Raw genomic sequence first — 144,179 nt, 5'->3', positions numbered from 1 at the left:
ATAACAACATATAAAAGGGATTTTTTTTAACACAGGTGATAAAGTTTTGGACCTTTGCCAAGATTACACAGCCAGAAAATGGTAAAGCCAGGGTTCAAATCCAAATTTCCTCTTATACAAGTTCTGCCACCTATAACCCGTGTGACACTAGACATAAGACGTACCTTCTCGGTTGCCACAGTTTCCTCGTCTGCAAAGTAGCATTAAGTAGTCGCATATTATATGTATTTTTTATGTTATATGTATTTGGTAAATAAATAACAAAATAATTGGCAAAATGTTTTAAAAACCTGACTCCAAACTGCTTAGGATCTCTACCACACAGAGATGTGCAAAAGCCCAGGATCATAAAATAACCAAGAACTTTTGGGTTTTGTTTTTTTGTTGTTGGTGGTGGTGGTGGTTTGGGTTTTTTGGTGTTTTGTGTGTTTTGTTTTGTTTTTTCAAGAAAGTTAATGAGTGCAGACTAGAAAAAAGCCAGGTGGGGAGTATTAGAGTTTGTGATTTGTCGTTGAAGAGCCTTGGACTCAATGGAAGGGGAAGGACAAAGATTAAAGCAAAGTCTTTCCATTCTCAGGACACCGGCAAAGCTGATTATGTAGTGGTACTTTGCCTTTGAGGCTGCTCTAACTTGTGAGGGCAACTTTGTGGGTCTGGGCCAGCCTCCATCGCCTTTCACACATTTGGTTTGCGCCCAGGGATGTGGCCTTGGATCAGTCCATCTCATCTCATCAAGGGCTTCCCTGGTTCTCTTTTGCTGACGTTGGATTTTGCGTTGTTTGCAGTACTCTACCGAACTTTCCTAGAATTGGGCTTCCCAGAGTTTTGGGCTGTAAACACCTGAATTTAACCTAGCCTGGATAGTCCTGGCATTAAATTAATTGGTTTGTATTAATTGGTCATATTGTGTTAAATACTTTCATTTGAATTATAATTCTTCATCATCCATTTCCTTGGGGTGAGGAAGGAAGAAATCTGTTTTCCCATCCAAAGATTGCTTCTCTCCCGGGTCTGCTGCAAGGTACTCTGTCGGCCGCACAAACTGCCAACTCTTTCTCATGATTGATTAACCTTCCCACGGAGCACAGCGAGGGGGTCAGAGGCTGAAGGAGTGAGTGCCAGCCACAAGGCTTACGGACCCTGGATTCAGGAACAGGAGCTCCTGCTGCGGGTCACATAGCATTCGGCCGCCCTCTAGCGGTGCCTCGGTTTTATGCAAGCTTGTGGGAGCAGGGGTGCAGGAAGAAGCAAGGTTGTTAAGAAAACCCCCGTTCAGAGTTGTATATGTTCATGAAACAATATCCAACCCCCAAAGAAACCAGATGCATCACACAATTCTGCGTGTTCCGTGGCTTTTTCTCCTGAAGCGACTCGTAATCAGATGATTGGGGTGGGTGATAGCTTTGGGCTTTGCTTTGTTCTTTTCTTGCTTCAGGCCCAGGACCTCTGACGAAAGGCCAAAGGGCAGGTTTGCATTCCTTCCAGGCTTAGCCGAAGCTGATGTGGATCGCATCCATCATGCCCTAGTCAGTAGGGTTCAGGGACGTTTTGTTCACGTTGGGCCAGTGGGGCGCATCTTGAGCCTGGCGCTGCAGGTGGGGTGGGGGGGCGGTAATCAGTGAGGTGAGGCAGGCACAGCTATCTGATTGGTGATGCTTCGCTTAAGGCTCCTAAGACCCTTGTGAGGGAGGGGGTCGTGTTAGCTGCCTTCAAGTCGGCCTGACGTCAACGCATCCCAAGAAAAGGCTGCCTGGTTCCATGTCACCCTTCTGACAGCTGGGAGATCGGACTGTAGTCATCGAGAGGGTTTCGATGGCTGGTCTTTGGAAGTCGCTCACCAGGTCATTCCTCCTCACTCACCTTAATGTGGAGGCTCGGCTGCAATCTGCTTCACCTGCACATTCAAGCCTGCACTGGGAGATAGGAGGTGCTGGCAGGGAATGGAAGCCTGGTCCCTGCATGGGAGGTGAGAATTCAACCAAGAAACCATCACTAACCCCTGTAGGAAGTGGATACAAACTATCAAGCTCACTTTTCAGACAGGATCTCAAATGCTTCTTGTCATACAGCCTAACAGCCACTAGGGGGTAGTGCGAAAGTCACATTCCCACCATTGTTTCCAGGTTCTCCTTTCGTCCCTGCTGCAGAACCAAGAGGAAACATAGGGACGCTGAGTAAAGCCAGCGCAACGGAGAAGCCCACGGTGCCGTAGAGGAGAGCCTGCCTGATTTTCGATTATCTATCAACAGAGCTAATTATCACCACAACAGCCCATGAACAAAGTCTCACGAGCAAAAGCTGTAGGCTTAGGCATACATGAGCTTCATGTATGCAAAACATACTTTCGAACTTCCTGGTTAATCAGAAATTCGGGGCGCTAAGTAGTTCACGGTCCACTTGATTAACTTTCCAAGTGCAAACTGTCTAAACGTGTGTTCAATCACACCTCTAACTTTCACAGATCTGGTTTGAGACATTTAGTCACTTACTTAGGTGAGCTAAGTCAACATCCAATGGGAGAGAGGAAAGCACCTGATTGATAGGGACTGCTTAGGGAGCTTCCAGTGGATTGGGGGATGACCTTCCTTAGCAATGACCCCAAGATCTGAGCTATAGAACCATAAAGATAGTAACCATATTTTCTTTTGCCTTAAAATACATTTTAAAAGCACGATTGTAGTAGAGTAAAAGGGGGTGGGGGGACTGATTCATCTACTATCAACTTCATTCCAGGTGATAGGGCCCCATCTGTTTCCAGAGTAAAACTGCATTCCAGGGGATTTTTCAATGGTTACCACCTGCTGACAGAACAACCAGTTAAGCACACCACTGTTAGCTGAAAGGTTGGTTGTTCCAAGCCACCCAGAGATGCTTCATGTGGCGATTTACTCCGGAAAGGTCACAGCTCTCCTCTGACCCACGCAGGGCTCTCTGTGAGTCAGAAACAACTCAACAGCAATGAACAATAACCCTGGCAGGATCTTTCAGAAAGCCATCGCCAGGCCTTTCTTCTGAGGCACTTTCTGGGGTTAGCAGCTATGTTCTTAAATGGTTGCCTCCGCGTGGTTTTCCAAGTGCCATTCACTGACCAGCAGGAAGGCCAGGGAACCTGTTAGAAATGCAGCTCTCCATCCCCAAGACAGACCTGCGACTGAGAAGCAGCGAAGCGGCTCTGCAAAAGCCCTTCCAGGTGATTCTTCTTGAGAACCACTGCCCTAGAGTTTGAAAAAGCAGGAGGCACATGAAACCTCTCCGTGATGAGTAGCAGTCAGCAGGGACTACAGCAAAAGAGGGAGTAAGCTGCTGACAAGAGGCAGGATTCTGGGAGCAGAAATATAGTGCTCAGATCGGGAGGAAGGTTTGTCAACGTATATTTAATAGGCAGAGGTCAGGGACCACCAGCAAAGCCATCCCTGCAACAAAGATGTTGTGGCTCCATTCCCTCCGCGTTTTCTCCTCGCACCATCCGTCATCTTTTGCCGACTTTCGGTTGGTGATGGAGCATGCCGCTGAGCTTGTCCTTTATTCTATCATTGTCTCTAGAGTCTCGCCTTAGAGACTTCATCTATCACCTAGCTTCAATTATGACTCCAAATGAGGAAGGGAACGGCTTTAAGTCTCAGCCTAAGTCTCCAGCCTTCGCTCACTGAAGAAACAATCCAACCTTATTTTCTGGCTGACATTTCTATTTTAACTCAATAAAAATTTTTTCAGGATACTGGCAATGGCTATTAGTTATTCTAAAATACCTGGGGCTTTCCCCCTCCCTTCCTTCCTTCCTTCCTGCTTTCCTTCCTTCCTTCCTTCCTTATAATAACCCCAAACCAAACCATTTGTTGCCATGCTGATTCCGACTCACAGTGGCCCCATGGTGCTGAGTAGACCTGGTCTGTACGGTTTCGAGACCATGGCCTGTCCTGAGAGCTCCAGCAGATGCCGGGCCTGCATTCTGGTGCTCCTTTGGGTTCACTGGAACCACCACCCTCTGGTAGTAGCCAAGCACTAACCCATTGGCACCACCCACACACCCCTTTTCCTGGCGATAGGACCCGTGCTTCCTAGCAAGGGGTCTAACTGTGCCAAGTAAAAGCTGCACTTTACAGCCGCCCTTGCTCGCTCATCTGGCAAGGCGAAGACATGCACGCTATGGAATAGGAGTAGAGCCAAGTGGTGACTTTCCAGAACCTTCCTTACAGGACAGCTTGTGCATACCTTCTCCTCCCTTCACGCCAGCCTTTTCTCCTTCGTGTTGCCTGAAATGCAGATGTGACAGCTAGAGCTGGACATTTGAATATAAGACAATGAATAGCGAGAAGGGCACCGGATCACACCAGTCCCAGACTGACTACTTCTCACTCGGTCTTATTGAATTATTCTGCCTGACAGCCAAGTCTAATGGAACTGACACAGGACAGCCCTGGGTCATGCTGTCAATGGAGAAACAGCAAGCAGGATAGAAAACAATCTCTCGGTGAAGTTGACACCCACTAAGAAAGTCAATATACATTCCCAGTTACCAGAGAAGAAACAAAGTGTGGTTCTCAGTCAATATACTAGTTTGATGGTTTATTAGTACTAGTGGTGTGGTAGTTACATAATTTCATGTCTACTTGAAGATATCTAAAAATGTAGGGGTGGAGTCTAGCCTGTCAATCAGGTCACAGCCTGATGGTGATGCCTTGTGGGTTATAGACTTCTCATAAGGAGGTCTGGGAACCTTCCCCCTCACACTCTGCCTGCACCTTGCTGCTGGCCGACCCTGGTTGCAGAACTCTGGAGATGTGGCCAGTGCCATTGGATCCATAAGGCTTTGCACCCACCAGCCTGTGACATTCCCGCATTCATGAGTGGAATCATTGCATGTGGCTTCATGAGTCTGAAGAAGGTCTTATGAACTAGTATCAGACATACGGACTTGAGTTGGACCAGACTGGTATGTTTTCTTGATATATAATCAGTCCTTGATACAAAGCTCTTTCTTACACATATATGAGTGTCACTGGATTGGTTTCTCTAGTCATCCTGGCCTAACACAAGTGAGACTCTTGTTCATGAATGTGGAGCAGAGTAAATGAATAAAAGTATAATTCCATCATCCCCACACTTTAATACTGGTAAAGGAGTTACAGATGTAATATAGAAGGTAAGTAATAATCACTAATAGCCCTGGAACAAGAAGCCAGAGCTGTGTAGAAATGGTCAGTTCCAGGTCTAGGGCAGGGCATGTACAAGAGCAGCCTGCATGTCTCCTCATCCCTAACAGTAAGGGTGCTAGCAAAGAGGAGTCCTCTCATGCCAAGTCACTCAAGAGCCAATAGGAAAGTCTCCCATTGGACAGCAATCGGACAGTGTTAATGATTTTAAATGATTGAAACACTTCAAGTATATTTAAGATGATAGCTTATAATGTTAAATAAAAATTCATTTTGCATATTTGGAGCATGAGAGAAAACCAAGTCATTCTTCTGAAAGCAAGTTAGCAACAGAGAATATATCAAGAATTTATCAATTTAAGTATATATGCTGGGTAATCCAGTGAGTTTAATAAGTCAAAAAGGTATTGCTTTGAAATCATAGGTACTTTTTTAAACAAAAATACCAACATGTGAAGATGTTGTTTCTTGGCATATCCTCCCTCTAGGTCAACCCATTCTCAGGGTGATGTTTCCATCTCTCTAAGCTTTCTCTAAAGAATTTGGAAGGCTTCGATTTACACTACGTCAAAAGGGCAGCTTGGGCATCCTTAAGGGATCTGAATCCTGATCTTCTGCAACGTTCTTTGAGTTTGGGTAATACAAGAAATCTGCAAGGCAGAGCAGTAGGGTGGGTGAGGTGAGGTTTCTCAATGAACTTCTCATGGGCTCGCCCCTTAGACACCTACAGGAGGCCCATGTGCCAAACTCCTGGTTGCAACTTCCCTGGCCCTTTCTCATCAGGGCAGTTGTCCATATTCCTTAAACTTCATCCTCATAATCCCTCATGGTCATCGTGTGCCCCTTGAGAAGATCTATCAAGGTGACCCTTTTGCGATATCAATAAGATGTCCCTCTATGCCTTCTGCGTGGACCTCTCTGCCTTGAATTCAACTGGCCCCACAGGTGCCCTCAGAAGCCACTGATTGGTTGAACTTTTTTTTATAAGGCCCTAAATAGATGAAGACAGTGTGTTACTGAAGAACTTGTCTGCAAGCATCCGCCGATCACAGCAGTGCATTTAAACACTTTGCGTTTAGACTAAGTTCACCCTGGTGGTTTGTGAGCTGGGCACCAAGGTGCTAAGCCGAAGGTTGAAGATTCAAAGCTATCAGCTGTTTCTTGAGAGAAAGACACTCTGGGAGAACGATGAGGGTGTCTGCTCCCAGGAAGAGTCACGGTCTCAGAAACCCTGAGAGCAGTGCTTCTCCGCCTTCCTCAGGCCGCCACCCTTTGGGGTGACCCCCAACCACAGCATTACTTTCCTTGCTACTTCATAACTCTCATTTTTGCTACTGTTATGAATTGCCATGTAACTATCTGATAGGCACGATGTCTTTTCATTGTTACAAATTGAACAAAATTAAAGCACAGTGATGAATCACAAAAACAATGTCATGATATAATGTGAAATATTTATTTCTAATTATGAATAAATGAAATTTTGTCTTGAAGCATGTTGTATCATGGGTAACAGCGCCGGGTATGTGGGCATATCTGCATGTGGCAGACCCGCCTGGAGACGGATAGAGGAGCGGTGTCTCAGTTCCTAAGACCATCAGGAAATATGTGTTTTCTGATGGTCTTAGGTGACCCCTGTGAAAGGGTCATTGGACACCCCCAAAAGGGTTGCGACCCCCCGGTTGAGAACCACTGCTAGAGGGTTGCTATGAGGAGAAGCCAGCTCCATGGCCATGAGTATGTGTTAACAATAATCCGTCTATTTGGCTTATCATGGCAGATGATGGGGGGAGGGGATGTCCTTTTCAAATTACTACAATTAATAGGGTAAATGAATGATGAAATTAGAATAGCATTATTGTATACCCCGTAATGAATTGATTGGTCTGGAACTAAGAATTGAGCACTAATAAGTATTAACATCACAGAGAGGCTATTATATAGCATTATATTATTATTATACTATATGACTTTTGATGAAATAACACCTCATCACCTGGACCCTTACCAAGGTGATTGGACTTGTGTTTGATCTGATTTCTGCATCAACCTGCCAATCTGCAGGAAATGCAAAGGACAGGGGAATATGGGAAACACAATATAAGGTAATCAACAAAATCCAGATGGTAACCTTGGCTTTCTCAAATATTATTTGCAAATAGAGCAGGTGAAGGACAGGGGAAATGGAAAAAGGATAGATCCAAAAGGAATTAAAGATAGGCTCTCAGAACGTAAAACTGTATTTTCAGCATGCATTTGTCTCAACATACATTTTTAAGAATGCTGCAAGAAATACACAGATTTAGAAAACATGTTCTAAAACCAGGTTCGTGGGATGCTAAAAACTTGGAAGTGGTGAACTAACAGGTACTTTCAACTGCAAAAGAGCTCTAGTTAAAATCATTGCTGTGAAGTGTGTCGAGCGACTCTTGAAGAAACACCAAGCTCCCTGCCATCGAGTCAATTCTGACTCACAGCGACCCCTGAACCCAGTGAAAATTGCATCTAACAATAAAGCCAGATGAAGTCATGGCCAAGTTTGATTACAACTATAAACTGTGCTTATTGCACAAAGAGAATCGCCATCTGCTCTGAAACATGGATACCTGCTAGCAGGCGTTAAAAAATATAAAGAGCAAGCTTTATCGGCAAGGCAATAGAAGGTCCCGTTAATTCTCTATATATGGCAAGTAGAGAAATTGAGGGGCAGGCGAGCTTGAGTCACTTCCCAAAGGTCATGGGAGTCGTGGCTTACAAATGGAACGCTCCCTTGTAGGTGAAGAACACATTAAAATAAAGTGAAATTGGATCTGCCAGCTTCTCATAGCTCATTCGCATCACTTCACCCCCGGTGGAACATAACGCATCTGCAAGCTATAACCAGTGACGTTGCAATCTCTCTCCTGTTCCTTTGGTTCCAGAATTTCATTTCAAACTCTCCCTGGCTCCATGAACACCGGGAAGCTGCTTTTTCTTAATCTTCGGTTTGCCTATATAGGTACAATGTTGCAGTTTCTCAAAAATTTGACATTTTTCACACACCTTTACCCAACAGTTTTGATTTATAATCTACATTTTCTTTCCTTTTCATCAGAACATGTTTTTAATTAAATAGTTTTATTGGGGGCTCTTACATATCTTATCACAATCCATACAATCATCCATTGTGTCAAGCACATTTGTACATATGCCACCATCATCATTTTCAAACCATTTTCTTTCTACTTGAGCCCTTGATATCAGCTCCTCATTTTCCCCCTCCCTCATGACCTTTCATAAGTTATAGAGTACTATTTCGTATCTTACATCAGTGGTTCTCAACTTGTGGGTTGAGACTCCTTTGGGGGTCAAACAACCCTTTCACGGGGGTCACCCAATTCATAAAAGTAGCAAAATTACAGTTATGAAGTAGCAACGAAAATAATTTTGTGATTGGGGGTAACCACAACATGAGGAACTGTATTAAAGGGTCATGGCACTAGGAAGGTTTGCAGACCAGACGCAATTATCAACTTAAAAATTAGCCTGCTCAAAACACTAAGGGCATGTAACATAACACCAAGGGGAGCAGAGCAAGGAAGTCCCCAGGGAATACCAAAAATAGATTTTGGGGTCAGGTGTGGCACCCCATCAGATTCTACCAGAAAAACTCCTAAAGCTCAACTAACAGACCTTGAAATATTTACAGACTTTTCTTTCTTTTTATTTTTTTTGTCATTGGCTTTGTTGTTTTGTTTTCTTTTGTTGCTTTGTTTTTTTCTGTCTTGTTTTTGTGCATATTATTGTCTCTACAGGTCTGTCTAGATAAGCTAGGCAGGATAAACAATCTGGAGGAGAAACAATGGACAGATGGTTTCAAGGGGACATGGATGGGAGAGGGGGAGGCAGGGGAAAAGGAGTGGGTGTTAACAAACCCAGGGACAAGGGAATAATAAGTGATCTAAAATTGATTGCTAGGAGGATGTAGGAGGCCTGGTAGGGCTTGATCAATGGCAATGTAACCAAGAGGAATTACTGAAACCCCAATGAAGGCTGAGCATGATAGTGGGACAAGAGGCAAGTAAAAGGAAATAGAGGAGAGAACTAGGAGGCAAAGGGCATTTATAAAGGTCTAAATACAGACATGTACATATGTAAATATATTTATATATGACTATGGAGAAATAGATCTATGTGCATATATTTATAGGTTTAGTATTAAGATACCAGATGGACATAGGGCCTCCACTCAAGTACTCCCTCAATGCAAGAACCCTTTGTTCCATTAAACTTGCATTCCATGATGCTCACCTTCCCAACACGATTGCTGAAGACAAATGTGTGCATAAACAAATTTAGTAAAGAAAGCTGAAGGTACCCAGCTATCAAAATATATAGCATCTGGGGTCTTAAAGGCTTAAAGATAAACAAGCGGACATCTAGCTCAGAAGCAACAAATCCTACATGGAAAAAGCGCACCAGCCTGTGTGATCATGAGGTGTCAATGGGATCAGGTATCAGACATCAAAGAACAAAACATCATATCAGTGTGAATGAAGGGGAGTGCAGAGTGGGGACCCGAAGCCCATCTGTAGGCAACTGACATCCTCTTGCAGAAGGGTCACTGGGAGGAGACAAGCCAGTCAGGGTGCAGTAGAGCACAATGAAATACAACTTTCCTCTAGTTCTTTAATGCTTCCTCCTCCCCCACTATCATGATCCCAATTCTACCTTAAAAATCTAGCTAGACCAGAGGATGTACACTGGTACAGATAGGAACTGGAAACACAGGGAATCCAAGACAGATTATCCCCTCAGGTCCCGTGGCGGAAGTGGCAATACCAGGAGGGATGGACAACAGAAAAGTAGGTGAAGAGAGACATCGGACAGTGTAAGACATGACAAAATAATAATCATTTATAAATTATCAAGGGTTCATCAGGTGGTTGGGAGAGGGGGGGAAATGAGGAGCTGATACCAAAGGCTCAAGTAGATAGCAAATATTTTGAGAATGATGATGGCAACAAATGCACAAATGTGCTTGACACAATGGATGCATGTATGGATTGTGGTAAGAGTTGTACGAGCCCCCAATAAAATGATTTTTAAATTAGCCTGCTAATATTTGGTCATATAATCAACTCACTCCTAATGTAATGGATGGCACTGCTTCTCCTTTGTGAGGCGTAAGATGTTGGCAGGTATGGGTGATTTTATGGGCTTTATGTCACCCACGAGGGAGATGCTACCCACCCTGTTCTAGGTCAAGGGAGAACTTCTCTGAAGGGTTTTCATCCGTACACAAACAAACTGCCACAGCTTTTTCCCACATTGCTGCTGGGGAGTTTAAAAACTGAGGCTGCCGTTAACTAGCCCCACCAGCGCTCCTTAAATGTGCCTTTTGGTGATATATTTCATTGTTGCTGAGCCAAACCGACGGGTGGCTGAATGAACCTGGCTACACCCATTTCCAATTAAAACCTCTGACGGCTCAGTCATTTGATGCCCTTTCATTAAATATTCCATTTCTACTTGTCAAATAGCATGTATTTGGGTTGTAAGTGCCCTGTTGTGACTTTCCAGAGACTCTGTGTTAGTCTGAGTATTTTAGAGAAACAAATCCACAGAAGTTCATGTATAAAAGAGAGTATTATGTAAAGGTTAAGTGCACATCAAGAAAACATCCCAATCCAGTGCTGCCCAAGCCCACAAGTCCAACATTAACCCATTAACCCATATGTCCAACACCAATCCACAAATTCCTCCTTGATCTCATAAAGCAGACGCAATGATGACAACTGTAGGAGGAAAGCCGAGTGAGTGAATATGTAAGCATCTCAGCGCTAGCAGGGGTCTCCACAGCGCACTCGGGGCTGCATCGGGGTAGGTCCATGTGGCTTCTCCTTGGGGATGTCTTGCAGGAAGTCAGCCTTGCCAGCTGAAGCAGGGAACTGCTGAGGTAGCCGCACCCTGGTGCGACCATCAGAAAACAAGAGACCAGAGAAGTCCAAAGGCGAGGTTCACTGAGCCATTTATCCCTCTGCCCTTCAGTTAACCCCACATGTGTTTATCGGCCAGGTAGGCACAATAAACTAACTACCTCAGACTCTATATTGTATCTGCATCTACCACAGATAGTTCTTGTACCACATGGACACCCCCGTTCAGCAAGGACTTATTTCTGGTACAGAGCCTTCGACTTCCTCTTATTGCACACGGCCCTCAGTCACCTGATGAGACATTTGTAGTCATAGAGCCAGGTACACTATCTACTTGACAGTCATGGAAACTGAGAGGCTTCCCACGCACTGTCCCTCTCTCTCAGTTGTAGGAGTTGCAAGACGCAGTCCACCTTGTTCGTTAGCTGGGAAGCTTTATATGGGCACATCCCAGACTCAAATTCCACAAACTTTACCTTGTTGCGTGTTCTAGAAGATTGGTAAGACATCTCTCATCTGTCATCTTATCATCCAGAGACCTTGCCACCTACTGCTAGCAGTGTTGACCAACACGGAGTTCTCAAGACCATCTTGTATTCAACAGTTTAAACCCCTGATCAACCCCCAGTGTTCCACCCAATGCCCTAACTTCTCGTTTCCCACCCTCTCTCTTTCACCAAAGTCAACGCCTCTGGGGCATTGCTTCAGCTTTCCTCCTTTCCTCCTTCTTGTGCCCCTGGCCCTGCCCCCACCGCAGCCCTGCCCCTGCAACCTCCAGAGTCAGTGGCCTTTGGCATGTAAGTCTTTGTCCTGGACTTTATAGTAGTGGTGACATACAGTGTTTATCCTTTTGTGACTCATTCACTTCACACAGCACAATGTTCCCAAGGTCCAATCATGTCATGAGGTGCTCTGTGGTTACATCATTGCTTTTTGTAATACACTCACACAGTATTCCATTGTGTGTATGTCTTAAATTGTCTTTATCCATTCTTCACCTTGTGTTTTGAGGAGTTTCCAACGTCTTGCTCTTGTGAACAGTGCTCCATTGAACACAGGAGTGTTAGGACTCATTCCTTTAGGTACACACCCAGCAGAGGGAGTGCTGGATTGTAGAGAATTTCCATTCCCAGTTGTTTTAGGTAGCACTCTATCACTTTTCACAACATTTGTATGTGGTTACAGCCCCTAAGCAGTACTGGGGAATTCCAATCCCTCCAGTACCTTCCACAATGACTGTACTTATTTACAGACCCACCAGCACTTTCTCCAGCATTTGTTGTTTCCGGTTACTTGAATTGGGCTGTCGTAACCAGTGGCGTAGTGGTTACACGTTGGACTGCAACCCACCCGGTCAGCAGTTTAAAACCACCTGCAGCTACATGGAGAGAGGCTGGGTTTTCTGCTCCTGTAAACAGTTACTGTCTTGGAAAACCACGGGGTAGCTATGGGTCAGCATGGACGTGATGGCCGTGAGTTTGGTTTGGTTTGGTTGGTCATTGTTGATATAAAGTGGTATCTCGGATTTCATTTTCATCTCCCCATAACTAAGAATCATGAGCATTTCTGAATGTTTGTTAACCATTTGGATATTGTCCTTGGTAAATTGTTTATTTGTGTCCTTTGTCCATTTTTTAATTGGGTTATTCCTCTTTTTCTTAATGTAAATCTTTACTTGTGCAGACAGCCTCGTCTTTCTACAACAGAGTAGCTAGTGGGTTTGAACTGCCCACTATGTGGTTAGCAGCCTAATGTGTAATGTTGAGTTGCTAACCACAAGGTCAGAGTCAGCTATATGTAATTTAAGGATCCCTGATGGAGCAATGAGTTAAGCATTGGCATGCTAACCCCAAAGTCAACAAATCCAACCCACCCCAAGATAAAAGTACTGTGTAAACCTTTATAGCCTCAGAAACTGTAACAAGAATCACTATGAGCTGGAATTGACTTGGTCTGGATCCTGCACCTGACTTACTGACTTTCAATAGCTGGACATGAGCCTGCCAGACTGTCTGCCAATCCTGGGGGTCATCAAGGACCTACCGTCTTACCAACTGCCCTTGATTCATTCACCTCTACAACCACAAGCCTCACCTGCTGCTCTTGAGTTCATAGATCCCTGCAGCTACTAGAGTTTCTTCTGGTATCATTTGGTCTTTTCTTCCTTTGCTGAGTTTTTAATGATCTTTCACTTTCTTCATGCATAACATTCTTGATGTGTTTCCACAATTTGCCTGGTCTTTGTTCATTAGTGTCCAATGCATCAAATCTGTTGTTAAGATGGTCTCTAAATTCAGTTAGGGAATAGTCAGTGGGGTATTTTAGCTCTGTGGACTTGTTTTAATCTTCTTCCACATGATTTTGAACTTCCGCATGAGAAATTAATGGTCTGCTGCACAGTTGGCCCCTGGTCTTGATGATATTGAGCTTGCCCATCATCTCTTTCCACAAATGAGGTTGATTTGATTTCTGTGTATTCCATCTGGTGTGATCCATAGATATAACCACCATTATGTATCTATTTTTTAAGTATTTGTAATGAATAAGTCTTTGGATTGCAATGTTCTATCATGTGGTCTCTGGCATCATTTCTAGCACCCAGGCCCTATCTTCCAAGTGCCTGTTCTTCCTGGTTCTAACATTTGCATTCTAAGTGTGAGTAATTATTGGCACTAATGATTACATGTTCGATGAATTTCAGACTTCAGATGTTTTTTGAAATTTTCAATGTCTTCATCTTTTACTTTAGTGGTTGGGGGTTATATTTCAATGATAGTCATATTAACAAGTCTTCCTTGTCAGGGTAAGGATCCTATCTTCTCCTGACAGCACGATACTTCTGGGTGCGTCCTGAAATGTTCTTTATGACAATGCATGTGACACTATTGCCCTTTCATTTGTCATTCCCTGAATAGTAGATCATTTGTTTCTCCTATTTGAAACGGCCAGGACCAGTTCGATTCAGCGCACTCATGCCTGTGACCCTGAACGTGATGCACTCCAGTTCTTCCATCCACCTTTTTTATTGTTCATGGATGCTTGAGGCTTTTTGTTTTGTTTTGTTTCCATTTTGAATGCCTTCTCAGCAAATGAAGGTCTTGAAAGCCTGACTCCCTCCCCATCATGAAGGTTGGCTCTACTTTGAGGAGACAACTCTTCTACTGTCATATTTTCAGTGTCTTTCAACCAGAAGGGTTGACAATCTTCTGCTGCTATTCAGAATGTTCCAGTGACTACGTTTTCAGAAGTGGATCATTAGGTTCCCCTTTCTAGTCTGTATTCATCTGGAAGTTCTGCTGAAACCTGGCCCTCATGGAACATGTCCATCAGCATGTGACCATGCTGATATTAGTAACGTCTGCGCCAAAGTTTTCATCAGAGCAACACAAAAGTCACCACAGCATGTCAAAGTGTGGTTTGTTTGTTTGTTTGTTTGTTTGCTTTTGGTGGACTAAGCAATTACCAAAGAAGCAAGCAGAGGTATGTTTACAAAAGAGTCATTATTTGAAATGTCCTAAAACTCCTAGTCTGCAAAATACTGAACTAGGATGGTTTTCCCCACTAATGAGCCTCTTTCCCTTCCCATCTTCTAGTGCCTTTTTATTTATAAAGCCAGAGAGGTAGCATAATAGAGAAGAAACATATCATTTTGATAACTTTTTTCATAAGCACATGGCAATAAAGCAGTGTTCCATTGAGCAGCAAAATACATAAAGGAAAGAAATCAGATTCTATTTCTGGTCACATTGAGTTTGTGTGAGAAAGGTGAGCTTTATTATGATAGGATTAGAAAGAGTAGAACCGGCTGTGCCAGACAAGGACATTGGACTCGATTCTTTTCCATGAAAGCACTTCAAAGCTGTGGAGTTTTTATCTTATCTGGGTCAGGAGGCAGGGGGGGGGAAACATAGAGTAGAAAGTAGAGAAACAGATTAGGAGGAACAGGGAGAAGAGAGAATGGCAGGACAATTACTCCCCACCGTGGTAAGTGTTGTTAGCCAAGATGGCTATAGCTCGGAAGTCTACAAAGTAAAACCTTGGCTTCCTACTGCGTAATACTTAGCGATGGAAGAAGATAGTTTCCAGGTGCTGAATTTACAGGTACAAATGGCTAATGCACTCTGCGGCTAGCCAAAAGACTGGCAGTTCTAATCCGCCCAGAGATACCTAAGAGGGCAGGCCTGTCATCCACTTCTGAAAAATCTTCCCCAGAGACTCTGTCGAGCACAGTCCCACTCAATGCACACGGGCCGCCGGGGGCTGGCATTTGCTTAGGGGCACCTCTAACACCACAGAGAGGTTAAACAACTGCACAATCACCTGATCACCATTAGATCATAGAAAGGTCTGTGAACCACCTTTAACTTCTTCTGATGGTGCCGTGAATCAAGACACATCTATGAATATCAATATAGACCACACATACAGAAATCAGCTTCAATTAATGATGGCACTACAATATCTATAATCTATAGCTCATTTTGTGACTACTGTACATGCCTTTAGGGAGCTGTTATCTGAAAGGAAATATCATTCTAAAATTAATAGCACAAACATATAACTCATAGCAGTTATGAAAGCTTTGAACTAGTTACTGCTCTGTTCCACAGTTTCTTCTTCTACAAAAAAGAGGACAAAAATATTACCAAATGTTTGGGATTGGTATGAACATTCACATAAGTAACACTCAGTATAATACCTATGCCTGATAGGGCTCAATGAGAATGATTATTGATATTATAATAATACAGGTAGTAATATTTCTAGGTAAATCAATACTACATAGTAGTATGGCATATACTATAGTTATAGTTTGACATAAAGATTTAATGAAATAATAGAGCATTTTATCATTTAAAATTTTTAAATTCCCTATTATGTTATTATACTTTAATATCGGGATTTACATCTGACACATTGTGTAAGTTATGGGATATAACACATCTTCTATAACTCAACTATAATAATATAATAATCTCTATAACTCAACTACAATGTAGGACTCAGAAACCAATATCACAATCAGCACAGTCTTTTCACCTTATGTTACAGACTACCACTGGGATGCTTTATATTAATGAAAGGTTTTATTGATATTTCTTTTCACAGAAAATGTGACATTTTGTCAGCTGATCATCTTATATCCAATCACCATATGTTTACATCACTCTTTTGGAGCAAAAACACAGATCTTAACAGTTGTAATGGTTAGGTTTTATATCCATTTGGGTGGACCAAGGTTCCCCCAAGATACGATCTATCAGTGTGGTCCTCTCCATGGTGGGAACTTCTGTGAAGCAGTCAAGTAGTTGTGGAGCGAAGAGAGCTCCTTAATTTGGTGACAGGCTGGTACCACTGAGGGAGGTTTCTCTCAGCTTACGGCTTGCTCTTAGAATAAAATGACTAAGAAGTTAGCTGGCTTGGGATTCTGCATCTGGTTCTTTGCCCTCTGCTATGTGGCCTGCCTGTCCCAGGAACCATCTTCAGACTGACCATCTAGGTTCCATTCTGCTGATCTTAGACTCATTCATCTCAGCATCCACCAGCTTGTGGTCTTCCTGCTTTTCTTCCTACTTCCTCTTCATCAGCCCCTCTGGCTACCAAAGTCAGGAGAAACCTTCCACTTACATCTGCCCCACAGCCTTGAACCAAACTAGACTTACCCACTTCTACAACTTTGTGAGATAATTTTTGCTAGAAATCTATCTTCATACATATAGTAGTGTCACTCATTTTGCTTCTCTAGAGAACCCAGCCTAAGACCTTTGGTACTCAGAGTGGGTCTAGAGAAACAAAATCATAAAGATAAGTTTTCCAAATTGGTTCTCAAGTCTGATTAGGCCGAGAGGCGTGGAGAACTCAGCCTTTGTCTTTGTTAGTACAGATAAGTGTGTCACTGTTGATCCATTGCACGGGGTGACAACGTTAATACCCAAAAGAGCACCGCTGAGAAATGAAATATTGGTGATAAATGAGGTTCTGTGTGATTGGATATTTGATATCTACAGTTTTATCAAGTATCAGAAAGATGGTTAGTTGGTACTACATACAATAGACAAAATGGTAAAGGAAGAGATGAACTCAGTTTCAGAAGGCCAGCTCAAATGCCAAATGAAAGACCTCAAACTTTCTACTTAGGCCATAAAGTTGCTTATTATCTCTTCTATTGGCAGAACTGATAATGCTGAAAACCAAAACCAGACTCTTATGATGGTAAGACTGAAGTACAAATAACTAAATTACAATGCCAGCTTAATTTTCAACCTAGAAAGGTGTGTAATATCAATGTGAGGGCATTGATTGGGACTCTGAAACTTGGGATGGGTAAAAATAGCTGATAATCTAGAAGATGGGGATATTGAACCTATGGATTCTATTGAGCCACTCCAGCCACCAGCATTATCCCTCCCATCTGAAGAGATAACTCAGTAAAATCATTATCTCACCCACACTTAAGGAGATAATCCCAACTGGACATGTTGATATGACGTCCATGGCTGTACCTGGAGCATGGCCTGAGGCAGCTGCCTTACAAAATAGATATTGCTGGAAGTTCCCAAGAAACGCCCTTCCCACCCATAACTGCTTCTAGAACTGCAACTAGAATTAAATCAGAGTCGCCAAATACGAAGTCTAGATGTTGGCCCAGGAAGAGATGTGCTATACTCCTAAAGAACTGCCAGTATTTTCTGATGTGCACAGACCAAATCCCACGGAGTATGTGTGGGAATGGTTACGGAAGGTATGGGGTAACATAAAGCTGGATATGAGTGTATTGACACAGACTCGCTAAGCACGGATTCTTCATTCCAGCTTGAGAGGAAAAGAGAGAATCTGGTAGTTTATTTGAAGCATAGAGTGTGAAGTTGAAGAACTAGACCTGTCATAGTACTCTACAGAAGAGACGCAAAGGCCTAGGGAAACTGGCATGTTAGAGTCCATTTATCAGGACAAACCCATAACCCTATAAAGGGAATGCCCAGAGAACACAGCTTTTACCAAAACAATACGATCGCTGAAGACAAACATGTGTATAAGCAAATGTGGTGAAGAAAGCTGATGGTGCCTAGCTATCAAAAGATACAGCGCGTGGGGGTCTTAAAGGCTTGAAGATAAACAAGCAGCCATCTAGCTCAGAAGCAACAAAGCCCACATGGGAGAAACACACCAGCGTGTGTGGCCACGAGGTATCAAAGGGATCAGGTATCAGTCATCAAAGAACAAAAGCCATATCATTGTGAATGAAGTGGAGTGCAAATTGGGGTCCCAAGCCCCATTGGTAAGCAACTGGACATCCCCTTATGGAAGGGTCATGGGGAGGAGACAAGCCAGTCAGGGTGCAGTGTAGCAACAATGAAACATACAACTTTGCTCTAGTTCTTAAATGCTTCCTCCCCTACTCCCCCACTATCATATTCACAATTCTACCTTACAAATCCAGCTATACCAGAGGATGTACACTGGTACAGAGAGAAACTGGAAATACAGGGAATCCAGGACAGATGATCCCTTCAGGACCAGTGGTGAGAGTGGCGATACTGGGAGGGTGGAGAGAAGGTGGGATAGAAAGGGGGAACCGAATATAAGGATCTACATATACCCTCCTCCCAGGGGGATGGACAACAGAAAAGTGGGTGAAGGGAGACATCGGACAATGTAAGACATGACAAAATAATAATAATTTATAAATTATCAAGGGAATATGAGGGAGGGTGTAGCGGGGAGAGAGGAGAGAAAATGAGGAGTTGATACCAAGGGCTCAAGTAGAAAGCATTACTGTGATTGCTAATTTATGTCAGTAGGCTTGCCAGTGGGAACTGCCCTCACTGAATTAAGGGCACTGGGGCTGATTGGGCACTGTGGGGGTAGGGGTCAAGTGGCAGCAATTAATCCACAGAGAAAGGGTGGGGGGGAGTCATGGGTATCGGAATGGACAGCAGAGTCAAATAATAATCAGAATAGCCTGACTCCTACGTATCTATAGCATTGACTACCTAGGCAGGGTGCACATAGGAGTTAAATAAATGGGAAGCCTACTAAATGCTTACTTAATACAAGCAGAATTCTAACTCAGGTAAATGGCAGTCTAACTCAAATAGCTGGAACAGAGTCACAACCCTTAATTCCCAGACTTGAGCCAGTTTACAAGTCCACAACCCCTGAAGGGAGGCCAGGATGCTTTGAGGATGCCCCACTACCCCGCCAGAGGTTTACAGTGTTAGCCTCTCTTCCAGCCTTGCCCAAAGAGTGACTGCTCACTGGGAAAGGGAACTAATCAGACTTAGCCACTTGTACAACTCTGTGAACTATTTTTTAATATAAATTTCTTTCTATACACAAGCATCAGCGGCTTTGTTAGAGAATCCAGCCTAAAACATCAGTATGATTTTCACATATCATGGAAATATATTTAGGGAAAAATAGATATATTTGTATGGACCATCTCTTCATATTCTTGTAGAAAACATTTCCAAATTTTTATGGACATTCCATCCCAATCATTATTAATTTAAATGGCAAATATAGTGGTATTGAAATAATTTTAATGTTAATTAGTGACTATATAAAATTCAATATCAGCTCATTTTCTGTTTATTTATTTCCCTTATCAGATATTGCTTCTATTAGAGCAGTATTATATTAAATGGATGCAAATAATTATTAGAAAATATTTAATGTTTTATTAATTGAATAGATGTAAATAATTATTAAGACAGATTGTTTTAAGATTGAACTTAATATTTATACTACTATAAAACATCATGCAAATATGTCAACCATTTCCTGTAGAGACTATAATATTAAAAATGGCATATAAACAGATAATAATTTTTTAATCATTTGGGGGTTCATACAACTCTTATCTCAATCCATACATACATCCATTGTATTAAGAACATTTGTACATTTCTTGCCATCATCATTTTCAAAACATTTTCTTTCTACATTGAGCCCTTGGTATCAGCTCATTTCCCCCTCCTTCCCCCACCCTCCCTTCCTCTCTCAGGAACCCTTAATAATTTATAAATTATTATTTTTAATGTCTTACACTAACCAATGTCTCCACCCACTTTTCTGTTGTCCATCCTCTGGGATGGGGTTATAAATAGATCTTTGTGATCGGTTTCCCCTTTCTCCCCCCACCTACCCCTTCCCCTCCTGGTATCGCTACTCTCATTATTGGTCCTGAGGGGTTTATCTGTCCTGGATTCCCTGTGGTTCTAGCTCTTATCTGTACAAGTGTACATGTTCTGGTCTAGCTGGATTAATAAGGTAGAATTAGGGTCATGATAGTGGGGTGAGTGAGCATTAAAGGATTAGAGGAAAGTTGTATGTTTCATCAATGCTACACTGAACCCTGGCTGGCTTGTCTTTTCCTTGTGACATTTATGGGAGAGGATGTCTAATTGCCTACAGATGTGCGTTAGGTCTCCACTTCACACTCCCCCTCATTCACAATGATATGCTTTTTTGTTCTGGGTCTTTGATGCCTGATACCTGATACTATTGACACCTCATGATCACACAGGTTGGTGTGATTCTTCCATGTGGGTTTTGTTGCTTCTCAGTTAGAGGCCGCTTGTTCATCTTCAAGCCTTTAAGACCCAGATGTTTTATCTTTTAATAGCGGGCACCATCAGCTTTCTTCACCACATTTACTTATGCACCCACTTTGTTGGAAGGTGAGCATCATGGAATGCCAGGTTATTAGAACAAAGTGTTCTTGTATTGAGGGAATACTTGAATAGAGGCCCAATATCCATCTGCTACCTTAATACTAAACCTATAAATATATGTACATAGGTCTATTTCCCCATTATCATATATAAATATATTTGCATATGTACATGCCTGTATTTAGACCTCTATAAATGCCCTTTGCCTCCTAGCTCTTTCCTCTGCTTCCTTTTACTTTCCTCCTGTCTCACTATCATGTTTGACCTTCATTTTGGCTTCAGTAATTCCTCTTGGTTACATTGACCTTGATCAAGCCCTACCAGGCATCCTACATCCTCCTTGCCATAGAATTTTAGATCACTTGTCTGTTGGTTTGTTAACACCCACTCCTTTTCCCCCACTTCCCCCTCTCCCATGTCCCCCCAGAACCTTCAGTCCAGTTGTTTTCTCCTCCAGATTGTTTATCCCGCCTATCTTATCTAGACAGACCTGCAGAGATAATAACATGCACAAAAACAAGAGGAGCAAAACCAAGCAACAAAAGAAAACAAAACAACAAAAATACCAATGACAAAAAAAGAAAAGCCTATAATTAGTTCAAGGTATGTTTGTTGACCTTTAGGGGTGTTTTGCAGTGCAGTATGATGAGGTGCCATGCCCTGGCCCCACAATCTATTTTTGGCTTTCCCCCGGGCTCTGTTCCCCTTGCTGTTCTGTTGCACGCCCTTAATGTTTCACCTGGGTGTGGAGGGGTCAGATTGGGCACACTTCCCACACTGTGTCTCTAGTGTTGCCCCCTGTAGGGCTATGGGTCACTGAGGGATGCTGTGTCTCATAGTGGTCTTCTCTGTGGATTGGCTGCTCTGAGCGGGAATATCATCCTCAGGAATTGGTGGGCCAAGATGTGCTCCACTCTCTCTCCCTCCCCCTTCATTTGCTCGTGTGCTCTGATCAGAAATGTCCCTCTCCCTAAATTGTAGCTTCAGTGCTGTCCTCTTAAATGAATTCTTCTGGGGGGCTGGGGGACTTAATTTTTTTTAGGTTAACAGAGCATCCATTAATAAAATTTGAATGGTTTAATATCTAGATGTGAACTATGCTACATGTGATGTCTTCCTCATCTAGAATGAAACATATATACTTTTGACTGTGGATCAAATATTCAACAAATAACCCAGGGAGCGCAGCAGAATCAAAGAACGATTAAACGGAGATTCGTTTAATTCATTCAAGAAAAAGAAATGCTGAGTGTGTGTAGTTCAATAGTCTGCCATTTAGTTTGAAGAGTGAAGTTCAATATTTCCTCAAATAATTGTTCACCATAAATGAACTAAAAGGTAGGAAAAGGCAGACAAAGTTCACATCTTCCCTGAGCACTTTCCTCTTCCTCGAGGAAGACAGTTCTGTCATTCTTGCAGGGCTGGATGGCTTGCCCAACTCCCCCAGAGACCAAAACCCGCCTTTTCTGGTGTGAGCCTAAAGCCCAGGTGCCATGCCTGATGTCTAACATAAGTCTTCCAGATCGTCTCATTTGTCCTTTCACTCACGCACGCACTGCCATCGGGTCCATTCCAAGTCACAGGAACCCCGTAGGCTGATTTCCTTTTATCTCCAGAGTAAGAAAATAATTTTCACCCAGCTAGTAACAGCCGAGCTTGAGTTATTTTCAAACCAGCTGACTCTAGCGCTCAATCTCTTTACTTAGAAATCATCGCCTATTATATTCAAAACACAAAATTGACTGTATTGGTTCACAAGGAATCGCTTGAAAGTATGTGGTGAACCGCCTGGCTCACTGACCCTGACTGCTTAGATTGGCTACTCCTTGGCTGTGGCATTATGGGAATACTGCTCAAGACAAATTGTCTTTTGTCTAGCAAATGGGAATGGTAGAGAGGACTTTCCTCGTGAGGTGATCAGTAGAATGATGTAAGTAAAGATTTTCAAAGAACTTAAAATAGTGCATGACACGTGGTACGCCTCTGACTAGTAAGCTTTTCAACAAAACTGATCTCGAGTACAGATGTGCTTTATACAATTGATGTATGTATATGTATGAACTGTGATAAGAATTGTATGAGCCCCTAATAAATTGTTAAAATTTAAAAAAAAAAGAGCTGTACGGGCCCCCAATAAAATGATTAAAAAAGAAAGAAAAAAAAACTGATCTCGATGCAGGAGACAGCACTCAAAATGAACTCACAATGCTGACAGGGGGTATTCGCCAGCAATGAGCCCCGTCAACACAAAGTCCTCATACATATCCTGAGGGATATTGTATTAGAGTCTGCATAGGGTCCGCTCTGTGTTACCATGACCTGTGTGGGAGGAAGAGGTTGTGTGTGGAAATAAACTCATGAAGCTAATGTAACATGGGTTATGTTAAGCATTATCTAAGGTAAAAATAACGAGTCAGAGTTGATTCCACGGCAATGGAATTTTATAATGGTAAAGACCCACCTTTCTAGCGTAGCCATGGATCTCCTGTGAAAAAGTGTTTTCGTGCTAAAAATTATTTTCGGGAACAAGTAAATATGATGGACTTTTCAACAAAGAATGCCAATTATGTAAGGTTGACATATACAAGGGCTCCTTATTTGGCAGAGAGGAAGCCCGAGCTTTGTTCTGTTATCAGGGGAGAGGTCCCCGGAGGACACCGTGCCTGGTAACGTACAGGGGCAGCAAAAAGAGGAAGGCCCTTGTCAAGACAGATTGGTGTGGTGGCAGCAACAATGAGCTCACACATCGCCGTTGTGAGGATGACGCAGGACTGGGCAGGGTGTGGTTCTGTGGTGCACAGGGTCGCTGCGGGTTGGAACCGACTCTGTGGCGCCTAACAACAACGACAAAGATAATACTCAGGAGCCCTGGTGCCACAGTGGGTTGGCATAAGCTCAATTCACATCCACTAGTCCTTCTGAGGGGGAAAGATTTATAGCCCCAGGAGCCCAGAAAGGCAGTTCTACCCTTTCCTTCGGGGTGACTAATACTTATGATGAACTTGATGGGGAGGAGATTGAGCTTTTGGAACAAGCAGCAATGAATTATACTTGGAAGTTTCCCTTTAGTACTATACAATTTTAAAATAGCATTGTTTTACTAAGAGCATTGGGGAGGAACCTGGAGGAGTAAAATGAGTCTACATGACCCTGTTACACTGAAGACTGGGAAAGCAATGCTTCAGGAAATGTAGTTTAAGTTAATTCATTCCAACAATTATTTCACGTTCATGGAATTCATATGTCACTATGACTAAAAAGCTGAAGCTGAGCCCATGAGCTTGAAGAAGTTGGCATCTCGGCTTCCATTTCTAGAGCCGTTAAATTAGTAAGCAACAAATGTTCCACTCTCCTCCATGATACATGATTGACACATGACCACTCTTTAACAATTATATTAACTGTCCCTAAGACTTTGACTCCTAGCACCAAATTTTGCTATAAACACAGGGACTTTATGTTCATGGGCATTTCCAACTCCAAATATATTCCTCGTGATTTCTCATCGTTGTAAAGCACCCCGTGTAACAGTGGCTTGATGTCTCTCTAAAGAAAATGTTGGCCCAAGAAGAACATGCAGGGCTCAGTAATGATGTCTATGAAAAGTGAATGAGTACACATATGAGGGGTACCAAAAAAACCCAGAATTCTACAAAACAACCTTATCACGTTCAAAGTACACTCCATCACACTTAATGCATTTGTCAAATCTGTGATTCCATTCTTTTCATGTCCCTCTTCATGCCCAGAAACAAAAAGAAGTCACACAGAGCGAGGTCAGGTGCGTAAGATGCATGGGGCAAGAGAGGCATGCTGTTTTTTGCCCCAAACTGGTGCACTGAGATGGCCGTGTGAGCAGGTGCATTGTCATGGTGGCAAAACCAGTTCCTCATCAGTACAAAACAGGCTTTTTTGTCACACACTGTTACACAGTCTTTTCAGAACCTCTAAATAGAAAGGTTGAACAGTCTGACCTGGTAGAATGAACTCCAAATGCACTATTTCCCTCACAACAACAATGAGCATCGTCTGGATCTTTGATTTTACTTGACGAGCTTTTATTTTGGGGGTGAGGGTGGAAATGGCATCATCCACTGGCTTGATTGATGTTTGGTTTCCAGGTGGTAAGAATAACACCAGTAATGACCATGGGGGGAAAGGCTGGGTCACTCAGAGCGGTTCTTTCAAAGCACAGCCTGTTTCCACTGGACACCTTTTCCTGGTCAGTCCCCAGGCACAAATTTCACAGAGACCCTTCTCATTCCCAAATATTACATCACAATTCACTGAACAGAGCTCCAAGGTAGTCCAGATACCTTCCCCATCTCTTCGATGGTCCACAATCGGTCTTCAAACACAAGTGCACGAATTTTGTCCATATTTTCATCAGTTTGGGAAGCTGACGGACATCCAGAATGAGGTTTGTCATCAATTGACATCTCACTTTTTTGAAATGAGAAAACCATTTGAGATTTTCCCATAGCGCTGTCCTTGTAAAATGTGTTAACATCACACGTTTCTGCGGTATTTTTCCCAAGCAGGAAACACAATTTCACAGCTGTCCATTGTTCTCTTAAATCGGCCATCACACAAAACAAGGTTCAAGTGAAACTCTTTACAAAAAAATTCACTGGGACCAGAGAGAACCTTCCCAGGTCACACCCCTGGGTGCTCCAACTCAGAGCGAGTTGCTTGCTGCTGCCTAGAAGGAAAAATGTGTTCTATGAAAGCTCTGCCCAGTCGAGCTTTGTCCCACTTTTTTTGGGGGGTGGGGTTACCCCTCATATATCACAGGGATACCCTTGTGATATGGAAACACAGGAAATCCAGGGGAGATGATCCCTTCAGGATCAGTGGTGAGAGTGGTGATAGCAGGAGGGTGAAGGGAGGGTAGAGTGGGAAGGAGGAATCAATTACAAAGATCTACATATAAGCTCCTCTCTGGGGGAAAGACAATAGAAAAGTGGGTGAAGGGAGACATTGGACAGTCAAAGATATGACAAAATAATAATTTATAAATTATCAAAGGCCCATGAGGGAGGGGGAAAGGGGAAGGGAGGGGAGGGGGAAAAAATGAGGAACTGATGTCCGAGGCTTAAGTGGCGAGCAAATGTTTTCAGAATGATGAGGGCAATGAATGTACAAATGTGCTTTACACAATTGATGTGTGTATGGATTGTGATAAGAGTTGTATGAGCCCCTAATAAAATGATTTTTTAAATATGTTCAAAGTATAATTTGTGTTAAACTCTAAAGTAAGCTTTGGAAAGTGTGGGCATTACTTAGAAAAATTAAACTTCTCTAACCTGAGTAAGGATTCCTGGTGGCACTCTGAGTTAAGCATTGTGCTGTGGCCTGCAAGCCTGAAGGTTCAAACAGATGGGGCTGTTTGCTCTCATGAAGATTTACAGTCTCCAAAACTCATAGAGTGCCTGTCAGAATTAACTCAATGCCAATGGGTTAGGCTCAATATGTTCCCTCTGTGTTCCCTTTAGGGGACTATTTCTTTTTCTTTGCCATGGCAGCGAGGGTGGGGTTTTTGACTCACTTTTTATAGGAAATCATGTCCTAACTAGAAGAGGAACTGAAAAAATGAGTCCTTTTGGCAGCATCTTGACATGATCTAAGTAATAAGATTACATTCTCCTTTCCTTTCTCTCTCTCTCTCTCTCCCCCCCCCTCTCTCTCTCTCTCTCTCTCTCTCTCTCTCTCTCTCTCTCACACACACACACACACACACACACACACACCAGTACTAGTCAGAAACAATACTGTCAATCCTTTCAAGCATCCAGACACAGCATGATTATGTTTATCTATGACTAACCAGATGTGTATTCATAAGGTTTTCAGTGACTAATCCCTCAAAAGTGGTGAGCTTATTGCTTCTTTATAGTCTATCCTTAGTCTGGCAGCTCTACTGAAAACTATTTACTTAGGGTGATCCTGCTTGTATTTGAAATACCAGTGACCTAGCGTTGGGTATGTATTACAACTCAATGTAAACGAAAATCCTCACAACTGGACCAATAGGCAGCATCATGGTAAAAGGAGAGAAGACTGAAGTTGTCAAGGAGTTCATCTTGCTTAGATACAATCGATACTCATGGAAGCAGCAGTCAAAAGATCAAACAATGCAGTGCACTGGGTAAATGTGCTGCACAAGACCTCTTCAAAATGCTGCTATTTATTACAAAAACAACATGTAATTATATAACTATTGGGAAGCAATATTCTTTATCCAAATAAAAATAAATCTGAAATTATGCTTCATTTGTAAAATGTTATCACGATTTAAATGCTGAAGTTGAAATTATGCCTCTAGAATCATCAACATATATTTACTTTGTGTAATATCCAGGATCCAAGATGAATCTGTTTGGGGCAGGATGGGAGTGGGTGGGAGGGCAGACATATCCTTGGGTGAACAGGAGTTGGTTCTGGAGGCAAAACATCTGGTTTTCAGGTTCTTCTCCTGGCTCTAGCACCTGTTACTGGTGCCTATTTGAAAGGGTTCCGCTGTGGTCCGCTGTGGCTATTAACTACTGACATTTTTTTTTTGCAGACAGGTGTCCTAATGAGCGAGTCACAGTAAATGATGATGAACCATTCCAAAGTCAACGCTCCTACAAGCTCTGAGTCCTAAGACTGGGCCTACGCCTAAACCATAGCACCAAGATAAACACAACAAAATATGCGAGCCCATGGCCCATGTATTTACACCCACTCCCATTCAATGAATTGATTACTTCTAAAGGAAATCTATATGCAAATAGCACAATCTTGCTGACTGAAAGCTAAGACTTGAAGCACTGACTGATGACGAAAGAAGTCTACAACCTTAGAATCCTGATGAACAGAGGAAATACGGAAGTTGTCAAGGATTTCAGTTCACCCCCATCCACGCTTAATGTTCATGAAAGTAGCACTCAAGCAGTCAAGTGGCAGACTGCATTGGGTCAACCTGCTGTGCAAGACCTCTTTAAAGTGTTGAGGAGAAAAGATGTTACTTTGTGTTCTAAGGTGCTCCTGACCCAAGCCATGGTAATTTTCAATGCCCTCGCCTGCATGTAAAAGCGGGATAATGAATAAGGAAGACAGGAAAAAGAATTGATTGATTTCCCTTGAGAGATTGGGAAAGAATATGTACATAACAAATGCACATAACAATGAACTGTCAGAAGAACAAACAAATCTGTCTTAGAGAAAGTTTGGTCAAAATGTTCCTTAGAAGCTACGATGATGAGACTTTGGCTCATTATGTTAATCAGGGGTTCTCTAGAAAAACAAAACCAAAACACTTATGAAAATATATGTTACGTACTCGCGTATAAGCTGAGGTTTTCAGCACATTATTTATGCCGTTTTTGTGGTAAAATTAGGTCCCTCGCCTAATATTCAGATCGGTTTATACTGGAGTATATGCAAGGTATCTGTTTGGATAGGCTTAGACAGCGAGGAGTATAACAGCTCATTAGTCCACACAGCAGGACAGAGGGCTCGGTTCAACTCACTTCCAAGGAACAGTAAATATACTGGAAGCCCTTCAACTCACATGGGCTGCCGGGTCCAAGGTCAAGGGAGCAGCCAGCAGAGTCCTCCCTCACAGAAGGCAGGCAGAGTCTGTCCGCAGGCAGCAAGCAGCAGGGTGGGTCAGCAACAGGCAGCAGCTCGGGAGCTTCGCAGAGCAGGCCCAGATGGGATATCAAGCCCCAGCAATGCGAGGCGACAGCTCCACCACCCGCAACCTCAAGCCATGTATGCTCTACTCACTGACACGGTCGGTCCGTGGGCTGCCTTGGCCCACGGGTGATATAGCGCACAGCTTGAGGCAGAGAACGAGCTAACGCAGCAGCACGCTGGTCCAATCACCAGAGAGCAAGCGAGAAGGGGCGAGCGCCGCAGAGCCCTCCAATCAACCTGCGACATGATTAACCCCACCTGTTGGTACAATAAACCTAACTATCACACTCATTTACATTTTTTCATATTTTTTAAAAACCTTATTGTTCATTAGGTGAAGGTTTAGAGAGCAGATCATAGGTAGGCCTTAAGTAATTCATACGCCTAATTCAGCTCATCATAGCAATCCCGTCACTGTATCCGTGCTTACGCTAATTTCCCCATGTGGTTCCTGTTTCTACTTCTTCTTTCCTAACCCTCTTAATTACGTCCAAGGGGTAAAGGATACCATTTGATCTTAAATGGTGGATTCTTCTCCCGAGGAGGAAATTTCAGTTCCAAATCTGAGAGTAAAAGCCATAATCTCAGGAATCCCACTGGTCGTTTGTTTGTTTAATTGTAACTTATTTTCTTTATTGTTCATAAGAGAATAAATTTTATCGAAGAACTAAAAAAACTTCCAAATACAATTTTTGAAAAATTACTTAATTTAAAACTACTAATAATTAACTTTTTGAAACCTATATAGAGTTCCTATGAGTCCGGGTCACTGGGAGTTGTGATGGCACTCCGCTTATATTATTAAAATAAACATGTAATGTAGAAAAAAATGAATCCAACTATGGAAGTCGCAGCCATTTATACTAGTGAATAAGATCTTTATTAATTCCACATTTCGATACTTTTCAGTAGGTTCATGTTTCTCATTACGGGTGACTTCCTGGTGGGTGGTTTGCAGAGCGGTTTGCAGAGCTGCAGTTCTGCTCTTCAGGATGGCTTGCCCTGTACAAGTAGGCTGCTCTCTAAATATTTGTGCAATGGGTAAATGACCAGTCTTTGCTTGGCAGAGAATTGAGTGGAAGACAGCTGAAAGCAATCTTTTTCTAGATCTTGTTGATTCAGATCAGTGTGGACATTTACGTTTCATAGATGGTTCAACTTTCTTTTGTTTTTTAAATTTATTCTTAAATGGAAATTAATACATAGATCATGCCATTCCATAGTTCCATAAAGTCAAACAGAATTGTACAATTGCTACCATAATCAGTTTCCAAGCATTATTTTTCTTCCTGGCCTCCTCACCACTAACTCCCTTTTACCCCACCTCCACCACCACTGTGCTTCCCCACCACCCCGACACCCTTATTCTACTTGGTGTCCCTCTAGGTTCATCGATCCTGGGTTTCATGTACCAAAACACAGAAAAACATGTAACACAACTTAAAGCACGTGACCTCCAATGACATAACGCCTCTGAGATACACCCTAATCGGAACAAACAAGAGCAAAACAAAAGTGCAGAAAATGTTGCAAACTAGATCAGATCCAGCGTGCATCAGAGGGGGAGATCAGCTGACAAGGTTTTAACTGTTCAAGTCAAATGTATGCCTTTAATCTTCTGTACTCGTCTCTCCAATGCACTGTGTTGAGTGACCACTTCCCTCCCATCCCTCAATTGTGGACAGGAGTTCATCAGGCACCAATGTAACACACAACATCCCTCCAGTTCTTTAATGCTTCCTCCCCACCCACCCCTACCACCACTATCATGACCCCAGTTCTACCTTACAAATCCTGCTAGACCAGAGCATGTACACTGGTACAGATAAGAGCTCTCACACATGGGATCCAGGACAGATAAACCCCTCAGGAACAATAATGGGAGTAACAATACCATGAGGGTAGGGGGAAGAAAGGGGGAGAATGGGGAGAAATGAGGAACCGATCACAATGATCGACGTATAATAGCACCCCCGCCCCCTGCTCCAGGAGGATGAGAAAGAGAAACATGGGTGAAGGAAGACAGCGAACATCGTAAGGTATGAAAATAACAATAAATTATAACTTATCAAGGGTGGGGGAGGGAGGGGAAAAAGAGGAGTTGATACCAAGGGCTCAACTAGAAAGAAAATGTTTTGAAAATGATGATGGCAACATAAGTACAAATGTGCTTGATAAAACTGATGTAAGGATTGTTATAAGAGCTGTCAGAGCCCCCAATAAATGATTTATTTTTTTAAAAAAACACTTCTCCATAGTGTGGTCTAAATCCCCCCACAGCAGGGCAAACCAAGAAGAGCACATAACAGATCAGCAACTGGAGCAAAGCCAAACCACAAAGCCCCTAAAGAGCCCCCAAAATAGACATCAGGCTAAGAGATGCAGCTCCCAGAACTCCCCCAGGACCAGGAAGGAAAGCATCATAAAGGCCAGAGGACAGACCTGAAACTATATGTTTTTTCTTCTTTTTCCCTTTTCTATTTTCAATCGACCCTTAATACAGTTCCTCATGTTGTGGTGACCTCCAACCATAAAATGCTTTTGGTTGCTACTTCATCACTGTAATTTTGCTACTGTGATGAATTGTCATGTAAATATCTGATATGCAGGATGTATTTTCATTGTTACAAATTGAACATCATTAAAGCATAGTGATTCATCACAAAAACAATATGTCATTGTATATTGTGAAATATTTCTTTCTGATGACAAATAAATGACATTTTGTCTTGAAGCATGGTGTAGCATGGTTAAAAGTCCCACGCCGGGTACTCGTATGTAGACGTATCTGCATGGGGGCAGACCCACCTGGAGACGGATATAGGAGCTGTGTCTTGTTCCTAAGACCACCGGAAATATGTGTTCTCCGATGATGGTCTTGGGTGACACCTGTGAAAGGGTCGCGACCCACCAGTTGAGAACCACTGGTCTAGAGTAGGCTCAGAATTTTTTAAAGAAAAGGGAGTGGCCAGAGGCTATTTTAAGTCCTCTTCTCTCCTCCTACATCCAATTCTGTAGAAACTTAGTGAGTCCCAGGGACTGGGGTTAGCTTTGGGTCAGTTCATCAGAACAGTACCACCCTCCAATTCAACTTCTCCGACCACAGGAGGTCTGGGCCAGCCCAGGAGGACTGCAACTGAAAGGAGGGAGAGGGGTGCTGTGTGGGAAAGACAGACTCAGGAGGTGGGCCTTTTCCTTTCAGCTCTGATAGCATTCCTAATTTAAAGCGGATCCTTCCATCAGAAGTCACAGCTGTCCCCAATGAGCACTTCCTGCTGGTACTCCCTCACAGAGCACACCCAGGCACAGGGTCTGGAGAAGAAGGACGGGCATGGATTGGTATCAACAAGACCCCAATCCTTGGTTAGAAAAAGTTAAACACAAAAGTCTTAACCCCTGCAGGCCTGGGCGCAAATCCCACTGCCGACTTGCCTACTTGTTAGGCCGCTTCTCTGTGAGCATCCTCTCTCTTCATCTTGGACTTCAAGCCTCCCATGACTCCCTGTTGCCCTTATTATAAAGTGGTGACTACCTTCTTAAGTCCCTTGATGAGGTGGCACCTGCCTTGCTGTCCCATCAATTCCCTGGCTGCCCTATCTTGCCTCGCAGCCCCTGCACACACTCTTTCTGGCCATTACTCACCACTACGCCTCTACCGACTGCCATCGGGGAAGTCAAACTCGTGGCAACCCCATGTGCGTCAGAGTAGAAGGATGCTCCCTGCGATTTTCAACAGCTGGTAGTTCAGAACTGTATCCGCTTAGGCCTTTTTTCTATTTCACCTGTAGGTGGACCTCTTCCCTCTTTCCAGTAGCAGCTTACTGTATTGTTTGCTCCACATCCCCCACAAAACCTTTCTTTCCCCTCAGACACATGGGGTTTTTCTAGACCTCTGACTGACAGATAGCCCTTCCTTTCCAACTCTCACCTGTCCTCCAGGTCAGAACTACGCATCCTACTTGCAGAGAGTTGGTTTTAATCCCCTAGGACGGAATCGGACAGGACATTCAATACCTGCAGCCACAAGACCTGGTCATACCTGTTTTACAGTGTTTACCAATTTTCTCCATTTGTTTACACGCTTCTTTACTGAGCTCTAAGAACCTGAAGGCAAAGAGCTTTTGAGTCTATGTGGTCGCAGGAAGCCCTGGGGCAGAATGGGTGAAGCATGGGGCTGCGGTCTGCAAGCTGCCCAGCACAGCATTGAGGCTGTCTGCTCCCTGAAAGAGTCACAACCTCAGAGATCCCAGGAAGCTGCTCTACTCGGTGGATGTGGGTAGCTCAGGGTCAGAATGCACTCAGTGGCCGTGGGTGGTACTCACAGAGTAGCAACATCGTAAGCACAAATTACGAACACTCAGCTACTAACCAAAAGCTTCACTTCACTCAGAGGTGCCTTGGCAGAAAGGCTTGGCAATTCGCTTTTGAAAGGTCACGGTCACGGAAAACTCTACAGCGCACAGTGGTTCGCGGACTCCAATGGGGTCATGAGCCAGCAGGAACTAGACACGAGAGAGTCTGGAAGTTTAAATGCATAAAACAGTGAGCAGACATGAAGCTTATCCCTTTCGAGCATGGGAACTGAAAAATGTCCCTCCTCCTGGACAATAACTTGATAGACGGGAATCCCTGGACTGGATTGAGTACGGAGACCTCTTTGGTTTGCCTTCGTGTTCTAGATTCGATATTGAAAACTAGGAATAGAAAGAAAGTTTATTTAGTTTCCTAATAGTGTGCATGCGCGCATCTGTGTGTGTACAAATATATTTATCTGTCACAAGTATGCGTTTGGATATACATGAGTGTCAAAAAGTTTGTGGAAATAGTTATACACTTTCATTTATGTTTGTATAGAATGTTATTCACCACCCATTTGTGAGTTTGTCATATTGTGGTGACTTGCATGTTGCTATGATGCCAAAAATTATGCCACTGACATTTCAAATGCCAGCAAGTCCACCCAAGGTGGACAGGTTTCATCAGAGTTCCATACTAAGGCAGAGTAGGAAGAAAGACCTAGAGATAGGAAGACCAGGGTAGGAAGAAAGACCTGGAAATCGGCTTCTGACAATCAGTCACTAAACCCCTTAGGGATCCCAGAAGAACATTACCCAATACCTCGCCAAAGAAGCCCTGGTGGTGCCATGGTTATGCATTGGGCTGCTAGCCAGGGTCAGCAGTTTAAAACCAACAGCCACTCCTTAGGAGGAAGACAAGGCTTACCACTCCCATTAAGAGTTACAGTCTTGGAAACTCAAAGGTGCAGTTCTACCCTGTCCTGTGGGGATCACAATAAGTCAAAATTGATTCAATAGCTATGAGGGATTGTGGTTGTTCTTCATATTGCCAGAATATGAGCCCGTAGACTGGTGGGCACTTAAAACATACTACGGCAGCTTAATAGACTCTAGTCTCTCAACAACTGTGCGGGATAGGGCCGTGTTCTCTTCTGTTGGATAAGGAGTTGCTATTAGTTGGACATAAATTGGCTGGCTTGACAACAAATAATAACTACCACAAATATATATTTATGTTATTTATACTAGTGCACAGAACACATGAACCTGGCTAAAGAGCTTGAGCCCAACTTTCTGCTTTCTAAAAGCGTTCATTACTAGAACGTTGGTAAATAAGGCTCGAGGCTCCAAAAGAAGACGGGGTTCTAAGGCTGAGTTAGGAAGAGAATGAGCCCACATCAAGGAGAAAGGCTTCATGCTGGATGGAAAGCTCAGGAATCCCTGAATGTTAGAATTGACACATCTCCAGGGAATATTTCCAGAAGCAGATTTCACAGGAAGAATTTGAAGACTCGCTGCTAATCAAATTGAACTTTCTCCTAGAATATGAGAACAACCAGTCATCAGAAGAGCCTCAGTATGTTTTTAATGGAGAGTAACAAACAGAAGAGTATCCAGAGATACTCCAGAGACTATTCTAGAAATATCCTACGGATGCTTGAGATACTATTCTAGGGGTATCCTAGAGAAGGCGCTCCAGCAGCGAGTATGTGGCGGTTGCTACAATGGGCTTGGACGTACAAGTGACTGTGAGCAGGGCCCCCGGACCAGATGACGTTGGTCCTATTTTCCATGACATCACCGTGAGTTGGAACTGATTGCATAACAACTGGCAATACTGCCAATTATTTCTCCAAAATGTTTCAAGGGAAGAGTATACAGGCTCTTGACGATCAGTCCTGGGGGTCTCGTGAGCAAGTGATGAATTTTGATCTCTCCCTCAAGATTATCCAACCTTCTTTGAATCATCACCTGGAATAACATCCCTCTAATCTGAGCAATAGTTCTCAGTTACTCTGCCCACCAAGAAACTCCCACACAGTTCTTAAGAAGCCCTCTTGTGTGTCAAAATGACACGCTCTAGTTTTAAGTTAGCTTCCGATCTATGTACTTCTATGACCTTTGAATCACTATGAATTAAGAGGAAAATATGCAAAACCTATTAACCAAAGGAAAAGCTTTTCCTTCCACCACACCCACTTGCAGTGGGGGCTGGCAGGTGGCTGTGTTCCAGGAAGTTCAAAGAGAAATTTAACATACAAGTTACACATCACACTGTGAGCATCTCCCTATATTCCATCCCATAACCTGACATTTCTTCTTGCATTCAATTCGCCGTCGTTTACAAGTATCCTTAATTTTTTGGTAGCCTTGCTTTGAAAACAAAAGGTGCCTCAGAATAAAGTTTGCAAAGAAAGTTTCTGAACCCTCAACTGAGGTCAAAGTCTTGGCACAAAAGTAGAAGACAGCGTAGCCAAGAAGCTCAGCGTAGCTGCACCTCCTGAGCCACCGAAGCAGTTACCAAGGACAGAGCAAACAAAGCTTTCTTATTTGCAGCTCCAGTGACGAAGACTCTTTTAAAGCAAAAGTGCTTTCGCCAGGGAGAGACAGGGGTCAAATGAGGAAATGCCGTCAAATGGTGTTGACTTCTTGCCTAGCCTCTTGGACTGGGCTTGGGACTCACGGTTAGGGAAACAACTGCTAAAATCTGAAAGGATCTCTTTCTGGAACAATCTGAGGGACAATATGCATGAGTCGCGGTGATGGATGGGACCTCTTTCCCCATCTGTGTGAGGATCAGCAGCCATTGTTGATGGAATTTCTCTTCTTATTTCATGTGAATATGGCTGGCACATGACAATTATTTGAATATTGGTACTTTTCAGAATTCTCACTAATTCTAATGTTTCGGTACCTTAATGTTTCTAAGAAAGCAGTTATATTGTTTCCAGAATAAATTTGTGTTTCTTACTAATAGCTGTAAACCTTCAAACTATTTCTTGCCCATCTACTTAGGCTTAAGATCATTACTTTTAATGCATAGCTTATAACTCCAACTTATTTAAGTTGGCGTAAGTGCTCTATGAACACAATGACTACCTCTTTTTGATGGTGACACTGGTAAACTATAGAAACCCCCGCAGGTGGTAAGTAGTAGAACCGGGACTTGGATTTGGGCTGTCTGATACCAGAGTCTAGGTTCTCAGTGACGATTCTGCATCACCTTAATGCAGGTCCTCTCTTTATGTTGGCTCTGAGAAGGGGTGCTAGACACACAGTAAATAAGAAAGAAGGCACCCCATAATCATAGAGTAAGGTGGAGGCGCGGCAAAGGGAGATGTAGCTAAAGCAATGGCTGTCATGACTGTAGTTAGGTGCCATCAAGTTGGCTCCGACTTGGTGCCACCTCACGTCCAGCAGACTGAAGCATGGCCCAGGGCTGCACTATCTTCATTTTGCTGTGTGGCCCCCTGTGTGTTCTGAGTTCCTTCCAGCCTAAGGCCCTCATCGTCCAGTGCTCCATCAGACAAAAGCTCTGTTGTGATCCATGAGGTTCACTGCCTGATTTCCTACAGTAGTAAAGACCACCAGGCCTTTCTTCCTGGTCCATTTTTGTCTAGGAGCTTTGCTCAAGACTATCCATCTGTTGGTATTTGTCATTGTTTCCAGCCTCCTAGTAACATGCAAGCTACCACGGTTCAACAAAGTGACAGCCGGTGTGTAGAGAGCAAGGAAAATAACTTCCAACCGATGCTGCATTAACACAGGATCCACTAAGTATTTCCCCAACGAAAGAAAGTAGCATGTTAGATCAGACATTTTTTGTAAAAGTAAGACACTTTTCCAAATCACTTGCAAGACACCACTGAGCTGGTATTAAAGAAAGGAATCTATAGAAAATAAAGAAAAACTGGAACCAATGCCACTTTTGACCCTGAAAACATCTTGTACTTTCAGAGTTGCAAAGCACATGGGTCACTGAAAACCAAATCTGAAGCCTGCTCAAAAAGAGGGCTCCCAAACCTGAGACCATCAAAGACCACATCTTAACTGTAAAGGTCAGTTAAATGGCGAAATCCACTGGGAAGTCAGGAGCAGTAAGGAGACACCTCTGTTGACATTGGGGCTGGAGGGAGGGTAGAAAGCAGTACCCCTGAAAATACACAAAAATTGCCCACGCAGAGTTTCTGAAATCTAAATTCATGCTCACAGTGTAACCCCAAACTACCTCAAGACTTTCATTTAAATCAACGTGGTACCAGGTTGGTAGTAACTTCACCTCTACTCCATTGCCTTTCAAGCTTCTTGGGGGAAAAAAGGTAACTTGAACCCCGGAAAGAAAAAAAAACAAAGAAGCAAACCAAACTCGGTGCCATCCCGTCAATTCTGACCCTGAGAGACCTTATAGAACAGAACAGCACTGCCCCTGTGGACTTTCTAGGTCATAAGGAGCACAAAGTGCAAAGCACAAAATCTTTCTCCCACAGAGCAGCGCCTGGGTTCAAACTACTGACCTTGAGGTTAGCAGCCCAACAAGTACCCCACCATGCTGCCTCCAAAAACCAAAACCAAACTCACGGCCATGGAGTCGATGTTGACTCATAGCAACCCTATAGGACAGGGTAGAAGTTCCCCTAAGGGTTTCTGAGGCTGGTCCTCAAAAACTCCTCCGACAAAAATTCCAAAGAGGATAATTCATAATCATAAAATCATACAATATAAGAAAACAAAATATGGTGCATGGATCTACCATAAAATAAGTAACAACAGATTGGCAAAAATAAAAAGGTGGGGAAAAACCAACTGTTGGTAAAAATATAAGGCAGAGGGACACTGCAGAGACCACCACAGAGGGGCCACAGAGAGGGATAGTCTGCGCTTCCAGACAGGGAAATTCTCGGCATAAAGCTAAGTAGACAGAGATTTATTAAAATAAAAGAACAGCAGCACCTGCCAATAGATTCTCCCTTGTTATGGCCCATGGGCTCAAGCCGGCAGCTCCCCAACTTGCCTGACCAATTTTTTCTGGTCCCGGAGCCAGCGAGGGTAGAAAACACAGACTATAGGTGCAGGGACACAGCTCTGTGTGAACAGTTGGGCGCAGATGTAAGCACACATAGGCTTGGCTCTCAACCCCAGCCAAGAGAGCTCTATTCTGATCCCTTACTAGCAGGGGTAACACAAGCCTACCTGTCCATGCAAGAATAACTCTGCAGGACTGCCTAGAGCAGACGTAATTGTAAATAAATTAACTGCACTGAAAGACTGCCTTATACTCACAATGCTAGCCCAATTGAAAAAGAACAAACAGAAAACAACAAATGCTGGAGAGGTTGTGGAGAAACTAGAACTCTCCATTCTCTCCAGATACACCTCCCTGATGGGAGGGGAAGCAAAGGATGGGTCACCCCAAGACTGTGGAAATGGTGGTCATTGGACCTGGATGGGATCCCTGGCTTAGTGTGCACCCAATGAAAGGGGACACAGGACCACCATATATTCATTATCTCAATGCTTCCGTGCATTAATATGACAGATATTAATCTGATAGACAAGGATCTGACCTTGTAAGGAATGTTACGGGAATTTTTCTCCTAGTACCAACCCCATGCTCTTCATTAACAGAGTTCAATAAATTAAGAAATCGTTCAGTACAAAGTCACAACCCATAGATTGCAGCTCACGGTTGGACTGTGCTCCCATAAACTCTTCATACCAACAGAACCCTAAATTCAATGCCATTGGATATACCCCAGGGGCATGGTTGACAATGCTTTTTTTTCTCTGTTTTGTTTACACGTGTTATGAAATTTTAAAGCTGTGATACCTTAAAGTAAATCTCTAGGTTCTAAAAGGGGTTCTGGTAAATTATTAGGAACTAGATTATATCTTTAGAACCTACAGAAGACATAATTGTGACAGACTGCATAGGACTAATGACAATTTCTTAAGTCTTTTTTCCTTCTAAAAGTATCTGGGACATAGGAAGTAAGAATCAACAACCCTGGGTAAAAACAACAAATGATGTGTCAAGCATTTATATGAATCCTAAAAATAAAAAATTAATCAAGCATTAAATAGAATGTGAAACCTTTAAATTTATGCCTGTTATTGAGTATATTATCTGACACAAAGCAAATATATATATATATATATATATATATATATATATATATAATTTTCTCATTCCACTGAGAAAAGGTATTGCTAAAAAATTTCTAGGGAACAGGAAACTGAAAATATAAATCTGTTTTGCATTGTTTATTACTATTATAGCATGTTTTAAATGTCTATAATATTAATTTTCTCTATAATATGTGTGTCCTATTTTTGATTTCTGTTAATACATGCAAAAATCCAACATAATATCAAAAATGCCAAACAGAGAGAAAGTTTTAAGGAGGACAAATTAAGAAACAGTACAATAGAAATTAGGAAAACTAAGAAACAAATAGAAGTGGAAAATCATGGATGAATATTATTTTGTTTTCACTTTATTGGTTATTTAAGAAATTGGTAAATTTTCGGAAAGTTATGAGAAGACAGATTTTAAGTTGGAACGCACTCAACAGCAATAGCAATAGCTTAAGAGTGTGCAGGAAAATGTAGCAACATAAAGGACGATTTTAATTCTTTTTTCTTTTCTTTTTGGTGGCTAGAAAGAGCACACAGATAGAACGCTAGCTTGCATGAGGAGCCAATTTAAGAATGTTGTGGTTTTGTTTTCTCTCCTAGGCTTCTATGAGAAATATATACGCAGTCGTTTCCCAAAGAAAGAAGAAAAGATAGGCTAAGACATGCCAAAATCCTCTTAATGAAAATGCCCCAGAGAGCAGATTGGGGAAGGGGGCGGGGGACGGCTGGGGAGTCTGGGGAAAGTCTCAGACGATGAAAATATTATACCCTGAGTTTGATCGGGTGAAGGGAACGTTGGGTGCAATGTATGGTGGGTTTCACAAGTTCATAGGTTTCTCTTGACATCATGCATGGAAGGCGGGTTCTATCTCCCACCCTGCCTCAGTGTCCATTCACAACTTAGTGTTTGGCAGAAAGCAACCCCCAGCATCGTCGCCTGTAGGTAAACAGGTGCTGGGGCCCTGAGCCAATCACAGGCCCTCGGCGTGAAGGAGGTCTCCAGGCGCCCACTAGAGCAGAGGTTCTCAACCTGTGGGTCGCGACCCCTTTGGGGTGAACTGACTTTCACAGCGGTCACCCAACTCCTAACAGTAGCAAAATGACAGTGATGAAGTAGCAACGAAAATAACTTTGTGACTGGGGAATCACCCCAACATGAGGAACTATGAAAGGGTCAAGGCATTTGGCAGGTTGAGATCCACTGCTCTAAAGAGAATGTGAAGAAACATTCAAGAGAGGAATATGGAGGTGGTCAGGCTCCAGAAGACCAGGAAAAGGGGCTGAATAAAAAACACAATAGAGATTTGTCTGAACATAAAGAGAACTGTTAAAAATGGCCAGCAGAGAAGCAGAGTGAGCTATGAAGTGTTTATTTGGAAGGAGAGAGAAAAAATTAGGACGCCTTGACAATTGCTGAGAAAAGGGGGCATAGGATCACTGTAATTTTATCAGCAATCTGAAGAAAACGCGAAGTTGTGCCAGTCTCCAATAAAATGATTTTACAAAAAGAAGAAGAAGAAACGTGAGGTGAATAGTCACCCAGCACAAAAGAAAGTGCCTTATTCTCACTCCATTCTCAGCTTCATTGGGCTCCACTCCTCAAGCGGACTCCGTGTACCCTGCTCGGGATTCTTGAGGCGCACCACCATGTACAGTGAAACTTATGTGAGCCGGACCCATCGGGCTGCCTTGTTATTCCTATTCTCGCCCGGTTTTCACCTCGCACAGGACACAGTCTTACCATTTTTCTGTCACTTGTTACCCTGGAGAATTTTGAAGTTTCCATCTGACTGGTTCCACCTTACACAGGTTCTGTTTTCCTGTATGTAGTATACCACATACAGAGTCTGCAAGACAGCAGAAAGAGAGAGAGAGAGATTGGAAAAGTTAGTGGAAAATTCCCTGCTCATTTAATTCATTTTTCGATAAGCTTCATTAAACACGCCAACAAGTATGTTGTTAGGTGCCGCCAAGTGGGTTCAAACTCGTGCACACAGAATGAAGCACTTCCCGTCCGGGACCACCCTCACAATGATTATGCTTGAGGCCATTGCGGCAGCCATGTGTCATTCCATCTCTCTGCCTCCCCGAAGGCCTTCCTCCTTTCACCAGCACTTTCCTTGACCAACACGAGTTCAAAGGCATCAACCCTTCCCCGGGTCTCTTGTGCATTGTCCCACAAGTACCTGCACAGGAGGCCGTTGAAGATAGGGTGGCGGGAGTTAGGCCCACATTGCTCCTCGAAGTGACACCCTGGATCGCAACACTTTGCAGAGGTCCCCTGAAGTAGCAACATGTTGTACTTCTTGACTGCTGCTTCCATGAGCACGGATGGTTGATCCAAATAAAACGCAATCCTTCAGACCTCCAGGCTTTCCTCCATTTGTCATGATGTTGGAATCGGTGCGGTTCTGAGGGTTTTGATTTTCTCTACAGTGAGTTCCAATCAATACTGCAGGCTGCCTGCCGCCTTTGACCTCCCTGAGCAATTGCTTCAAGGTCTCCTTGCTTTCAGCAGGCAAGAGCCCGCCACTTGCACATCTCAGGTTGTTAATAAGCCTTCCCTCAGTCATGCCGCAGTGCTCTTGTCCATGGAGTGGTTTCTCAGATAATACAGATTGAGTAAATATGGTGAAAAGGTACAACCCTGACACACATTTCCTGGTTTTAAATCATGTGTGAGTCCCTTGTGCTGCTTGAATGAGGGCCTCTTGATCCATGTCCAGGTTCTGCATGAGCCCATTTAAGTGTTCTAGAATTCCCATTCTTCTCAAGGTTGCCCATAGCTCGTTATGAGCCACGCAGTTGACTGTCTTGCATAGTCAATAAACCACAAGTAACTATCTTTCTGGTGTTCTCTTTTCCTAGCCAAGACCCATGTGGCATCCACAGTGAGAGTCCTCATGCCACCTCCTCTTCTGAATCGGCCTTGGATTTCTGGCAGCCTCCTGAAGCTCCATTGCTGCGTCACCAGAAGTTTACTTGCATGTGGTACTGATGATATTGTGTTAGATCATTTTCACATTCGAGTGGGTCACCACTCTTGGGAAGGGGAACAAATACGGAACTCTTCCGGTCAGTTGGCCAGGTAGCTGTTTTCCAGATTTTTTGGCCAATAAGTGCTTCCGGACCAATAAGTGCTTATGGACCAATAAGTGCTTATGGACCAATAAGTGCTTCCGGTGCTTCATCAGCTTGTTGAAGCATTTCAACGGGTACCATTCTGTTCATTGCTTGAGTTTTGTTTTTCACGAATGACTTCCATGCAGTTTGGACTTCTTCCTTCAGTATCGTTATCTCTTGATCATAGGCTACCACATGTTCGGAGGTCTCCCAAGTCTTTCTGAGATAGGGACTATCTTCCCTCTTCTTTTCCCTAGATGGTTAGGTATTTTACCTGTGGATTGCCAATCTCACACCTGGAGGCTTGGATTTCTTCTTCAGTTGTTTCAGATTGAGATATGCTGAGCATGCTCTTCCTTTGGGGCTTTGTAAGTCCTGGTCCTTGCATATTTTATTATATGCTCTACTTTGTCTTTTCAACTTACCCTTTGAAATTTCTGTTCAGCTCTTTTACTTCATCATTTGTTATATTTGCTTTAGCTACTCTACATTCAAGAGCAAGTTTCAAAGTCTCTTCTGACATCCACTTTAACCCTTTCTTTCTTAAATGTTTTCATTTTTAACAATTTCTCCAACATACAATCCATATATCAAAAGAGTGTGATTGACCTTCACAACAATCACTACAATCAGTTCCAGGACATTTATACTTCCTTGTACTTGGTGCTGTTAGCTCCCCATTTCCTCCCCAGCCTCCTCTGTCATATCCCTTTGAATCTATCAATCTATTTGTTATATCTCTAAGTTTATCTAATCTGGGTCTCATATATAGAAATCATATGAAATCAAGACAGAACACACCATACAGAGTGCATTGCAAGGTGGATCAAAAGTGACACCCTGTCAGTGATCTCCCTCTTGACCAAATGTATAATTGCTCCCATTTGAAATATTTTCTACCTTTTTTTCTTTTTAAGGACATTTTGTAGGGTGTTTCTGGTATCATTCCACTACTCATTGGGTCTATGGTCATTAGTGTCCAGTGCATCAAATGTTTTTGAGATGGCCTCTTAATTCAGGTGGGATATCTTTGAGTTTGCGTTTTTGCACTTGTTAATTTGTTTTCATTTTCTTCAACCTCAATCTGAAATTGAATATGGATAATTGGTGGTCTGTTCCACAATTGGCCATTGGCCTTGTTTGCCTGATGAGATGGAGCTTCTCTGTTCCCACAGACACAGCCAGTTTGGTGCTGGTCTATTCATTCCTATGATGAAGCCTGTGTATGTGTTGCTTTTGTTAGGTGCGGGCCAGTCAGTTCCAACTCATAGCTACCCAATGTATAACAGAACAAAACACTGCCTGGTCCTACGCCACCCCCACAATTGTTTTTCTGTTTGAGCCTATCATTGCAGGCACTATGTCAATCCATCTTGTTGAGGGACTTCCTCTTTCTTGCTGCACCTCCACTTTACCAAGCACGATATCTTACTCCAGGGACTGCTCTCTCCTGACAAAATAGCCAAAGTGCGAAACAGAGTCTTGTCATCCTTGCCTCTTACAAGCATTCTGGCTCTACTGCTTCCAAGACAGATCTGTTGGGTATTTTGGCCGTCCATGGCATTTTCAATATTCTTCACCAATCCCATGGTATAAATGCATGGATTTTTCTTTGGTCTTCCTTATTCAATAACCAACTTTCACATGCATATGAGGCAACTGAAAATACCGTGGCTTGGGTCAGGTACACCTTCGTCCTCAAAGTAACATCCTTGCTTTTCAACACTTTAAAGAGATTTTGTGCAGATTTACCTGATACAATGTGTTGCTTGATCTCCTGGTTGTGGCTTCCGTGAGCATCGGTTGTGGGTGCAAGCAAGATGAAACCCTCGAGAAGCTCAACCTCTTCTCAGTTTATCATGATGTTCCCAACTGGTCCAGTTGTGAGGGTTTGGGTTTTCTTTACATTGAACGGCACTGCACACTGAAGGCTGCCATCCTTGATCTTCATCAGCAAGTGCTTCAAGTCTTCCTCACTTTCAGCAAGCAAGGTTGCACCATCTGAATATCACAAGTTTTAATAAGCCTTCCTCCTATCCTGAAACCGCATTCTTCTTTATATAACCCAGTTTTTCTTATTATTTGCTCAGCATACATATAGAATAAGTATGATGAGAGGATACAACCCTGATGCACACAGTTCCTGATTTTTCACCATACAGTATGCCCTTGTTCTGTTTACACAACTGCTTGTTGATCCATGTACAAATTCTGTGAATGAGTACATGAGTCCTCTGAAATTTCCGTTCTTCTTATGGCTCTCCATGGTATGTTATGATCTACACAGTTGAATGCCTTGGAATAGTCAAAAAGGGCAAAAGTAAACATCTTTCTGATATTCTCTGCTTTTATTCAAGATCCATCAAACATCAGCAATGATAACATTTTTTCCATATCCTCTCATGAATCTGGCCTGAACCTTTGGTGGCTCCCTCTCAGTATACTGCTGAAATTCTTGTTGAATCATCTTCATCAAAATTTTATTGAAATTTTATATCAATGATACTATTCTATAATTTGAGCATTTTGTTGGGCTACCTTTTTTTTGGAATGAATCCAAATATGGATCCCTTCCTGTCAGTTGGCCAGGTAGCTGTTTTCCAAATTTATTGGCATAGACGAGTAAGTGCTTCTTGTGTTTCATTCCGTTGGTTTGCCATTAATTCCTGGAAGCTTGTTTTTGGCCATTGTGTGCAGTGCAACTTGAACTTCTTCCTTCAATACGATTGGCTCTTGCTCATATGCTCCCTCCTGAAATGGTGAAATGTTGACTAGTTCTTTTTTGATTCAGCGACTCTGTGTGTTCTTTCCATTTCCTTTTTTTTTTAAACGTTTTATTAGGGGCTCATACAACTCTTATCACAGTCCATACATGTACATACATCAATTGTATAAAGCATATCTGTACATTCTTTGCCCTAATCATTTTCTTTTCTTTTTTTCTTTTTTTCCCTTTTCTTTTTTTACTTTTTATTAGGGACTCATACAACTCTTATCACAATCCATACATATACATACATCAATTGTATAAAGCACATCCATACATTCCCTGCCCCAATCATTCTCAAAGCATTTGCTCTCCACTTAAGCCCTTTGCATCAGGTCCTCTTTTTTTTCCCCTCCCTCCCTGCTCCCCCCTCCCTCATGTGCCCTTTGTAATTTATACATCGTTATTTTGTCATATCTTGCTCTATCTGTAGTCTCCCTTCCCCTCCTTCTCTGCCGTCCCTCTCCCAGGGAGGAGGCCACATGTGGATCCCTGTAATCAGTTCCCCCTTTCCAACCCACTCACCCTCCACTCTCCCAGCATCGTCCCTCACACCCTTGGTCCTGAAGGTATCATCCACCCTGGATTCCCTGTACCTCCAGCCCTCATATGCACCAGTGTACAGCCTCTGTCCTATCCAGCCCTGCAAGGTAGAATTCGGATCATGGTAGTTGGGGGGAGGAAGCATCCAGGATCTGGGGAAAAGCTGTGCTCTTCATCGATACTACCTCGCACCCTGACTGACCCATCTCCTCTCCTAAGCCCCTGTGTGAGGGGCTCTCCAGTGGCCGACGCTTGGGCCTCGGGTCTCCGCTCTGCACGTCCCCTTCATTCAATGTCCACTTCCTTTTGATGCTTCCTGCATCAGTCAATATTTTGCCCTTAGAATCTTTCAATGTTGCAACCTGAGGTTTGAATGTTCTTTCCATTGAAGATACATTGAGCACGTTCTTTCTTTTGGTTTTTTAATTCTAGGTATGTGCACATTTCATTATAATATTTTGTTTTGTCTTCTCAAACGTCCCTTTTCTTCTGTTCAACTCTTTGACTTCATCATTTCTCCCATGTGCCTTAGCACTCTTTGAACAAGTTTCCGCGTTTCTTCCTGACATCCACTTTCATCTTTTCTCTTTCCTGTCATTTTAATGACCTTTTGCCTTCTTTGCCAGTGATGTTCTCGATGTCATCACACAGCACATTTGTGTCAAATCTGTGAATCAAATCTCAAAATGCAGTAAGGATAAACTCGCAATCGTATTTTAGCTCTCATGGGCTTTTATCAATTTTCTTCCTGAGGTAGTTAGTTTATTGTGCCAACCTGGCCAATAAACACATGTGGGATTAACTGAAGGGTGGAGAGATAAATGGCTCAGGGAGCCTCACCTTTCAAGTTCTCTGGTCGCTTGCTTTGTGATGATCACACCAGGGTGCAGCTGCCTTAGCAGTTCCCTGCTTCAGCTGGCAAGGCTCACTTCCTGCAAGACATCCCCAAAGAGAAGCCACATGCACCTACCCCGATGCAGTCCTGGGTGCTGGAGCAGCCGTGTGGAGACCCCTGCCAGCATTGAGATGTTTACACATCCACTGATTCGGCTTTCCTCCTGCAGTCACCTCATTGCGTGTGTTTTGTGAGATGGAGGACTTTGTGGATTGGTGTTGGACATATGGGTTAATGGGTTAATGTTGGACTTGTGGGTTTGGACAGCACTGGGTTGGGATGTTTTCTTGATGTGCACTTACCCTTTATATAAAACTCTCTCTTATACATGAGTTTCAGTGGATTTGTTTCTCTAAAGTACCCAGACTAACACACTTCCGTTTCAGTCTGAATTTATATATAAGCAACTGATGGTCTCTGCCTAATAGGCAGGTTTATTATGCCAACCTGGGCAATAAACACATGTGGGATTAATAAGGCTGCAGTTTAATCGAAGGCTCGGCAAGACTCACCTTTCTGTCGCTTGCTTTCTGATGATCAGACCAGTGTGCGGCTGCCTTAGCTAGTTCTCTACCTCAACTTGAGAGATACGCTACCTATGGGACACCCAACCCGTGGACCGTGTCACTATAGTTTGAGGTTCCTTCGACACATGCTTCACCACACTGCTGGTGTATACATCACTTGAACTGGGGACTGTTGGACCCTGTCCTCTGGCTGACTGTTGATGACCTACCCTGCTATTTGTCGCCTGTGGCTGGACTGCCTGTATTGCTCTACAGAAGACTCAGCTGTCTGCTACCTTGACTTGTACCCAGCAGCCCTTGTAAGTTGACTGCCAGTATATTAACTGTCTTGTGGAAGTGAGTTGAACTGAGCCCTCTGTACTGCTCTGTGGACTAATTAGTGGTTTATTTCTTTGTGTTGTATATATCTATCCATATATAAAATCATAAGTGTCTGGTTTTGTTTCTCTAGAGAACCCTGACAGTGTGTTCCACAGTTGGACCCAACCAGGTTTTAACTGTTGATAGTTTCTCCACCAGATGCTCCGTGGAAGAAAGATGAGGCTTTCTACTCCAGTAAAAAGTTAGTCTTTGGGAGGACCTGATGCAGAGGGCTTAAGTGGAGAGCAAATGCTTTGAGAGTGATTAGGGCAAAGAATGTATGGATGTGCATTATACAATTGATGTATGTATATGTGTGGATTGTTATAAGAGTTGTATGAGCCCCTAATAAAATGTTTTTTTTTTAAAGTTAGTCTTTGAAATCCAAAGGCGTAGTTCTACCTGTTCTAAAGGGTCGCCATGATTCAGAATCAACTTGATAGCAGTGAATTTCATTTGTTTTGTTTTTTGGGGGGCATTTGGGGGTGCTTTTCTTAAGGAAAACTGATTTTACCTCATATAACTACTTCATAACAATACCTAGACTAGTATTCAGTCAAAACCCTGGGCACCACAGGCTAGCCCTGCTGACATAGAATTAATCATTTCACTTAGAGATGAACAATAGTCTCAGTAAAGTGGAGGGCTGGGCGACCTGTCTTCGTTTTATGTCTACCCATGGATTTCAATAAAATAAGTAAAGTCTCTAATTATCCTGAATTGAGTGTCAGGGAAGAATGGATCACTATTAGCTTGCATGAGTGTGCTAATTAAAATTGTCCACTTGCCTGGGCCATAGTTCAGTGGTTTGGCAGTAATAATTATTACATGTGATGAGATGTGGTCTAATGTAATTACCTGTATGGTAAGATCTGCTCTGAGCACTCAATCAACTTAAAGGGAGTTTCATCAGGGGTGTGGCCTGCTTCCAATATATGTGGACATTCTTGCTGAAGCTGGATCCTGCATGTAGTTCATCACCACATGCTGGAGCCCTGGTAGTGTAGTGATTATGTGCTGGGCTTCTAACCACAAGGTCAGAAGTTCAAAGCCACCACTCCTTGGGAGAAAGAGGTGCCTTTCTATTCACTTAAAAGCATGTCTTGGAAACCCACAGGGGCATCTGTCCTCTAACAGCTCAACTCACTTCCATGAGACAGTTCATATACTGGCAGCCCTTCAACTTACGAGCGGTTATGAGTCAGTATCGGCTTGATGGGAATGAGTTTTGTTGTAGTGACAGGAATCAGGAAAAGCTCTCATCTCACCTGACATTTGCCCCATACAGTTGGAACTCAACCTCTACAACATCCCCAGCAGCCTACCATCTGACCTGATAACCTTGGTTTCCTCAGCCCCTAAAGGGGAAGTCAGAAGAAGCCTCAGCCTGACATCTGGCGCATGGACTTGGAACTTGCTAGCCTCTAAAATTGGGTCACTTTCTTAAGATCTACATTTCTAGGCTTCACTGGTTTTGCCTCTCTAGAGAACCCAGCCTAACACAGATAGTGGATTCCAGACCCAAAGAGGATGTGAGATGTGATCGTTTCTGTGTCAGCTTGGGTAGGCCAGGATTTTTTCTTAATTTGGTCTAACATAGTATGGTCAAGTCCATAATGGAATCCTGTGTGAAGCAGTTTTGAGAATAATAAGGTTGAGTATCACCTCCTTAATCTGATGACAGTCTTGATTCGATTGAGGCGGCTTCATTCAGGATGTGGTCTACTCGTAGTACAGATTAATACTGTGTGGACGCTAGCTACAGCCATATTACTACCCAGATAAACTGACCAGAGGGGGAGTACTCTCCAACAAATTGAACCCTGAACAATTCTTCAGATATAGACTTAAGTTTTTGGAAAACATACATAATCACATGGTTGTGACAACTGAAGTTTTATTTTATTCTTTAAGCATGAATTACAACACTTTTATTCCAAAGAGAGCCTGGGGGATCCTGTTGGGTGATGACTGCTAACAGGAAGGTCAGTGGTTCAAACCTCCCATTTATTTGTGAGAGATGAGGCGATTTGTCTGGTAAAGATTTACAGGCTTAGAAAACCTGCGTAGGACTGCTATGAATCGCAATACAGTGGCTTTGGGTTAGCTTTGGGTTTTCATTTGAAAAGAGCATTTTTGGAGGGGGGAAAAGTGAGTATAATGAGATAGAGGAAATAAAAATACCTAGATTCACACACACGCAGGTCCCCAGCTGCATCTGAACACAAAACAAAGCCATATAAAACAGTTGCCATGGAGTCCCTCCTGACTCATGGTAAGCCTCCGTATTCCTGCAGAGTAGAACCTTTAGTGGATCACTGGCCTCTGCTGAGAGGCTTCTGGTTGAGTTAGAACCACCAGCCTTTTCATTACTTGTGGAAGGCTTACCCATTTGCACCACCCAAGAACTCCACATCCTTGCCTAGGCCTGTTTTAACATTTATTAATATATCCTCAACATAATGTCATGCCATTAGCTATGATCGCCACAGTCTTACCAACTAGCGTATGCTGTACATTTTTACAATACTGTAATGTATATAACTAATTGCCACATCTGGATGGTTAGCTTGATAGTTACATAATCTGGTGTCAATTTGGGACTTGAGAGGATTAAGAGTTTAAGGGTGGAGTCTAGACTGTCAATCGGGTCAGAGCCAATGAGACCTCTGTGTGGGCATGGCCTTTTCCTGAGAATTCTGGGAACTCCTGCATTTCCTCTTTGGTGGTAGGACTCTCTCTGTGCTCACTTCCTACAAGACATCTCCGAGAAGCCACATGGACCTACCCTGATGCAGTCCTGGGAATTGGAGGAGCCACACAGAGACCCCTGCCAGTGCTGAGATGCTTACAATGCTACTGGATCCAGAAGACTTCTAACCCACCAGCCTATGATCCTCCTGCATTCGATATCATTGCATGCGTTTCATGAGTCTAAAGAGGACTTTATAGATTGGTATGGGACATATGGGCTAATTTGGACTTATGGACTTGATCCAGACTGGGCTGGGGTATTTGCTCAATATTCAATTATTCTTGTAGGTAAACCTCTTTCTTACACACATGTGTCTCTATGAAATTGTTTCTCTAGTCTACCCAGACTAATAGAGTTAGTTTAGTCAATCATTTTCTAAAACAATCAATGGTCAAGTTTTAAATGATAACCTATCAATTTTATAAGAAAGGAAAGAGTACTTGGATGAGAAAATTCCGAGTGCACCGATTTTTAAAGTGTGAGTTGTTCCAGAAAGGCATGAATGCTGGCAGCTTCTGTTTTGATAGCACAAATACTATTTTAAGCGGACTGTGAGTGTTCATCTCTGGCGGGGTACTGGTTATGCTTTGGGCTTTTATCCTCACTCAGGGTCGCTGCTCCCAGGGAGAAAGACGGGGCTTTCTACTCCCCTACACAGTTATAGTTTTGGAACCCCACCAAGGCAGTTCTACCCTGTCCTCTGGGGTCACTTTGAGTCGGCATCAACTGGAGGGCAGTGCTTTTGTTTTGTTTTAGAGTAGTGTTCTGCCGACAGAATTGTCAGAGCCTGACTAAAACTGGGTGGAAACGGCCACGGACTGGACTGGATCATCTACAGAACCACTCGGTGCTGCCTAGTCATCATTGCTCTCACACTGCTGGACTTAGCCATTAAGAGTGGATGCACTCAAATTTTGCACTTGCCAGAATTATATGTGGGGCTTGTTAAACATATCTATTCCCTAAGACATGCTGCCGTTTCTTCGTTTACCCTCTAAGCCTTCCACAGCCCATTGCGATTCTCAGCATCTAGACGGGGCCTGGGTGAGAGGGTGTCTCTGAAGAATCGCTCCCCCTCAGCCTACATTCAATTCCTCCCCCACTGCACCCCTTCCCGTCCCCCCCCCCACCTCCCCATACACACACTTCCACAAGCGCAGAGCTGTGACAGCCAATGGTGCCAGAGCCTCCGTGACGACAGGGAAAATGAAAGCGTGGGAGGCACAGGGGCCAGCAGTGCCCACATTTTGCGACCAGCCCGAGGGTCTGCACACACTGCGGTCCTGCTGGACCTCCGCTGGAGGGCGAACCCTCGGGGAAGCCTGGAGGCTGAGGATCGGAAGCCCAAAGGTTTCCTTGCTTGGGCGCCGCAGGAAACGCACGCACGCCTCGGTGGCGGGTCGGTTGTCGGTTGTCTCCAACCGCCGGAACGTCCTCGAGCTCGCGGGGAGCCTTTGCTCCCGGGTGCGGTCTCGGCGGGGTGGGACGCGCGCTCCCGAACGTCGCGGGCAGCTCCCACGCCCCGCGGCGCAGCGGCGGAGCGCCCGCGTGCTGAGCCCGCCCCCCGTGGAACCGGATTGGCCGAGCGCTCCCCAGCGTCGGCGATCATTCGCCCGCGCCGCCGCCCATTGGCTCGAGCTCGAGCCGAGCTCTGGAGGAGGCGGGTGCCGGGGCAGCTCTAAAGGCAGCTCGCCAGGCGCCGGCGGGAAGCCGGAGCTGAGCCCTCACCGTCTCACCGAGCCTAGGACGTCTCTCCTCACCATGAGTACTGTCCCAACGACACCTTCCTTCAAGCGGTACCTGGAACAGATCTCCGGGGATGGCAAAGCCATCGGAGTCCTGACCAGCGGCGGGGATGCCCAAGGTGAGTACCCTGGTGCCCTGGCTCCCAGCTCGGGAGGATGCTGGCGCCGAGGGCAGGGCCGGAGGCTGCAGCCTGCGCCACCCTAGGGGATGCGGCCAACGGGTGAGGCTTTGGGAGGGGCGGGCCCCCGCGTCTGAGTCGTGAAGTAACTGGGTCGGGGCGGAGGTGGCTACTCTGAAGAAGCTTCCAGCGACCAGGAATAGCAGGGATACCTGTTGGATGAGCCAGAGCTGGGAGGGAGCCTCAGGAATCCTAGGATGGGGGGCTGGAGGGGTCGGTGAGAAATTCTCATTTTCGGGGAGAATCAAGGTCCACCGCTGCTTTTTAATTTCTAAATCGAGATTGGCAGCTGGATTGCCCGAAATGCCATCCAAGGCCATGGTCCCTCTGAATCGTAGAATAAAAGCTAGACCTGCCCGTGAAAGTTAGAGACAACGCTTTCCCGGCCTCCGCCGCTTCGGCTTGAGGCAACTTCCAACGACAGCGTGGTCTTTGCGCCCTTCCGCCTCCCCTGCCCCCGAAAGGAAATCGGGGCGGTCAGTGGGAGGATCCGTCCCTCGGGGGACTTCTTCAGCTCCACATCCTACATGTCTGGGGTCGGGGCGCGGAGGGGGCTGCTCTGCTGCATTGCCGGGGCCCCGAGGCCGGAGTGGGGCCCTGTGGGGGTGGCGGGGGGACGCCCCCTGGGTTTGACCCTGGAGGCCTGCTACCATGTCTTATGGGAGATTTCTTTCCAAAGCGTCTCCCCCACTCACCTCTCCTGCCTCTTCCGGCTGGGGGCCAAACCGAAAACTAAAATGAACCACGAGGCCGGCTCTCGGCCGGCCACCCCTCCTTGGGAAAGACGTCCTAGCGGTGACGGCAGGAAGCTTAAAGGACTCCCAGGACGTCACCGACGTTGGGGTGTGGACTCCCGCCCCCCCCCAACCCCCACCTTTCCCAATACACACAACCTGGAGGCTGATTTCCGGGAGGAAGGGGGGCGCCGAGTGGGTTGGGGGAGGCGGTGACTAAATATTTACTATTTTAAAAGCAGGGACCCGGCAGCGGGGGTAAGGACCCTGCGGGGACCCAGGTGAGACCTGGGCCCCCTTAGCCCTTCATTTGCAGCTGGGCTCTGGTGTGCCCCGCGGGCGTGATTCACTGATCCGGTGTTAATCCCGTGCCAGTGGTAGAGCCAAGAACTGAAGTTCCCAAGCAAATGATTTCCTTGTTGTCTCCTGGTGCCTGCTCCTCCTGGAAAGGGGTTTTCCGATGTGTGTGTGTGTGTGTGTGTGTGTGTGTGTGTGTGTGTGTGTGCGCGCGCATCCCCCCCCCCCACGGGTCTCTTCCTCCACGCTTAGTCCTAGGAGAGTGGCAAACGCTCTGGCATTTTTGCATTTCTTTGAGGTCACACACTGCCGAGGGATGCTCACGACTGCCTGAGCTTTTTTTCCACGTGCTCCCCTTCTCACCCTTGGCCCGTGACCTTCCCTGTGCCCTTGAAATGGACGGACGCCCTGCTGCTTGGGGTGCTGGAGCTGGGCTACGCAAGCACCTCCGGCAGCGACAGGTTGCGGCTGCGGCACTGCGAGGCTCCGGCTCCTCCCCCGCCCAGCCGTGCCTACGTGATGCCCAGCCCGTCTCGCACCGCCTCTGGGCGTCCTCGGTCCTCGCTCCGCTCGCTGGTGCCGGAGGGGTTAATCTGGCCTCGTCGGGACATCGTGGGCGGAGGGAAGTGACGGGTCGCTCACCACCCTCCGGGAGCTGGCTCTCTAGTGATCAGGACCTGCGAGTTCTCTTGTAGGCTGTAATCCTGGCTCCACTAACCTTCCGCGTCCCTGTCCTCAGCCAAGCTCCTCCATCCCAAGGAGGCAGTGTGGGGACTTTAATAATGGAATCCTCCGGATAAACAAGTCTCTCGCAGATGCCTGATTTCTTTAAGGAAGGAAAGTGTGTGACCAAGCATAGGCTGAAATTGGAAAAATAGGAGCTAATTGATTACTCGAGTTATTGAAACACCTTGAAATATGTAGGAGGGAGCTTTCAAAACGTTCATAGGAAAAGATCGTGGAACTTTGCCATGAACGTACCCTCAGAAGCTTTGTGGGATTGAGGTGGGTTCTGGGGTTGAGATCCCTGGGGTGGCTTCACTGTCAGCTGACTGCAAAAATATAGGAGTTCTCAGAAATTGCCCAAGCATCTCCAGTCTTATCTGGGACAGTGAACGAGATAAAATATTGCACAGAAAGAGAATTAAGCTCCTCAAGACCAGGGGATCTAGTTTATTTTAGAATTAAGGTGGTAAAATATTGGTCAGTTAATTGAAATCCTTGTCCAAAAGTTTGCCAGAATACTTGCAGTTCATGTACAAGCCTATGTAATAAAGGTGTAATGGGCAGAATTAACACTTTCCCTACTTGTTCTGCTTGTTCTGGTACTGGTTCTGAATAATGAAATTCCGTCAGTCAGTATCACTTCTTTTCAGTGAGGGGAAAATTAAAAGACACTTTAAAACAAGAAAGTGAGTCAGAACACTGCTTGGATGTGGTAGCATCAGATTAATGATAAATGGCTGTTCATAGCAACAAGTAGCATCAAATATAACGGCCTGGTTCTTAATTGTCACGTTTGGGTTGTCCCTGGGAAATTATGGCTCTTCCTCCTGGCAATAAGCCCATTGATATTTGGTGTTGCTGTTATCAAGTCCTGGTAAACACCTGTTTCCTCTTGCCATACTTCCTTGAGCCTGTTTAAGTGTCTGGGTAAATTTCTGTCCGAGATAGTTCCCTTGAGATGTGTTCAGAGTTTGGTCATACTAGTAACAGATTTGCAGACTCTTAAGATTAAGTTATTCCTTGAGATGTTATCTAGTTTACCCTTGTGCTTTCATTTTGTCTTATTTCTAAATTTTAGCTGTACTTAACTTTTAGATTGAAGACTTGCTGGTAGCCAGTGATCCAGAAGAATACATTTACGATTACGGCAAAGCATGTACAGATGTGCTTTATACAATTGATGTATGTATGGATTGTGATAAGAGTTGTATGAGTCCCTAATAAAACATTAAAAAAATAAAAAGAATACATTTAGATCTTTTATCAAAAAGTGAAAGTATGTTTACATTCCGGGTTGAGACGACTTGTTGTTAGTCCTGTCGCTGAAATGCACACTAACTCCGTGTACAACGGGCCAACATTTTGTCCAGTGCCATTTTCACAACTATTGGTATGCTCAAATCCACCCTTCTAGTCACTGTGCTATTTTGAGTGTCTTTCTACCCAGGGGTGGGGGTGAGGGGGACCTCATCTTCCAAGACTGCACTGCACAATACACCATCATGATCTACTGGCTAACTTTCAGAAATAGATGGTCATGCCTTCTTCTTAGTAGGGGAGCTCAGCTGAAGCCTGCTCATCATGGGTGTTTGGAATGGGGTGGCGTGCCTTCCAGCATTATAACAAGTGCACACCATCATGGTAGACAACCGACAGTCAGCAGTAGGTGGAGCGAGGACGATAAGCCCACTGGCATGGAGTGGGATTCTTTAGTGAATGCCCAGGGGCCAAAGGAAAATGTGTCAAAGAGTGAAGATGGGGCTGCTCTGAGCCCCTCCAGCAGCGTTAGACTTTACAGGCGCCTTAGCTGCTGCTTCGCCATCTTTAAGGAGCCCCGGTGGCACTGTGGATTGGGCCTTTTATGGCTCATCACGCGGTTAGCAGGTTAAGCCCATTGGAGAAAGATAAGATCGTGTGCAGATGTACAGATTTGGGAATGCTATGTAGGGTTGCTATTAGTTTGGATTTTCTCTATCTTTAATGTGCATATTATTCCCCATAAGGGTCTTGTTAAAATGCAGATTCTGATTTTGTAGAATCTCGAGCCCAGCCTGAGCACAGCCACTTGTCAGTGGAGGCATGTGTTGTTCTGGTACTGAGCAAATTTCAGCAGAACTTCTAGATCAGCAATTCTCAACCTGTTGGTCATGACCCCTTTGGGGGTCGAAGGACCCTTTCACAGGGGTCGCCCAATTCATAACACTAGCAAAATGACAGTTAAGTAGCAACAAAAGTAATTTTATGGTTGGGTCACCACAACACAAGGAACTGTATGAAAAGGTCGCAGCATTAGGAAGGTTGAGATCCATTGCCCTAGATCAAGACAGACTAAGAAGACCAACCTGGCCATCTACTCCCCCAAATAAATCACTGCAAACCCTGTGGACCACCAGATCACAGGGAGGGAGCAGGACCATGCAGCATTTCATTCTCTTGTGCTGGGGATTTGCCATGAGTCAAGGGCAGTCTAGATGACAGCCAACAACGACAAGGGTGGGGACTGAGAGTCAGCTTTACTGCTTGAGACGCTTGGAGGATGTTCAGGCTGCTCGTTCTTTGGGGCCCTTGTACCAAACGTGGAGTCATGCGCTTAATGAAGCAATTTGAAAATCCAGGCCATCCTGCTCTCAGAAAGGCATTTTTTTCTAGACAGACTGTCTCAGTCATTTCATATGAATGGTTCCTGAAATTGACCGAGATTTTAACTGAACAGATTAATTACGATAGGACCCCTTTCATCAAAAAGAAGTCTTAGTGATCAAACCAGAGTTTCTTGTGAGAAGGCAGGATTAAAAGGATGGATGTCAGAGGCTACGCGGTAAGGAGGAGGCCAGGCCAGGCGAAAAGTTCCTACAGGAAGCCTCTGGTTAGGGCATTTTGACCTAATGCCTGAGAGGTGAGGGGAAGTGCGAAACAGTGTAAAGGCCCAGAAGTGGGAGCCAATCCAGCTCCTATGAGGAATGCCTTAAGGAAAGGCAGTGAGGATGGTGGGGAAAGCTGGGAAAGCGGTGGGCAATGAGATCAGAGAGGCAGTGGTAGGAGTTGGGGGCACTGATTTTGACTTTTAATTTTTTCCTTACCTTAGAAGCATCGGGGGGGGGGGGTTTGGTTATCTTTGATAAAAGCAGTTTGGGGCGGGGTGCAAAGGTTTGTTTGGGCTCATGAAAAAATAATAATGAATTATAAATTATCATGTGGGAGGGAGGGAGAGTGGGGGAGGAAGGGGGAAATGAGAAGCTGATACCAAGGGCTCGAGTAGAAAGTAAATGTTTTGAAAATAATGATGGCAACAAATGTAGAAATGTGCTTGACACAATGTATGTATGTATGGATTGTGATAAGAGTAGTATGAGCCCCCAATAAAATGATTTTTTTTAATTAAGAAAAAAGATGTGCTTGGGCTTGTGCAGTTGAGAAAGAGGAAACTTCTATTCAGGAAGTTTCTTCAGGGGAGCCAGTGACGGACAGAGATGGCTGGGATATGAGTATATGACACATTGTGTGCTTTCTCATGAAAATACTTGAGGGGAAAACAGATGGTGCATGAAACAGATGGTGCTAGCCAAAATGAGAGGCTCGAGTAGGATGGGTGGTGCTAGTTTATACAGGGATGAGTCAAAAAGTACTGCTACTCTGGTTCCAGGTCATACGTCCATGGGTTTCTTTTAAACAAAATACGTTTAAGCATGGCTCTGTGGTCACGGAGTACCTCAAGACAAGTTTTCTCAGAACCCACTGGCCTCGTTAGGGTGCCCTTTAATGGGGCCCAAAAGCATCTGCTGGGTCGGTTAAATTCAAGACAGAGAGGTCAGCTCAGAAGATTGAGAACTAAATTTCTTCCTTTATTTATTTCAAGGTGCAATTTTAATGAGTTTCCTTGAAGGGCAAAGGATGGTCACAGGGACTTATTATGAAGCAGTTTTAAGAAAGTTAAAAACTGCATTGGTTAGAAGAAAAAGAAACAAACAGGAAAGTGACACCTAGAATTGTTTTCCATCACGGTAATGCCCTTGGCTCAGTCTCCTAAAGCATTATGTATGTAATCATCTAGTAGCCACGTTAAAAACACAAATGAACTGAAATACTTATTTCAACACATGGTCGATATAAATATTCTCAATGAAGTATTTGACATTCTTCCCCCCCCACCCCCCCCACACACACTCTATGAAGTCTTTGAAATCCTGTGTGCATGTAGCACTTGAAGAACAGTTCGAGAGCAATGCATGGCATGATCCCGACTGAACACTGATGAGACTGTTGAGAATGTTGAGAATGTAGGACTGTGAACAGGGACCAGCTGTTTGTAGACCTCTGCACTAGACATTGAAATGCAGTTCCTGTCGGGCACACTCACCCCCGGGTCCTTGGCTCAAGCTGTTCCCTCTGGCTGGAGATCGCTTTTCCAGATGTCCAGTTGGCAAACTTCCCTTACCTTCGGTTCTTTTATTTATTTAACTAGTTTTATTGCCACTTCGTTACATATCATATAACTCAAGACTTTAACCATATCAAGAGGAACTATACAATCTTTACTACAATCAATTTTAACCCCGTCCTCATTGCTATTCATGTTTTTATGCACAATAAGACATTCACCAGTTCTACATCCTCTTCGTGTACAATTCAGTGCCTTTGATTCTAGTCTGTGTATAACAACCATTACTGTTACACCTCTCCAAATTGTTCCACCACCCTAAAGTGAACTCAATGCCCCCTAAGCAAAAACTCTTCCTCCTTCACCCTTGGTAAGCATAGGTCAAGTTTGATTTCTTTCTTTCTCTTTTTAAATCATTGTATTGGGTGCTCTTACAGCTCTTTCACAATCCATTCATCCATCCATTGTGTCAGGCACATTTGTACATACGTTGCCATTGTCATTTTCAAAACATTTTCTTTCTACTGAGTCCTTGGTATCAGCTCATTTCCTCCTCCTTTCCTCCCACCCCCTTCCTCCTTCATGAGCCCTTGATAATTGATAAAATAATTTTTCATGTCTTATACCAACCACTATCTCCCTTCACCTACTTTTCTGTTGTTCATCCCCCTAGGGGTAGGGGTTATATGATGGTCATTGTGACCAGTTCCCCCTTTCTGCCCCCACTTCCCTTTACCCTCCTGGTTTCAGTACTCTCATTATTGGTTCTGAGGAGTTTATCTGTCCTGGATTCCCTGTGTTTTGAACTTTTATCTGTACCAGTGTACATGTTCTGATTTCTTTCTTTCTCTCTTTAGTAGTTTCCTTTGATTTCTTTCTCTATTTCTTCCTTTTTTAGTAGGTTTTTTGATATAATATTCACTTATCATACACTTCCATAGTTAATCTGCTTCTAAAAAGAGTTGTATAGACATCATCACAATCAGCTCTAATACTTCTCCTGCATTCACAGATCACGCCCCAGTTCCCCTCCCCCTACCTCCCCTTCCCAATAAGCCATTGCATTGTCTGTAAGCATCAACTCTTTCTGTGCTTCCCAAACTGGGAGACCTAACAGAATCAATGAAACACAAAGAGGACAACTATGACAATAATAGCATAAAGATAAAAATAGAGAGAAAGAAAAAACCACCAACCTCTTAAAAATTAGAGAAGAAATGTCTTTCTTGGAACAATCAAGAAATATTTGAGCATAGAACAAATTCAGGTTGGGTCAAGAGAGAGGCCACCTGACCAAGTATGATTATACTGTGGCTTGATTCACCATGAGCACGTTTACAATAATCTGCCTGATAGTAAAGTTTTTTGAGACCCTCTCTTGTAACTCGAGGGCATCTGCCAGAGGCCCAATCCAACCAGACACTCTGCAGATGGGTTCCGAGCTCCCACTGCCCTCCGTAGTCTTCTACAAATTGGTGTCCACAATTTAAGCTCTAATCCTTTTCCTTTGTCATATTTGGACTTTGTTACTGTCATCTTTTGATCACACAGGCTGGTGTGCTTCTTCCATGTGGACTTAGTTGATGCCTCACTTAGATGGCTGCTTTGCTTGTTTGAATACAAACCTTTAAGACCCCAGACACTGTCCAATTGATAGCCGAGCACCATCTGCTTTCTCACCACACTTGCTTTAGCACCTTTTCTCTTCAGTAATCTCACCTTTACTTCTTGTCTCCAGCATCACTGGGAAGGCCTGCCCTAAGCTCCCTGTTAACAACGGCAACCCTTCTCTGTACCTACCCTGCTCTCAATTCCCCACAACCCTACTCTGTTTTGTATTTATTTGTGTACTTCTTATCTTCTTCCACCACTGGGCATTATCTATTTATTTATTATGTTCACGGTTGTTGTTTTCATTGTTCTCCTGAGTAGAATAATCTTCTCCAGGAAAAAAGATCTCCTTTTGTTTTTCAATGCTGTATCCCAAGAGTGCCCAGAGTACACACCAATCCACGTGCATTCAGTGAGTGAAAGAATGACTGACTGACTGTGTTACCGATTTATGTCTTGGTAAGCCATAAACAAGACCCGGTGACTTGACTGATGCGCGAGGCAGGTAGAAGCTCCCAGCTGGATATCTTTGATTCATGGAGTGCTAGCATCTTAACAAGATTTTCCTTAGGCTCTCCCTGCCACCCCCCCCCCCCCCAATCATTAAAATGAAAACACTGTAGGAAGAACTTTAACCGCAATAATAACATGAATTTATTTTCTAACATGTTCACACATTTTTGCTTTTGTGGAAACATAAAAACCATGTAAATTTAGATAAAAACCAGTAAGAGGGAGTGCACAGCTTGGATTTATTTTCATATTGGACTCAACTATTGAAACTAACTCGAAACTATTGGACTCAACTGTTGAAATTCTTGGTCGCGTGTGAGGAGCACTGGCTGCATAGTGGTTAAGCACCTATTGCTGACCAACTAGCTGCTCCATGGAGCGGTGAACAGGTAGTTTGCTTCTGTGACGACGATTGTTCTGGAAATGCTCTGGGGAAGCTCTACCCTGTCTTGTAGGGATATTGAGTCAGAAATGACTTCACAGTGTTAGATTTTTTTTCAAATGTGAGAATTGGGAAATATGAAGGAAAAAATAGACGGCACTGTTGAAAAGGATGAGGTGACCCCTTGTGTCTCATCCCCTCTGACATTGAATTGATTCTAATTAGTAGGTTACACTTGTGAGCTGTTACCCTAAAGAGGGGGCAGTTGGAGCCCACCAGTGGCTCAGCGGAAGAAGGATGAAGCTGTCTGTTACTGGGTAGATGTCTCAGACATCTGTAGGGACAATCTACTCTGTCCTAGGAGTGTCGCATAGGAGACCAAAGATGAATAAAAGTGTTCTGTCACACACAAGATATTTCATACAAGTTTCTTGCAATTTCATCAGAACAGTCTTCCTAAAACATTTGGAAACAGGGAAGGCCTCTTCAAAGTAGCCAGTAAATTAGCGTGTGTTGAATACATTTCACACACACTTGTTCTGGGCAAGTAAAAGATGCCCTGACCTCAGGGAGTGGTTGATCTTAGTGCATATATTGACAGCACTGTAATTTAGTAAGAAGTTGTTTTATAGTACAAAAAGAATCAAGAAAATAAACAATAAGTATTTTAACTACACCTACAGTAACTGTCACATACCCCACTTAATTACATCCTAAGTTTCTCAAATTTGTGGTGGTTAATAGTTTTATAGCAAGATTGTACATGCCCTGAGGACTGGGATTTTAAGAGTTACAGTGAGGTGGATTGTTTAAAATGGTTCTTCTAGCCTTAGTCGCTGTAACTCCCCACCAAACAACTGGGGGAGCCTATGCAGAATGAATGAGTTTCCTCTTTTCCTGATGGCCTGGATAAGGGAAGGTGGAGAAAGTTGCTGACCTGACTGTGTAATCCAGTTTTGAGTGCTTATTAATAGGGTTAATTGTGATAATAAAAACTTGATACTTTAATGTTGGGACTGGTAAATTTAGCCATCCTTTGTGGGTATAAAATGAGCCATCACAGAGGCAGGAAGGAACAGTCTCAGTACTATCCAGAAAGAAGCACCAGAGCTGAGTGTGCCTCTGCAGCTGAACCTCTTATGTCCAGGAGACTGACTGTGACATGAGAGGAGAGGGATCATTAGAGTCAGAATATGTGATAGAACATGTAAAGCCGAGTGACTTTGGGCAAGAGGCTCACTTATGCAATAGGGTGCCTGCAGCCATTTACATGGGGAGGCTAAGTTTGCTAACCCACCAAGCTAGGGCCAAGTGTTTTCAGGCTCACAATCAAGGTGGAATGGAGCCCCCTTTGGCCATTTATTTACCAGCAGTGCAAAGAGCCCTGTAACATTGATCAAGCAAGGCAGAGAGTAGGCCAAGGGGCTGAGGGCCAGAGAGGAGAAGAGGAGAAGAGGTTGTCCTCGCTAAAGAACTATACTGAACATTGTGATCCTGCATTGTAACCTGTTAACTTCCCCAATAAACCACATAATCTGAGTATAGTCTGAGTTCTTTGTTGAACGAAGCAGATAAGAGTGCTGTGGGAGGGACTGATGGTATCAGACTTGGAAGGAAGTTGGAGAGTGGAGGCATATCAGACCACTGCATAGAAATTGGACATGATTCCCTTTGAATTTTATTATCCTTCTTCCTTGTGAAGTTAGATGGAGTCAGATAGCACCCCTATACTATTCTAGGAGTTTCCCAAATTATGGAGCGATAATTCTTCCAATATGAAAATGCTTGCTTAGTAGCAGGATTGCATTGTTCCCAAATATATAGTTGTGAAAATTGTTTCAGTTCCTGGGTCACGTTAATAAAACAAAACATGAAACTGATCTATGATTGAATTATTACTATCAAAGCAAATAGGTTAAGCTTTGAGTGAAAGGCCCAGGGACTTACATTTTTTTCTAAGTAAATGCCATATGAAATAGATTACATAGGTAATAAAGATACACTGATAATTATGAGCTATTGAAATGGAAAAGTTGAAAACAAAGAAGGATTAGTAGGTGGAAAGTATGATTTTGGTGATAGAAATGATACTAGAGATTGCATGACCAAGGACTTACTCACTGCAAGAACCTTTTTTTCCCCAATGATGTAAATGGACAGTACACACGTGGACTTCGCCAGATGGAATGCACAGGAATCAAATTGCCTATATCCGTAGAAAGAGATTATGGCAAAGCTCAATATTTTCCATCAGATTGAGGCCAGCGGCCAACTATGGAACTACACCATCAAATGCTGATAGGCAAGTTCAAGTTGAAGATGAAGAAAATTAAAACAGCTACACATAGCTGAGATCCGACCATGAATTTTCCCCCCTATACTTACAGCTCACATCTAGGCTAGATTTCCAAATTAAACACTCATAACCAAAGGTCAGATCAAGTTTTGGATGTTATCAAGGACATTTACATAAAGAAGAAAAGGGCCATTAAAATTACTGAAACCCAAATGAAGGCTGAGCATGATAGTGGGACAAGAGGAAAGTGAAAGAAAATAGAGGAAAGAACTAGGAGACAAAGGTCATTTACAGAAGTCTAAATAAAGGCATGTACATATGTAAATATGTTTATATTTGAGGATGGAGAAATAGATCTATGTGCATATATTTATAGGTTTAGTATTAAGGTAGCAGATGGACATTGGGCCTCCACTCAAGTACTCCCTCAATGCAAGAACACTTTGTTCTATTAAACTGGCATTCCATGATGTTCACCTTCCTGACACAATCGGTGAAGACAAAGTGGGTGAATAAGCAAATATGGTGAAGAAAGCTGATGGAGCTCTGCTATCAAAAGAAAAGACTTGAAGGTAAACAAGTGGCCATCTAACTCAGAAGCAACAAAGCCCACATGGAAGAAGCACACCAGCCTGTGTGATCACGAGATGTCAAAGGGATCAGGCACCAAAGAACACAAAATCATATCATTGTGAATGAGAAGGAGTGCAGAGTGGGGACCCAAAGCCCATCTGTAAGCAACTGGATATCCCCTTACAGAAGGGTCTCAGGGAGGGACAAGCCAGTCAGGGTGCAGTGTAGCAACAATGAAACATACAACTTTCCTCTAGTTTCTAAATGCCCTCCTTCCCCCCCCCCCCCCCCCAAATCATGATTCCCAATTCTACCTTACAAATCTGGCTGGACCAGAGGATGTTCCAGTTCCCTGGAAGGGAATCCAGGATGGATGATCCCTTTAGGACCAGTGGTGAGAGTGGTGATACCGGGAGGGTAGAGGGGAGGGTGGGGTGGAAAGGGGGAGCCAATTACAGGGATCTATATATAACCTTCTCCCTGGGGGACGGACAACAGAAAAGTGGGTGAAGGGAGACATCAGAGAGTTTAAGATATGACAAAAAATAATTTATAAATTATCAATGGTTCATGAGGGAGGCGGGAGGGAGGGGAGAAAATGAGGAGTTGATGCCAAGGGCTTAAGTGGAGAGCAAATGTTTTGAGAATGATGAGGGCAACTAATGTACAAATGTGCTTGACACAATTGATGTATGTATGGACTGTGATAAGAGTTGTTAAAAGACCGGAAGAAAGACCAAAGTGGATGTCAGAAGAGACTCGGTTTTACTTTTAAACATAGAGTTAAAGTGAAGGGGGAAATGGTGAAGTTAAAGGCCCAAGCTAAAAAAAAAATCTCAAAGGGCAGTTCAAGAAGACTAAAGTATTATAGTGAAAAGTGAAATGACATAGAGTTAGAAAACTGAAAGAGAAGAACACACTAGGCATTTCTGAAGCTAAATGAATTGAAGAAAAAAACTGAAGAAATCAATATGAAATATTGAAGATTCTATGGACAAACTATTCAGTGATACATGAAGCATCAAAAGAACATAGAAAGACTACACAGAGTCGATGTGTCAAAAAGAATTGGTTGTCCCGGCACTCTGTGATGCTCACCTTCCCGACAGGATTGCTGAAAACAAAGCAGGTATATAAGCGAATGTAGTAAAGAAAGCTGACGGTGCCCAGCTATCAAAAGTTATAACATCTGGGGTCTTAAAGGCTTGAAGATAAACAAGCATCCATCTAGCTGTGAAGCAACAAAACCCACATGGAAAAAACACACCAGCCTGTGTGATCATGAGGGATCAGGTACCAGGTATCAAAGACCCAGAACAAAAATCTTATCAATGTGAATGAGGGGGAGTCAGGAGTAGAGACCCAAAGCCCATCTGTAAACAATTGGACATCCTCTTACAGAAGGGTCACAAAAAAGGGATGAGCCAGTCAAGGTTCAGTATAGCACCAATAAAACATACAAGTTTCCTCAAGTTCTTTAATGCTTCCTCCTCCTCCCCACTATCATGACCCCAATTTTACTTTACAAATATGGCTATACCAGAACTTGTACATGGGTCCAGATAAGAGCTTGCAACACAGGGAAACCAGGGCAGATAAACCCCTCAGGACCAATATTGAGAGTAGCAACAACAGAAGGGGAAGGGGAAGGTGTGGGGAGAAAGGCGGAACCAATCACAGTGATCTACATTTAACCCCCACCCAGAGGGACAGACAATAGAAAAGTGAGTGAAGGGGGACAGTGGTCAGTGTAAGACATGAAAAAATAAAAAATAATTTATAAATTATCAAGGGTTCATGAGGGAGGGGGGAAATAAGCTGATTCCAAGGGTTCAAGTAGAAAGAAAATATTTTGAAAATGATGGCAGCACATGTCCAAGTGTGCTTGACACAATCGATGGATGGATGGATTAGGATAAGAGCTGTAAGAGCCCCCAATAAAATGATTTTTTTTAATAATAATAAACAAAAATAAATAAATAATCCTCTTTTTCACATTACACACACACAAATGGTTGTAATTTGACCATTTCAGGAGGTACAATACAAAGACACGTACAAAAGTACGTGAGCAGTGGAATTCAATGATAATAGAATTTTTCCATCAACTTTTTAAAGCCTCCTTGTAGAATCAAGAACCAATGGTATTGTTCCAGAGTGCTCAGGAGCCATGAGCCATACTTGTATAGGCCAAGAAAACATGGGCTTTCTACTCCCATAAACAGTTCCAGTCTCAGAAAACCCACAGGGGGTCACTATGAGTCAGTATTGACTCGAAGGCAGTGAGGGAGGAAGAGAGGGAATTGATAGGATACCAAATGACTCATCCCTTTTTTGTGACCCTTCTGTAAGAGGATGTCCAATCTGTTACTAGCTTGGGTCTGCCTTAGGCTAAGGTCCTGGTTCACCAAGAGATGTTTCAACAAATGGATATAGAACTGAAGGCACTCACTTGTATAGGCCAAGAAAACATGGAAGACAGCTACCTAACTAAATAAGTTGGGAGAGACCCATGTTTGTGCCCATTCCAAAGAAAGGAGATCCAACAGAATGTGGTAATTATCAGATAATATCACATGCAATTAATATCACATAAAATTTTGCTAGTGGTAGCTCAGAAAAATGGTTGTGGCAATACATAAAACCAGGAACTGCCCGCACTTCAAGCAGGTTCAGAAGAGGTAATAGAAAGGAATGTCAGCGCTGGTCTTAGGTGGGTCTTATCTGAGAGACTACCAGGAGGATTTATTATTCTTACTATTATCATTATTATTACAATTCAAAGGCATTTGGTTCTTTGGAGTATACCATTGCAAGGAGTGGGAATTTCAGAACACTATTGTGCTCATGTGTAACCTGAGCCATGTGTAACAAGCCAGAGGCAGCCGCTTGAACAGAACAAGTAGATGCATGGTTTAAAATCAGGGTTGTATTTTTTCATCATCCTTATTCCGTCTGTGCGCTGACGTATAATCCAAGACACTGGATTACATGAGGAAGAAGAGGGCATCAAGATAGAGGAAGGCTCATTTAACAATCTGTGTGACCTCGGCTGCTCAAAAGGAGGACCTGGAGCATCTACTGTTGAAGATGAAAGGGTGCGTGCAGCTCGTGGCACGGATGACACGTCAACATAAGTAAGCCAACAAGCAGCATCGTGATAAATGAGGAAGAGATTGAAGTTGCCAACAAGTTCATGCTGTCTGCATCCACAATTAACAAATAACCATGAAAGTACCAGTCAAGAACTCAAGCAACATGTTGTATTGGAAAAATCTGCTGCCAAAGATCTTTCTTTTTTTTTTTTTTAATTTTAACAATTTATTGGGGCTGATACAATTCTTTTCACAGTTCATACATATACATACATCAATTGTATAAAGCACATCTGTACAGTCTTTGCCCTAATCATTTTTTTCTCTTTTCTTCTTTTACATTTTATTAGGGACTCAAACAACTCTTACCACAATCCATACATATACATACATCAATTGTATAAAGCACATCCATACATTCCCTGCCCCAATCATTCTCAAGGCATTTGCTCTCCACTTAAGCCCCTTGCATCAGGTCCTCTTTTTTTTTCCAAAGATCTTTCTTAAATATTGTAGAGCGAAAGTGTCACTTTGAGAACTAAGGTGAGCCTGACCCAAGCAAGTCCTATTATGTTAAATTGCTAGGTAATAAGGAAGACCAAAGAACAATTGATGCATTTCAATTATGATGTTGCCAGAGAATATTGGATATATTATGGATTGGCAGAAGAACAAACATCTGTCTTAGAGGAAGTACAGCCAGAAGGCTCCTTAGAAACTAGAAAGGAGCGACTTCATCGTGTGTACTTTGGAGAAATACTTCATGCTCAGTGAAAAAGAGGAAGGCCCTCGGAGAGATGGATTGACGGTGGCTGCGGCAGAGTTCCTAAGTAGATCCATGATCGTGTAGATGCCGCCGCTGCAGCAGGCAGTGTTCCTGCCTGGCAAGCATGGGATGTCCATGAGCTAGAACCTGGACAGCAGCAGCAGTCTTTATGGAAGCCTCGTCCTCTCTCACAGTATCACTGTGTGGGTTCGACCACTGAACTTGAGGTAAAAGTACGTCACAAATCTTGTGTGAACCAGGACTTTAGCTTAAGGCAGACCTAAGCTAAGTAATAGATTAGGCAGTTTTTGCTCATTACAGAAACTCTAAATCGCAAGAATTGAATCTTAATTCTATTCATTGGTAAAACATTGTCCATCAATAATAAATATTTCCTGAAATGTCCTTTTCTTGTTTCTTTTGTATTGTTGTCCTCCAATGTCTTTTGTCCCATAATCCTTTTTCTGAGTACTCCTAGGCCTTTTCGTTATCGGACACCTCACCCTATGACAGCCGGAGCGAGGCAGTGCCTCTCAGTCCTGATTCTACACTGAACTCACATGGAGAGCTGAAAAAAGAAAAAGAAAAGAAAAAAGCCCAGTTGCCTAACTTATGGTTGGCAAGCATTTGGAGCTCAGCAGGCATTTATTGTAAAGTTCTCTGTGGTGATGTTTTGGAGCCTTGGTGGTGTAGTGGTTACACATTGGGCTGCGATACGCAAGGTCAGCAGTTCAAACCCCCAGCTGCTAGTGGGAGAAAGACTTAGTCTGACACTCACAGGGGCAGTTCTTCCCTGTCCTATAGGGTCGCTATGAGTCGGCATCGACCTGATATGGTGGTGAAGTTGGTTGGTTGGTGGTGGTCTTAATACATAGTCATTGAAATAAAGGAAATTGGAATGTCTTTTACATTAAAATAAAATAGAGACCAGGGTTCAGATTCTGTCTTCACCATTTATTACTTTTTTGACCTTTGGCTAGTGTACCTGTGTTTCAACTTTGTCATCTCTCTGGGAAGTATTGCTATCTCAACAGGCTTCTTGTAAGAATTACCCTCTGGACTCTCCACACAAGAACTACTAGTACCCTAAAAAGACGTCCTTTCTAGGCCCCCGTCAAAATGCACAGCTTGGGAGGGGAGTGGGAGACAAAGCTCATTTAACTTATGAAGCTAGCTCGCAGGGGAAGAAAATCCTGGAATACCTCTCCAGACATGGTGCCCACATCGCCTAGGACCTTGGTATCATTGCCAATTGTCTTTCCCCACTAGAACTGACAAGTTCTGGGGGCAAGTCTAAGAGCGCTGGGGGCGCTGGTGGGTAAGCATTGGGCTGTTACCCACAGGACGGCGGCCCAAACCCACCAGCTGCTTCTCAGGAGCATAATGAGGCCAGCTGCATCCTCGGAAACCCTCACAGGAGCACTGTGAGTTGGAATCCACCCAGTGACAGTGGTGGGGGAAGGGCCAGCAATCTACATTTTGTAAAGCACCTCCCATCCATTCCAGGTGGCGGGTACAAGCTAAAGTGAGAGAACCACTGCTCTGTAATGAAAGTGCCATTTCTGCCCAGAAAGTACAGGTTGACCCAGAAGAGGCACTGACTGGTACAATTCAGGCAGAGTGGCTGGTGGGAAGGGGCAGACAGGTCAGACTTGTGACCTGTTTTCATTTCTGTAGGGCACCTCCTGCATCGTGTCCTGCCTTTCATAATTTCCCCCTTCATTTTTTCACCCACGTACATGTATGGACATTCTGAATTTTGTTTCTCTTTACTGTGCCATTATGAAAGACCCCGTAGAAATAAGGTCTTCAGAAGATGGGAATAGTATATCAGGTATCACATGTGCGGTCTTGCTGATGATATTTGTGGTTAATATATCTCAATCACAGTGGCCATAGAATAAAGTTCTAAAATTATGGAATCCGTTGGAAAAGATCTTTAAAAACTTTCATTTCCTCGGTTGAGATTTGAAAGTAGAAACACATTCATTGAGCTGGGCTTTAGGAGAGCACGGTCAACTAGCACCAGTTCTCTGCCTTCAGATCTGGTGGAGGATTGGAGATGTGGACAATAGCAAATCAGTGTAATAAAATGTCACGTGTGTGAGCACACAGAGAAGGGAAATTCCATCCTGTCGGGAATGATGGGAAGTAGAATTGGGAAAGTCAAGAAATCTCCATGGAGATGACAGGAGCTATCTACAAGTAGGACTCTTAGCATCTGGGCAACATAGGATGGGGCACCTCCCAAAATGGGATTTCCCCCACCAAGCTATGTATTTAAGTTTTTTTACTAAACAACTTTAACACGTTTAAAGTACTCTCCATTACACTTAATACATTTGTAAAATCTGCGATTCCATTCTTGGAAACATTTTTCAAAGCCATCTGTTCGGATGGCTGACAGCACCTCCCTCTTTTTTTTCCCTTCACCTCTTCTATGATGTCAAACTGTCCTTTCATGTCCCTCTGCATTCGAGGAAACAAAAAGAAGTTGCAGAGTGAGGTAAGATAAGTAAGGTGTGCGAGGCAAGAAAGGCATGCTGTTTTTTGCCCAAAACTGGCGCACTGAGATGGCTGTGTGAGCAGGTGCATTGTTGTGGTGGCAAAACCCGTCCCCCGTCTGCCACAAATCAGGCCTTTTTGGTCACACACTGTTATGCAATCTTTTCAGAACCTCTAAATAGAAAGCTTGATGAACAGTTTGACCTAGTTGAATGAACTCCAAGTGCACTGAGTTGACATTTTCGTCTTTCGCCCTGGGTGCACTAATTCAGAGAGAATTGCTCAATGCTCCCCGAGTGGGAAAAATGCCTACTAGGAAAGCTCTGCTCTGCCCAACGCAATTCCAGTTTTTGGGGTACTCCCCTTATATGCCCACATATATGCCTGTGGTCAAATAAGTTTATATTTAATTTTGTTTTTAAGGGAAAGCAGTTCTTTTTTTGTTGATGATGGCCCTCTCATGGTTTTTTCTTTTTTTTTTCTTTTAATTGTTTCATTAGGGGTTCATACAGCTCATCATAATCCGTACATACATCAATTGTGTAAAGCACATTTGTACATTCATTGCCCTCATCGTTCTCAAAACATTTGCTTGCCACCTAAGCACCCCTGGCATCAGCTCCTCATTTTTCCCCTCCCCGCTCTCTCTTCCCTCATGAACCCTTGATAATTTATAAATTATTATTTTGTCATATCTTGCCCTGTCCAGCATCTCCTTTCACCCACTTTTCTGTTGTCCATCCCCCAGGGAGGAGGTCACATGTAGATCCTTATAATCTGTTCTCCCTTTTCAACCCACCTTCCCTATACCCCCCCATTATTGCCACTCACACCAATGGTCCTGAAGGGATCATCTGCCCTGGATTCCCTATGTTTCCAGTTTCTATCTGTACCAGTGTGCATCCTCTGGTCTAGCCAGATATATATTTTTAAATATGGAACACTTCACAAATTTGTGTGTCATCCTTGCGCAGGGGCCATGCTAATCTCTGTAGCGTACCAATTTTGGTATATGTGCTGCCGAAGCAAGCATGGTCTAGCCATATTTGTAAGGTAGAATTGGAATCATGATAGTGAGGGAGGAGGAAACATTTAGGAACTAGAGGAAAGTGGTATGTTTCATCGTTGCTACACTGCACCCTGACTACTCGTCTCCTCCCTGAGACCCTTCTGTAAGGGGATGTCCAATGGCCTACAAGTGGGCTTTGGGTCTCCACTCTGCACTCCCCCCCTCATTCACTATGATATGATTTTTTTTGGTCTGATATTGCCTGATACCTGATCCCTTTGACACCTCGTGATCGCACAGGCTGGTGTGCTTCTTCCATGTGGCCTTTGTTGCTTCTGAGATAGATGGCTGCTTGTTTACCTTAAAGCCTTTAAGACTCCAGACACTATATCTTTTGATAGCCGGGCACCATAAGCTTTCTTTGCCACATTTGTTTATGCACCCGTTTGTCTTCAGTGATCGTATCAGGGAAGTGAGCACACAATGATATGATTTTTTGTTCTTTGATGCCTGTTAACTGATCCCATCGGCACCTCATGATCACACAGGCTGGTGTGCTTCTTCCATGTGGGCTTTGTTGCTTCTGAGCTCGATGGCCGCTTGTTCACCTTCAAGCTTTTAAGACCTCAAATGCTATATCTTTTTTATAGCTGGGCACCATCAGCTTTCTTCACATTTACTTACTCACCCATTTTGTCTTCAGTGGTTGTGTCAGGAAGGTGAGCATCATGGAATGCCAATTTAATAGAAGAGAGTATTCTTGCATTGAGGGGGTACTTGAGTGGAGGCCCAATGCCCCTCTCATATTTTTAAAAGGAGCTCTGGTGGCATTATAACCTTGTGAACAACAGGATGAACGTCGCCTGGTTCATCATCATTTTCATAATTTTTGTCATGTTTATGCCTATTTTTGTAGCCACTGTATTAATCCACTAAAGTTCTTTCTCTTTTTCACTAACCCTCTACCAAACATAATTCAAATGCATCAATTATTTTTGGTCATATTTATTTATTGTCCAGCATTCACATGTATCTGAAGCCATTGAAAATAACGTGGCTTGGGTCAAGCACACAGTAATTAGTCCCCAAAGTAACATCTTGGCTTTTCAGCACTGAAATTGGTCTTATGCAGCAGATTTTCCCAATACAATACACAGTTTGATTTCTTGACAGCTACTTCCATGCACATTGCTTGAGTATCCAAGTAAAGTGAAAACCTAGTAACGCCTATCTTTTCTCCATTCACCACGATGTTGTCTACTGGTCCAGTTGTGAGGATTGTGGTCTTCTTGTCATCGAGTTGCAAATCCAGACTGAGAGGCTGTAACCTTTATCTTCATCAGGACTTCAAGTCCTCTTCATTTTCAGCAAGCAAGGTGGTACCATCTGCATACCAGGTTGGAATAAGCCTTCCTCTAATCCTGCTGCCGCGTTCTTCTTCATATAGATCAGCTCCTCAGATTATATGATCAGCATCCAAAGAGTGTCGTGAAAGGATAGGACCTTCACAAACACCTTTGCTGATTTTAAACTACGAATCCCCATGTTCTGTTTGAGTGGCTGCTGCTTGGTCAATGCGCAGGTTGCTAGTGAGCCAAGAGAAGTGTTTTGGAATTCCCATTCTTGGCAGTGTTACCAGTAGTTAGTTATGACCCACGCAGTTTAATGCCTTTGGATAGTCAGAAAAAGGTAAACATCTTTGTGGTGTTCCCTGCTGTTGGCCAAGATCCACTGGACATCAGCACTGATAACCCTCAGCCTCTTCTGAATCTGGCTTGAATTTCTGGTAGCTCCCCATTGCTGTTCTGTTGCAATTACTTTTTTAATTGCCTTCTTCAAAATTTTATTTGCATGTGATATTAATGATACTGTTTGATAATTCTCTTTTATTACCTGCCCCTGTAATGACCACATACATTGATCTTCTGGTTGGTTGGCCAGGTAACTGCCTTCCAAATTACTTGGCATAGATTAGTGAGTGGGCACAGCTGAGTGAGATCCGAGGCTGCGTCAGTTTTTGAAACATTTCCAGGTCCTTCTTTCAGCTTGGACTTCTTCCTTCATTTCCGTTGGCTCTTGATCACCTGCTACCTCTTGAAATGGTTTTGGAACAGTATCTCTGTGTGTTCCTTCCTTCCTTGGATGCCCCTGCATCATTCAGTATTTTCCCCATAAAATCCTTCAGCATTTCAACTTGAAGCTTGGTTTTTTTCCTTCAGCTTGAGAGACACTGAGCATGTCATTCCCTTTTAGTTTTCTAGGCCCCCCAGGTCTGTGCACATTGCATCATCATGCTCTGGTTTGCCCTCTCGAGCTGCCCTTTGAACCTTTGTGTTCAGCTATTTTACGTCATCAATTCTTCCATTTACATTCTGAGGCTCTTCTGAAGTCCATTTTGGCCTCTTCGTTCTTTCTCTCTGTGATCATATTTTGCTTTCTTCCTGTGTGATGCTGTTGATATCATCCCATAGCCCATCTAGTCTTTGATCCTCAGTGCTCAGTGCACTATATCTGCTTTAGTGGTGTGCCCAAAATTCAGGTGAAACAGACTCCAGGTCGTAATCTTGGCCTTGGTGGACATGTTGTAATGTTCTTCAACCTGTACTTGCTTATGAATGACTGATGGTCTTTTCCACAAACAGCCCCTGTACTTGGTTTGACTGACGATACTGAGTTTCTCTATTGTCTCTTTCCACGTCTGTAGTCAATTTGATTCCTTTGTATTCTACCTGTGAAGCCCTCTGGAGAGGCTCCATCAATGTGGGGGCGGGGGGAGGCATTTACAGCGCAGAAGCATTTGCACTGTCTTGCAAAAGTCTACCATGTGATCTCCAGCTTCATTTCTATCAGCCAGGCCACAGTTTCCAACTTTGTTTCCAGCGTTCATATTCCAGGTACCAGCGATGGCCCATTGCATCTTGATTGCATGTTTGCTCAACTCCAGACTGAAGCAGTGGTGTCAACCTTCAACTTCTATACCTTTGGCTTCAGTGTTTGGCGCATCAATTTGCATAATATCTACAGTAACAGGTCTTCTTTGTGGGCATCTAGATATTACACAGACAACGTTGTACTTGAAGATAAATCTTGGAATGTTCTTTTGAGCAATGCATATGCTATCGTTCTTCTTAAATTTGTCACTCTAGCATAATAAACCATATTATTGTCTCATTCATAATAGTCGATTTCAGCTTAATAATGCCTAGGATTTTGATCTTTATGCCTTCTGTTTCCTCTTTGAAGACTTAAAATGTTCCTAGAGGCCTACTCCTACATCCCATGTTCCAGCTATTCCTGGATGTTTGTAGCAGTTTCTCTTCCTTTTGAGTGGTGCTCCAGGCGCAAAGGGAGACTCCAGAAGCTTGGCTCCATCCGTTAGCACTAAGGCTGACTCTGCTCGGAGGAGGCACCTCTCCCTAGTCATGCCTCGAGTGCCTTCCCACCTGAGAGACTCTTCTGGCATCATCTCTGACATTGCTCCGATGCTATTCATAGGACTTTCGGGGGTGACATCGTGGTTTACCTGTTAAGCTGCTAACCGCAAAGTCAGAAGTTCAAACTCACCAGCTGCTCTGAGGGAGAAAGATGAGGCGTTCTGTTCCCAGAAAGAGCTGCGGTCTCAGAAACCCAAAGGTTCCACCCTCTCCTATAAGGTTGCTCTGAGTGGGAGTTGGCTTGATGGCTGTGAGTTTTGTTTTGGGAATCCCGAGCAGTGGACCTTCTTTCTAGTCTGCCCTTCCTCTGCTGATATTTGACATACCCGTGGCATAGTTTCCCATCACTTGAGCCACCACAATAGCTTGAACTGGCAGATAAATGGGTCATTTAAACCTCCGTTCTCTTAACTCATGGTTGTTTGTGTTTCTTTCACAGGCATGAATGCCGCTGTCCGTGCTGTAGTGCGCATGGGAATCTACGTGGGAGCCAAGGTGTATTTTATATATGAGGTCAGTTTTTACTTTCGATTCATTCTTTCTTTAATCGCGGGAATTAATTCCTTGCTAAGTGCTTTGCAGGCTGCGGAGTGCTTTCCCATCTGTTTCCCTGTGCTGTTTACCATAGCCCTCAAGACGCGTAGGTGATGTTCGACAGAGGCGTAGGGACACAGTGGCTCAGATCCTTTCCCTCTAGAGGCTTCGTATTTGAGCGTGCTTTCAGCAGTCCCTGCAGACGGACATCGTGTTTGGTAAAGTAGGGGCAGTGAAAAGGAGGAAGGCCCTGGACAAAATGGATTGACCCAGTGGCTGCCACATGGTGTCCAACATAAACCACCATTGTGAGGATGGGGCAGGATGGGGCAGTGTTTCCTTCTGTTGGGCATCGGGTCACTGGGAGTTGTAACTGACTCAACAGCACCTAACAACAACAACGTGCCCTTCAGCTAGTGTTTCCCACGTGGGCAGCCCAGCAGGGAACCGTGGGATGCCGGGATGATCCAGGGGCGTTACAAAGCAGATACCTAACTTTATTCTGAATTATGGGCTAAAGTATGAAAGTTTCTGATTGCCATATGGTTGCTGAGTAATTTTATTTGTAATTAATTTATATGTGTATGTATGTATATTTTATATGTATGTAATTTATATATGTGTATGTATTATATATATATAAAATGAAAAAGGGGCAATCAGCCATATAAGCTTGGGAACCTGTTCTAGACTGTTACCTATAGAGAGTTGTGCTAGTGAAATGAAGGGAGAAAGGAGATGAGATGTGGCCAAAAAAAGATATTTTGATCTCAATTTCCTGGCCCTGGTTAGAGGGTTAAGAATACCAAATAGATTGCATTTAACTGAAGCCCTTATTTCCTGTACCAGTGATATATGTTCATTTAAAATATGAATTTAATGAACATCAAACTAAACAAAAAGAGCTGAGCTTGACTGAGCTTTACCCCTTTAATGCAAAATCCGAATCGCTTCTTTTATGTTTATCAATGGGTTAGCTTAACAATGGAAAGTCTGAAGGCCGTGCCATGCTGCGGTATTGGCCTTGTTCTCTGCCTTTCTCTGCGGTTGCCACTGATGCCTCCCAGTTCTCGCCAGCCTTGGCTCCAGCGCCTCCCGAAGAGAGATCACCATGCCTTCAATTAAGCTGCAGAGTTCTGATGGAGAGATTTTTGAAGTCGACATGGAAATTGCTAAGCAATCTGTGACCATCAAGACCATGTTGGAAGATTTGGGAATGGATGATGAAGGAAATTATGATCCAGTTCTTTTACCAAATGGTAATGCGGCAATATTAACACGGGTCCATCAGTGGTGCACCCACCACCAGGACGACCCTCCTCCTCCTGAAGAAGATGAGAACAAAGGAAAAAGAACAGATGATGTCCCAGTTGGGGACCAAGAATTCCTGAATGTTGACCAGGGAACACTTTTTGAACTTATTCTGGCTGCAAACTACTTAGACATCAGAGGTTTGCTTGATGTTACATGCAAGACCGTTGCCAGTATGATCCAGGGAGAAACTCCTGAGGCGATTCGCCAGACCTTCACTATCACAAACGACTTTACTGGGGAGGAGGAAGCCCAGGCGCGCAGAGAGCCCATGGCGTGAATGAAGTGAGACGTCGTGCCCGACACGGTAACTACTTCTCACAGTGCCGCACTAGAAAATGCGGTCTTTGGACTCTTGAGAAACCAATGGCTAAAACGAGAACTGAAAGCTTTTCTTGAAAGGTGTGTGTTGCGAAACATGGACAACCCTTTTTCTTTGGATTCAGGCTACGTACAGTGAAGAAGTTGCAAAAAACAATAAAATTAAATTGAGAATTGGAAGAATAAAAAAACAAAAGTCTGAAATAAAATAGTACATATGACTCATTATCTCCTACTGTTTTGGTCTTTGGAACTTGAGAGCAAGTAGTGTTTAAGGGGAGAGTACCAATATAAACTGCATCACATTACTTAAAAAATTGTTTACAGTTATAGCCCAATATAACTTTAAAATAGAAACAAGAGAATTTTTTTTTTTTTAGTTACTTAGTTCTTCTAACATTAAAGTTAGTCTTTTAGTCTGGATCCTTCCAGAATTATAGATATAAAACACTGGAAGGGAAGATGTATATAATTAAAATTAGAGCATTTGTGTTGACAGAGTGGGTTGCACATGAAGCTGCTCACCACAAGGTCAGTGGTTTGAACCCACCGGCCAGTCTGAGGGGGAAAGATAAGGCTTTCTACTCCTATGAAGATTTCCCTTCTCAGAAACCTGACAGGGTAGTTCTACTCTGTCTTATAGGATCACCATGAGCCAAGAATCAACTTGATGGCATTGAGTAACCATTTTAATCTACCATTCTATTGTGAATATTTTCTATTTGCTACAAATACTCCACAGTTAGGTTTTTGTCCTTCTTCTGTTTACATTTCGGTGTAATATGCTATCAAACCGAGGTCCAATCATGCACTTAACAATTTTTTTCTTGACCATGCCCATATCATTGGCCCATTTAGTTTTCTCCCCATTTTTCAATGTTCGTCATACCGGAAGTCTGTATTAATTTTTAAAGCATATTCAATATTTTATATCCTTTCCAGGATCCCAGATATGACTTCACTAAGTTAAAAAGGTGACCATTAGACTGAGTCTTGATGTATCTTGCCAAAGTGATTTCTGGCCATCTGCTCTAAGTGCAGTCTCCCCGCAGTGAACAGGAGAAATGGGGACACCCCCGCCCAGCAATGACGCGAGCGCTGGCTGCGTTTCTCTGACGGCTGACGCATTGTGCACATGCCCAGATTTGTTTCTGAGTCTTTACCACATCGCATCACTCACTTGTCATGTCAGAAAGATCCACACACATCCCCATACACCGTACCCCGCCCCCTGTGTTTAGGCTTACAATCTTAAATTCTAGTTCCATGATTTTTATTGGTTTTTAGCGATACATCTAATCCTTTGCAATTAGAGCCTGTTATTGTGTTCTTGTGTACTTGGATCTTAAAAAAAAAAAAAAAAACAGCATCAAATAGCCCCTGTGAATGTCTGTCGCTGGACCCCAGCCATCATGGCTGCGCCCCTGAGCTCAGTGAGTGGAATGAGAACGTTAGACTTGGCTTTCCCATGTCTCCGAGTGTAGCTATGCCCCCTTTCCGTTTATTGGAATCTGCAGGCAGATACCCCAGGTGACCTTGCACTTGGCACTACTCGCTCTCTCCGTTACTGTTGCTGCTGAAAACCACGAAGCTGCAGGCTCCTTTGAGCTTGTTCTGCCTTTTCGTGTGTGTGTGTGTGTGTGTGTGTGTGTGTGTGTGTGTGTGTGTGTGATGAGGTGGGAGCTGGTGGTAACAGTCCGCCTGAGTAGCACCACATTCTGGCTTCATAGCCGTTCCTAAGAGAGAGTGGCTTGGGGCTTGGGATACTCTCAGAAAAGATGGTTTCTAATTAACAACATGTCTTAAAATTCACCGAGTAGATTACTCAGGCACCTTCTTTCCAGAAGGTTCTCCCCAGGAAACCTTTTGACTTGTAATGGCCTACTCCAGGTGTTTTCTCCTCTGGTGGCCTGGCCCCGTGAAGTCCCTTTGCACACAGGAACTCACTCGCTCTCCTTTGTACCAACTTAGTGGTGGGTGGAGAGGGAAAGGAAGGAAGTAGGTACGGTTGCTTCATAGTTAAAGAATGGATTCACTGACTGCATATTTTTCCCATATCATTCATAGTGCTAGAAGGAAGCCATGAGTCCCTTTCCATTACACAGTAGCTCGGGAAATGGGGTGGGGGTGGGAGTTGGGGTGTGGTGTGATTTCTACCATAGGATCTATGCCAATATTTGGAGACTTTTGATATTGTTGTTAGGATGTAGGGGACACAGATCAGAAGGTGGGTATCTAGTGCGGAGGCTAGGGATGCTACTGAGCATCCTGTAGCATCCCGTGGTGTCCAAGACAGCACCCACAGCAAAGAATGATCTGGCTCAAATGCCTCAAGGTTGGCAAACTATGTAGCCAAGGGCCAAGCCTGTGCTTGGTCTGGACATTGACAGTGGGGCAGTGACTCTGGTGAGGAGGTCCATGGGGGTGTGGTTCAAAACTGCTATAACTGCTAAAGTTTAAGCAAGGGTCCCTGGAGGGGCTCTCAGGTAAGCCTTGGGCTGCTTTTCTTCAGGAGAAAGGTGAGGCCGTCTGCTCAGGTAAAGATTTGCAGCCTCAGTGGTTCTCAACCTTCCTAATGCCACGACCCTTTAAGACAGTTCCTCATGTGGTGGTGACACCCCCCCCCCAAACCATAACATTATTTTTGTTGCTACTTCATAACTGTCATTTTGCTACTGTTATGAATCGGGGTCATCTGAGTCAGAACTGACCCAATGACGATGGGTGTTTTTGCTGGGGGTGGGGAGTGGGAGGGGTAGTCGAGTTTAAGTCCTCGATGCTGGTCACCGGGCCTTGTTCAGCTACCTGTTGCTCTTGTCAGTGCCATCGAGGGGGTTCGGAATCAGCGCTGCCCTGCCTGGTCATGGGCCGCCCTCAGTGCTCTCGGCTCGAAGGGAGAACAACGGGCTTTCAACTCCTGTTAGCATTTAGAGTCTTGGAACCCCCCCAGGGGCAGTTCACCCCTGTCCTATGATGTCGCTGTGAATCAGCAGCAACTCGATGCCGTTCGCTTGGTCGAGTGCAGTGCAGTGGATTCCTTGCGTCCATCTCTGTCCTGCTGGTATTCAGTTATCTTCTGGTCTATTTTGAAAAGTAGGGGCATGTTTGGAATCTGTCTAGCATGCCCACATCTAGAAATCCTGGGTGTGCTAGGAATCCTGGGTGTGCATGTTCTTTTGGAGAACTTTTGTTCTCTACATTGGCAATTAGGAAAGATGGGGTCCAGGGGCCCACTTTGCTGAGTGACTGGCAGCAGTACTTGCAACTGAGCATCTTTTGGGGTCACCTTCATGGGTTCCTTTCGAAAGGGGATGGGGCTCCGAGAAGGTGGCAGGTGTGAGCCCTTCTTCCTGCCTCTTTCCTGGGAGAGGGGGATGAGGATTCCCTGTTCCTTCCCTGGGAGAGGGGAATGAGGACTTCCTGCCTCTTCCCTGGGAGAGGGGGAGGAGGACTCCCTGCTCCTTCCCTGGGAGAGGGGGATGAGGACTCCCTGCTCCCTCCCTGGGAGAGGGGGATGAGGACTCCCTGCTCCTTCCCTGGGAGAGGGGGAGGAGGACTCCCTGCTCCTTCCTTGGGAGAGGGGGAGGAGGACTCCCTGCTCCTTCCCTGGGAGAGGGGGAGGAGGACTCCCTGCTCCTTCCCTGGGAGAGGGGGATGAGGACTTCCTGCCTCTTCCCTGGGAGAGGGGGATGAGAACTTCCTGCTCCTTTCTTGGGAGAGGGGGATGAGGATTCCCTGTTCCTTCCCTGGGAGAGGGGGAGGAGGACTCCCTGCTCCTTCCCTGGGAGAGGGGGATGAGGACTTCCTGCTCCTTTCTTGGGAGAGGGGAATGAGGATTCCCTGTTCCTTCCCTGGGAGAGGGGAATGAGGACTTCCTGCCTCTTTCCTGGGAGAGGGGAATGAGGACTCCCTGCTCCTTCCCTGGGAGAGGGGGGTGAGGACTCCCTGCTCCTTTCTTGGGAGAGGGGGGTGAGGACTCCCTGCTCCTTCCCTGGGAGAGGGGGATGAGGACTCCCTGCTCCTTCCCTGGGAGAGGGGGATGAGGACTCCCTGCTCCTTTCTTGGGAGAGGGGGATGAGGACTCCCTGCTCCTTTCTTGGGAGAGGGGGGTGAGGACTCCCTGCTCCTTCCCTGGGAGAGGGGGATGAGGACTCCCTGCTCCTTCCCTGGGAGAGGGGGATGAGGACTCCCTGCTCCTTCCCTGGGAGAGGGGGAGGAGGACTCCCTGCTCCTTCCCTGGGAGAGGGGGATGAGGACTTCCTGCCTCTTCCCTGGGAGAGGGGGATGAGAACTTCCTGCTCCTTTCTTGGGAGAGGGGGATGAGGATTCCCTGTTCCTTCCCTGGGAGAGGGGGAGGAGGACTCCCTGCTCCTTCCCTGGGAGAGGGGGATGAGGACTTCCTGCTCCTTTCTTGGGAGAGGGGAATGAGGATTCCCTGTTCCTTCCCTGGGAGAGGGGAATGAGGACTTCCTGCCTCTTTCCTGGGAGAGGGGAATGAGGACTCCCTGCTCCTTCCCTGGGAGAGGGGGGTGAGGACTCCCTGCTCCTTTCTTGGGAGAGGGGGGTGAGGACTCCCTGCTCCTTCCCTGGGAGAGGGGGATGAGGACTCCCTGCTCCTTCCCTGGGAGAGGGGGATGAGGACCCCCTGCTCCTTTCTTGGGAGAGGGGGATGAGGACTCCCTGCTCCTTTCTTGGGAGAGGGGGGTGAGGACTCCCTGCTCCTTCCCTGGGAGAGGGGGATGAGGACTCCCTGCTCCTTCCCTGGGAGAGGGGGATGAGGACTCCCTGCTCCTTTCTTGGGAGAGGGGGATGAGGACTCCCTGCTCCTTCCCTGGGAGAGGGGGATGAGGACTTCCTGCTCCTTTCTTGGGAGAGGGGAATGAGGACTCCGATGCTGAAAGTGCATCGGGATCATTTTGTGGAAGGGAATCACCATTCAGGGAAAGCCCTAGCCTGAAAACACCAAACAAAACAAAGAAACAAACAAAAACAATAACCAAAAAACAACTGGCTCCCTAGGTAGAAAAGAATAGTTATTGTGCAAGCCCTCACCCGCCCTGTCTCTGACCCTTGGCATGCACCACATGGTGGTCTGCCCTAGTTGATATGAATGCAAGTAGAAGCCAGATAGAACAATCACGCTAAATGCTTTCAAATTAATACGGCTTTTTATAAAATTCTACTAAAGAAAGAAAAACCTTCAATAATTAATACCAATAATCTGCTTAGCTATATTTCTGTTGGCAGCCAGGAAAGACCTATGTAAACTCAGAAACCGGCCATGTATGGACAAGTATACTGGTTAAATGGCTGAATAACGCTTTAAAAAAGGAAGTGTCCATCTTCTCGATTTGAGCCCATCGGTAGAGAACTGTGTTCTTCCACTTACTTTGGGGGTGATTTTACCTCAGACTGGACATTTGCTAACGTGAGGCATTCTTGATGGTCACACCTTGCGTGCATATCCTAGGACCAAACATCCTGCTGGACATCACACGATGCATGGCGCAGCTCCTACCCCAAACAAAGAATTATCCCATAGAGTGTCAGCACGGTCGATTTCATATGGCCGGCCCCTTGTTTCGTGCAGGATGAGAAGCCCTAGTCTAGAACGGCATGGCCCTACAACCATGGAAAGGTGACAGCTAGACTTTTGAGGTGCTGAGAAAGTCAGACAAATGACGTCAACATGGGCCATGCTCACTCATACTGTGTGAAGTGGAGAGCACAGGCGCCCGTCAACAAGATGAACGGACACTGGCTCCCGCCTTGGGCTCACACAGCAAACCACTGGTGAGGATGGCAGTTTTCCTTCTCCTGACATGGGGTTGCCGTGAGCTGGGTCCCCCTGGACAACGCTACGCAGCAACAAGAACAAGTCTGCGCCTCGCGACAAGCAAGCCACTGGACCGAAAGGCACTTGTACTGCATTGACAAGCAGCAAAGAGCGCTGCCACCTTGTCGTAGTAGACTCTTCAAACGATTTCAAAGTGCTTCTCTCCTACCTGCAAGGTGTGATGGTGGTTTTCCCAGGGGACATGTTTGTCTAAAGTCACATGACTGAGTAACTCTTGGAGCTCTTACTTACCTCCCCAGCTTCTAAGAAACACCTTTCAAGCGGTTTTTGCTTTTGTGTTGGTCTGTGTTATTCTCGCTATTTTTTGCTAGCAAGAAATCGTTTTTATCGTTCAAATGCATCAGAGCTTCTGTTCTCCTTTATCCTCATCTTGCTATTGCATGCATATGAGGTCACTGAAAAGACTATGACTTGAGTCAGGTTTACATTAGTCATCCACATGGGCTAGTCATCAAAGTGGTATCATTGTTTTTTTCACCAAATGTTGAAGTCTATTGCGGTATATTTGTGCAAGGCAATCTTTCATTGATTTCTTGACTGCTACTGCAGTTAGAAAGATGGGCCTTTCTACTCCCTTAGAGAGTAGAAAGTTGCCGTCTTGAAAACTCACAGGAGCAGTTCTGTCCTGTCCTACAGGGTGACTGTCGTGCATGTTGATACAAGTAGAATGAAATGGTCCCCTTTTTAATAGAAGCCCTCCAAGTGCAGTTTTCAACCTTCCTAGTACAGTGATCCTTTCATACAGTTCCTCATGGGGTGGTGACCCCCAACCATAAAATTATTTCATGCAACTTCATAACTGTAATTTTGCTACTGTTATGAATCGTAATGTAAATATCTGATATGCAGGATGTATTTTCATTGCTACAAATGGAACCGAATTAAAGCATAGTGATTAATTATAGATTATATATGCACCTATATAATTATAGATTAATTACATCTGTGAAATATTTATGTGTTTTCCGATGGTCTTAGGCGAGCCCTCTGAAGGGGTTGTTCGACCCCCAAAGGGGTCGCAACCCCCAGGTTGAGAACCGCTGCTCTAGTGCCATAAATTCTGGAGAAAGACGAAGTTTTCTACTCCCGCAAACAGTTACAGTCTCAGAAACCTACAGGGGTCGCTATGAGTAGCATTGCTGGCAGTGAGCAAGTACCATGAATTACATTACTTTTCTTCTCTGATATGACAAACCATCTCCTTTCTTAAATTTTAAACTGAAGACTTTCTTGTGTAACTAAAACAAAACAACTAAGAAAGCACCTCTTCCAACCAAAAGCCACGTAGAAGTTTCTACTTGGGAATATCAGCGTTCTCTCCTCTCTCTAACCTGAAATTCTCTCTGTGGTTGACATGCTGCTTGAGGAAGGGAGAAGTAGGTAATTCCTCCCGTAATCCTGATAAGGCTCATAGTTTTGGATTGTTGTGGACAATAACAATAGTAAAACTACTTGACAAGAGTAGATTAGAACATCGATATATAGAGATATATTGTTGGGTTGTTTTTGGTTTTGTTTCCACAGGGGATCTACTTTTTAGTCCTGTGCCTGCCCCTTCTATATACAAATTCTAAGCTCTCCCCCCGCCCCCCTGCCCCCGGCAATTTTGAAAATGTCGAGCACCACCTTTAGTCATATCTGTTAGAGATTTTAAAGACAACGGCACATGTTGCCTTCTTTAAAGGGAAAGCTAGCTTACCACTAATGAGCGTGCTGTCTGGAGAGCTGCTGCGTGTGCTACGTGCTGTGTCTCCACAGCCGCTCCGGCCACTCGGCCATGGCTGGCCCTACAGAGCTGGACTATTCAGACACGACTTGCCGTGTTTTAACCTGCTTTCGAATTTTAGAGTTGACTGAATCTTGGGAAGGCCAAATCCTAAGGCTAGATACTGCAAGTTTCCATTAAGTAATTCAATCAATGAGCCTGTTTTTTTGTGGATGCCTGTGAAGTTTAGACTGGAGCATTCATTTAGAATTCCATTAGGAAGATTGAAGAGTGTCACACGGGGGAGGGGGGTGTTTGAAGGAGGAGGCGATAAACCTTCTGTGGAAGCTATTAATCCTTTGAGACAAATAAAGTTATAATTCTTAGACTTTGTAAATCATGGACATAAAGAATCTTTCGGCTTCCTAGTTTTGAGCCACCCATGGTGTTTACCAAATATAAGACTTGAAAGAAGTTCCGAGCTTTATGTCCTTTGTATTGGGTTCTATACATGGTATCTTTAAATGTACCCAAGAATAAACTGGGAAAACCCATTTCTATAGGAAAATAAATGTATTCACCACTAAACAGCTTGGTTCACGTACACAGTATCTCTTTGAATGTATTAACTGCATTCAAAAGTAGTAGGAGATGACAATATCGAAAACACTGTAGACGTACATTGAATTCGGTAGAATGTTTTCTGCTGATCATTGCAAGTGTCTGCCCTTCAGACTGTTCGTCACCGTCTGAAGAATTCAGGGACTCCTAATGAAGGAAAGCATCAAGGCACAATACAAAATCAAGCAAAAGACTCCCTGCCGTGGGTTCATTCTGACTCTGCACAGCTCTGTAGGACCTGGGAGAACCGCCTCTGTGGGCTTCCGAGGGCGTGCCCCTGCCAGAAGTACAAAAACTACCTGCAGAGCGCCTGGTGGTTTCCACCTGCTGGCCTTGCAGTCAGCTGCCCGACATGGAGCTACACCGCTACCGGCAGGACTGCCACATCAAGGCACAGAACTTCAAACCACGCTCCCTGCCGTCTAGGACACGGTACAACTATCCCCAGGAGTCCCAGAGACCGTACCTCTTGGCAGGAGTAGAAAGTCCAGTCTTTCCCCTGTGGAGCCACTGGTGGGTTAACTGCAAGCCCAGCATGGAATAACCACTAGACCACCGGGGCTCTTCATCACGGCTCAGGGACCCATTCAATAGCAATATAAGTCTAAGGCCTGTTTTGCTTTACACAAGACCATAATTCCTCTGAAGTTAATGGGGCGGGGGGATGATGTGTGAGATCTAAGAGAATGCTACCCTATTATTATCTCTGCAGGTCTATCTAGATAAGATAGGTGGAATAAACACTGAAGGAGAAAACAACTGGACGGAAGGTTCGGGAGGGTGGGGGACATGGGTGAGGAGGAGGTGGGGGATTTATATATGATGATGGAGAAATAGATCTATGTGCATATACTTATAGATTTAGTATTAAGGTAGCAGATGGACATTGGGCATCCGCTCAAGTACTCCCTCAATGCAAGAACACTTTGTTCTATTAAACTGGCATTCCATAATGCTCACCTTCCTGACACGATCGCTGAAGACAAAGGGGATACATAAGCAAATGTGATGAAGAAAGCTGATGGTACCCTGCTATCAAAAGAGATAGTGTCTGGGGTCTTAAAGGCTTAAAGATAAACAAGCAGCCATCTAGCTGAGAAGCAACAAAGCCTACATGGAAGAAGCACACCAGCCTGTGTGATCACGAGGTATTGAAGGGATCAGGTATAAGGCATCAAAGAACGCAAAATAATATCATTGTGAATGAGGGGGAGTGTGGAGTGGGAACCCAAAGCCATCTGTAGGCAACTGGACATCCCCTTACATAAGAATCACGGGAAGGAGACAAGCCAGTCCGGGTGCAGTGTAGCAACGATGAAACATGCAACTTTCCTCTAGTTCCTAAATGTTTCCTCCCCCACCACTATCATGATCCCAATTCTACCTTACAAATCTGGCTACCAGAGGATGTACACTGGTGCAGATAGGAACTGGAAACACAGGGAATCCAGGACAGATGATCCCTTCAGGACCAGGCCTGAGAGGGGCAATACTGGGACAGTGGAAGGAGGGTGGGGTAGAAAGGGGGAACTGTTTACAAGGATCTACATGTAACCCCTCCCTGGGGAAGGGACAACAGTAAAGTGGGTGAAGGGAGATGTCAGACAATATAAGATATGACAAAATAATAATATATAAATTATCAAGGGTTCATGAGATAGGGTGTACGGGCAGGCGGGGGCGGGGGGGAATGAGGAGCTGATACCAAGGGCTCAAGTTGAAAGAAAATGCTTTGAGATTGATGATGGCAACAAATGTGTTTGACACAATGGATGGATGTATGGATTGTGATAAGAGTTGTATGAGCCCCCCCCCCAATAAAATGATTTTTAAGAGAGAATGTTACCCACAGACTAGCTTAGACAGTGTTTAAAATAGATTTAACAAGTGCCTGAAAACACAAGTTGAAATGTCCCCTCTAAAAGGTAGTAGCACCTCCTGAATAATTAGGAGGCTATTCATGCTTTTCTTTGACATTGCCTCGCACAGTTTCAAGTAAGAGTTAAACAGGACTTCGAGGCCTGTGGCGTTTCTTCCATGTGATAAATGCCTGGAAGAGAGAGGAATTCTGTTTGACAGGAGCGTTGATCGAGCAGCTGACCGTCTGCTTGGCAGACTTAGGATGAGTAAGGTGGATTATTATTATTTTGGGTCACACACACATACACCAAAAAACCAGACATGGCTTTAAAGATTTTATGGTTCATTTGTTTTCCATATGTGAGTCACAAAATTGGCCCTAAAGGCAAATTCTGAAAGTGCGCTTCATAAAATGTTTTTGTCTATGACTGCGTTAGCTAAGCGTGCAACCTGCTTAGGAGGTGACTGCAATAGGGGAGGGGAAAAAGCTCTTGTATAAATTGTAAGGCCTTTATTGTAAAACTAGTGTTCCCTTCTGAAAGAATTCTAAAGACTGTTTGGGGCTGTGGCTGTATTGGAATCCGTATTCCATCTTTCAAGGAGCAGACTTTCTCCCGAAAAGCTTAGATGAATCTCTAAATGATAATACCACTGTGTACAAAGAGTCTTTCTTATTTAGTAACATCGCTCCTGCTCATAAAAGGCAACTTGAAATTGCAGTGACAAGTTCTGTTTCAGCTGCTACCGAGGGGCCTCGTGACTTTGCAGACTGAAGCATGAGTCATTTCCTCGCACTCACCAAGCGTGCAGACGTGTGCAGTAGCAGAACTGGGACCGCAATTATGAGAAAATTACACTTGCTAACTTTTTGACTGCTTCGTTGTCATACATAGCCGTGCTACACAAAATAATCAAGTTAGTTTTGGAAGCCATTTCACTGAAAATTCGCTTTATGGTTTCTAGACATGTTCTATGTGATCACGCCAGAAGCAGAGAGAGTTCTCAAAAGAATAATAAGCATACGTTTAAAGTTATAGAACTAATCAAGTGACAAATACCCGTGCCACTGTGATTGGGCCTTTTCTGACTCCCGGTGACCCTGTCCAGGGTTTCCCAGATTAAAAATCTTTTGGGGGGGCGGCAGGCAGCCTCATCTATCGCTCAGAGAGCAGCTGGGAGGTTTGAGCCATGGAACCTGCAGTTAGCAGCCCAATGCCTAACCCACTGAGTCACCAGAGATCCTTTGAAAGCATCAAGAGAGAGCCTGTTTGTCCATTCCCAATATGGCCTGTGCGGTCGTAAACTACAACATCGTGGTCGACGGGGGAGCGGTTTCCGTGACAGCAGTTGTTCGCGGAGACATTTCTAGTTTGATTCGGTCAGATCTGCACCGCTGAGCTTTAGTCATGCGTTAGGCTACGAGTGCTCCAGCAACATCCTTTTCAGGCTCCTAAGCACCGAAGTGGTGGGGCTAACTTTTCTCCCCCACCCACCACCTCCAGAACAACCTGTCACTGTCTAGGGAATTCCAACTGCTAGCAGGCCTGCATCTCTTTATTTACATACCACGTCACTGTACAGACGTTGCCAGAGGGGGGTTTGTGGGTGAGAGGGAATTGGTCGGTCTTCGTTTTGTTTTGTGAGTGCAGTCATTTTATGTTGTTGTTTTGCTCCGGCCTTATGTTTGGTTTGGTTCGTTGGTTCATTTTGCTTTGTGACTAGATCAGCTGCATATCCTGACTTGCTCAGAACAGTCCTGGTGTAGGATGGCCTATATTCTGGCCTAATATGACTCTTTATTCTCCGAAGTATGTGCATATGGATAATAAAAGAGAGAAATAAGTGCACAGCCAAATTCAAAAGGATTTTTAAAAGACCACCTCATAAAGATTGGTGGGATACCCCCTGCCCCACCCCTGAGACGGTGGTCCGTAGACAGACACCCTTCAAACCTGAATCTGAACCCACCCCGAGGGAGCAACTTTCAACTAAATAATAGGCCTCGAAAGTGAATCAATGCCAGGGACAGTGTACTTCTCAGAACAACCAGCGGACAAGACCAAAAGTGCAGCGTTTGCCCCCAAAGCATGGTTCAGGAGGTGGGAAGAGGCAGGAAAGAAGGCCTAATGGAAATGCAGGCCCTGGGAGGGAGGGGTGGGGGGGAGTGCTGTTACTGGAGGGGTCGTAACCAGTGCCAGGAACCCAAAAGTAGATACTTTGCTAAATGGAAAACGAATTTTCTCTGCAAACTTTCACCCAAACTACAATGAAGATAAACTGTGTAGGATTCATGTTGACACAGGAATGTGGGGCCTCAAGCTTGGATCCCCGCCACATGCCTGCTCCGTTCTTGTTTCTTCTCCCAAGTTCTTCCAGGCACCGTAGACAGCTCAGGATCCTCACTAATGGCAGCTCAGTGGTTTTCTCATATCTTAACATGAAAGTGCTGTATTGTCTCCAAAGAGAGGCATATTGTGCCAAGCAAAGCTGGGAGCTTGTGAGTAATAAAGAGAATGGAACAGGTGTGGCTAGGTTACAGGAGCATCAATGGTTCAATGTTAGAATTCTCTTGTTCCACGGTGTGTGGGGGCGGGGGCGGGGGGGTGGGGGTTAGGCACTGGGTTCAGTTCCCAGACAGTGAACCTCATGTGTAGCCATCGCACACCTGCTAGTGAAGGCCCGCATGTTACAATGGTGCTAGACAGGTTTCCAGACTAAGAACAATGGCCTGGAGATCTCCTGTTTATCAGCCAGCAAAAACAGGATGGACGACAACGATCTAATCTGCACCGGTTATAGGGAAGTTGCAGAACCCGTGTGGATGGGGTTGCCACGAGTCTAGGGCTAACTCAGTGGACACTTGCAACAAGAAGGCCAAGTTATTTATCTATGTTTGTCTTGCTGTTGAAATATGATTCCTAAGGTAAAGTCTGAGTCAAATTCCCAATGCTAAAATGGGTCAAGAGGCAGTTGTACAAACCAAACAAGGAATGATGCATGGTTTAAAATCAGGACAAGTGTATGTCAGGGTTGTATCCTTTCGCCATACTTATTCACTCTGATGCTGAACAAATAATCCCAGTAGCTGGCTTATATGAAGAAGAGTGTGGCATCAGGATTGGAGGAAGGCTTATTAACCACCTCTGATATGTAGGTGACACAATCTTGCTTGATGGAATACATAAGAATCAAGTTGACTACATCTATGGGAAGAGACAACGGGGAAGCTCCGTGTCAGAAGCTAAAACCAGGTCTGGGGACTGACTGTGGAGCAGACCATCAATTGCTCATGTGCATGATCAGATTAAAGAGGTTGTGTGCAACAGGTTAACCTAAGGGAGCGCAGTTTTGATCGCTTGGCTGCTGCTTCCATGAGGCCTGATTGTGGAGCTCAGCAAGACCCAATCCTTGGCAGCTTCAGCCTTTTCTCTGTTCTATCATGACGTTACCTACTGGTCCCGTGACGAGGATTTTGGTTTTCTTTACATTGAACTGTAATCCAAACTGAAGACCGCAGCCCTGGCTCGTTATCAGCAAGTGCCTCCGGCCCTCTTCAACTTTCTACAAGCAAAGTCCGTGTGTACAGTTGTCATTTACGTTGTTGAAGAAGGTTTTTGGAATGAAGAAGTCGTTGGTCTTGCAAAATCCTGTCATGTAATCGCCACCTTTGTTTCTGCCACCAAGGCCATACTTTCCAACGATTGTTCCTTCCTCTTTGTTTCCAGCTTTGGCATTCCAGCCGCCAGTAATTATCAATGCGTTTTGAGAGCATGTTTCATCAATTTCAGACTTTAGAAGTTTGTAGAACTCTTCGATTTCTTCATCACTAGCTATGATGTTTGGGGCTTAAATTTGAATAATAGTTGTATTTACTATACTTCCGTGTAGGCATATTGATATGATCCTATCTTAGCCCTGTATTTTAAAGTAGATCTTAGAATGTCCTTTGTGGAATATGAATGTGACACCATTCCTCTGTGCTATTTTCAGCATAATAAAATCATGTGACTTTCTGGCTCAAAGTGGCCAACATTGAGCTCAATAATGGCCTCTTCAGCTCACTATTACAGAGGCTATCGATCTTCCTGTGCTGCGTTTAATTTTTTCTTACTGCGTGGGGTCACGATGACAGTGGCTTAAAGTAGCATGGGTTGTCTTGCCAAATAGAAGCTGGGACAGGAAAGCTTTTGTGAATGCAGAATAATTGACGGCACTATTTACACATGAACTGGTTCCAAATTATTAGCGGTTTAAGGTAAATGACTCTTTTTAATCACTTAGGGGTCATCAGGTAACAAGCAAGCCATTTTATTCGCCACAGTCGTCTGTAGATTAATCTACACTAAAATTCCCATTATTGGAGATTAAATTTAAGACACATTGTCACAATTGGGTGTTTGGACTAGTAGGTAATATTACACTGTATCTTAACATCATCGAACTCTGAAGAACTTAAATTGTGTGTGATTTATATTTATTGAAATTTATATTTTACGAAATTTGAAAACCAGTGATTTCTAAAAGAAAGTTTTAGCCTTTTTTTAAATGTGTGTCTCTGTGTGCATATTGTTTTTCTCATTTCCTAGGGTTACCAAGGTATGGTTGATGGCGGTGCTAATATCGTTGAAGCCACGTGGGAAAGTGTCTCGAGTATTCTACAAATGGTATGTGCTCTGGTTTCCTGTTACTCATTGCTCTAAGTAAATCGTAACTCTGCTGGTTTGAAACCTTGAATTTGGATGCCTCAGTAACACTTAAAGTATGGTTCTGAGCTACTCGCACAATAAGAGAACACTCTTAATGTGCTGTTTAATTAAAAGGAAAATAAAAAACTTTGCATGCTAAACAATTCTAGAATTATCCCTGAATTTAAAAGCTCGATGTTTGCCTCATGGTAATTGTGGTCCTTCTGGATATTTCTGTTGTGGTTGGTTTTAAACCAGATTAAAGTTGAAGCTACTTTGGTTTGTTAGTACTGTGTACTCAGTTGCAGATCTCTGCACCTGTGAAGTTTGTATGTGTCCCTTAGCAGTCACTGTAAGAAGCCTAAGAATGACTCACAGACAGCAGCAGCTCAGAGGCTGTGGACTTATTAGAGCAGCATCCCTGTTCTGGTTTGAATCAGACGGGGCTAATTTCCTCAGTGTGTGCAAAAAAGGCAGTAATCACTTTAGGCAAAACACTCGCTTGTTTTCCATTTAAAAGAAACCTGCCAGAGCAGCTGATGCCTTCAGTGAACTTTCCCAGAACACTTTAGCTAAGCGAAGGAGCCAAATCAAGGCGTGGGCGGAAGTAATGAACCTAATAATACGGTTTTTTAAAAACGTGTATGCTTGTGGTTTAATCTTTTTAAAAAGTGTGTCCTATATTTTTGGCTTATTTTGAGTACTTGTGAATGCCAAAGAAGCAAATTGATACATTCACACTTAAGGTGCTCACCCACCAACTGCCGCCATCGGGTCGATTCTAATTCATAGTGACTCAAACAGTAGCTATATTAGACTGACTAGAACTGCTTCCTAGGGTTTCTTTCCTAAGCCTGTCGATCATCTTTCTCCTAAGGGGCGGGGCGTGGGTTTGAACTGCTGATACTGCCGTTAACAGCCCAGTGCCTCATCCACTGTACTACCAGGGCTCCTTCTGAAGATGCGAGTGGAGTGTATGAATTTCAATGCAAGCACAGCATTTGAAGTTGACACTTGGACTTCTTTTGCTGTGTCATCCCTGTGTTTTCAAGCATAGAAGTTGATGGGAGGTTTGAGAGCCGTCAATCTTTAGCTAGAACAATATTTCCAAAAATTAGGACAGTCGTGCCTCGATTTCAGGGAGCCAACCTGCATCTGAAAGGAGCATTTCTTTTTCAGATGCAGGTCATTACATGTCACCTTGGTGGCATAATGCACAAGTTGGGCTGCTAACGGCAGGTCAGCAGTTCAAAGCCATCAGCCACTCAGTGGGCGAGAGATAAAGCTCTCTACTCCCCATAAAGAGTGTCTGCAAAACACAGGGGGGGCTGGGGATAGGTGGGGGTAGTTCTGCCCTATCCTATACAGACTCTATGAATTAAAATCGACTCGATGGCAGTGAGTTTGTTTGTTTATTTGTTTGTTGTGGGGGAGGCTGTTATGACAAGGTCCCTGCATAGTGCAAATCATTTGTGGTTTCATTCACAAACTCTTCCCATGTTGTCTGTATGGTTTGGGCACATATGAGTTGCTGACTTAACTTCATGTTGCTATGAATCACACGACGCTCCAATGACTGTTTCTTAAATCAAAGCTCCAGGGGGAAAGTTTAAGTGTGCCCTGCAAACTGTATTTTCTAGACGACATGCACCTTTGTTGGGCCAAGTGATAGTAAGCCTTACTACTACTATTAACTACTTCTGTTAGCAAAGGATCACGTGTAGTAAGGTGTTAAATAAAAATAGTGTTGATTAAACCCTCTGCAACCCCTTTTATGGAATCTTGGGAGTGTAGTGGTTATGCATCGCCTGCAATCCGCAAGCAAGGTCAGCAGTTCGAAACCACTAGGGGCTCGAAGGGAGAACAACGGGCTTTCAACTCCTGTTAGCAGTTATAGTCTTGGAAACCCCAGGGGCACTTCGCCCCTGTCCTATGGTGTCCCTGTGAATCAGCAGCGACTCGATGCCGTTCGTTTGGGATTGGGTTTGAAGGAGAAGCAGGACGAATGCAGTGCAGTGGATTCCTTGCTATGGCTCTTTAGCCGTAGTCCCACTAAGTGACTCTGTGGGACCATTGCAAATAGGGTGGGTAGGACTCCAACCTGGAGATTGGTTGACTCTGCCATCCCCCTGGACTTCAAAGGAGCCATCTCAGAGGCAAGGGCAAGGGATCTTGGAAGGATTCAGAAAACAGAGTCTAGAACACAAATGTGTCCTTGGGACTCTGGAGAGCCCTAGACTGCGCTTCTTCAATTTGATGTAGAAGGCAGAGGGCTGGGATCCTGGAGAGCTGGTGGGATGAGGGGTGTGGTGGAGACGTGGAGGAGCAAAGGCACACAAGCAAGAACACGAGGCCGCCGAGCAGGCAGCTTCCCAGCCGATGGAGCCAGTAAAGCTGAGGCTCTCTTCTGGAGTGGCGTGCATCCAGTGTTTAGTCAGGCAGGTAGCCTGGCTGACCCACTGAAGGGAGAGCTGAGCACCTTCTCCCTGAGGGGGCGCTCCAGTGGCGTGCACTTTGAGAACTTTGTAACACTTGCCCAAGCAGGCAGAGACCAAGGGCCTTGGGGCCGAGAGGACTGGAAAGAGGTGTCTGTGACGTGGTTGTGGAGAGGTGCTCCTGCCTGGAAAACTGTATCCTGAACATTTCTGATCCTGAATTGTGCCCTATGGCAGAGTGGTTTACGTGTTGGGCTGTTAACTTCAAGGTCAGCAGTTCTAAACCACCAGGTGCTCCTTGGGAGAAAGATGAGGCTTTCTACTCCCATAAAGAATTACAGACTCGGAAATCCACAGAAGTTCGACCCTGACCTATAGGGTTGCAATGAGTCAGAATGGACTCCATGACAGTGGGGTGCTTTTTTGTTTACTTCCGTAATAAACCCCATATTCATTGACTGTGAGTTCTATGTGGCCATGGCCGTGGATGATCAAACCCGGCAGAGACGTAGAAAGTGCTGAGGGAGTGTCAGAATAAAGTCAAGAAGGCTAGAGGACGGAGGCACGGACGAGGTTCGCCTCACGGGAAGCAGCCTGAGCTTATGATGAGTTTATCTTCCTCCCCCCTTGGGTAGTCAGAGGATGTCCGATGTGCCCTCACACCATTCCCACGTGGCTTACTGGACAAGCTACAAGGAGCTGTGAGCACTGGAAGGACGGTGTTCAGGTGGCCAGGTTGACCTAGTGTTGGCCCAGTTCACCAGAGGCTGTGTAGCCTGCTGGTGTAATTTTCCAGACTCTGCAAGTCGGCCTCTTTATCTAGTGGCTGCCAATTGTTCGTGTTCCTCTACACTGTTGGGCCCCCACGGGGCACGATGCATGTGTTTTCATCGATAGAATTGCAGTATGGGTTTTAAAATAGGACAATGACCATCTTTGGCAGCGGACTCATCTAAAAGATTCAAGTGGGGTAACCCCTAATTTGGAAAGCCGTGAGTCTGTGAGTCAGTACCGGCAGGAGCTAATCCCTCCTGCTGTCTGTCTGAGTTGAAAGGAGGCAGAACTAAACATCCATTTGCTTCTTTTCCAGGGAGGGACGATCATCGGCAGTGCCCGGTGCCAGTCGTTTCGTACCCGGGAAGGTCGCTTGCAAGCTGCCTGCAACTTGATTCACCTGGGAATTACCAATCTGTGTGTGATTGGTGGGGACGGAAGCTTAACAGGGGCCAATATCTTCCGGAAGGAATGGAGTGGTCTGCTGGAGGAGCTGGCACAAAATGGTAGAGCTCTGCATTTCTGGTTCACTTCCAATACATTCGCTGTCTCTTGGCCTTTTATTCCCCTTGCCTCAATTCCCATATTGTGTGTGTTTTATTCATAGCAGACGTATGGATGGTGGTCATGGTGGGGGTCGGGGTCAGGGTCATGACGGTGGCTGTGGCTATCACTGCAGATCTTACAGTAACACTAGCTTTAACAAAACAGACAGTAACACACGTTGAACCTTCCCGCGTGTCAGCCTCTCTGCTAACATTTTGTTACAAAAGATCTGATGTCATCCTCACAGCAACGGACGGGGGTGACTTTTTGGCTCATCCCCATTTTACAGATGAGGAATGAGAAGCCTTGGCTGAAGCCACACCGCTTTCTGGGTTGAGCCAGGCTCCACACAAGCGGTTCCACTTGGAGTCTGCACGTCAGTGTTCACACCGTGTAACTCCAGCTGCTCCCGGGTCTCTTTAAAACCAGGCTATTGCAAGGTTGTCTGATGCTGCACTGTCTGCCCTCTGCCGCCTTTGAAACTTAGAGCAGGGGTCCTCAACCTTTTCAAACTGGGGGCCAGTTCACTGTCCCTCCGACCCATTGGAGGGCCGGACTATAGTTTAAAAAAAAAAAACAATGAACAAATTCCTACGCACACTGCACATACCTTATTTTGAAGTAAAACAAACAAACGGGACAAAAACACCTAGCGGGCTGGATAAATGTCCTCGGCGGGCCGCATGTGGCCCGCGGGCCGCAGTTTGAGGACGCCTGCTATAGAGCATAGATTCTCAAACTTATTTGACCTCCTTCTTGCCCCCTTAAAAAGAAATTACTCAGCACCGTGTGGCAGTTGAGGACTCTTGAACAACAGCCATAACCCAGGATGGAGGCCAGCATCCCCTGGATCGGGCCCACTTTGGGAAATACTGCTAAATAGAAGAGGATTTATACAAACCCAGTGGTTTTAAACCTTTTAAAGCCATTGTTAGACAATTTACATTTCATGTCAGATATGGCCCGTTGCCTTTGCTTCTTTGTCTGAGCAGATTTATGAGCAACTGAAATTTGGAATAAAACTGTTATCCCCAAATTTAAGGAAAGACATGGGGAACTGAGAATGGCCATTAAATTGTAAGCAGCAAAGGCTTAATGGTACTCCCTTGTCCGTCTTGTTCTGGCCTAATATGGTTCCGTTGATTCCCCGGAAGTGGACTCGTCATCCGAGGCTCACGGAACACTCATCATCAGGCCTGAGGCTCCCGCTGTCTCTGACTGGACCCCTAGAATAGTCTGATTTGATTGACATAGACCTGCCCTGTTTGGGTCTCTTTCATCCCACTGCTAAGTAGACACTGACTGTCTAGCTCCTCCCCATGGTGTTCTAAGAAAATCTTCAAAAATCCTGGGTTTCACTCTGGACGACCAGAGCCTTGTTGGAAGTTTTATTTCTCGTGAACAAATGTCTCATTCATTCTTAAGGAGCTGAGAACTTAACTGTTAGAAAGACCATCTCCCGCCCCAGCTCCTGCAACACAAATGCCCAGCACACCAGGGTTTGTGAGCTACAGCCCATACGACCGGTCTGTATGTCAACATACTCATCTACAACTACAGACTGCGAGGGGACCGACACATCTGGCATTCCGATTCCAAAACCCCCAGAGCCACCAGCTACACTGCTGATGCCCTACAGCAGAAAGGGCTGGACCTACGTCCAGGCTCCCAACCCTGACTAAAGTTCTGGGAGATCAGCAAGATTATTGGTGGCATGTGGCAAGATCTCACTGACGAAGAAAAATAAGAACATTTAAGTGAGTGTGAAGCAGGAAAGATCGAGTACAATGAATCTTCGAAGGCCTACCATAACTCCCCGGCGTACCTGGTGTACTTCAATGTGCAAAGCCATGCAGGTTCCGCTTTAGAGGAGGGAGGTCCACAGAGGTGGTCTCGCCTGGAGAAAAGAGAAGTATTGAGGACTAGAAGCACGGTCGTTTGTGACATGCATGTTTCACAAAAACTAGCATAGCAGGGCCGGCCCCAATCCCAACTACATGGACAGCCACCCCCTCCCCACAGAAGAATTCACTTCAGAGGACAGCACTGAAGCTACAGCTGAGGGAGAGGGATGTGTCTGATCAAAACACACGGGAGCAAATGAAGGGAGAGGACGAGAGAGTGGAGCGCATCCTGGCCCACCAAGCCGTGAAAACGATATTCCCACTCAGAGCAGCCAAAGCACAGAGAGGGTCATATGGCCGGTCCTACTACGAGACACAATGTCCTTCACTGGCCCATAGTGCTACAGGGGACAACACTGGAGACACAGTACGGGAATTGTGCCCAATCTGACCCCTCCACACTAAGGTGAAACACTAAGGGCGTGCAACAGAACAGCAAGGAGAGCAGAGCAATGAAGTCCCCAGGGAATACCAAAAATATACTTTGGGGCCAGGACATGTCACCCCATCAGACTTGACCAGAAAAGACTCCTAAAGGTCAACAAACAGACACTATTAACAGGTTTTTCTCTCTTTTTTTGTCATGTGATTTTTTTTGGTTGTTGTTATTGTTTTCTTTTGTTGCTTTGTTTTGCTCTGTTTGCTTTTTGTGCATATTATTATCTCTGCATGTCTATCTAGATGAGATAGGTGGGATAAATAATCTGGGGGAGAAAACAAGGGGACCAGTGATTCCGGGGGGACATGGGAGAGGAGGAGGCAGGGGAAGGGAAGTGGGTGTTAACAAGGCCAGGGACAAGGGAATAACAAATGATCCAAAATTGATGATGAGGAGGCCTGGTAGGACTGGATCAAGGGCAATGTAACCAGGAGGAATTACTGAAACCCAAATGAAGGCTGAATATGATAGTGGGACAAGAGGCAAGTAAAAGGAAATAGAGGAAAAAAACTAGGAGGCAAAGAACATTTATAGAGGTCTAAATACATGCATGTACATATGTAAATGTATTTATGTATGAGTATGGGGAAATAGATACATGTGTATATATTTATAGGTTTAGTATTAAGGTCGCAGATGGACATTGGGCCTCTACTCAAGTACTCCCTCAGTGCAAGAATACTTTGTTCTATTAAGCTGGCATTCCAAACACAATCACTGAAGACAAAGCAGGTTCATAAGCAGATGTGGTGAAGAAAGTTGATGGTACCTGGCTATCAAAAGACATAGCATCTGGGGTCTTAAAGACTTGAAAGGTAAACAAGCGGCCATCTAGCTGAGAAGCAACAAGGCCCACATGGAAGAAGCACACCAGCCTGTGTGATCACAAGCTGTCAACGGGATCAGGTATCAGGCACCAAAGAACACAAAATCATACCATTATGAATGAGGGGAGTGCCGAGTGGGGACCCAAAGCCCATCTGTAGGCAACTGGACATCCCCTTACAGAAGGGTCATGGGGAAGAGACGAGCTAGTCAGGGTGCAGTACAGCACTGATGGAATATACAACTTCCCTCTAGTTCTTTAATGCCCCCCGCCCCTCCCCCCACAATCATGATCCCAATTCTACCTTACGAATCCGGCTAGACCAGAGGATGTACACTGGTACAGATAGGAACTGGAAACACAGGGAATCCAGGACAGATAAACGCCTAAGGACCAATAATGAGAGTAGCGATACCAGGAGGGTGAGGGGAAGGAGTGGTAGAAAGGGGGAAATTATTACAAGGATCTACATATAACCTGTTCCCTGGGGGGTGGACAACAGAAAAGTGGGTGAAGGGAGACACTGGACAGTGTAAGACATGAAAAAATAATAATAACTTATAAATTATCAAGGGCTCATGAGGGAAGAAGGGGAGGGGAGGGGAGGGAGGAAAAAATGAGCTGACGCCAAGGGCTCAAGTGAAAAGCACATGTTTTGAGAATGATGATGGCAACAAATGTGCTTGACACGTGGATGAATGGATGGATTTTGATAAAAGTTGTACAAGGCCCCAATAAAATAATTTTTAATTGAATAGTCTTACTGAATAGTGGTATATCTATGTGTATAGGTTTATTTAAAGGTCCAAATGTAATTTAAAAAAACAAAAGAATGGGAAAATGGAAATAAAATAAGATTACATTGTCTTTTTAAACATTTAATTCTAGAATTTAGTGCATCCCTATCCAGAGACGTGACATTCTCTGAAGCCACTGCCAGATAAAATTCAGACCATATCCCAGATTGAACCTGTGAATCCCTCTCTGGCTTCCTTCTCTCCCTCCCCACTCACTCCTTCCTTACTAGAATCAAGCATTCTTGTCCAAGCATCAAATCGCATCCTCGTATTTTCTAATAATTACTTTCACCTGCCTGTCTTACTTCTCTAAATATACAGCATGATAGCGTCATGTAATTCTGAGAACATAAACTCACAAATAGGAAAAACAATTTCAATGCAAGGATTTCCTCTCCATCGCTCATTTTCTCCACACCCTCATGGGACGCCCGTGGAGTTAGTGCCCCTTGGCAGTTTGCAAAGCCCGTCGTTCAATTTTGTTTCTGCTCGTCCACGCAGGTCAGATTGATGAGGATGCTGTGCAGAAGTACTGGTACCTCAACATTGTGGGCATGGTCGGCTCCATCGACAACGACTTCTGTGGGACAGACATGACGATTGGCACCGACTCGGCCCTGCACAGGATTATTGAAGTCGTTGATGCTATCATGACCACGGCGCAGAGGTGAGGCACGTAGGACAGCACACCTGAGGCAGGTGTGCACAAAGCCTAAGTCAGTACCGGCTCTACGACTTCAGAAACTTTAGAACGTGCAAAGACGAATAGTTGTAGTCCGTGTGAGAAACCATTGCCAGCATATCTTTCTGAGGTTACTTTTTAGTTTTAAAGTGTGGGGGTTTTGCTTGTTTGTTTTTTCATGATAAAAGTGTAAGACCTATTTATTGTGGTAAACTTTTTAGAACAAAATCATTACCTGACGGCCTGCCTGGAGTTAATAAGAAGGAGTAAACTAGATGGGGGCCCAGTAATTAAATGCCCAGTAATTAAATGCTGACTCAAAACCTGGGGATCCAAACCGTCCAGCTGGTATATATGGCTAAGAGATGTGGCAACTGCCCCTGGAAAGATTGTCGATCTATCTCTATCTTTATCTTTCCCTTCCAGCAAGCTGGTTCTGATTCTTAGCAAGCCTAAAGCCAGGGCAGAACTGTAACTCTTGATGGGAGTAGGAAGCCCCATCCTTCTCCTGCCGGTCAAGACCACAGTCTTGGAAACCCTAGGGAGCAGTTCCCCTCTGTCAGGATCAGCTCAAGGGTGCTGCCAAGGGCACCTACCGGAACATGTTGAAGCATCTCCTTATTGCTCTGTTTCTAACCTGTACAGTTTTTCTAAAGTACATAGATCAATCCGATTTTATCCAGATTTCATTCTTTATAAAGCCATTACTCCGGGAACGCGGAGGAGAACTCTACCCCCGAAGGCTTGCAGTAGATGCTTTTTCAGAAGTAAACCAGCAGACCTTTCTGCCAAGCCATCTCTGAGTGGACTGGACTCTCTAACCTCCCGGTTTCCAGCCAAGTACATCAGCCACTCGGCCCAGTCCAGGGACTCCTAGGTGGTCTTCCATAGTTTATAAAGCTCATTTTAAATAGGAAGGAGAGCAGTATCTCCCACTGTATGGATGAGGAACTTGAGAGTTGGAAAGTACCCAGATTGCATCACCTTTTGATTCGTATGGGGTTGATCTTCCACTTCATTGAACCCACCCAGCCCCACACGTGCATACCATGTGCTCTTCTAGCATACCATTGCAAACCCTGGACTCTCTCAAGTGAACTAGCGTTTCCCGTCCCACGGAAAGCACAGCAGCTGAACACGACTGAGCAGACTTCCTGTCTGCCATACTCTCGTGTTGGCTGTTGCTTATACTCGGCTCGTTATTGTTAACGTGAGGAGTCACTGACTCTGCCCAGTGTAGCTACTGTCTCCAAGAGACCATGTAAGTATTCATTATGTCCCGTGTACAAGCAAATACCTGCTAGAAAAAGTAGAGCTAGAAAAGCCTTCCCCTGCGGAGGCCCCTTGACCAGAGAGGAAACCACTGTGGAAACAGTTGCTTCTGTGGAAAATGGATCATTGTGGAAGGCAGCTTCGCTCCCTGCCTTAGCTCTGGAATCGTGCTGCTGTTGAACTTGGCAGCCGACGTGTTTCTCTGTGCTCAAAAAGCTGGTCATGGAGTTACTCAAGTCCGTGTCGCTTTGTGTGTTTTCCAGCCACCAGCGGACCTTCGTTCTTGAGGTCATGGGGAGACACTGTGGGTACGTATCCGCCGACACACTTCAGAGTCAAAATGATGTTGGCCATCTTCCCCTGCTGAGCCCCCGCCTCTTCCAGCTTGTGCGTGTTCTCACAGAGAGTGTACGGAGGAGCCACTGTTGTGGGGCAGAAGCCCATGCGACTCTTTGCTGGAATCGGTTGTTGAACTTTTAATAGGAACCCCTTAAGAAGATGGCCCCTCGATTTATTGATGTTTCATGTTACTTCCAAATAGCTATTTAGCCCTGGTTAGTGCTTTGGCCTGCGGTGCGGACTGGGTGTTTCTTCCTGAAGCTCCTCCAGAAGACGACTGGGAAGCAAAGATCTGCGTTAAGCTATCCGAGGTAATTCGTGTTGTATTTCTGTCTGTTCAAAGTTTTCTGGTTGGATTGCCTTACTCATGCTTTCCATTGGCTTAAACATTTTCTTTTCTCCAGTTTGGAAGGTTTTAAACAGGTGAAGACTTTCTAATTGGAAAATTAATTCCAGCTTGTTTCATATAATCTTTATATATGGGCTAGACGGTTCATGAGTTTGTCTAATGTTATAAAATATAATGCATAGTAGAAACCATCAAAGCCGTGTGTGTGTGTGTAATCATGTATTTATAGTCTTAGCTACAAATCTTGGATTTTGGACTTTAAAACTGTGGTGCTAGAAATGACCAGGAAAAACGAAATGATGGTGTTTACCCCTTTAAATGTTGGTAGCCTTGGGGTTGATGATTTGTACAAGCTTGTATGTGAAAGATTGGCAGTTCGAATCCAGGCAGAAGTTCATAGGAACTGATGATTTGCTCCCAAAACCCAACAGGGCAGTTCTACTTGCTAACCTGGGTCACTGTGAGTAGAACATTGGCTTGACCTCACCTAACAGCAATATATGAAAATATTTATATCTGCAAGATGATTATCATTCTATTTGTGTTGACCACTAATGTAACACTGCAAGAAGCTTCAAAAACTTATCATACTAGATAAATTGGCTTGGAATCAAGGCCCCAGAGCATCTACAAAAGAGTGTGATTTGGGGAGGTGCCCCTTCATGATGGCCCACTGATGGCACTGGGAGAAATCCCCCTCCAACAATCAGAAGAAAAATAGCAAGGAAGGGGGCAGAAACAAGAAACAAAAAACCAGGCACAAGCAAGCTTGGAGACCAACTCGATATCGATAAGTAACCCGAGCCTTCAGTGCACCAGGGATGATGGGTGGGGCCAGAAGAGAAGAGGAGGTGGGAAATGCGCCCGTGAGACACAGAGCCCTTCCTCCTGGGCCCACCCTGCCAAACTCACCATAGGCATGCCCACAAACACCCCAACCCCAGACCACCTGCGCGGCCTGCTTGCCCCTGGCTAGCCATGTACCATGGACTCAGATGACCTCGTGATGACTTCGCTTCCTGCACATCCTGGTCCCTCTAGGCCCGAGCTGGACTGCACCCCGCACCTCCTAGCCTTTGGGGGACTGCTTCATCTCCCAGCATTGCATTCAGTCCGCCCCAGGGAGTCCAGCTCCTCTTCTCGGATGGCTCCCGGCCTTGCCCCTTCCCTTGCTGGCTAATCCCACTGGACCCCTTCTCCTGGAAGGCTCCTCGCCTGGAGCCAGTCTTCTGGCTTGACCTGTTTGCCTCCCAGATAGCCTACACCCACCCACCCCTCTGCCCCAGGCTGTCCAGGAAGGTAGCTCCACCTCCCAAGGAGTGTTCTGCTCTCTTCGCCCCAGGCCATCTCTCTTCACCCTTCTCCCTTAGCCTCTTCTCCTTCCAGACAATGCAGGCCACCCTACAAGACCTCTTTACCTCCATAATGCATTCCACTTCCTCTGCCCTCCAGGGTACTCCGTGCCTGCCTCCAGGCCCGCATCCTGCCAAAGAGCCACTAGGTGGGCCCACTCGGACTTTAGGCGCTGCCTGCAATTGCTCAACTGGTCCTCACCCCCGTGCACTGCCAGCCCACTCTGAACCCACCCCGCACACAGCAGCACGTCTTTCTTTCGCCCACACCGGTTTCAACGGTGCCAGGCAGGCGGAGATCCCCATCAGACAGCAGTGGCTTTCCTTCTGCTCCCGCCTTTAGGAAAAATACATCCTAACCGCTTTTTAATGAGGAAGACTCTTCCTTTCGTTCTTTGAAAAATTATTTTGCTATTTTTACCTTTTTTAATGGGTGCCTTGTCCTTTTTCTCTTTCTTTGATTTCTTTTTTCTCCTTTCTTTCCCCTCTCCCCTCTTCTGTCTCCTTTCTTTCTGTCGTGTTCCAGCGTTTCTGTTATTCCTCTCCTGCACTGAGTCGACTACTGGCTGCCACTCCTAACAGCTAAAGTTCCGGGGGTCCTCAAACTACAGCCCGCGGGCCACATGCGGCCCGCCAAGGACATTTATCCGGCCTGCCGGGTGTTTTGGGCCCATTTGTTTTTTTACTTCAAAATAAGATATGTGTGTGTGCATAGGAATTTGTTCATAATTTTTTAAAAACTATAGTCTGGCCCTCCAATGGGTCTGAGGGACAGTGAACTGGCCCCCTGTTTTAAAAAGTCTGAGGACTCCTGAGTTAAACCAATGTGTTGAAGAAACCGCAAAGAATATCAGTGCACACCTACTGTGTTAGTCTGGGTTGACTAGAGAAACAAATTCTTAGATACTCATGTGTGTAAGAAACAGCTTTATAGCAAAGAGCAATTGTATATCAAGAAAACATCCCTGCCCAGTCCTGATCAAGTCGATAAGTCTGATGTTATCCCATAAGCCCAATATCAGTCGATAAGTTCCTCTTCAGACACCCACAACACATGCAATGACTCTGAATACAGGAAGATCACAGGTCAGTGGGCGGAAAGTCTTGTGGATCTAGTGGTAGGGGAAGCATCTGAGCACTGGTGTGGGTCTCCACATGGCTCCTCCAGCCCCAGGGCTCTGGCTCCATCAGCACTGCTCCAACAGGCTTGTCAACAGGAATGTGTTACAGGGAGAGTGTGTCCCACCCCCAGGGAGGACGACAGGAGTTCCCAGAATCCTTAGGAGAAGGCCACACCCACACAGAGGCCTCATTGGCTATGGCTTGATTGACAGGATAGACTCCACCCCTTTGCAAGTTGACAGGAGATTATGTAACCTGCCACACCTACACAAAACCAAAACAATGACAGTCTGGCCACTTTAGGCACTTCTGCCTGAACACCTTTGTTCGGATAATCCCCATTTCCCTTTTTGGTGTCCTGTCTGCCTACTGCCCATGTCTCTCTGTCTTTCTACTGTCCACTGGAAAAGTCTGATTTCATTGCGCTCACTCCCATCCTATGAATCACTGTCAAGCACCAAATAAGCCCAGCCTTTACCCCAAAGGGTTGATTAGAATATTTCTTTTTAATCTGTTGGTTGTGGTATATGTAAGCAGACAGTTCTCCACAGACTTTTTCCAGCTCTGTCCAGTGAGCCTTGCACCGTTCCTCCATTCTTCCCTTGCTGCTCATCCCATCTCCTTACCTAAAAGGTTTTTGTTTGCTTCCCTTTCCTGTTATTTGGAAACACTACTTGTGAAGTTGAGGTCCCTGAGTGCACAGGCCACTGCAAATCTAAAGACTGGAGGTTTGAACCTTCCCTACAGGACTTGGAAAGAGGAGATGTGGTCTTTTTCTGTAAAGACTCCAAACCCAAGCCAAGCTCACTGCTATCGAGTCCATCTTTACTCACAGAGATCCTCCAGGACAGGGTAGAACTACCCCCTATGAGTTTCTGAGACTGTAACTCTTTATGGGAGTAGAAAGCCTCATCTTTCTCCCTTGGAGCTTGCTGGTGGTTTCAAACTGCTGACCTTGAGGATCACAGCCCAACGTGTAACCACTATGCCACCAGGGCTGCCAAGAAAACCCTACAGAGCAGTTCTACTCTGCACATGGACATAAGGTCGCCAGGGGACAAAGTCTTCCCAATGGCAAGTAACAACACTTGTGGTGCTTAATGAAGCTTTCTGTTCGGAAAGATGCTAATTCACTTTGGGACACGTGACTATGGCTTTGCTTTCGTTTTTAAGGGACATTTAGGAATTGAAGGACTTGGGTTTCTATTTTCTTAGAACCGTGCTCAAAAGAAACGGCTGAACATTATCATTGTGGCTGAAGGAGCAATCGATTACCAAAATAAACCTATTACTTCTGAGAAAATCAAGGACGTAAGTACAGTTTCTTTCCTTTACCCTGTTATCTTCAAGTATGAGATATAACACCATTGCCAAGATTTTGGTGTAAAACGTTGCACTATTTTTTTTTAAAAAGTTCCTGCTATTTATAAATATCTTCTAAATGAATCTGCGTGTTAATGGAATGGCAGCAGACAAGCCCCGACTTCTGGAGACGCAGGGCCTCTACCCTTCTGTCGGTAATATCCCTACAAGGCCATGTGAACTCCCTGCAGAGGAACGGAAGTAGCACAGAATAGCCACTTGTGGTCTTTAATGTAACAGAAAACCCTTAGCTGTTAATGGCTTACTGCTCAAAGGATTAACAAGTTGGCTGCTGGGCCCCAGGACTCTGGGTGGCGGTAGGAAAAGATGGTGTCTGCCCAATTCTCCCTCCTTTTAGCCTGGAGCTACTGCTGAGCATGTTCTTAACCCCAAAGAAAGCCCCTGTGTTGAATCTGAACCCCAGTCTTGAAGTGGACCCAGGCAATGGTAGTCTTGTTGCCCTAGGACTCACTCAGATGGGTGCCTGCCTGTTGAGGCCCGACTCTTATGGCATCAAGCCAAGTTGCTGTGATTATAGTGGCAACCGGACACGCGAAGGCACTAGACGCTTGCAGAACAGAGCGGACGCTAGTTGAAGCTCCAGGCCACGGCATAAAGACATCTCAGCCTAACTTTGCGTGGCGCTTTCTCTGTTATGTTTAGTCATGAGTAACTGTTGAGCCAAAAGATGCATTTGATTTATTCTCAGACCAGCTATCCACTTGCATAGTCCAGCTGTGAAAGCTTTCTGGCAGTGAGCTGTCTGCCAATAGGAGACCTGCCAAGATGTCATGGGTACAACGAAGGCAGAGATTGGTTTTTCCCACGTGACTCAAGCGAAGCCTGAGTCATGCGATAGTAAACCAAGAAAGAACCGTTGAATGCATAGAGCCCAACCATTGTGTTCTTAGAGAGGAGGAAACCGAGCGCTAGAGGAGGGTCAGGTCTTCTGCCTAGCCGCCCTGCTAGTTTTCAGAAGGGCTGCGGGTGAACGGAGAATGCCTCGGTTTTCCTAGACCGCCCCGCACACATCACAGCTGTCCAGAACTGGGCTGATTTCAGAGACATGTTTCTGGTTCATAAAGTATTAGTAACACTTGGAGTATGCCAAACCAAAGCCATTGCTGGTGAGTAATGTACGCTGCTAGTCAGTGCGACGGAATCTCAGCTGTAGAAGTGATTTGCTTTCAGCCATGTCACTCACGTCACTTGCGACGTGGGAGAAGAGGGTCTTATTTAGGAAGTGAGATTTTAGACTCCCCCCTCCCACTCCCTATCTCGGAAGAAAGAGTAGCAAAATTGTTTCTCAGTACTCTGCACCTGTTACTGAATATCCTTGTGTTCGCCTGTGCGTGGGTTCTCGACACCTCCTCATAGAGATTTGTCCCTCTAGCTGGTAGTGAAGCAGCTGGGGTTGGACACCCGGGTGACGATCCTCGGACACGTGCAAAGAGGAGGAACGCCTTCTGCTTTTGACAGGATCCTGGTAAGTGGGTGGGTTTGCAGACAGTTTCACAAGATCTCCAGGGAAGTAGCAATATTTTCTGATAGTAGCATTTCTGGGAACGGAAAAAAAACTAATAACACCAGTGTAGAACAATACCACTGATATTTCACAGAGACAGTTGGTAAAATAATAAATAAATAGCGTATCTATTTATAGACATATATGAATGTCTATCACACTGGGTGGTTCATTCCTCATGGTTTCCTTTTAAATATCCTGTGGGACTTGCTGCTCTGTAGCTATTTCTAGGCCCAGAGTCGCTCGCATACCAGCAGCCCCATCAACGCACATGCAAGGTTGATATGCCACCCACAGTGGCCGGCGTGTCCTCAAGAAAGACCAGCACCCCAAATGTGGAAGGAAGGTCGATGTGCTGAGTGTTGGTGTGTGAAAACATACACAAAGGGGCACCAGACATCCGGAATCCAGACCTTCCGTTTTTATTTTTAAATACTGTCTATTCTTCATCTATCTCTAGCCTCTGTCTCCACTCCTCTTGAGCAGTTCTTACTGAAATCATGACGTCTCTTTGATACAGAGAAGTGTGTTCAGAGTTAATGGTAAACAAGAGCCAAGGAGGGGAAACAACGCAGGTGTCCGTCAGCACGTTAATGGATATAAACAAAACAGAGTAGAGCCATAAAATGAGTGAACTTCTCAAACAAAGCAACACCTGGCTGAGCCTGGACAGCGTGGTGCTGAGTACAGTGAATGACGGGCCAGAGGATGCAGCATACTGTAGGATCCCAGTTCTATAAAGTCTATTGTGGGTCGGCACCTTTGAGAAGTAAATAGAATAGGATGTGATATAATAAATGTAATATAATAAATGTTTCGGCTGTCCTCCCTCCCAAAAGGCAAATCTATCCTCTCAAACTAATATTAGTAGCTACCTGATGAGACTGAGGAAAGGAGGATTGGGGAGTGGAAAAATAAGTCAATGAAAGCAAGTTGAACAAACAAGCAAAGACAAAAACAAAACAACACAACCTCTCAACCTAAAAAACTCTTGAACAAGATGGGCTCACCAGGAATTCCACCAGAAGTTGTGAGCCCTTCCATAAAGTTGAAGAGGGGAAACACTTCCTAACTCATTCTCTGAGGCCAGGATTTCCTAGATGCCAAAGTGAGACAGAGGAGCCACAAGGAAAGAAGGCAGCAGAGCAATACCCCTCCTGAATAGAGACGTGAGACCCCTCAACTCCATAGTAGCAAACCAAACCCAACAGCTACGTAGAGAGTGGGAAACCCGTGACGAGAGAAAAGGTAAGTTGTAAGGAATATGAAGAAGGAGACGTGGTGGCAGAGTAGGGTGCCATTTGGGCCGCTAACCACAAGGTCAACAGGGGAAGTCCAGGTGTCCTCGGGAGAAAGATTGGGCTCTCAGTCCAGGGAAGATCTCCAGTCTCGGAAACCCATCGGGACAGTTCTCGTCTTTGGTTCAGAATCGCTGGGACTCCGGATGGGCTCTGTGGCAGAGAGCCTGGTTTGGGGACGAATATGCATACTGAATTGAGATTCCATTCAACGGAGCGGAAAGGAAGTTGAAAATGGAAGACTTTAAAGCACAGTTTGGCGCCATCTGCATACTGTGGTGGAAAAGCTAGTGTTTAAGGATGCATCTCTGTGAGAATACATGGTTGGGGGGTGGGTCCTGAGGTCTCTTAATGCAAAGAGCCGTTTGATCATTGCTGATTTCCTCTCCAGGCCAGTCGCCTGGGGGTGGAGGCTGTGATCGCGCTCCTTGAAGCCACCCCAGAGACCCCAGCCTGTGTAGTTTCCCTGAGCGGAAACCACGCGCTGCGCCTGCCCCTGGTGGAGTGTGTGCAGATGGTGAGTCCCGTGCGCAGCCAGTCCCGCGTGGCCTGGTTCATAACTACTCCCGGGGCTGTGGGTGGCGCCTGCTGCTAGCAAGTCAGAGCATGTGCGTGCTCCTGCTGCTCGTAAGGTGGACAGTCAGTTACGTGACCTTTCTAAGAACAAAACTAGCTTCCCCCATGCCATGGATGATGGTAACCAGGCTTTGTGTTTTCAGCCTTTGGGAAACCCAGACCATGTCAGTGTGTGCGTTCCTTGGTGCTTTTCTGGTTGCCATCGAAGTGACGTGCTTTCAGAAGCAATTTGCCAAACATAGGTGTCATTTGAGAGTCATCGTGTGTTAGATCAACACGCCAAAAAAAAAGGCCTATGCGGCCTTTACTAAGTGGTGTGGTGTGGCACACAGGGAAAGGTTCGCTGTCGAGTTTCACAAGGGATACATAAGGTTTAGCTTCTCCACCCATTCACCTCCTCCTGCCCTCCTGGCCCCAGAAACTTCCAGATCCATAATGTCACTGTTAGAACGGCAACTGCAGGGGATGTGTCCACTCCTGTCACTGGGGCAGTGGATGTAGGAGGACTTTTTAAATGATTTAGCACTTTCTAGTTGGTCATTATATCAGCTGGTGATAGAATTGCATCTGAAATAAATTTTCTGTTTTGTATTTATTCCAAACTTTTCAAAGGTTAGCCATGACCATCATTTTCTGCTGTCTTTCCAGTGACTCTGAAGTATATATAGTTTGTAGCCTATGCGAGAAACCCCGATGCTCTAGTGGCTAAGCGTTGGACTGCTACCCAACAGGTCAGCAGTTCAAAACTACCCATCCCTCTGTGGGAGAAAGACGAGTCTTTCTACTGTAAAAAGTTACAGTCTCGGAAACCCACAGGGGCAGTTCTACCCTGCCCGGTAGGGTCCCCACAGGTCAGAGTTGGCTCAATGACTGTGAGTTTTGGGTTTTGTTTTTTGGTGTTCAGAGAAGTCGTTAAACCAAAGGACTTGTTAAACTGAATGACCTTAGAAACAATATCCAAAAGCTTACAGCAGTTAGTAAAGTGTGTGTGTGTGTGTGTGTGTGTGTGTGTGTGTGTGTGTGTGTGTGAGAGAGAGAGAGAGAGACACCAAGCTGTGTGTAGTAAATTTGTTACCAGACTGCTTACATCCAGCGTTTCATTGTTGATTCAGAAGCAAAAACGTGTCTGCTCATTTGTCTTCAGGGGATCAAATAGAGGTGTTCTGACTCAAAGCAATAGTGAACCATTCAGGGAGCACCTGCTACTGGTGAGGTGTTTCCTAATGCTTTGTGTGCCTTTAAGACCTGTGAATAGCTTGAAAAACAAGGAGCGTTTTTTCTTATTTTACCGACGAGGAGCTTAAAGTCAGAAAGAGAAACCGTTTGCCCCAGACCCTACTGCAGGAAAAGAACAGAGAGAGGAGTCTGACATGGGCTACCTGCCCCGAAGTCCAAGTTCTCTGCCCAGCACGTTTGGCCGACTCAGGGCCAGGCACAGAGGCAGCTGGTCACTTTCTCCCACTACACTCAAATTGAGCGATTTTCGGCAGCCTTGCCCAAGAGCTCCGTTTGCCTGTGGGATTGCTCTCTCAGAGTAAAACCCTAGCCGTTCTGAGATGTGAGCTTTGAGAGGGTCATTACCGTTTGTAAGCATGCGGACGGGGCTGCCAACGGCTGGTCTGGACTTTAGAATGTTTGTTTGCACCACTCGGCCAGCTGAGGTTCAGTTCTGAAGGCAGGGACCATCACTGGGAAGACGCAGCTAGTTCTGCTTGAGCCCCACCCTGCCATTCACGAGAGCCCTAAACCGGACGTGTTCTTTCCTTCATTCCTTTGTAAAGACCCAGGACGTGCAAAAGGCGATGGACGAGAGAAGATTTAGTGACGCTGTCCAGCTTCGAGGAAGGTGAGTTCTTTGGAAGAAAACTATTTTATTTGTAACAAATGTGCCTCTGGTAATCAGTCAACTCACGGTGACCCCACGCGTGTCAGAATCGAACTGTATTCCCGAGGGGCTTGGGTGTCTGACTCTTGGAAGCTGATCAGCAGACTTCTCTTCCGCAGCACCTCCGTGTGTGGATGCCAAATGCCTGCCCTTTGATCGGCGGCCAGTATTAACCCTGTGCTGGGCGCGTTTCTTCTTCAGCTGGGGTCAGGTCGAACGGGCCTTCTATTCCAATATAAAATTTCAAACATCACAGAACAAAGAAAGCATTGGTTCTGTATGGCGAAGACCGAGGTGCCTAGTAAAAGGATAAAGGATGTTTTATATTGAGGGGGACAGGGTGAAAGATTAGTCAGAATTTGGTGAGATTTTACTCTGAGGGGAGGATTTTGCTAGCTTTTTGGAAGATACCCGTGAGCCACACTACAATGTTTGTTTGCTGGCGTGCTTCTGAACTAGGAACACAGAGCGCCGCGGGTCCCCGTGGAGGGTCCCTGCAGGACATGGGAGTCCGTTCTGCCCTCCACTGGTCTCTCGTGGCCAGTATACAGAGCCAACAGCAGAGACCACGGACGCCGCGTCACACTGTCACTTTCTGGGGGCCCTTCATCCCGGGTGAATCCCCTCTTCTGTGCCCTCAAAAGCTTCCTTCTGTTTCAGGAGCTTTCAGAGCAACCTGAACATCTACAAGCGCCTTTCCATGAAGATCCCAGATTCCCAGATTGTCAAGGTGAGTGGGTAGTGCAACTCACCTTGCGGCTCCCGCTTTCTTCCCAGTGACCCACGCCTCACTTGCCACCGCCTCACAGGCCACTGTTCTGCGACGGCACGGCCAGTCCCTCCCCAGTGCCATCTCTCGAAAGACTACGTGAACTCGCAAACCAACCCCTTTCACCCTGACCTTTGTTTTCAGATGAATTATGTTAGCTCTCGTGGTCTGCAGTCTGCTGCGACGAGATGCTCCTGGGTGTGCACAGAATACGCGCTCACACAAGCACCCTGCGGCCCTGACACGCTTCCTTTTCTTTCTTTTTTGGCAGAGTAACTGTAATGTGTGCATTATCAACGTGGGCGCTCCCGCGGCTGGGATGAATGCTGCCGTGCGCTCGGCTGTCCGAATGGGGATAGCTGACGGCCACAGGATGCTCGCCATCTACGATGGCTTTGATGGGTTTTCCAAAGGGCAGGTGAGTGTCACAGGAGACGCCAGGCCGAAAAATACCCTTAATCTGAACATCATAAGTAAATTGGCCCCCCATTGAAGTGACCTTCCAGCTAAGTGAGAGAGTGTCCTTGCTCTTTAAAATGTATATAAGACTCTAAATGTAATGGCAGTTCTTGAGGGACAACTTCTGCTTCAGAGTTCAGACCATCGTAAGGTACGGTCTAGGATCTTCCAATTGCGCTCACATGGTACACGTTATTTGTAAGCTTTTGTGTTAGTGCAGGTTGACTGTAGAAGCCAATCCAGAGACCCTCACACATGGATAAGGCAGAGCTTTATATCAAGGGCCTCGGGTGGGAGGTTGGCTTGGGTTGCAAGCCTGGTGGTGGAGGCTCCTGTGCGTGGAGCAGCGAGAGGGGCAGGAAGGTCGGAGGAGAGGAGCATAAAGGCAATGAGGGCCTGCCAGCAACGCAGAGGAATTTGGTGTTTGGGTTTTTTTGATAAATCATTTTTGGGGTTCTTACAGTTCTTATAACAATCCATACACTCTTACACTGGTGCAGATAGAAACTGGAAACATAGGGAATCCAGGACAGATGAGCTCTTCAGGACCAGGGGGGGACGGACAACAGAAAAGTGGGTGAAGGGAGACCGTGGGACAGTGTAAGATATGACAAAATAATAATTATTTATAAATTAACAAGAGCTCATGAGGGAGGGGGGAGGGAGGAGGAAAAATGAGCTGATACCAAGGGCTCAAGTAGAAGGCAAATGTTTCGAGAATGATGATGGCAACAAATGAACAAATGTGCTTGACACAATGGATGGGTGGATGGATTGTGATGAGTTGTACGAGCCCCTAATAAAATAATTTTTTAAAAATCCATACATCCTGAGAATGATGATGACAACAAATGCATAGATGTACAAATGTGTTTGACACATGGATGTATGTAAGAGTTGTATGAGCCCCCAATAAAATGATCCATACATCCATTGTATCGAGCACATTCACATTAATATGATTGTTTTGGGTCTTCTGATACCTGATCCTGTTGATGCCTCATGATCAGGCAGGCATGTGTGCTTCTTCCATGTGGGATTAGTTGCTTCTCAGCTAGATGGCCGCTTGTTTAACTTCAAGCCTTTAAGTCTCCAGATGCTATAGTAGGCACCATCAGTTTTCTTCACCACATTTGCTTACACACCTATTTTGTCTCCAGTCACCATGTCAGGAAGGTGAGCATCACAGAATGCTGGGTTATTAGAACAAAGTGTTCTTGCGTTGAGGGAGTCCTTGAGTAGAGGCCCGTTGTCCATCTGCTACCTTAATACTTAACATAAATATATGTATATAGACCTATATCGTATTGTTATATATATTTGCTTATATATGTGCCTGTATATTATACCTCTATAAGTGTCTTTTGCCTCATGAATGTGCAAATGCACTTTACACAACTGATGTACGTATGGGTTGTGATAAGAGGTGGATGAGCCCTTGATAAAACGATTTTAAAAAGTGTCTTTGCCTCGTAGTTTTTTCCTGTTTCTTTTCACTTTCCTCCTTTCCCACTGTCATGTTCGGCCTTCATTCAGCTCTCAGTGACCCTACATTGAGCGTGCTCAAATCCCACCAGGCATTCGACGCCCTCCTCACCATCGATTCAGGTCACTTGCTGTTCCCTTGTCCCTTGCCGTGTTGACTGCCCCACCTCCCTTTCTCCCATGGCCCCCGAACCGTCAGTCCTGTGTCCTGTCTTATACAGGTAGACATGGGGGGTGGGGAGCCTATAAATGGTTTCAGGTCTCTGCTGAATGCCTTCCTTGAGTCTGAGAAGTCTGTTTTGGGGATTCCTCAAGGACTTTGTTGCTTTGCTCCCCTTGTGTTTCACCCTGGTGTGTGTGGGGCCAGATCAGGCACCATTCCCACCCTGTGTCTCCAGGGCTGCCCCCCACGTAGTGCTATGGGTTAGTGAAGGGACATCATTACTCAGGGAGGGGCCGGCCCTACCGTCCTCTCTGCATTGACTGCTCCGAGCAGGAATAACCTCCTCTGGGCTTGGTGGACCAGGATGCGGTTCGTTCTCTCTCTCTCTCTCTCTCTCTCTCTCTCTCTCTCTCTCTCTCTCTCTCTCTCTCTCTCTCCCTGTTAGTTTGCTCCTGTGTGATCTGGGCAGCTGTCTTCTGTAGGGCATTCTTCTGGGGAGAGGGTCAATGTATCTGGGACCGGGGCCGGCCCACAGACCTCGCTGCTGCCTGTGGTATGCTGCTTGGCACCCCAGCTTGAGGCCTGGTCTCTCTCTCCTGCTCCCATGGGGATGTGAAAGTGCCCTTTATTCTGAACACCAAGGGGGTTTTGAGCGTGGGTGTGGCACTGAGGAGTTTACTAAATCACTCTGGGTTTAATAAAGGGGACAAACAGGAAACAAGAGACTAGGCAGAGAAAGAGAGAGAACAAAATGAGTGTCAAAAGAGACCCTTAACTATGCTCGAGAATGTAGAGTCGCTAAAGCTAATGGGGGAAATCATGAAGTAAAGGCACTGAGCAGAAGATTTCTAAGGTTGGCTGAAGGAGAGGCGGAAGGTGGAATGTGAAACCGCCTGGGGTTAGCAGTGAGGGAGGAATATGCTCAGCTTTTTTCAAGCTGAAAAAAACTGGTGAAAAAGTGAAGCCTTGAGTTGCCAGATTAAAGATTCTGTAGGTAAAAGACTGAATGATGCAAGGAGCTTCAAAAGACGATGGAAGGAATACAAAGAGTCGCTGGATCAAAACGAAGTGGTCGCCATCCGGCCATTTCAAGAGGGAGCTTGGGAGCAGGAGCCAGTGGGCCGGAGGAAGAAGTCCCGCCTGCACTGCTGACACTGGTGGAAAACAAAGCTCTAGGAATCGCCGGAGTAGCAGCTGAGATTTTTCAAAAAGCGGATATATCAAGCTGGAAGCATTCCCTCCTCTGTGCTAAGAAAGTTGGAAGACAGAATGTAGAAATTATTGAACAGCATCACTAGTAATACAGGAAGTAAAATTTTGCTGGAGGTAATTTTTTTAAAATGGTTGCAGCTGCTGCACACAGTCGGAAACTATCAGAGGTTCAAGCCAGATTTAGAGAGGACATAGAATGAGTGATATCAAGATAGCAAGAAGCAGAGGATACCAGGGAGATGTTTCCCTGTGTTTTATTGCCTGCCGTGGCATTAGACTGTGTAGCTCATTGCAGACTGGGGAAAATGGGAATTCCAGTGTACTTCATTGTGCCCTGGTGGGGCAGTGATTACATGTTGGGCTGCTAACCCCAAAAACAGCAGTTCAAAACCACCAGCCACTCCATGGGAGGAAGATGAGGCTTTCTACTCCCTGTGAAGGGTTTCAGTGTTGGAAGCCCACAGAGACAGTTGTACCTGTCCTCTAGGGTCACTGTGAGTCGGAATCCCCTTGATGGCAGTGAGTTTGTCGTGTTTGTTTGTTTTTCTTATGCTCATGTGGAACCTGTACCTAGACCAAGATGAAGTCCTTGGACAGGACAAGGGGACACTGCGTAGCTTTAAATCAGGAAAGAAGACCATCAGGGTTGTATCCCTTCACCCTGCTAGTGGAACAAATGATCCAAGAAGCTGGACGCGAATACAGAATCAGGGAGGACGTCCCCTAAACAGCCTGCAGTGTGCAGAGGACACAGCATTGCTTCCTGAGAGTGAAGAGGGCTCGAAGCACTTACTGGTGAAGAGCAGCAAGTAGACTTCAGTGTGCATTATAACCACAAATCCTCACCCCTGGCCCGAGAAGCTGCCTCATGAGAAACGAAGAGACAAGTGAAGCTGTCGAGGATTTCCTTTACTTGGATCCATAAGCAGCAGCCACTGAAGCAGCAATCAAGAAATCAAACTGCATATTACATTGCACAGATCTGCTGCAAAGCACCTCTTTAATGATGAAGAATTGTTTTGATATAACTCAGCTTGATTTGCTCAGCGATGCATCTAAGATTTTAGATTTATTAGTTATTTGGGGAAAACGTTTTCTTTCAATCCTGTATCAGATTTAAAAGATTTCATTTAAATTATTTTTCGTCTCAGGGAAAGAATTTGGCCACTTGATAGATATGACTAGGAAAGTAATGAACAATGAAATAAGTTTCATGTGTCAACACGTTCAGCATTAGCATGAAAGCCACTTCACGACTTCGCCTCAATCCTTACAGGAACGCAGCCTGTTCAGGGCACAGGAATCCAAGGTATTTTAAAACAGCTTTTTACTTTCCTCGTCCTTTTTGCATTTTAGATCAAAGAAATCAACTGGTCAGATGTTGGAGGCTGGACCGGCCAAGGAGGATCAATTCTTGGGACAAAACGGTAATTGCTAGACTTTGATTTCCTGAATAATATTGAGAAAGCAGAAAAGGCTGTGGCATTGGTGAATAGCTGACGATTCATTCTGATTCTTTTAATTTCCTGGAACTAAATTCCTCCAGGAAGCGGTACTGTCCCCATTTTAGGAAGAATCCGGGTCATGTTTTAAGGAGGTGACGTTGAGACATTCCATTAAAAGTGACACTCCCGAGTTGAAAAAAAAAAAAAAAGTGACACTCCCTCCATTATCTGCCTTTGCTCCAAGAAGGAGCCAGGCACTGCTTTAAGGAGCTAAGGCCGAGGTTTGCTGTGGAAAGGCAGGTGAATGAGGAGCAGAAGAGATAGGGCAGGATAGTGTGTGAAATGTTCCTTTCCCAACAAACCCTGTTTTAATTTATTTGAAAAGCACGATGTGAGGATAACGATGATGTCATGCTAGGTATCTCGGTGCTGTCACCAAACCGAGTCATTGTACTGTTTACAAAGAGTCACAACTGGTTAGTATTGGTAGGAAGTAAGCGGTTCCAAAATAAAAATGTATTTTTCTGGTAACCTTTTTCCAGCATTTTTATAAGGCCCCATATTTAAGTTTAAGTTGAACTTGAGTCTCCTAAGATATTATCCTATGAATAAAAGTATGAGCATCAGTCATTATTATAACTTGAAAATCGTTTTTATGTACATCGAATACATGTTTAATTGCAAACTAATAATAGCTTATTGTACCAAGAAAATTGTCCCAACTTTCTGTTCTGCTCCGGGCTTCAGGGTGCCACGTATCGTCCCACCGCTGACAAGAGTCCTGTGGGGGTCCCCAAGCAATGTCCTCACTGTTGGTGTCCTGACTGCACAGCTATATTTAGAACTAACTCATCTTCGCAGTACATTTCCTGGGCCTCCTCGGGCCGACTGTGACTTCCCAGTAGTCTTTGCTGCAGACGCTGACTGAGGGCTACCTCTCGACTTAGCCAAAAGGATTAGCTTGGCAGCTGCGGTAGAATTCCAAAGAAGCTTAAGTAGCTTAACACGCCACACATTAGAAGACCGGGAGTGATTTTATAGTTCGATCTCATGGTTACTTGATTTCTATGGCTTGCCATGCCTGGATTTTTATTTTCACCCCGTGGCTTCTTAGAAATCTAAGCAAGACACACTGTATTTCCATAAGCATCACAGGAAGGAAGTGTCAGAGGGGGATTTGAGATGGGACATCTAGCCCAAATATTATCTGTCTGGTAAGCTACATGTTCACCGTACCATCTGAGTAGGTGCTGAAATGGGAGAGGAGGAGCAAGTATGAATGGAGGTGATTTAAAATGAGACCAGATTGGATAATGTATATATAAGTTAATGTCATAACAATCCATGCATTTCCATTTAAGCGATTGTTTTTATTAAAATGTACAAGCTATGCAGGTAACTAGAAAAACACTCACTTGCTGGCAGGGTTCCAGTTCATATTTGCACGGGCTTATTCCAAGTAAAACATGTTTACACATGTCTCTGCCATCAACGATGTCTGCAGACGAGTTCTCTCAGTGATACATGGCTTACGTTCATTAGAGTGCCTTAGGAAATGGGCCCATCAAAATAAGGGCTTCCAGGAGGATTGCTTGGGCCCCTTAAATTCACGGCAGAGAAGTCAGCTCAGAAGGTTATAGCTACTTGAGCCGGGGGGGTGGGGTGGGGGGGATTTCAAATGGTGATTCGTATAGATTGTTCTCTAAGGACACAGGATGTCCATGGGACCTTTTTAGAAAATAAAAAACTGCATTGATGAGAAAAAGCTCAGGAATGTTACCAAGAAATTGTTTTCCATCATTCTCCGCCCTGCGCCCCCCCCCCAATCATTCTTTAAGGGCAGCAAGAACTGTTCTACAAGAAATTTATTGGGAAACCTTACACCATCCATCCACCTTACTGCCTGTACTTGCCCATTCAGACTTCTTTTTATTCCCCAAACCTGAAGAACATTCCAAAAGGAGCGCTATTTGAGTCGCAGGTCCCCAAACATTGTGACATCGTGTCAATCAGACTGCAGAATTCGTTAAGGAAGGGTGCGCGATGGAAACACCCCCTTCCGAAATGTTTACACCTAGATAGATGGAGGTTATGTTAAAAAAAAAAACCCGTCACATAATCATATTTCTGCTCAATAAAGATACCTGTAATTTTGTAGCAGTAATTTTTAACCTCCAATTATGCTTTGTTTTTATTTTTTTTTCCTATTGTGGCGATCGGACTCTTTAGGTGTAGCCCCAGGTGCAGCTGGGGCACGCCACGGAGCCCATTCTGACTCTGAGCGAGCTAGAGGACAGAGTAGAACAGCCAGAAGGTCCGGTCCAGCTTTCTTCAGACAATACGTTATTTGGGCATTTCATTTGTGGCCCGGCTGCCTGATGTAGCCCTCTCCGGCCATCCTGTTACCTATGCTTCGTCTGGCAAAGCTGAGGGAGCGCAGAAGGCAGTAACATCCCCCTGCTCCCTTGGCCGTGAAAGCGGGAGAGGCGACCTGGGAGAGTAAAGGGGCTGGCGCCAGGTTTGTCAGCATGCTGTGTGTCATCGGAACCGGGCAGCTTGTCCGCATCTGACCTCACCTCTTGATCTAACTATTTTTAGTATTCTACCTGGAAAGTATTTGGAAGAGATTGCTGTACAGATGCGTGCTCATAATATCAACGCTGTGTTGATTATTGGTGGATTTGAGGTACTTCATTGTTTCTCTGTTAACCTGCTAGTTACTTAGCTTTGCAGAAAAAAATACTAACTCTTTCTTGGCTTCAAACCAGGCCTACAAGGGGGGCTTCAAAGTATTCATGGGAAAACAAAATGAAGAGAAAGTGGTGTTTCCCCATTAACTGTGCGAAACCCCCTTGTGTGCTGTTCTTGTCGGCTAGTCTTCATGATTTGGGTTTTTAGAGTCCCAGGCCCAATTACCACCAAGTAAATGTGAATCCCACCGAAAAATAAGAGTGGCAAGATCTACCCAGGTCTAATAAAGCAACTTAATTGGGAAGTGAAACCCTGATTCGTCATCTCTGATTCACCGTTCTAGTAAGCTTTGATGTATTTTAAGTCTGTAGAAATAATTTAATGTCTTGGACTTGAGATACATTGGCTTTTTCAAAAGAAAGACGTTTTAACTTTTTAAGACTTGTTGAATCATATGGTATTTATTTATTTGTTTATCTATTTATTTGGTCTATTCAATGACCATCAGCCCCATGATAAGCCTGAGAGTTAAAGAAAATGTAAGAAGCTCAAATAATCCTTCTTACCAATAAGGGATTTATTTAGTCAGGCTTATCGATGATTCAATCCTACATTGTGCCTTGTGCCTAAAACTTCGTAGTTTATCTTTGATCCTAATGCCTTATGTGGATCTTTCAGTGGTTCCGTGGGACCCCTCACCCCGTATGTGCCTTGTGTGCTGTGGTAGAAGTGGCTTGCCCTGTGGCTCCAACCATTTTAATGCCATTGATGTCCCTTTGTTCCCCTTCCTTCCTTCCTTCCTCGCCCCACAACTGCACACACTTCCCTGACAGGCCTACCTGGGACTGCTGGAAATGTCAGCTGCCCGGGAGCAACACGAAGAGTTTTGTGTTCCGATGATTATGGTTCCAGCCACTGTCTCCAACAATGTGCCCGGTACCGATTTCAGCATTGGTGCAGACACTGCTCTGAACACTATCACCGACGTAAGTCTGTGTGTGCCCAGCAACGCCACGCGCTGTGCTGGCCCTCAGGATGACTGTGCTGCCCTTTTATTTACCAGTCTGCTAGACACGCCCCCTTGGAGAGCTGCGACCCAAGTCCCCGGATGGAGTGTTTTTGTTTTTGTATTTTCAAGGGAGGGAGGTGGTGCAACTGCTCCTCGAGCTCTGAAAATCTTTTGTGTAGTTTCCAGAATGCTTACCATCTCCATTCCCTTACCACTTTTGTGACATTAAGTGACATTCTTTAAGTGTCAATAGCATTTAAAATTTAAGAAATAATGATATCTTTTGTGTGTACATAATTTGGACAGTATTATGGTTTGCTCTTTTTTTTTTTTTTTTCACTTTTTTGCTGAGTTTGAAACTTCAGCTCAGAACATCTTGGAAATCCAGTGCCCTACCTTACTATGTAAAGTTGAATCGAATATTCCATCATTTTATTCATTGGCCTGAATCTGCCATTTGCATCATTTACATCATTTTCCCTTTTGCAAATGGGAAGTTACCGATGGTGTTTCTGATTTTTTAATATTTTTTTATGAAAGACAATAAAAAGGAATGCATTCTTAATATCTTATTTGCAAATCACATTTGGTCATTGATATATAAGTAAACTTGAAGATCAATATCTAGCGGTCATTTCATTTATCTCTATCTACGTGTGTACACACACATAAATCTGCTCCCGTTTGGGCCTGAACAACTTGAGAATTGTTTAGTCATTCTCAAGTTTTATTTTCCTTGTCAGACTTAATTTTTAGGAATTGGAAAAAATTTTTTGCCCTAAACCCTTAAATATAATAATACTTCCTTCTGGTATTGGTAAATAAAACTGGTAAATAACGCTTTTAAAACAATTCAAATGCTAAGCGATGCTTCTTGCTTGTGTCCTGCTTTTCTGAACACCCTAACCTCCCTTCAGTTTCTTCACTAAATACACCTGCCACTGTTGCATATGCTGAGTGGTGCCGGGAGCTGGTTCCTTGTCGTCTTAGTTTGCATTTTGCAGTCGAGTCACTAACCTTCACTTTGTTACTTGCTGTGCTTTCTAGCGACTTCTCACCGCCTGCCTCTCCCTGATTTCTGACTAATTTCAGCTCTTGAATGGTCTTCGCACTGTTGATTTAAAGATCACTGTTTTACCTGCTTTGGCAATATTTTGAATCTACTTCAGCTGAGCTTGCCATACAAGCGATTGGCATTTGTTTTCGTGGGCTGTTGTCTTGGGGATGTGTGGAGAATCGTAGTGACTCACGGCAGTTAGTGGGGGCTTTGGCAGACACAAGCAAAGGCCTCTCTCTCCTTGTTATATTTTGACCTGTACTTTCAGTCCTGCAGAGAGATCCCCCCCCACCCCGCCACTTTATCTATTCCAAGCAGCTCTTGTATAAAGAAGTTTTTAATTTCCAGATGACATATGTGTATTATAGGAATACCTATGTGATAGAAAATTTGAGGCCCAGGACATATAGAAAAAAAACAATTATGTCCAGTTTTAAGTGAATATGAGTTTGGGATAAACTCGTTGCCTTGAGCCCATTTGGATTTGCAGCCACCCGATGGGACACAGTAGAACTGGCTCACGGGGTTCCGCAGGCTGCCACCACCACCACCACCACCGTCATCTCCGTCTGGTGCAGAGGCTGTGGGTTCAAATGCTGACTTCTTGGTTAGCAGCTCTTTTGCCTTTCGGAGAGAACAATTTTGTGATTTTTTTTCCATCCTGTTTGGATTCATTGATTTGTTTTTTTAATACCTTGAGTTTCTTAAAGCTAAGTTAGCCCAGTACACGATTTGAAGGTGGTGGGGGGAGAGAGAAGGAGTTGTCTGATCATTCCTGGATTCGTGGTAAGTAGATCTGAGTCTGTTCTTAACCACCTCTTTGATAAGGACAGAGAAACCAGGGTGTGTTGGTGATGGCACAGTTCCTGTCCTGGCACGAGAATGCCATGAAAGACCACTATGCAAACTATTGACAAGGATAATTGAAGTTTCGATGGCCACCAATGGATACATTCTGTAGCCCGGTGAGCATTAAGAAAGAAAACAGCTGAGTCCTTCTGTGTATCTTGACGGTATAGGCGCTGAAATTGCGGTTTGTCTATGGATGTATTCATTGAAGCCAAAATGCACTTGAATCTTCTTTATGTTTGGACCTGGGTCTGTGCTGGCCACAGGGAAAGGGGGTAGGGTTCTTTCCAGGAAATGGGCTGGGAGTGAGTGGACCCTGAGGACGGTGCAAGGAATCTTCTCTTTGCCAGACCCCCCTGACCTCTAGCATCTTGGTCCAGGGCCCTCTCTGATACTGTGCCACCCTCCCCTGCCGTCGAAGTAACTCTGTTTCCAAGACTGTAAGTCCTGACAGCAGCAGATAGACAGCTTCTCTCTCTTCTGTGGAGCTGCTGGGGGCTCTGAACTGCTGACATTGCAGTTAGCAGGTAGTGTTCAGCCCACAGTATCGCCAGGACCATAAAAAGCGCCCCTAGGAATTGCAGATAAGCTGCGAGGTTTCACATTAGATTGTCGACCTTAATTGGGAAATTGAAACAGAGGTCCCAAAGAGCTTTTTGTGTCGTCCTCGGCCAAGGCCAGAGGCTGCCCCTTACAAGTTATCTCCCCCGTCTATTTATAGGACGAGCACTAGCTTGGCCCTTGAAAGCACTTACATTTATAATCTCTGTGGTTTATTTTCTACTGGACACTGACCCCTTTCAGCCCAATAGACCAGTGGCTCTCAACCACTGGCAATTTGCCCCCAGGCAATGCTTGTTCCTTTGCGGAGACATTTATCAGGCGTCCCAGTGGACACGTGGGTCGTGTGCTGGGCTGCTAACCACAAGTTCAGCTGTTCCAACCCACCAGCTGCTCCTCGGGAGAAAGAGAAGGCTTTCTGCTCCCATAAAAGCCCCAGCCTTCGAAACCTGCAGTGGCTCCCTGACGGACAGGATCCTGAGGACTCACAGGGGCCTCCGTGGTGATGAGGTTTTTTGGAGACAGTTGTGGTTGTTGGTAAAATAGGAGTGGAGTTGCTTTTGACATCAACTGAGTAGTAGCCAGGGGTGCCGGCCGCACCCCCTGAAGTACACAGAACCCATGAAGCCATTGCCATTCCACTGATTCTGACTCATAGCAACCCCCGTGAGGAAGTGAGTACCCTAAGACAGAACACCCCCGTGAGGGAGTGAGTACCCTAAGACAGAACACCCCCGTGAGGGAGTGAGTACCCTAAGACAGAACACCCCCGTGAGGGAGTGAGTACCCTAAGACAGAACACCCCGTGAGGGAGTGAGTACCCTAAGACAGAACACCCCCGTGAGGGAGTGAGTACCCTAAGACAGTAGAACAGCCAGGTCTTTCTGCAGCAGAACAACGGATGGATTCCAACTACCAGCTTTTCTGTTAACAGCCACACCCTCTAACCACTGAGCCACCGGGTCTCCTTCGTGCACAGGATCGCCCGCCGAGAAGGACTTACCTGACCCAATGTGTCAGCAGCTTGAGAAACTATGACACGATGGGTCATGATTTATTAAACTATCAAATTTGGGGCGCAGGGTCTTGATCACTGTCGTCACAATTATGTCCTCCTTGCCAACAACCATGCTGACAGGTGTGTCACTCAAATATGTTTCTGACTTACTGCTTGGCGCAGTGCATTCCAATGATTAATTAATTTAAATGCCTGCAGAGGTGTTTGGAAATTTCTCACAGTGACCATGGCAATGCCGCTTTTCACACGGACAGTTTGGCCTCAGCCCTGACACAGGACTTTGTCCCAGGCACAAAGACCGCTAGGATGGGCCACGGGGGCTGCACTCACTGCTGCGAAGATGTCCGCCTTACCACTCGCCCTCCATTGAGACAGTCACAAAATTGAAAAAGCGGCATCATTTCCATTAAAATCTATGTCGTCTCTTTTCTCAGTGCTGACAGCTAAGCATTTCCAGGGCCGCTCAATGCTCTCTTAAAAGATCCGTCCTTGGGGCCACAAGCTGGAGTACTAAGTTTTGCCCCCTCCACAGGACCCAGAGACTAGGCTTTTTAACATCCCTACCATGCCTTGTTTGTTTTCCTCCCGTTTTCTTGCAAATAGAAGGGGCTTGGTGGGCATAGGAGATGCGGAAGAGCAGAAGGCAGAGTCTCTGCCGCAGGACAAAGACCTGTGTGTGACCAAGCTGGACTGCTCCGGGGTTCCTTGGCCGTGGTCCTTAGGAAAGCAGATGGCAGGCCTTTCTTCCGTGGTGCCACCAGCTAGGTTTGCCCTGTCGATCTTTAGGCCAGTCTTGGAGTGGAAGCCATTTGTGGCCCCAGGGCACTTATCGACATCCTTAGAGGTTGTGAAGTGGTGTGGAAGACGCCCTCTGCCCATCCTGCTTCTGCCTCAGCCCTTCCTTGGAGTCCACAGGATTTCCCTGTGGCCTGTGTGGAACATGTTGACATTGGGAAGATTATTTATTGCACCCCTTTGGCTTCCAGTAAGATCTTTCTCAAAAATAAACAGCCTGGTTTCCACACAACCTGCTGTTGATTATTTCTGACCTAGAGTATTCCACAATAAAAGGAGTAAAAATAACTCTTTTTTTAAAAGGCTGTGAGGAACGCATCCAACAGTGGTGCAGATGGGTCCAAACCATGTGTGCCGTGTCAGTGTGGGCCTGCACGTGTATCTGAGTGAGAAGTACATGCGGCTGCTGGGAAATCCTGCTGAGATACCTGTGGTATCTAAAGTCCACGCCGGTGTCTGCAAGACAGAGTGGTGCTCAGCTCTCAGTGCAGGTGTCGGCACTGTCACTGTACGGGCAGGCAGCGATGGCTGCAGCGTTAGTGGTGGAGGAAGCCTACCCCGTAGACACAACTCACATCGTTTCCTGCTGCCCTGCATCCAAATGTTTGTACTCTCGCGGGTCCACAGCCCCATGTCCAAGATCCTTAGACCACCAGTGCACTAGAAACTCCACAGTGCTCTGGACAAAAGAAAGGCCATCTAGATCATTTGCTTTAAATGGTAGGTAGATAGATAGGTAGGTAGGTAGGTAGGTAGGTAGGTAGGTAGATGATAGATAGATAGATAGATAGATAGATAGATAGATAGATAGATAGATAGATAGATAGATAGATAGATAGATGACCCTCTCTTTGTAGCAGCCTAGATTCAAACTGTTATTTTAGCAGCCAAATCCATGGACATGGCCAGTAAGCAAGAGGGGGCTTGAGGAGGGGGCGGTAAGACTCCAGCTAAGCCAGTTTTGCCCCCAAATGGCTTCGGAAAGAAATCTTGCTGTGGAGCTTTGGGGATTTAGGACTGGATGCATAAGGGGACCAGTATCAGATTAACACTAATGAGCAGCTCGTCTCACATCAGAGCCCAACCGTTTCACGTGGGAGTTCCAAAGCACCTCCCTGGATTCTGGCCCACCGAGCCTGACTTGTATCCGAATTGTAAAGGCACATGAAAAGAGCGCCCCCCCTCCCACCGAGGGAAATGGTTTCTCCTAAAAGAGAGCAAACTGTTCGGCAGGTCCCAGAGAGACCCGGCCCCTAGTGAGCCGGCCGCCCGGTAATTGCATGTCTGGGTCCGTGTGTGTCTCTTCTGCCAGCGCTGGGCGCGCTGCGCATGCCCGTCTGCAGCCTGTCTACGCAGTCGGTGAGGTCAGCATTTGACGCACAACTGACAGGCGTTTGCTTAAGTGACACCCCCACGCGCCTGAAGAAAAAATATAAAAAGTTACGAGATTGGCCTTTGCCTTTAAACCTGACGCCCCGCTGGCTTTCCCTGCGCACTCTTACGATGCCCAGAAACGCCCTTGGCTGCGTCATTTGGTGACTAACCACACTGATGCCCCCTCCCTTTTATCTCTCTGCCTGCTTTGCCTGTAGGCATTTCGATTTCACAGGGCCACCTAAGAACCCCCTCCTCCTCCTCGCGCCCATGCGGCCCGCGTGTGCACTGTGGAAGCCTTGCCCGCCCCGGCACCCGAGTGCTAATAGGAAATCTCCTTTGGCTAGATTGACTTGCATGAAACAGCTTGCTACCCGCCTCCTCCCATTCCCGGAGCCACAGCCCAGACGCCCAATGACTAATAAGTGAAATGCCAGGTATGCTTTGCTAATGACTGTCCTGTGGCTTCAGGGTTAGGAGGGAGCTCAGGGGATGGCTGAGGCCAGAGACAGACCCGAGGCGTGTTGCATCCGTTTGTGTCCTGGCTACTACGGATTAGCAACGAAGTGCCAGGCACACACCTCCGTCTGGGTGCTGGTGTTGCCCTGAATGCGCTAGTAGCGGTAAGAACACAGTGTTTGCACCTGTGTTTTCCTCGGGTCTGGACTGTGTGCTTCTTCTACCCTATGAAGAATGGCTGACTGCTTGAACTCTACGGCTTAGATTCCCCTCCTGAAATAGACACTGAGAAAGGTTTGAAACCTACTCAGTCTTCCAGAGGGAATGGACCAAATTTATGATGACTCTTCTCCCTTTTTCCCCCCAGCTTGACTGCATGTATATCACATTTGCCACTGCAGTGTGATGGAGACAAGCCTCCTGATTCTGCAGGCCTGGGAGTTGGTGTCTCGGCAGCTATGTCCCAACAGGGGCTAGCCAGTGCTCCTAGGTGCGCCCTGCCCGCCTCAATGTGCTGGAAACAGTGGCAGGCACCCATCGCCCCAACATGCTGGTGGGTCCACGACGGGCACATTCTAAATTTTGGCAGCTCCAGAAAAAGGAAAGCACCCGGTTCTCTGCCGGGTTATTGCCTTGTCTGAGTGGAAACAGAAAGGAAGGGCTTTCTTTCCCTTTAAGCCCCATTTAATTAAACTGAGATGGCTTTAAGGTACATCTGATAGGGCTCCCTTATTTCCTTCCCTGACCTTGCTGTCAGAAGGTACACAACTAAATCCCCGTGGATCCTCGGCCTCCTCCTTTGGAGCGGTAGGTAAGATGGTGTCACAGGGAGGGACTCGCGGCAGGCTTGACCCCCCACGCTACAGTGGCGCCTTCGGCCCATCCCTTAACCTCCCTAGAGTTCTGTGTTAAATGTGGTCATGGACCACAAAAGTCACCAAAAACCCCAAACTCACTGCCATTGAGTCAGTTCCGACTCACACATGAGCCTACAGGAGCGGGTAGAGCTGCCCCTGTGGGTTTGAGTAGAAGCCTCCTCTTTCCCCAGAGGACCAGCTGGTGGTTTTAAACCACTCACCTCGGGGCAGCTCAGTACAGAGCCATGATGCCACCCGGACCCCCACAACGCAAGCACCGTCATAAAGTCTGGCCCGTTTCCAGCACTACATGAGGGTGAATTCTTATCTTGCATTGCTTACCTCCATGGGGCATTTATTACGATCTTTTATATCCCGTGTATGTAGGCAAATACTACCTGCACCTCAACTTCTCTGCCAACCACGGCCCCTCATGTTATTTTCCTAAGCACCTATGCTGGGTTTCATGCGGGTGGCGGGGTATTTATGTGGGTGAAACCCTCAGTTCGCACATCACCCTTAACCCTCACAGTACCTCCAGGATGCAGAGACAGGCCTGCCTGGGAGACATTGTGGGTTTGGTTCCAGACTAGGACACTAAAGGCAGTTGTCATAGTAAAGGGAATCACATTGAGTGCTTGGTTTCCCAGAGCATATAGAAGTTCTGCTTACACGAGACACCCAATGGTAGGCTGCTAAAAAGTGTCACGTGTTAAAAGAAATGCCACCGGAGGACATCGGCTTCTGCCAGGGACATGTGCCCAAAAGGGAACTGCAAGTGCATGCAGCTTGATTCTGTCTGAGTAGTTCTGCTCTGCGCTGCCATCCCCACGACCGCCTTTCTGCTGGGCCTGTCCTCCCACCCTGCTTGCCCCCCACCCCTACCCCGCCTCCTTCCACCTGCAAAGTTAGGGAGCCTCCGCCATGAGCCATCAGCGAGGGACGGGGCCGCGTGTGGAGCTGCCGCCTGTCACGCAGCAGCACTACTTTTAGTAACGAGGCAGACATTTATACAGCTCTGATCACGCCTTGTTTTAGGAAGAAACCGGTTCAGATGCAGTCGAGGTAATCTGGAGAGATTATTTAGGAAAGGTATATTTAGGCCTTGTTTAAAGGTTAATTGCTCCACCCCAGCTCTAATTGGCCTTATATTTGGTAACACAGCACTGAGAGAGAGAGAGAGAGAGAAATTTTGAAAACAAAGAGACTAAGTGATGTATGACCTTTGCCCGGAGTCAAGTTCACACGGTGTTTTCCCGTTCTTTTTGGCTAACGGGCTGTGGGGATCAGAATGTAGATCCCCAGACAGTGACCGTACCCTAGACTCTAGGGCCTAGAGCTCTTCCGCCAGGTTGATTATGCTTTTGTTCTTTGAATCGATGGCGGAAACTTTCCACGTGGGCGTGAGCATCCTGGGGAGATGCAGGGAGGAAAGTGATCCTGTGAGGCTGCACCCCTCCAGGAGTGTGTCTGGATCCCTAACACCCCCACCATCCGCTTTCCACCACAGGAGCCCCCGTCAGGCATGTCTCCCATCCAATTTCTCTAAAGCAAAGACCATCCCATGCGGTTTTTGATATGAAAGTTCATATGAAAGTATGCCATACAATTAAGGAAAACCCTCGGAATTCCTTATCTCCGCCCTGCCAGATCCGTGTATTCTCTGAACACCTAATCTTGCTTGCGTCCCGAGTCCTTGCAGAAGCACAGGGAAAAAGAGTCCATCGATGCCAAGGTCTTCTACCCATTGCATCTTCTAGAGAATCCAAAGCTGCCCACCAGTGACTTCTTAGTAAACCATTCTATAATTTAGTTCATCACATTCCACTTTTCAATTTCCCTGAGTTCTCACGCCAAACTTTTCCACGTGAGCACTAAGATTCTGTGGTGCTCACGCCCTTTCCTAGCTTCCTTCAAGGTTTAGGACCCCAGAAATCTCTCAAATCCCTCCCCCCGCCTTTGTGACTTCTCTCTGTACTCATACATCAGAGACTAGAAGGGTGGCCCTTAGCTGGTAGATGGCTAGGGCATGGGGCTGACCACTACATCTACTTCGTTCATTGGACACACCACTGTTTCTGTGTGTGCGTCCTTACTGCACTCCAGGTGAGGCTAGGTGAAACCACAGCAGCATGAGCCACATCTATGACTCTGGCCCTTGTGGATTTACACCTAGCGAGGAAGACACAGCCCAGTCCAATCATTTACCCCATTGTAGAAAGAAGCTGTGGTGGTTCCTGAGAGCACAGAGGAGGCAAGGGGGGGGGGGGGCTGTGCAGTCCTAGATCTTGGGTGAAGGTTCCTTGAGAAATGCTATGGACCCGAGTCAGGGTTTATTAGGCACAGGTGCCTGGATGGGCTGCATGTTGTAGCTGCAACAAATCAGTGCAGACGTGGTACTTGCAAACAATACAGGTCCGCCTCTTCTTTTCTGTCTTGGAAGTCACGGTTCTGAAACCAAGGTGCGTCAAGGCCATGCTCAGGAGACTCGGGGAGAACCTCCTTCCTCAGCAGCACAGCATCCTGCTTCAGGGTCAAGTTGCTTCCTCTCCTGCATCACATCTCCTTCCGCCTCCCTTGGTGTGGACCCTTACAACTACTACTGCATTTTGGGCCCACTCGGGTCATCTCCCCATCCCCAAATCTTTTAACTTTCATCTGTAACATGTCTTTTGCCATCTAAGGCACTGGTTCTGAACCTCCCTGATGCCACGACCCTTTGATACCGTTCCTCATGTTGTGACCAGCAGTCATAAAATTATTTTTGTTGCTACTTCATAACTATAATTTTGCTGTTATGAACCGGGCGACCCCTGTGAAAGGGTCGTTCGACCTCCAAAGTGGTCGCGACCCACAGGTTGAGGACTGCTGATCTAAGGTGACATTCAGGTTCCAGGGATTAGGAGCTGGACATCTTTGGGGGTCATCGTTCAGCCACCATCAACCTTCCAGGCCAAGGAAACAGTATGTGCGAAGAGCTCAGGGATGATTAGGTACAGCGAGTCCCACAACCTACACACCAGTGGGGTGATGGGAGTGAGATGAGGAAGTAGGCGCTGTTTGAGGGCAATAGGCAGAGGTGGCAGAATCCGGGGCGATGTGTTCCCTATAGAGGGTTTGACGTCCACTTGAGGAAGTGACTGAAGGGTTTTGAGCAAGACCTGGACTCTTACCAGGTGTGTGCGACTCACAAATGAATGGTAGTTTGTGTGGAGAGCAAAGCCATGGGGGGCCCAGGGCGGAAGGTGAGAGCTGCGGTGGAGGCTGTGCCCGCAGTTCACAGACGAGGAACGAACAGCGGCCACTGGGAGGAGGAGGAGACTGGAAATGCAATGGGTGGGTTTTCCCAGGAGCTTCTCATTTTCTGTTATTTTTTTTTCCTGAGCTTGGGCCTTTGGGGAGAGAGAATGGCAAGTCCTGTCCTTCAGGAACCAATGGCTGTCCATGTGGAAGATTTCTTTAGCTACTTTTTTGTCTAAGAAGCCAGCTTTCATCTCTGATGAGAGGTACCTGAAAGACCAGGTGTCCGTAGACAGAGTGCAGATTACCAATACCCTGATGCAAACCTCGGGTGTTTTGGGTTTGTTTGCTTTTTCCTGGAGCGGTTCGTGTAATCGTTCCCATTGGCTAAGCAGGAGAAGTGACCGTTTTTATGAAGTGTGAACTCACACCTGCCGTGAAGAGTGTGCATTAGCAGGGGGGCATCCAGAACGCAGCAGAATCACCAGGTTTGCCCGGGACGTTTTCTGAGTCCACTCTGCGGAGGTGCTCGTGTGGCAGGGTCGACGGTCGGGCCCGGAAATGAGCGGCGAGCTGAAGGATCAGGCGAATATGTATCAGTGTGTGTTCAGAAGCAGTCAGTGCCTTTGTATCTGTAGCTACATGTCTGCGTATTGGATGCTCCGGATCGCAGATTCACGGTAGAAACTGGGAGAGGCAGCTGAAGCCTCCTTATTGGAAGAAGTGGGACTTTTGGTTAGTTCGCGGTAGGAAACCCAGGTGTCCGGAACTGACAAAGGCCCCGTGTTGGAAATATTAACATTCTTTATCTGCAACCAGACATGCGACCGCCTCAAGCAGTCAGCCAGTGGGACCAAGCGCCGCGTGTTCGTCATCGAGACCATGGGTGGCTACTGTGGTTACCTGGCCAACATGGGAGGGCTCGCGGCCGGAGCCGACGCAGCGTATATTTTTGAAGAGCCGTTTGACATCAGAGATCTACAGGTATGTCATATGGACAGAACCGCTGCTCTCATACTACTCACCGCATTTATCCTGACATCTGTGCCTTGAAATTACCCGCCTCAGTGAATCTCGGTGGAAGCCACAGATGTATTGGCTTTCGTATTAGGAACGATTTTGATGAGTCCGGAGCAGTGAGTTAGGATTACATGCACAGACATGGCTGCGGGCAGCATCTACTTTCACCCAAGCTTGTTACTTTGTTGTTGTTTTGTTTTGTCTATTTATTAAGTACTTTGTCCATGATGCAATGGATGCTTTCTTGTTAAGTTATATTTGTTTGTCCATGAGTTCTTTAGCGTCGGTACAGGCATGCCTCACTTTATTGCTTTCTACAAATACTGCTTTTTTTTTTTAATTGAAGGTGGTGGCAAAGCTGCCTCGAGCAGGCCTGCCCGCACCCTTTCCCGGCAGCTTCTCGCTTGGTAATTCTCACACTTTTTCATGCTGCTGCTGCACATTAATGGACTGCAGTGTAGACGTGGCCTTTAGGCGCACTGGGAAACCAACGATTCTGCGTGCCTCACTACTTCGATACTCGCTCCACTGAGGCGGTCTGGAACCCAGCCCGCGGTGTCTCTGAGGGCTGTCTCTGAGGGCTGTCCTCTAATGAGCTGACCGTATAGTTTCACCTAAGGTTTTTGAAAATTAGAAAACAGCTCCAGACTTCTGGTGTCTCCCTGGATCTGAGGTTGGGAAGATGTGCAATTGTTGGAAAACATCCGGGGCCGCGGGGACACTTAGTCACCTGCTCGAGGGAAGCAGCCACTTTCCGTGGCCTTTAGGGCTGGCCTTTAGGGGTGTTTTTGCAGATGCTCAATTTCATCAGGGCATGAATGTGAGACACAGCAAGGGTCCCTCGGGCTGCGAGGACAGACGGAAAGCTGTGTTGTTAGGTAGAATGTAGGGGAAGAAAGATGTAAGCGTGTTGCCATTTTTAAATAACAAAGAAACCTCATGTAGCCCTTGCAGTCCCTGAGGTGTGCTTCTTGGAAAGCTAATGGCTGCTGGTTCCTCTGAGGAAGCATTGCCTTCTAAGTGGACAGCAGGCTTGCAAAGGAAGCCGACTTAGGCATTGTGGCATCCTCTCGCTGGACGCTGTGCCCGCTCACAAGCCCAGATAACGGTGGCAGAGCCTCTCCCATTGCTGGGCAGGAGGAAGCGAGACCACAAGGTATTAAGAGCTGCCAAGACATTATCCAAGCAAATGAAGAAGAACCGAGATCTCGGGGAGCTAAGAAAAGCAGCAAACCAAACCACCCGCTGCCGTCAAGTTGATTCCAACTGCGTCCTGTAGGAAGGACGAGCAGACCTGTCCTGAGGGCTTCCGGCGCTGGAACTCTTTATGGAAGTAACCGTCTCATCGCTCTGCCGCCGAGGGGAGCTACTAGGGGGTTATTTCAACCTTCCTCGGTCTCACCCTTACCCAGTAAGTCGGCATGAGCTGGGAGGCAGGAATCTTGGATTACCAGTGTTTTCCCATTCCACCCTTGCTCCTGTGCCATTTGATTCGAGTTTCCACGTTGCGTAATACCTACATAGTAGGCCCTGTCCGCAAGGACAAAGGCCCACGACCATTGAGCCGATTCGGACTCATAGCACCCTATAGTTCTCAGGCTCTGTCATTCTTCACAGGAGCTGACAGCCTCCACTATCTCCCAGGTGGCTTTGAACTGCTGACCTTGTGGTTAGCAATCCCAAACCTAACCCAACAGCACGACCTGTGTGGTTCAAGAGGATAGGAGGTAGCACATGAAACATAACTTTCTTTTCTTTTTTAACGTTAGGATTTCTTTTTTAAGTTATGGTTGTATGTTATCTGTTTCTCATCCAAATCAATCAAGTAAAGGGAGATTTAGGGTTCTAACCTAGTATCTGTAACACGGAAACTTGAGCTATGGATTTTGTCACAATGTGGAATTAAATATTTCTATTTAAAAGATAATGTCTCGCCAGCACTTGCCATAACTCTTGGCATCTATATAGATGTTTAGTAAAGAAGTAACAGCGAGGTTTGCTGATGTGCTAAGAGTTAACCAAAATAGGATAACTTATGTATAAAATGGTCAGAAAATGTTTATTAGGCAGTTCCATGAAACTCTAACCCAGAGAGCTCAGAGATAAAAACACTGTCATGACAACATGCCAAGTGATTACATATATGCTGAGCTTGTCACCACCACAGGAGCGCACGCAGTAAATGCATTCATATTGTGAGCGAGAATATTGATTTTGAAAAGCAGTTCTCATGGGCGTGGTAGGTTCGGTTAACTTATCCTAGGTTCCCAAACCGTTTGGCCTTTTTGGCCCCCTTCTCAGGGGGCGGGGGGGGGGGTATTGCACAGCACCCTATACCCCCAGACAACAAAATATTTCTGTACTGTAGCCCATAAGACAGAATAAAGTACAGGTATTCGCTTTTGAAAACACCACCCCTCGCCCCGATCATTCCAGTGGCCCCCAAAGGGTGGTGTCCCTCACTCGGGGAAACGCTGAGCTGAGTCAATCCATCCAATGATGTGGCTTGCCTGCTCCCATCATGTGTACGGCATTGTCTTGTTTTCTCATTAGGAGCCCTGGAGGTGTGGTTACCTGTAGGCTACTGACTGTGAAGTCCACTGTTTGAAATCACCAGCCGTTCCCTGGGGGAACGATGAGACTCTCTACTCCTGTAAAGGCCACAGTCTTGGAGACGCACAGGGTCAATTCTACCCTGCCCTATCCTCTGCGTCAGAATGGACGCGATAGCCATGGGGTAGTTTTGATTATCATTATTATTTGATTTGATTTCCTTATTGTTACCAGCAGATTGCTCACTTCCTGGTGTTTTCTTGTTTTCCTGTTATCCTTGCCGACTAAAATACAAGAGCAACTGCTTTACCTACCTTGTTCCCCGCCAGCAAGGATGACGAGCACACAGGGCTGACGCACAGGAGGCACCTGGTAGAAGGCTAATGTCTGGGTGATTAATAAAATGCTCTTTTCCAGTCCAACGTCGAGCACCTGACGATGAAAATGAAGACCACCATTCAGAGGGGTCTTGTGCTCAGGTAATTGGAAACTATGTAACTCTACTTTAATTTTAGACCTAGGTTACTTGGATCTGTCTGACCATCTGAGGTCTACTACGTAATCGTTCCTTGGCTTTTTAGTCGCATTATGAAATACTGCGGGGGACACAGTAATTATGTTAAAAACCTGCATGTATTTAAATAATCAAAGGATTCAATTTTTGTTTAATTTTGGCCTTTAAGTCATTTTTTTAGGCTCGCTCCAAATATTTTCTTTAATTAAACCTCTAACCTTTATAAAGAAAGACACAGTAGTCGTGTCACCTAAAGGGGGCAGTGGAATCCTGAGGGCCGGCGTGCAGGTGTGTCAGGAAACAAGTGGCTTTGCCCGAGAGCCGAGGGAGGCCTCGCTCTCAGGCAGTCAGCACGTCCATTTGGGGCAGAAGATGTCATCAAGCACCCACAGCTGTGCTCGGTGCGAATACACAACTGCTCCCCCTTCGTTGTAGAAACGAGAACTGCAGTGAGAATTACACCACCGACTTCATCTGCCAGCTTTATTCGGAAGAAGGAAAAGGTGTGTTTGACTGCAGAAAGAATGTGCTGGGCCACATGCAGCAGGTAGGGTGACCGCAGCGCTATTGTTGCCAATTGCTGCTGTGCCAACACCGACTCCTGGCAGCTTCGCGTGCAATGGGATTCTATCATTGTGATCCACGGGGCTTGCGCCGGCCGATTTTTAGAAGTAGCGCATCAGGCCTTGCTTTCTAGTCTGTGTTAGTCTGGAAGCTCTGCTAACACCTGTTCAGCCTTGTACCAAAACACGTCTCCATTGACAGACTGGTGGCAGCAGCGCTGAGGTGCACTGACTGAGTCAAACCCAGCTCTCCTGCGTGGAAGGGTAGAATTCTACTGGGGAACCACCACTGCCCTGTCCCACCCTTAATTCCCACGTGACCCATCTATGGTGCAACAAAGCAGAAAATGAGGCATTTGATTTACATATTAAGCATGTAACCTATATTAAAAACAGAGCATGTAACTTATGTAGTAAATGCTTTATTTTCTGCTTTGCTTACCATAGATGGGTCATGTGGGAATTAAGGACGGCCCGGGTAGTGAGGGCTTCGTGGTCGAATCCTACCCTTTCCTGGGTTTGAGCCCGACAGTGTGCCTACCGCATGTACAGCCACCGCCCGGCTGTCAGTGGAGGCTGGTGTGTTTTACATGATGCTGAGCAGATGTCAGCAGACCTTCCATATGTATACTTCCATATATACAGAAAAAGCTCTTTCATACTACGCATTTTTCCTGCTAGGCAAGCATTGAACAACTCGCTCTAGGTCGGTAAACCCAGTGGCGTCCCCTAGGAAGGTTCTCTCTGGCCACAGTGAAATTTTTTCATAAAAGCAGTTTCACTCCAACCTCAGTTTTTGTGATGGCCGATTTAAGAGAACAGCATGAGGCTGTGAAATTTAGTTTCCTGCTCAGGAAAAAGTGCCGTAGAAACTTATGTTGAACACAGCTTACAAGAATATTATAGGAAAAAACTCAAGTGTACAAGTGGCTTCCTTTTTTTTTTTTTTTCAAAAAAGGTGAAATGCCGATTGATGGCAAACCTCATTCTAGACTATCTTGGAACTTGGTTCAAAGGGCCTATGAATCCCCCCAAATTAAATGATGAAATGGAAGGGACGTACTTTTTGCAAATGTGAGTTGACAAAGCCTCTAATATTCTTAAAGGGAACTGGGGACTTTTCTCAGAGAAGCTTAGGAAATCTTGATGTGACCCTAAAACAATGACGGTTTTAATTCACCTATCTGGCTGATTCAAATCATCTGTATCTTAACCAGGAAAAACAACAGCCCTATTTCACGAGGCCTAGCAGGTTTTGTTGTCGTTCCCAACTGCACACGAGGGGGGTTGTTCAGTGCCGACGGCCCAGCTCACAGCGAGCCTGTGTGCAACAGGTCCTCACAGTGGTTACTGCCTGAGCCTGTTGCTGCAGCCTGTGGGTCAGTGTCTGGTGGAGGACCGACTTTTTCTCACTGACCTCCTACCAAGTGTGATGTCCTTTCCCAGGACTGGTCTTCCCACATCCAAAGTACATGAAACGGAGCCTCACCATCCTTGTCATGTGTAAGGTGATACATTAAACAGTTCTTTTCCCATTTGATTCTCTTAAACTATGTGAGTTGTGTTCATAGAAAATGTACAAGTAAAATGGAAGCCCGTTCAGTATGTGAAGTGGTCTGGTGAGTACTGCCTGACTCAATTTGTAACCCTTGTCATCCTACAGGGTGGGGCGCCTTCGCCCTTCGATAGAAACTTTGGGACAAAACTTTCTGCCAGAGCCATGCAGTGGATTACTTCAAAACTGAAGGAATCTCACGGGACAGGTAGAAGCATTGGGGTGTGGTGGGGCAGGTTGTGGGAGGGGGGGTGTTAGTGCGCTTGGTAGCTGGCAGTATAAAATAGGGTGTCTGCCCCTCTGTTTTAAAATTCCGCACATGATAAAATTGGGTTCATCCTGCTAGTCTATGAAAGCTACTGTTTTGTAACTGTTATGGTAATAATTAAAATATAAATTAGTATGTGCACCTCCTTCCCCCTTACACACACACACACACACACACACACAACTAAAAACGACTTACCAGTCCACGTTGAGCAGAGTAGAGCTGCTCTGTAGGGCTTTCTTCCCGTCCAGCTTTATAGAAGGAGACTCCAGGTGGCGGGTTCAAAGGGCTAACTTTTAGGTTTAGTAAGTTCACAAACAAAAGCCCAAACTCATTGCCCTGATGTCAATTCTAGCTCATAGCAACCCTACGAGATAGAGCAGCACTGCCCCTGGAGCCCCCCCTTTCCCCCCCGGCTTTCTCTGGGGAAGCAGCCGGCTGCTCTCTCTCCTGGTCGCTGCTGGCGGCTCCCCCTCCCAGCCTTTCAGTCCGCAGCTGAGCACTTGAACCACTTCCCACCAGCTCTGCTTTTCAGGCTGAGAGTCACACAGCTGCTGGCCCCATGAGTACCTCAATTCAAGAACATGCCTCATTCTTGCTCACTCTACTGATGGCAGTCATTCAAATAATTTAACTTTTTTCTTTTAATAAGTAGAAAGTTGCTATATACATATTGTCTATTATTAAGACAGTGAAAAGTAATGTTTTTAACTTTTTTTTTTGCTAACTGGGGCACTTTCTTTGAACTGACTTTAAGATACATAGACTTATTTGCTGATTCATTCAATACTAATTTTTGTAGAAAAACACCAGCGGCATTGGACTGGGAGGTATCTGGTCTGTTTTCCTCCCACAAAACCAATCTTTTTAAAATCATAGTTTACTCTCTCTTGACCAGAACTACTTCTGAATATTCTGAGAGCTACTCCCTACTTTTCCTACTGATGCTTCCCATTTCAAGTGGCACTGTGGGTCAGAGGTTCAAACCCACTAACTGCTTCTTGGGAGAAAGATAAAACCTTTTGTTCCCGTACATACTTACAAGTCATGGAAATCCAATATATAGTTGCTGACTCAGAATCGACTCAGTGGCAGTGCGTTCAGGTTCTTTGGCTTACATATTTAGTTAAGTTTCTATTCGTATTAAAAGGGAAATCCTGGTCTGTGTCTTTTTCTGAGACTTGATTTTTTGGTAGGTTAGCTTTTTGAGATGGATTCAGGTTGATGCCCGTAAAGTTGTGCTTGATCACATAATGATCCGTTAACTAGGTGTGTGCCACCCGTTACCATTCCAACTGATACCGGCCCTGCGTGCTTCCCAGTTTGATGCTTGGGGTTTGTGACACATGCTGTCCCTGTGACTTACACCCATGAGTGGAGTCACTGGCGATAGCGTGTGCGCAGGTCCAGCTTTCCAAACTGGTTTTACCAATGATGTGCAGACCTTCCGCTGACTGTGTTTGCCTGAATTTTCTAGTGAAACAAACCAATGACACTCAACTGCATCTGAAACCACTATATATCAAAAAGAGAAATTATATCAAGGAAGCGGCCCAGCCCATCCACCCCAAGTCCAAGGGTCAGATACGAGCTGGAAGCCCTTCAGACTCGTGCAGCTGCAGGCCAGGAAGCAGGCAGGCGCAGTGAGAAGCTGGGAGATGACAGGCTGAGGGGAGGCAGAGTCACATGGAGCCTAGGTTGGCAGGAGGACGGCAGGTTGCCAACAGCGCCTGGGGTCTGCAGATGGCCTGGGCCGCTGGCCTCAGAAGCAAGGAGGAGCCGGACAAGGGAGAGCGGCCTGTCTCCCACAGGCCTCTTGTAAAGCGGCCACACATACCCCCAAGAGGAGCCATCGCTAGGCTGTGGCCTGCCTGCTCGGTGGGATCCTCCAGGTGCACCGAGTTGACAGGACACCCAAGCCTCCACTGTCCTTATCAAGCTCACACTTGATGCAGGCTGACTTTCATCACTGCCTTTCTAGTGGGTTCAAAACTGTCTTGTTGTGTTTTTAACAATGCTAGTGTTGGTATTAAGGTAAACCAGTGATGCAAACAATGTACAAAAACAGCAGGGAGGGGAAAAAATCTCAGCTTTTAATAATTTCAAAGAACCGGCTTTGGGTATTGATTCTTCCTGCTGATTGATTATTTTCTACCTATTGGCTTTACTCTGTGTATTTATTTTCTTCCAATTAACCTGTGATGTACTCCTCATTACTGTTCAGCCTCTCATAGTGTATCTATTTCGGGGTATAAATTTCCATTTAGTATCTGCTTCAAAATATTTTTCAAAGGTTTTCTTCTGAAGACTCTTTGGACTCAGGAGTTGTTTATGAGCCTGGGTCGTCCACGAGTTAAGCCCTGGGCTGCCCATCAGAGGTGGGAGGTGACCCCCCAGCTGCTCCTTGGGGGGCAGCGTGCTTCCGGAAACCAAACAAGTCACCAGGGAGCCAGTGACTCGACCGCAATGAGCTTAGTTTGCTTACCAAAGTCCTACTATCTGCTCAGGTTTTTTTTGTGTGTGTTTAATGTTCCATGTGCATTTGTAAATTCATTATCCACTACTGCCCCCCGACTAATGTCACCACACACCCCACTGTCTTGAGAACCACCAGTAACTATTTCAGGCTGGGCCACCATCATCCTTACGCTCCCCTCAAATACAGACCGGCCTGCACTTGCAAGGGGCAATTCTTCTACATTGTGGTTTTATTTTTATTTCTGGCAGGATGGTCAATCCAGGTAAATTAGTTTTCTGTAATCATGGCTGTGAGTTACTGTCGGGCCGGTTCCAACTCCTGGTTCCTACGTGTGCAGAGCAGCACCGCCCGGGCGGTGTGGCACAGCTGTGCCTCTGTGCAAGCAGCTCCCCAGGCCTGTCTCCCGAGACACCGCTGGGTGAGCTTGAAGTCAGCAACCAAGTGCTTACCCGTTTGCACTGCCCAGGAACTCCACTTTCTGTTATTGATTTTAGTGAAAGGATCATTTTACTTTGGGGACACTTAACAGGGCTTTGTGATTCTCACAAAGCAAAAACCTTAATATCTAAAACTGAAATTCTTCTTTCTGAAATTCAATCAGATTTTGTGTTCTTGTCTTTAATGAAATCTTTGTTCACTACCACCTGGGAAAGCAGCTTCACAAGGATGGCATTTGGTGCTAGGATTGCTAATGAGAGACATGTAGCCAACACAACACCGGCGAAGGTGCAGAAAACAGGGGAATCTGCGCTGCAGCAGGGACGCAGGATGCCTTAGTAACCACTGTAGGGCGAAGTAGGGCATCTTGGGAAATGCTGTCTTACAGGCGTCTCTGGGCTGGTATTTGGCCCCCCAGAGACTGGAAGCACCTGTGCGCAACACCAAATGCACTGCCATGCGTTTCCGAGTGGAACTTCCGGCTTCGGGCTTCCTTAGCAATCATCTCTATGGAAGCAAGCTGGCAGGCATTCCTTCTGGGGGGCCCATGGGTGGGGTTGAGCCACCAACTTTCCTATCAGCGGCTACTGGTCTAGATGATGACAAGCCACTTCTGCCACCCAGGCTCCACTGCCCGCGCCAGGGGGACGACCAGGACGCCTGTCAGGACCGCGCAGTCCTTGGCCCACTCCCGAATCGGACTCGTCAATGTCCCCCAGATGGTTTTGTTCCCAGAAGTTGGCAAATCTTTCTTCTGACCTTTCCTGTTGATGTTTTTGTTTATTTAATACCATCTTATCTGCCCATTCACTGTGATGTCTTAGTTCTTACATCTTTTTTTTTCTTCCCACTTTCATAGGGAAGAAGTTTGTAACTGACAACTCCGTCTGTGTGCTGGGAATAAGCAAAAGAAACCTTATTTTCCAACCAGTGGCAGACCTAAGGAAGGACACAGACTTCGAGTAAGTAAATCATAAACCTCCAGGTCTCCCTGCCTCTGGGAGTAATAATGGGAGGCATGAAGCACTGGCTGGGAGACTGTGCTCTTAGTTATGTTAAAGCGGCTCAACTTTAAGTATTTTCACAGAAACATAAGCTTTTCTGAAGCCACGTTAGAAATGGGCCTGCATTTTTAGATATATGAACGGAATGGCTTTATTTGCAGTCCACTTCGCTGGCTCCACAAACATGACTATTAATAGGGGAGGGGGCGGGGAACAGGAGCTTCAAAAGATGTATGGGAAAGTTGCGTATCTTTTCATCCCATCATCCCACAAAGTGTCCAAAGGAACTAGCCATGGGAGTGCAGCGGCAGGCACAAGTCTGCTCTCAGCAACAGGCACGGTCATCCCACTGCCCTTTCTCTCCCATCACAGGCACCGAATTCCCAAAGAACAGTGGTGGCTGAAACTGCGGCCCGTGATGAAAATCTTGGCTAAGTACAAAGCAAGCTATGATGTCTCTGACTCTGGTCAGCTCGAGCATGTGCAGTCCCGCTCTCATGACGAAACTGTAGGGATCTAAACCCGCACGCCACCCCGACCCCGGAGCGAGACTGTTCGTCTAGTGATGCTTTACGACGTAATGTTCACTGGCCTTTTTTTGTAACATTTAAGTTATTTATCAGCACTTTATGCAAGTATTGTTGATCAAGTATTGTTGACATTAGTGCCTAATTAGCATCAGTCCTCAATGTTGTCCGTACTCTATAGTCATAATAAATAAAACACTGCATAAATTGCACTGACTTTACTGGGTGTTGTCCTTTGTGCTTTGTGTCATGCTGTGACATGTGGGTATCCAGTGGAATTAAATATTTGGCCAAAGCTCCCAAGCAGACACACAAAAAGATGCTCAGCATCATTAGCCACCAGAGAGATGCAAATCAAAGCTGCCATGAGGCCTTTTTTTACTCCCACTAGGGGGCTCAGTAGGGGGCCGTAGTGGAACAGCGGTTATGCACTGGCTACAGTCTACAAGTTCAGCAGTTCAAAACCACGAGCACAACATCATTTTTCTCCTGCAGAGCAACCATGCTTTCTATCACTGACGTTGGGGCGAGCAGTCCAATGTGCTATCCACTGTGCCAACAGGACTACCACACACTCTAACCCCAAAGACTTCAGACCGGAAACGCAAACAGACACGCACACCAGTGTCCACTGCAACACACTCTTTACAATAGCCCATGCGGACACAATCTCGATGTTTATCAGAAGAATGGATTCAGGGCAATGGAGCAGAATGGGATGGGATTCAATGAAATGGAATCGACAGATGAACAGACTGCCATCTGTTCCGTGGAATGGAAAGCAATAGAACCCTACTCAGCCAGTAGGAATAATGACGTCCAGAGAGATGCTGCGGCTCTAATGGAGCTGGAAGAGGGCATGCTGACAGAAAGAAGCCAATCATAAAGTCATCTATGGGATCAAAGTGACAACGCAACTCAGAAGATCCGAGAGGAGCCGCACCGGGCAGGGCATATTAATGAGGGGCCCAGGAGGGCTGGGGGATGGCACAACTCTTTTAATTTTTAATAAACTTTATTTAAGAAGTTTTAACATGTCTGTCACCCATCATTTGCTATTTAGTTCCTCTAAATCTTGTAGAAGTTCATCTTCAAGAGTGCCCTTTTTGGGCTTAAGTGGAGAGCGAATGCTTTGAAAATGATTAGGGCAAAGAATGTACGGATGTGCTTTATACAACTGATGTATGTATATGTGTGGATTGTGATAAGAGTTGTATGAGCCCCTAATACAATGTTTAAAAAAAAAAAAAGATTGCCCTTTTTAAGGAGCCACCATTGTCCAGTAGGCAATGATCTCAGATCTGTCAATTCTCTGGTTACACCACTTTAACCTCCATTATGGACAAATGTCAAACACCTCCCGCATCTTTGGACCTCATTTGTTCTGGTGGCACGACTCACGAATGCCATCAGTGTCACTACATTGGACATGAATGGTGGAGTTTCACATGCCTCTGAGTTCAATCCTAGCTACCCCAAGAAGTTTTTAAAGATAATTTCTGATACTTAAGTTCTCCTAAAGACCCATTAATTCATACTCTCTGGAGGAAACTCTCCAGATGAGTCTAAGATGCTGGCAGACCTGCTGTCTGCTACCTCTCTCTCATACGCTGGCTACATGAAAATCGGGCGACAGAGAGACATTCCATTTGACCGGTACAACAACTGCAGACGGGAAAAGCAGCTGGCAGGCGGCAGCTGCACTGCACGGACAGTGCACACGAGAAAAAGAATGGTACATGGTCGGGTTCCACAGTTAAGAACTAGTTTCACTCTTTGCTCCACACTACACAGGATATTCTCAGATCTAATTTCTAAAAATAATTCCCAACCATCTTTGTACCAGAAATCTACAAAAGGTGATGGGGACTTGCACATAAAGAAAGTAGATGGTTAAAAAAATATTTGTTTATAGGAAATCTGGGGGCAAATGATAGAGGGAAAACTAGAACTGAGATATTTCTCTCTGAAAAATGTGTGAGGTGTATAACAGATCCCTTAAAGAAATGACAAAATTAGGAAGATTATGTAAATGTTTCATAAGCCAAAACATACTTAGTTCGCTAAATATGGTAATAACATGGGTTCCCCAGAGTTCCATCAGGCCTCCCTGTGTAGCTACCACTTCTTTGTGTGTCGGCAGCCTGATGGAACTCTGAGGAACCCGTGTTACGGTCTGGCTTGAGTGTTGCTATTCTGCTGAAGGCTGTGTCACTGGTATTTCAGATATCAGCAGGGACACCCAAAGTGACCAGGTTACGGCAGAGCTTCCAGACTCAGAACAGACTACAGAGCGGGAATAATCTGTGCACTCTACAGAAGTTCGCCACTGAAAACCCTGTGGACAGCAGGTGAACATTGTCAGTTACTGGAAACCTAGTGGACAGAAGCAGAACCCTGAGAGCAGACAGGGCCGGAAGATAAGCCGCTCAAGTTGGAAGGCACTCAAATTATGACTGAGGAAGAGCTGCCTTCTCAAAGGAGGGGAAAGCTTCCATTTACTGGTGGGGCATGACTCAAAATGAAAAGAAACAGCTATACACACCAATGAATAATAGGAACTTGGAATGTATTAAGTCTGAATCTAGAAAAATTAGAATTCATTAAAAATGAAATGGAATGCATAAATATTCTAGGCATTGGTGAGCTGAAATGGGCGTATTGGCCATTCTGAATCAGAAAATCATGTGACTTATTATGCTGAGAATAAATCAAGAGAAATTGTAGCATTGCATTCATTGTCAAAAGGACATTTCAAATCTACCTCAAGTACACTGCTGTCTGTGATAGTACATTGTCTAACCCCATGCAAGGAAATCAACTATTCAATTTCTGTACCTACTGCTAAAACTAGTTATGCAGAAATTGAAGAATTCTACCAAAATCTTCTGACATTGATCAAACATGCAATCAAGATGCATTGATAATTACTGGAGACTGGAATGCAAGTTAAAAATGAAGAACTGAAAAATATGGCCTTGCTCCTCTTCGCCGTCTCCCCGGCCCCCTGCTGCCGCAGCCATGAAGGTCGAGCTGTGCAGCTTCAGCGGCTACAAGATTCGCCCGGGCGCGGGTGGCGCTATGCCAGGACCCACGGAAAGGTTTTCCAGTTCCCGAATACACAATGCGAGTGGGCATTCCTTTCCCAGAGGAGCCCTCGGCCGGGAGACTGGACCGTCCTCTGCAGGAGGAAGCACAGAAGGGCAGTTGGAGGAAATTCAAAAGAAAAGAACCCGCCGTGCAGTCAGATTCCAGAGAGCCATCCCAGGTGCATCTCTTACTGATATCATGGCCCAGAGGAATCACAAACCTGAGGTTAGACAGGCCCAGGAGAACAGGCCCTCAGAGCTGCCAAGGAAGC

At 45.3% G+C, this 144,179-nt stretch overlaps 1 protein-coding gene, 1 non-coding gene and 1 pseudogene across 2 annotated transcripts; 2 read left to right on the top strand and 1 right to left on the bottom strand.

Moving 5' to 3' along the window:
* The first annotated feature begins 51,485 nt into the window (after positions 1–51,485).
* On the top strand, positions 51,486–141,039 carry PFKP (phosphofructokinase, platelet). Its single transcript, XM_075550132.1, has 22 exons — positions 51,486–51,698; positions 74,517–74,590; positions 90,873–90,950; positions 94,497–94,686; positions 99,194–99,359; positions 100,910–100,954; positions 101,188–101,296; positions 105,024–105,119; positions 106,564–106,656; positions 108,385–108,510; positions 110,351–110,415; positions 111,115–111,184; positions 111,495–111,641; positions 115,899–115,969; positions 118,586–118,673; positions 119,512–119,664; positions 130,717–130,881; positions 133,888–133,949; positions 134,420–134,531; positions 136,211–136,310; positions 140,147–140,249; positions 140,664–141,039. Exons 1-22 carry the CDS (start codon positions 51,596–51,598, stop codon positions 140,809–140,811), a joined length of 2,364 nt encoding a protein of 787 aa, XP_075406247.1. The 5' UTR covers positions 51,486–51,595; the 3' UTR covers positions 140,812–141,039.
* LOC142449502 (U6 spliceosomal RNA) lies at positions 70,564–70,667 on the bottom strand. Its single transcript, XR_012784662.1, has one exon. It is a non-coding gene; the product is annotated as a U6 spliceosomal RNA (small nuclear RNA).
* Positions 75,362–76,381, top strand: LOC142448987 (S-phase kinase-associated protein 1 pseudogene; annotated as a pseudogene).
* Positions 141,040–144,179: the final 3,140 nt, after the last annotated feature.

Source organism: Tenrec ecaudatus, chromosome 5, assembly GCF_050624435.1.
Source record: "Tenrec ecaudatus isolate mTenEca1 chromosome 5, mTenEca1.hap1, whole genome shotgun sequence".
NCBI classification, from domain to species: domain Eukaryota; kingdom Metazoa; phylum Chordata; class Mammalia; order Afrosoricida; family Tenrecidae; genus Tenrec; species Tenrec ecaudatus.
The sequence above is the reverse complement of the archived record's forward strand: the minus strand, read 5'-3'. Positions and strand labels throughout refer to the sequence as shown.

Coding starts and splice junctions, on each gene's coding strand:
- PFKP (XM_075550132.1), top strand. CDS start 51,596: ATGAGTACTGTCCCAACGACACCTTCCTTCAAGCGGTACCTGGAACAG. Junction 111,185..111,494: donor CAGATTCCCAGATTGTCAAG/GTGAGTGGGTAG, acceptor CTTTTTTGGCAG/AGTAACTGTAATGTGTGCAT. Junction 115,970..118,585: donor TCAATTCTTGGGACAAAACG/GTAATTGCTAGA, acceptor AACTATTTTTAG/TATTCTACCTGGAAAGTATT.